The sequence below is a fragment of the Notothenia rossii genome, assembly GCF_949606895.1.
Source record: "Notothenia rossii genome assembly, chromosome: 8".
Taxonomy (NCBI): domain Eukaryota; kingdom Metazoa; phylum Chordata; class Actinopteri; order Perciformes; family Nototheniidae; genus Notothenia; species Notothenia rossii.
Genome location: NC_136906.1, coordinates 9,684,187 through 9,822,844, shown reverse-complemented (window position 1 = coordinate 9,822,844; position 138,658 = coordinate 9,684,187). Strand labels below are relative to the sequence as shown.

The following is a 138,658-nucleotide window of genomic DNA, read 5'->3' as shown; positions in this document are numbered from 1 at the left end:
GACCCATTGATTCCTTTCTCGCATTGTTACTTGTCTTTTTGTGAATAAAGTGAAAAGAAACTTTGGATTTCCTTTCAAAACTGAGCAGATGGAGTGAATGCCCACACTTAATTAGTTTCCCTTTGTATTATTCTATCTAAAACTAGCTAACTTGTTTCATACTGTATGTTAAAAACCAATTCAATGTGAGAGAGATTGTGAGGTACATTTTCAAAAGGGAAAAGTTGAGAAAAATGAACAGGACTTAATAAAAGTGGACGAAGCAGAACAACATGGACGGGCTGTGGTTTCATGACCTGTTCAGGAAATCCCCAGTCAGCTGGTCCCTTGACTCAGCAAGAGGAATTGCATGAGGAAGAGAGGAGGGTCGACTGGTGGAAGAATAGAAGAGGAAGAGGGGAAGAGGAAGTGGAACGGCCTTTCAGCTCATGGCCAAAGCACAATCTCTACTTTTTTGTGTGTGTGATGATTTCCCTTGAGTTCCTACACATGAGGACGTGTAAGGCATCTAAATACGGAAGCAACCCATCACAGATAGTGATATTTATTGTAAAGGCTATAAATGCTGAATAGGAATAAAGGACAGTTTATTTCAGCACCAAAGCCATATGTTCTGTATGTTCGAGTTAGATAGAAGATAGTTAGAACACCTCTACAGATGGGCATCAAACATGGAGCTTGTATATTTAATTCTTTTATTTTTATTGGTACATTTGTAGTAATTGGTCATAACTTTTTTGTTTCTGATAGCACTTCTCAGCCCCACTTCTGAAATAAACAGTGTGGGCTGTACTTGTTTGTTCTTTTATTTGGATTTTGGTTGTCAAGTTGGATTTTTCTGTAGGTGGCTCTGTTCTTTGTCTACGCTCAACTCTTCATACCCTTTTGTTCTGTTCAGCTCACCCAGCACTTACATCACTTCCTGTGTCCATTTCCAGTGAAGACAGCGCCGGATGTTTTGAGCAGCAAGTGTTGAAGCTGCTGTGAAGTGTTTAATACATCATTTTGTTCCATCAGTTACCCAGTGACCCTTCAAAATCTTTATATTTGTATTGAGGGATATGAGTAACTAACATTTCATTGTTCGTGTGAAAGGCAATTCAATAGCAACAGCGGTGAATGTGTTAGCCACAACCTACTGACACATGTAGAATGCAAGGGTGAAGAAAACTGTTCATCCTGTCTTAACCCTAACCACTCATGCAGGGGCACAGGTGTGTACATGTGTATGTGCGTGTGAGGTGTGAAGTGTGTGTGTTTTAAATGGAAGCAAGTGGGCACAAATTCTCTTCACTTTCTTTCAAACACAAAGACAACGCCGCCTTTCTCCATCGCTTTAGTCTGAAGGCCGCAGTTTTTCATTGGTTTGTTCTTTTCTTTTTCTTTGCACCACGCTCTTCAAATATATACCTTTTTTTCTTCACATTATATTGTCACCCTGACACATTTTATCTCACATTCTCTTTTGCCCAATATATAGGCAACTATATATATATAGCTGTACTATGAAATCCGATTGAAATAATCTGATGATTTCCTTTTTTGGATTGTTAGTTGGCTTTTTGTGAATTAGGTGAATTTCTTTTTAGATTTCCTTACAACTCAGATGGGGTAAATGCTCACACTTCTGTTCATGTTTGAGTGACATATTTAATTTTTTAGTCAACATAATAAGAAAAAAGAGGCGTTGCAAGCATTAAAAAAAATAAAAATGAAATGTGTTAAAGTAATTGTGAAATGTGTTTTGTAATTCATCATTGACCTCTATCTGCATCAGTAGCGTAACAAGGATAGACACTTCTGCACATTAACAATGATTTATAGTCAATTAAACATGAAATAAAATCACATTTTGCATCAAGTTATGCAGAACGAACTGGCAGTGTTTGAATTAACATCTCTTTGCGGATGAGTAAGATTAACACTGTTTATTATTAATGTTTCCTCTGTAACTGTTGGTTCAGATCACATCATTTAGTTTTGTGGTGATGGGGTGGTAGACTAGTTTGCTAGAATTGTGGTGATACCCGCTCTATAGAGTGTTAACAAGCATAATCTGAAACTCGACACATTTGCTAACAAGTCTCCCTGAATTATAGATTTCAAGTCCTCATTTTGTATGTTTTCCATGATTATTTACAGTATAAGACTTGTAGTGGACGCTGCTGAAAGTTAAACCCATATCAGATGTGTTAAAAATGCATGAATGTTACATTTTAGACCTTTCTTTTTTTTCTTCAAAAGCTGCTTTAGGTAGAATTTAATCCTGCCCAGCAGACATAATGCCTTTTGCACACTGTGAGAGTAGATGTAGTTAATAAGCCGGCAGGAGTGGCACGTAACATGATCCTGTTTCATGCTTTCTGTCTTCTTCTGACGATTCTCTCTCCATCTGGAACCACATGTTTCACTGCGGGCCAAAGACTGAATCCTGCCAGTCTTTCCCCCTTTTGCTCATTACATAACTTTTTATGTTTTGAAAATGACGCACCAGTAATTCATGCAGCGACTATTGACCTGTGTGCAATTTGCCTTATGTGGTCCACTATTTTCACACATGCTGCTGAAATATTATTCAAATGAACCAGATGTACACATGTCAACAACTCCTTTTCAACTGCATATGACAGACTGTGCCTGAACTTCTGCTGTGTGACAAATAGTACTCACTGGTATCAGAATACTTTATTTTACCTGGGGGGATTTCGGTTTTGTGACTAGTTGCTCTGTTTAAGAATGAGATACAATCTAAGAACATGAACATACAAAGTTAAAGTAAGAATTTGCATTAAGGTCAATTTAAATAAAGATATACAAGCATAAGAAGTTAAGATAATTTCCAATGAATAAAATAAAATATAACAAATATATTTAAATAACTATAAGAAGTAAAAATGTCCAATAGAATATCATACAAATATTTCAATAAATATAAGATGTTAAAATAAAAATATATACATTACAATAGATAAAGTGTTGTATTAGAATAAATACAATAAAAATGCTAAATTGCACAGTTTAAGAGGGATTGGCTGCTGACGGTTAAGAATGTCCTATCGTGGGGATGCAATAATCTATAGACAATGTTTTACTAGATAGATCATAGATAAAGTAGATAATAATGTAGATAATAATGATATTAATAACTGATCTGATTACATCTACGACCAGTGCATTAGACTTAAGGGTTTTGATAGGATATCTAAGGGCCCAATGATTCTCCAATATGGATGTTCGTAATTACAATGAAGAAGGCAGGGTATAGTGTTTCATTTTTAATTAGGTTTATTTTTTATTGAGGGTCACCAGGCTTATTTCAAGTTAAAGGCCACTCATGGCTGCAGGGGTTCAGGTAAAGGACCTCCCAAGTTACCTTCAGATACAATAAGAAGGTAAGTCTTATCAAAAGTAGAACACTGCTGACCTCTGTTGGCTAAAATTTGAACTGCAGATGAATGGAGGTGTCTTCTCGTCTGATCTGAAGGAGGCACTAACACGGTGTAAAACAAGCCTGCTGACTTTCATTGCTTTCTCTTTGACTTCTATAGATTAGCACAGTGGTGTAAAAGTACAAGACATAACTTAATTAAAGATAGCCTTCGAAATATACTCAGAGTCCAAAAATTAAAAGCAGCCTATTTAATTTTGAGTTATTTCGACACAATTAACACTTATAGTTTCATGTCTTGTTACATAAGAATAGATAATATTTGTTAAGTGTTATTATGGGAGAATTACTATTCTTGTGGTACTGCTGCCTTATTAGGCCCATATTGAGCAGAGCATATTAAGACCAAAACTCATGTAAAACAACTTCCTTACTTGCAACAATTATGCACTAATTAGAGGGTTATTGAGGAAAAACTCTCAACTAATGGCTTATTACTTGCCGAATATGGTCATGTAGAATAAGGCATTAATAAGGGTTTTATAATGACTAATAAAGAGCCAATATACTACTGCTAATATGCACGTTAATTAACAACTAGTTGATGGTTAATTTGTGTACCTTAATATAAAGTGTTACCCACATGTAATACCCAATAGCATTGTGAGGCTGAATAAAAGGATCTTTTGACAAACAAAAACATTTACTGACTTTTTTAGGATAGCTTAAAGTAATGTTGTAAAATTACAACCGGGGCTAGGGTTAATACGTTTGAGTGACAATAAGTTTCAATTTACGTTTCTATTTCAATTACAACCTAATGAATAATATATTTTTCACTGTTGTCCAGGTTCAAAAATCATTAAACAACACCATTTGTAATGGCAATTTTCTGTTTCTATGTCCTATATATTTTTGCCATTACTTCGCAGAAGGGCTGAAGAGGTATCCAGACGCAGACACAAACAAACATATGACTTTCCGGTCCTTTGGTGCAGTTTATAATGATGTTTTATTCAGCGTTTTACATACCAGGGTTTAATTGTACAGTTTAGTTGTTGTGGTGAGCATCTGCCGGGCTGGTGGAATCGGTATGCTCTCTTCCTTCTGTGTCCTCCTCCTCCTGTCACCTATGACCTCTTACATACACCCGGTGCAGCTAAACCCCGCCACCAAGTGTTCAAAAATAATATTGCACTATACATATAACTTAAATAAACTGACACACCAGTAGCGTGGCGTGGGGAAAAAATTAGGGGAAACCAATAATACGTTCTTTCTTTTGGGGTTGGGGTGGGGGTGGGGGGGTGCAGAGGCGTCAATTGGGTATGGCAAGGTATGGCAGCTGCCACACCTTGGCTCCAGGGGAAAATGTAAATGTTCGTTTTAAAAAAATAAATTTATGGAATTACTCTGTCAATTTGTATTGATTATTCTATTATTTAATACATATAAATTAAATACAAATGAAAATCAGAACAACACAATCGATTTCTCTAGTCTAGATATTATCTTTCCCAATACTTATCGTAACGTATCCCCCCTCCCTATCTTGAAATGTGGTATCTCCTGACGAGAAGCCGCCGGAGGTCAGAGCGGGTCATGTTATCGCGGTTTTTTTTATTTTTCGGCTAAGCTAATTAACTAAAATGAAAAGAAAGCAAAGAACTTTAGAATCTTTTTTTATCAAAAAAAAGGCAGGTGAAGGTGATGGCTCCAATGTTGCCCCAGCAGCAGAGGGAGAAGGACCAGGTAGTGAAGGTGGGATTCAAGCTGTTAACGAGGCTGTTAGCCACTCCAGCACCTGCGCCGGGGATGCAGATGCTAACAGGGAGACGGAGACTACATGCATGGAGGCTGAGAACTCGTCCACACCGACTTCTCGAATTGAATCCGAGTCTGAGTCCCCACCAATTTCTCAGATTGAAAGAGCTGGATCAGACGTGGACAGCGATAAGGAAGGTCAAGGCCCGGGTGCAGCAGCAGTAGCAGCCTCTGGGTCAACTGGAGCAGAGAAGAAGGATATTAGTGGATGTAAAACAGACGGACTCAGGCGTCCTCGTTTGACCCACTTCCCAACTAGAAATGGAAGACGCTTTAATGTCAGTGTGTATCAGGAATATGACTGGGTTGAATATTCTGCGCAAGAAGATGCAGTTTATTGCTTTGCATGCCGTCATTTTGGAGGAGCCTCAACTTTAACAGGTGACAGGCATGGACTGCGTGTGTTCATAGACACTGGATACACATGTTGGAAGAACATGAAAAAAAATCTCCTGGATCATCAAGGGAGCAGTAGACACAATTGTGCTGCATTAGCGTGGTCTAACTTTAAGGCTGTGATCAGCGGACATAAGGAATCCATCGCAAGTCGGATTGACGCAAACAGGACAGATGAGGTGCAGGAGAACCGGGCTCACGTCAAATCCTTGTTCAAAATCACGTCATTTCTGGGAAGACAGGCCCTCCCTCTCCGTGGCCACAACGAGAGAGATGAGGATGAAAATAAAGGAAATTTCCTTGAACTTTTGGACGTTATTGCAACAGATGACAGGAACGTGAAAAGCAAACAGGAACGCAGGTATGCGCACTATTCTTCCCCAGAAGCCCAGAATGATATGGTGAGAGTTATTGGGGAAAATATCAGAAGTATAATCATAAATGAAGTAGGAGAAGCACGGTACTTTTCAGTGTTAGTGGATGAAACGAAAGACCTGTCTAAGAAGGAGCAGCTGGCCATTTTGATCCGTTATGTACATGACGGGATTATAAAGGAAAGAGCCATTGGAACCTATCACATGAAGGACCTGACAGCTGAATCCCTGGCCCAGAAAATAATAAAGGAATTATCGAGTTTAGATATTCAGCTGTGTGTTGCACAATGCTACGATGGTGCAAGTGTTATGCGGGGTAATGTGCGTAATGTGCGTAATGTGGTAATGTACTGAATTGATTGATTGACGTGCGTAGTTAAGTGTTTGTGTCCATAGTTACTTGCGCTAGCGGGATGTGAGTGAGGCTGCATTTGAAAAAGTTCAAATTTTCCTAACCACACAGAAAAGCTACATAGCAGACTTGTCACTTTTGTTATGATTATTTGCTGGGCATGTATATTGATTGATACTGTAGTTAAGTCATGTGACTAGTAACCTTGCCATACCTTAGCTTTGGCTGAATTGACGCCACTGGGGGGGTGTCGTGGTTAATGTAATAACGTAACCAGATGAGTGATTACAGCGCCCAGTATCATTTTACACACATTTGTATCATACAGATGCAGGACTTACACACGCCTGTTATCTGACCGACAGGTCCGCACGCACTCTCCAGCCGAAACTCTAATAAGCATTCATTCACAAACTAAATCAGGAGACCTTTAACGTTTTACGTCCCGGTTCGCTCCTTTGTTCCTCGCTGTACAAAGCTCCAGTTTGGGCATTGGCCTGTCATCAGATTGTATTTGTTGTTGCTGCTGCAGCGGAAGTTTAGTACAATTATTTTTGATTAAATACTCCAAATCTCCACCTTCCATAATTGCACTTGCTTCAGTTGCTTGCTACTTTCTAACGGCGGTGAGAGTGGTGCAGTGACGCTATCTATCTTCTATCGATTGGATTTATGATTCGAAAATTATAAAAGTAGGGTAGACATGTGGATATTATTCGACTGAACAAAACGTGCATTTACCTAACAGGTTCGTTTTCCACTGACCTTTTTTCGAGCTATTTTTCAAAATCCTATGGAGAAATCCCATTGCTATTATGTCGAGGGAAACCGGGCGCAGCTTACTTCCGCTTTTTGGGACGCGTCACTGCACCACTTAATTGATACGATTTGATTGGATTGTGAGGCAAGGGAAGCCAGCCGCCTCTGGCTTCCCTTGGCATGGCCCTGACCAATCACATGTTGGCAGGGGCATGACGTGAGCCTTATCTGATTGGTCAATCCCTCAATTTTTTTTCACCAAGGGAAGCAAATTTCGGCTGGCCTCCTCTCGTAACAGAGAGTGCAATGTACTGTGTCACCATAACATCTAGGGGCACTGTTTCACTCTTTGTAAAATACTCAATGAGAATGGGGGAGAGACGGGCCGGCAGCAACACACAACAAAGAATTTCCGAAACTAAACGAAGTATTTTTATTTATTTATTAAAATTATAACTACAATCCGAAAAAACAGGGGAAGCCTGGCTTCCCTTGGCCTCCAGGAGAAAACTTCACCAACAACACCCATAAAATGGCTCCTACACCATTAAAAACCACTATTCATTAACTCGGTGACGTTTCCCTCAGACGTCATGGAATAGTGGTTAGGAAAAGACGATTTTTGGATAATTTGACCGCAACCTTTGTTTTAGTATAATATCAGTTTCAATTCAAGTACCAAAAAATCACAATGTTTAAATTCTGCTAAATAGCAGCAGGAGACAGAGACTGTAGTACGCTCTCTTTTGTGTCAAGTGTTTGGTGTAGATGTAATGTTTCATCTAGATAGGTCAAATATCAATTTAGATTCATGTTGTTTAAATTTATGCAGATTATTTACTGCTTTTTATTTATAATCCTGGAAATATTTCTGATTCAGATGTTGAGAATGTATTCGAGGTAAAGTTTAACAACACATGAACATCACAAATGGATTGAATTTAACATTAGTGATAAGAGAGAGCTTTGTGGTTTACCATCAAAATGTTCATGCTATGGTTATGGGTAACAATTTTCATTAAAACTAGGATGAATCCAGAAGTATATCCAAACCCTTAAGATCATTAAAAAGTAATATTGGAAATATTGACTTGGTAATGTTGTGACTTTTGGGAATTAATGTGAATAAGGTTTCTTATATGCATCATATCTCAGGGCTGAAGCAGAGGGGTTTACTACATTATACCATGCATGATCTGTTTGGTTGTTGGAGCCAAACACTTCAGAGACATGGTTTGTAAATATCTGAGACCTATAATATATTGTTGAAAAGGATTATAATAGGGGACCTTTAAGGTCATCTCAATTTAGATTCAAGTTATATAACTGTATGCAGATGATACCCTGCTTTTCATTTCTTAACCTGAATGTCTTTTTCTTATTGAGTCAGATCTCCAGAATGAATTCAGGGTATATTTAACAACGCATGAACATAACATAGAGTATACATTAAACATTAGTTATAAGAGCTTTGTGGTTTATCATTTAAATATTCCTACTAAGGTTATTGGAACTAATTAATAACATAGATAGAACCTAAATGAATGCAGAAGTACATCAACAGTCTAGCTATTATTAACAAGTAGTCTGGAAAAAATGTATGATGGCTTTTGTGAATTCATGTGAAAAACGTTACTTTTATATAATATATCTCAGAGAAAGGGAATCAGAACACATGTCACTTTTATAATACACACATTAATCTTTATTGTTTTAAAATGTTGAAACCATCGACACAAGCAAAAACAGGTTGATGTTGAAACATGTCCTGAGAGCCAGAGAGCAGACTGAGAGCAGTGTGAGAGAGAAAGCAGAGTCCCAGTGAGTCCGCTCAGGACTGGGAACACTGGTCTCTCCTCAGTGTCTCTGAGAGCGGAGTCTGGGAGCCCTGGGTGGCCTCACAGGTCACAGAGACCACCTTCCTCCACTGGTCTGCAGGGAGCCTCAGGGTGCTGCTCCAGCTGTAGTGGGCGTCCTTCTCCAGCACCCCGGGGCTCCTGCTCACCTCCCAGCTGCTGCTGCTGCTGCTGCTGCCATCCACCTTCCAGGCCAGACTCCAGTCTGAGGGGAAGCCCTTGTTGGCCAGGCACATGAGCGTGACCTTCCCCTGCTGCAGCTCTTCTGTGGAGGGAGCCAGCACCGTCAGGGTGGGAGGGACATCACCTAGGAGACACCAATCAGATTAGAGGACAGGGAGCACACAGCTGTCAATCAACCAGCAGACACTGGGACACCTTTACTGTGAGAGCGTTTCTCCTTTAAGGAGTTTCTGTCAGATGTTGGTTCTGCTCCATCAGTCTCTCACTCACACATTGTTTCACTTCCCTTTAAGAAGCCTCTCATGCAAATCAGCACAGACACACTTCACACAGAATCACCTGAAAGATGTCAGACTACACTAGGAATAAAGTACAACATTAGGAAGCATTTAAAAAGTTGTGTTCAAAATCCTCCAAAACCTGAACTCTGCAAACCATTATTAAATTATTTACTGGATAAATGAACAAATACGGGAAATGGAGCAATACATTGAGCTTAATGTGAATCTCAATCACTTCCCAGTTTTACAAACTTTAAAATAATGTCTGAAAGAATTCAACACATTTTTTAATATCCATCGTTATCTTTACTCTGTTTAACTGTATATAAAAACTGTATTTGTAATTTCTTTGAAAACAGAGGAGAGAACCGAGATAGAAACATTTAAAATAAGTTGAGGTAAAATTAGCAGTTTCATCATTTCACATTTGAAGCTGTTTAAATGACAGTATGTTGGGAATATATAAAGACATTTCAAGAAAATCTTCTCCAACTTAGGCTCAATGATGAAGAGAAATAAAGACATGAATACTAATACTATCTAAACATTACGATTAAAATAATAAAAATCTATCTCTCAAACCTTCTAACACAGAATTTAAAACATTTCTTAACAACATCATATTTAGTTTTTGTGCAGAAACTTACTTCCAACATCCAGTCTGGTTCCTCCACCAAAAGTCCACCACAGTGATACAAAGTCATTGAGCCGCCGTACAAAAACCTCTCACTGTAGAGAGACACGGCTCTCTGACTTTGACACAAACAAACTCACCAAACACATCCACAGTTTACCCACTTTATATAATCACTGCTTCAAATGTTTGAAACAGATTCACAAACTATGGAAAAGTATCTAATGTTTCTTTTGTGAACCTTTTAAAGATTTAAAAGGAATATTAAGTTGTTTCTTAAGTTTCAAAATTAAGATGATTCTTTCAAAAAACGAATTGTTCACAAAATATGTTTTTTTTACGATTTTATCAACTTTTTCATCAAAGTAATTGAACACTTAAATGAAACAATACATGTCTAATAAAAGCTCTGCATGTTAAACTTCCAAATGTGCATAATTCCCATAAATACATGTTTGTTTGTCCATCAGGATTAATAATAAACCTCCATTTAGTTTTTCCTAGGTGGTATTGATTATTTGGGGTTATTAATTTGAGCTTTTTAATGAAATGAACTGAAAGAAAATGTGTCCTTTGAACTTAGAGTCTCAAACAAGTGAGCGCTGACCCATTCCTGATCAATGCTCTGACAGAGAGATGGATCCATTGATGAACAGCATCATCAGAGTAATCCAGGTCCCTGTTGGAGTCAGTCAGAGCATTTCCATAGAGAGACACTTTGCATCAGCAGCACCATGCTCCAGTGCTCTGGGACACTTTATAGTCCTGAGAGTTGAACACTGGATGACTGACAGCTGTCCTTCATGACAACAGAAGCCACAGAAATCCTCCTCATCAAAAACATGACTTTGATCTGCGTCCTCATCTGGACTCTCCTCTGCTGCTGCTTCACAGGTAAAGTCCAGAGAATCAAACTCCTCTCCTCTGTGAACATCCGTCCCTCTGAAATGAAGCGGACAAAACCATGACGCTGCTTTATGTCTTTGTCTCTGTATCCTCAGAGTCCAGAGGCCAGTACACGTTGACTCAGTCTGCAGCAGTGAGCTCTGCTCTGGGACGCTCCGTCTCCATCACATGTACGACCAGTCAAGGGGTTTATCAAGGGAACAATTTAGCCTGGTACCAACAGAGAGATGGAGGAACTCCTAAACTGCTCGTTTACCGTGCTACCACTAGAGCATCAGGGATTTCAGACCGTTTCACAGGCAGTGGATCAAACTCTGACTTCACTCTGACCATCAGTGGAGTCCAGGCTGATGATGCAGCAGTTTACTACTGTCAGAGTTTCCATTACCCCAACAGTCAGTGGGTGTTCACACAGTGAAAAAGCGTCGTACAAAAACCTCCCTCAGTCAAACAGGAACTGAACTGACTGCTGCAGCTGGAAGCTACACTTCACTGAGGACACACACACACACACACACACACACACACACACACACACACACACACACACACACACACACACACACACACACACACACACTTTCATCTCCATTAAGCGTGTCACTTTTTTTTTATTTTTCAAGCAAAGACTTCTGAAATGTTCCTAATAATATATTAAGAGAATGAACTCATACACACCATACTAAAATACTAAATCTATAAAAGCCACACTAAACTTATTGGTCCTCAGCTTCTTTTTGAACAATGTTCACTTCTGTCTCACTGGAGTGACTCCCAAAGATGAAAAGTACCGACTTCAAACCAAAGGTCACCTTCACTTTAAAGTCTGAGGTAAATCCAGCGAGCCCTGATCATGAGACGTTCCTGACCTCCTAGTGATACAGCGCTGTAGGAGATCAGAGATAAAGGAGGCTGTCTGACCATGTAGAGCTCTAAAAGGGACCACCAGTATCTTAAACTGGATTCTTTATTCAATGTGGAGCCAAGAATAAAAATCAAGACAGCTGTTACATGAGATCTTTTCAAAGAGCCCGTCAAAGTTCATTCAACAGTCCTTTGAACATTTCAGTGAGTGATGGATGTGAAAGTTAAGAAGAAATAGAATTACACCGTTTAAATGGACAAACAAATCTGTAAATGATCATCTCCAGCTTAGCTTGAAGCACATCGTGATACAACTTAACAAATAATGTAAACGGTAAACAACAGATGTGAATCCAACACTTCATGAAACTCAACAGTCAATGACTGATCGAAAGTGTCAGCTATATTTCAGACAGTAGATTTGAACAGATGATAAAACAAGGAGCATCTGAAAACTGAAATAATACAACTTTATGGAGATGAAAGAAAAGCCTCAGCATTTCAGCTATCTTCTCTGAGTATATTCATCATCAAATCATATTCCCCACTAATGACATTCAGTTTCACATCATATAAAACTGCCTTGTTTCATCTTTAAGACCATAATGTGATCAGTCATTAAATATAGTATTTGCCGTATATATGCCAACTTCAGACTTTACATTTCTGTCTAAATTAATCATATAAATTAAAGTAGCTACTGTATAAGAAAACTTGCAAAACTGAATTTGTATTGTGGTGTGAAACCTTTTAACAATCTGTATCAATAGATTTGTTTCTTTCACGTGTGTCAAACAACATATATTTCTACACTTTAAAATGTTCTCACCAACAGGCTCAACTTGTAGTACTTGCTTTGTGTAAACCAGATGAACTTGTGTTCGACATAGTAATCTCTGAGAGCCCATTATGTAGTGAAACATGGAACAGTGAATGCTGTCAGCACTGAGGGGGAACACCATGCTGTTTGAGGACAGCTACACTTCACTGACTGTGTGTTTGCATATGTGTCCTGCCTCTCTGCTCCTAGACGTTAAGAAGCCAGAGGTGATCAGCGGCTGTTCAGAGCCACTGACACGCCGGCAGCACAATGATGATGTCACTGACTCTACTGCTGGCCACCCTGGGGCTCCTTGTTCAGGGTGAGACTCTCTTCTGAAAACTTTGCTTCAGGATGCAACCAGGTTCCCCAACATGAGGATCTGCTATGATGGAGAAGCACTGAGACAAGCAGCATGTACCTTCTTCCATCTGTTCTCCATGTTAAAGAGAGGATGCTCTTCTGTTTGGATGTTGATCATCTTTCTCCAAGCTGGATTTGTCTCAATAACCCTTCTGCTGTTTTCATGTTTTCCAGATTCATCAGGAGAAATCCTCCTGACTCAGTCTCCTGGATCTCGGTCTGTTGTTCCAGGACAGACTCTTTCTATCAAATGTACAGCCAGTACAAGTGTTAGTACATACCTTAGCTGGTACCTTCAGAAAGCTGGAGAAGCTCCTAAACTCTTGGTGCGTTCTGCTACATCTCTTCAGTCTGGAGTTTCAAATCGTTTCAGTGGAAGTGGATCTGGGACTGTCTTCACTCTGACCGTCACTGGAGTTCAGACTGAAGATGCAGGAGATTATTATTGTCAGCAGTGTTACAGCACGCAGTTCACACAGTGATACAACGTCGTACAAAAACCTCCTCAACAAAAGAGGAAGTGATTTGAATGAACGACTGCACAGAAAAAAATAATAACTATAGCATTCATTACCAACATTATTTAAATGTAATACCACAACAACACGTTCAACATTAAAACAACTTGTTTATTTCTGTTTAAGATAGTTTTACAATTAGTTTGTCATTTTTGACAGCTTTAATAACCACTCTATAGCTTTGGGCCTCATAACTGTGAACCCCAAGTGACATTATAGCACATATTTAATTGTTTTATGAATATTGAGTGAATGCTAAATTCCTACTCAGGATCAACGACTCAGGGTCCACGACTCAGGATCCACGACTCAGGATCCACGACTCAGGATCCACGACTCAGGGTCCACGACTCAGGATCAACGACTCAGGGTCCACGACTCAGGATCCACGACTCAGGGTCCACGACTCAGGACCATAGCAACAGCCACGATTAGGTCTTTGTTTTAGTCAAATATCAGTTTTAATTCAATCAGCGAAAGTTCATTAAATGTATTGATTCTGCAAACAGAACAAATATCAAGAGGACAGAAACTGGTGTTTCAACATTTTAGGTTGAGTTGTGATGTGTCCATTAAATAAGATTTAAAGGTCACCTATTATGAAAAATCCACTTGTCCATATCTTCTATACCTGAACATGTGTCCCCTCTGTGTAAAGACATTATGAAAGTTTCAGGAAAAAAGATTCCCTTTCTTTTTATCCTGATCCATCTATATAAAAACCTGTCTGAAAATGAGCTGATCAGATTTTGGCCACTTTGTGATGTCAAGTTTTGTTGGGCTGTGCAACCATTAGCCCATAACCAAGGTAACACCCGCCCACCTTATCACCTGAATCTCCTCCAAGAGCACCATTGTGTTTTTTTAAACCAAACACAGGGCTGAAGCAGAGGGGTTTACTGCATTATACCATGCATGATCTGTTTGGTTGTTGGAGCCAAACACTTCAGAGACATGGTTTGTAAATATCTGAGACCTATAATATATTGTTGAAAAGGAGTATAATAGGGGACCTTTAAGGTCATCTCAATTTAGACTCAAGTTATATAACTGTATGCAGATGATACCCTGCTTTTCATTTCTTAACCTGAATGCCTTTTTCTTATTGAATCAGATCTCCAGAATGAATTCAGGGTATATTTAACAACGCATGAACATAACATAGAGAATACATTAAACATTAGTTATAAGAGCTTTGTGGTTTACCATTTAAATGTTCCTACTAAGGTTATTGGAACTAATTAATAACATAGATAGAACCAAAATGAATGCAGAAGTACATCAACAGTCTAACAATTATTAACAAGTAATCTGGAAAAAATGTATGATGCATTTTGTGAATTAATGTGAAAAAGGTTCATTTTATATAATATATCTCACAGAAAGGGAATCAGAACACATGTCACTTTTATAATACACACATTCATCTTTATTGTTTTAAAATGTTGAAACCATCGACACAAGCAAAAACAGGTTGATGTTGAAACATGTCCTGAGAGCCAGAGAGCAGACTGAGAGCAGTGTGAGAGAGAAAGCAGAGTCCCAGTGAGTCCGCTCAGGACTGGGAACACTGGTCTCTCCTCAGTGTCTCTGAGAGCGGAGTCTGGGAGCCCTGGGTGGCCTCACAGGTCACAGAGACCACCTTCCTCCACTGGTCTGCAGGGAGCCTCAGGGTGCTGCTCCAGCTGTAGTGGGCGTCCTTCTCCAGCACCCCGGGGTTCCTGCTCTCCTCCCAGCTGCTGCTGCTGCTGCTGCTGCTGCTGCCGTCCACCTTCCAGGCCAGACTCCAGTCTGAGGGGAAGCCCTTGTTGGCCAGGCACATGAGCGTGGCCTTCCCCTGCTGCAGCTCTTCTGTGGAGGGAGCCAGCACCGTCAGGGTGGGAGGGACATCACCTAGGAGACACCAATCAGATTAGAGGACAGGGAGCACACAGCTGTCAATAAACCAGTAGACACTGGGACACCTTTGCTGTGAGAGCGTTTCTCCTTTAAGGAGTTTCTGTCAGATGTTGGTTCTGCTCCATCAGTCTCTCACTCACACATTGTTTCACTTCCCTTTAAGAAGCCTCTCATGCAAATCAGCACAGAGACACTTCACACAGAATCACCTGAAATATGTCAGACTACACTAGGAATAAAGTACAACATTAGGAAGCATTTAAAAAGTTGAGTTCAAAATCCTCCAAAACCTGAACTCTGCAAACCATTATTAAATTATTTACTGGATAAATGAACAAATACGGGAAATGGAGCAATACATTGAGCTTAATGTGAATCTCAATCACTTCCCAGTTTTACAACATTTAAAATAATGTCTGAAAGAATTCAACACATTTTTTAATATCCATCCTTATCTTTACTCTGTTTAACTGTATATAAAAACTGTTTTCGTAATTTCTTTGAAAACAGAGGAGAGAACCGAGATAGAAACATTTAAAATAAGTTGAGGTAAAATTAGCAGTTTAATCATTTCACATTTGAAGCTGTTTAAATGACAGTATGTTGGGAATGTATAAAGACATTTCAAGAAAAGCTGCTCCGACTTAGGCTCAATGATGAAGAGAAACAAAGACATGAATACTAATACTATCTAAACATTACGATTAAAATAATAAAAATCTATCTCTCAAACATTCTAACACAGAATTTAAAACATCTCTTAACAACATCATATTTAGTTTTTGTGCAGAAACTTAATTCCAACATCCAGTCTGGTTCCTCCACCAAAAGTCCACCACAGTGATACAAAGTCATTGAGCCGCCGTACAAAAACCTCTCACTGTAGAGAGACACGGCTCTCTGACTTTGACTCACTGAACTAAACCTACCAGCCCTCAAGAAGCTACTTCACCATTAAAGGTGGAAATAATGATTTATTCTCTGTTCAATGTTTAACTCTCATGAAAACATTTAAACTCCTTTTGCTGGAGGAAAGCTAGCCTCTGAGTGCAAAATGTTTGAGAAGAATTTATCCAATGACATGGAGAGGCAACTATTTCTCTTAGTTTGCTTAATAAAAAGTACAACAAAAGAGAAATTGCTCTTATAAATGAATACTTGACTTACTTCCAACATCCAGTCTGGTTCCTCCACCGAACGTGTACCACAGTGATACAAAGTCATTGAGCCGCCGTACAAAAACCTCTCACTGTAGAGAGACACGGCTCTCTGACTTTGACACAAACAAACTCACCAAACACATCCACAGTTTACCCACTTTATATAATCACTGCTTCAAATGTTTGAAACAGATTCACAAACTATGGAAAAGTATCTAATGTTTCTTTTGTGAAACTTTTAAACCTTTAAAAGGAATATTAAGTTGTTTCTTAAGTTTCAAAATTAAGATGATTCTTTCGAAAAACGAATTGTTCACAAAATATGTTTTTTTTACGATTTTATCAACTTTTTCATCAAAGTAATTGAACACTTAAATGAAACAATACATGTCTAATAAAAGCTCTGCATGTTATACTTCCAAATGTGCATAATTCCCATAAATACATGTTTGTTTGTCCATCAGGATTAATAATAAACCTCCATTTAGTTTTTCCTAGGTGGTATTGATTATTTGGGGTTATTAATTTGAGCTTTTTAATGAAATGAACTGCAAGAAAATGTGTCCTTTGAACTTAGAGCCTCAAACAAGTGAGCGCTGACCCATTCCTGATCAATGCTCTGACAGAGAGATGGATCCATTGATGAACAGCATCATCAGAGTAATCCAGGTCCCTGTTGGAGTCAGTCAGAGCATTTCCATAGAGACACACTTTGCATCAGCAGCACCATGCTCCAGTGCTCTGGGACACTTTATAGTCCTGAGAGTTGAACACTGGATGACTGACAGCTGTCCTTCATGACAACAGAAGCCACAGAAATCCTCCTCATCAAAAACATGACTTTGATCTGCGTCCTCATCTGGACTCTCCTCTGCTGCTGCTTCACAGGTAAAGTCCAGAGAATCAAACTCCTCTCCTCTGTGAACATCCGTCCCTCTGAAATGAAGCGGACAAAACCATGACGCTGCTTTATGTCTTTGTCTCTGTATCCTCAGAGTCCAGAGGCCAGTACACGTTGACTCAGTCTGCAGCAGTGAGCTCTGCTCTGGGACGCTCCGTCTCCATCACATGTAAGACCAGTCAGGCGGTTTATAGTGGGGACCATTTAACCTGGTACCAACAGAGAGATGGAGGAACTCCTAAACTGCTCATTTATTATGCTACCACTCGAGAATCAGGGATTTCAGCCCGTTTCACAGGCAGTGGATCAAACTCTGACTTCACTCTGACCATCAGTGGAGTCCAGGCTGATGATGCAGCAGTTTACTACTGTCAGAGTCTCCATTACCCCAACAGTCAGTGGGTGTTCACACAGTGAAAAAGCGTCGTACAAAAACCTCCCTCAGTCAAACAGGAACTGATCTGACTGCTGCAGCTGGAAGCTACCCTTGACTGAGGACACACACACACACACACACACACACACACACACACCCACACACACACACACACACACACACACACACACACACACACACACACACACACACACACACACACACACACACACACACACACACACACACAGACACATGAAATGTCCGTCATCTCATTAAGCATGTAACTTTCTTCTTTTTCAAGCAAAGAATTCTGAAATACTTCTCAAGAGAATGAACTCAAATCTAAACACAGGAACATTGTAAATCTAAATCTATAAAAGCCACTCTAAACTTATGGGTGCTCATCTTCCTTTTGAACAGTGTTCACTTCTGTCTCACTGGAGAGACTCCCAAAGATCAAAAGTCCCAACTTCAAATCAAACATCCTTGTTCGGAAATAACTCTGTCCCCAACAGCAGCACAAACTAAAATAACTGGAGAAATGTTCAAGTCCAAAGGAATTGTCCAACTCAAACACAGTCTTTCAAAAGCGGCTGAATAATCCAGTAAACAGAGTATAGGTACCTGGGAGTGCATTTAGACAACGGACTGAAGTGGAGCATCAACACTGACAGTGTGTACAAGAAGGGGATGAGCCGACTCTATTTTCTGAGGAAGTTGAGATCCTTCCACGTGTGCAACAAGATGCTGGAGATCTTCTACTAGTCTGTTGTGGCCAGTGCACTCTTCTTGAGGGGGGGGGGGGGGGGGGCAGCATCACCAGCAGACTCAATAAACTGACCAGGAAAGCTGGCTCTATCACTGGTGTGAAACTGGGCAGTGTGTGGCTGTGGTGGAGAGGAGGACACTAACAAACTGTTATCCATCATGGATAACCCCACCCACCCTCTCCACCTGCAGCTGGACAGACAGGAGCTCCTTCTCCAACAGACTGCTCTCTGCTGTCACACAGAGAGGGAGAGGAAAGCATTCCTGCCTTCTGCAATAACACTTTTCAACACCTCACCTCTGGCTGGCAGAGAGCTCACTGCTGCATAGTTGAGCTCCACTTCCTGAGAACAATTTGCAATTTTCTGTATATTTGTAAATGATATGCTCTCATATGTTTATACAGTATAGTATAAGCCTATATTCCTGCTACTGCAGTATTTTTGACCTTTGTAAAGAATATTTTAAATATCCAGAACTTGTTAAGTTGTTTATATTTGATATACTATTTTCCATTTTCATTTGATTTGTAATTGTTAAATGTTAACTCTATTCCACTTTTTAAGTATTTGTATTTGAATGTTGAACACAATGGTCCGGTAACAAAATAATTTCCCAAATTGGGATGAACAAAGTAAATATCTATCCATCTAAATCCATTGTCATTGACATAAATGCACCAATGTAATCCACAGTACCTGCAAAGCGATCACAAAGATCCAAATATGATTGAACTCACCAGCAGTCGAGGAGGGATAGAATGCTTTGGCTCTGGCTGGACTTTCTGCTCCGTCTTTATCTTCCTCAGACTCCACTGGTCTCAATGTTCTTCAGCCAGTTGAGGAAACGCCACATAAAGCGCTGAGTGCTTCCTCAACAACCCTGTCTCCTAAAAGTACGTTCCCACAGAACTAAACTGCATTCTCAATTACGTTTAGCTAGAAACGTATTTTCTCCCACGTTACGTTCGTTATGAACGTATCTCAAATAGGTTTATTTTCTACATATCTTTGCCATTTATTGTGTTGCTTATAATAATGATAATAGTCATTTATAAATATCATTTTAGAGCACACCTTTGAAATCAGTAGGCGAGGCTGTCATTTCGCCAGATGTTACTCTCATGAGCGAGGCAGAAAATAATAGTTTTATCATGCCAAAAAGCTGCTGTGTCGTTTATTGCAACCCAAACATTAAAACAAATCCAGAGTTACGTGTTTCTGTAATTCCTCTAAGAACAAAGGGCAGTACAAGAAGATCTCTGTGGCTTCAGGCTTGATCGCCGTTCAAATGAAAGCGTTGGTTGTTTGAGCCAAACACTTCAGAGACATGGTTTGTAAATATCTGAGACCTATAATATATTGTTGAAAAGGAGTATAATAGGGGACCTTTAAGGTCAACTCAATTTAGATTCAAGTTATATAACTGTATGCAGATGATACCCTGCTTTTCATTTCTTAACCTGAATGTCTTTTTCTTATTGAGTCAGATGTCCAGAATGAATTCAGGGTATATTTAACAACGCATGAACATAACATAGAGAATACATTAAACATTAAACATTAGTTATAAGAGCTTTGTGGTTTACCATTTAAATGTTCCTGCTAAGGTTATTGGAACTAATTAATAACATAGATAGAACCAAACTGAATGCAGAAGTACATCAACAGTCTAGCATTTATTAACAAGTAATCTGGAAAAAATGTATGATGAATTTTGTGAATTAATGTGAAAAAGGTTCCTTTTATATAATATATCGGGAATCAGAACACATGTCAATTTTATAATACACACATTAATCTTTATTGTTTTAAAATGTTGAAACCATCGACACAAGCAAAAACAGGTTGATGTTGAAACATGTCCTGAGAGCCAGAGAGCAGACTGAGAGCAGTGTGAGAGAGAAAGCAGAGTCCCAGTGAGTCCGCTCAGGACTGGGAACACTGGTCTCTCCTCAGTGTCTCTGAGAGCGGAGTCTGGGAGCCCTGGGTGGCCTCACAGGTCACAGAGACCACCTTCCTCCACTGGTCTGCAGGGAGCCTCAGGGTGCTGCTCCAGCTGTAGTGGGCGTCCTTCTCCAGCACCCCGGGGCTCCTGCTCACCTCCCAGCTGCTGCTGCTACTGCTGCTGCCGTCCACCTTCCAGGCCAGACTCCAGTCTGAGGGGAAGCCCTTGTTGGCCAGGCACATGAGCGTGGCCTTCCCCTGCTGCAGCTCTTCTCTGGAGGGAGCCAGCACCGTCAGGGTGGGAGGGACATCATCTAGGAGACACCAATCAGATTAGAGGACAGGGAGCACACAGCTGTCAATCAACCAGCAGACACTGGGACACCTTTACTGTGAGAGCGTTTCTCCTTTAAGGAGTTTCTGTCAGATGTTGGTTCTGCTCCATCAGTCTCTCACTCACACATTGTTTCACTTCCCTTTAAGAAGCCTCTCATGCAAATCAGCACAGAGACACTTCACACAGAATCACCTGAAATATGTCAGACTACACTAGGAATAAAGTACAACATTAGGAAGCATTTAAAAAGTTGTGTTCAAAATCATCCAAAACCTGAACTCTGCAAACCATTATAAATTATTTACTGGATAAATGAACAAATACGGGAAATGGAGCAATACATTGAGCTTAATGTGAATCTCAATCACTACCCAGTTTCACAAACTTTAAAATAATGTCTGAAAGAATTCAACACATTTTTTAATATCCATCCTTATCTTTACTCTGTTTAACTGTATATAAAAACTGTTTTCGTAATTTCCTTTGAAAACAGAGGAGAGAACCGAGATAGAAACATTTAAAATAAGTGGAAGTAAAATTTGCAGTTTTATCATTTCACATTTGAAGCTGTTTAAATGACAGTATGTTGGGAATGTATAAAGACATTTCAAGAAAAGCTGCTCCAACTTAGGCTCAATGATGAAGAGAAATAAAGACATGAATACTAATACTATCTAAACATTACGATTAAAATAATAAAAATCTATCTCTCAAACATTCTAACACAGAATTTAAAACATCTCTTAACAACATCATATTTAGTTTTTGTGCAGAAACTTACTTCCAACATCCAGTCTGGTTCCTCCACCAAAAGTCCACCACAGTGATACAAAGTCATTGAGCCGCCGTACAAAAACCTCTCACTGTAGAGAGACACGGCTCTCTGACTTTGACTCACTGAACTAAACCTACCAGCCCTCAAGAAGCTACTTCACCATTAAAGGTGGAAATAAGGATTTATTCTCTGTTCAATGTTTAACTCTCATGAAAACATTTAAACTCCTTTTGCTGGAGGAAAGCTAGCCTCTGAGTGCAAAATATTTGAGAATAATTTATACAATGACATGGAGAGGCAACTATTTCTCTTAGTTTGCTTAATAAAAAGTACAACAAAAGAGAAATTGCTCTTATAAATGAATACTTGACTTACTTCCAACATCCAGTCTGGTTCCTCCACCGAACGTGTACCACAGTGATACAAAGTCATTGAGCCGCCGTACAAAAACCTCTCACTGTAGAGAGACACGGCTCTCTGACTTTGACACAAACAAACTCACCAAACACCTCCACAGTTTACCCACTTTATATAATCACTGCTTCAAATGTTTGAAACAGATTCACAAACTATGGAAAAGTATCTAATGTTTCTTTTGTGAACCTTTTAAACCTTTAAAAGGAATATTAAGTTGTTTCTTAAGTTTCAAAATTAAGATGATTCTTTCGAAAAACGAATTGTTCACAAAATATGTTTTTTACGATTTTATCAACTTTTTCATCAAAGTAATTGAACACTTAAATGAAACAATACATGTCTAATAAAAGCTCTGCATGTTAAACTTCCAAATGTGCATAATTCCCATAAATACATGTTTGTTTGTCCATCAGGATTAATAATAAACCTCCATTTAGTTTTTCCTAGGTGGTATTGATTATTTGGGGTTATTAATTTGAGCTTTTTAATGAAATGAACTGCAAGAAAATGTGTCCTTTGAACTTAGAGCCTCAAACAAGTGAGCGCTGACCCATTCCTGATCAATGCTCTGACAGAGAGATGGATCCATTGATGAACAGCATCATCAGAGTAATCCAGGTCCCTGTTGGAGTCAGTCAGAGCATTTCCATAGAGAGACACTTTGCATCAGCAGCACCATGCTCCAGTGCTCTGGGACACTTTATAGTCCTGAGAGTTGAACACTGGATGACTGACAGCTGTCCTTCATGACAACAGAAGCCACAGAAATCCTCCTCATCAAGAACATGACTTTGATCTGCGTCCTCATCTGGACTCTCCTCTGCTGCTGCTTCACAGGTAAAGTCCAGAGAATCAAACTCCTCTCCTCTGTGAACATCCGTCCCTCTGAAATGAAGCGGACAAAACCATGACGCTGCTTTATGTCTTTGTCTCTGTATCCTCAGAGTCCAGAGGCCAGTACACGTTGACTCAGTCTGCAGCAGTGAGCTCTGCTCTGGGACGCTCCGTCTCCATCACATGTAAGACCAGTCAGGCGGTTTATAGTGGGGACCATTTAGCCTGGTACCAACAGAGAGATGGAGGAACTCCTAAACTGCTCATTTATTATGCTACCACTCGAGAATCAGGGATTTCAGCCCGTTTCACAGGCAGTGGATCAAACTCTGACTTCACTCTGACCATCAGTGGAGTCCAGGCTGATGATGCAGCAGTTTACTACTGTCAGAGTCTCCATTACCCCAACAGTCAGTGGGTGTTCACACAGTGAAAAAGCGTCGTACAAAAACCTCCCTCAGTCAAACAGGAACTGATCTGACTGCTGCAGCTGGAAGCTACACTTCACTGAGGACACATACACACACACACACACACACACACACACACACACACACACACACACACACACACACACACACACACACACACACACACAGACACACACACACACACACACACACACACACACACACGCACGCACACACACACACACACACACACAGACACACACACACACACACACACACACACACACACACGCACGCACACACACACACACACACACACACACAGACACACACACACACACACACACACACACACACACGCACGCACACACACACACACACACACACACACACACACACACACACACACACACACACACACACACACACACACACACACACACACACACACACACACACAGACACACACACACACACACACACACACACACACACACACACACACACACACACACGCACGCACGCACGCACACACACACACACACACACACACACACAGACACACACACACACACACACACACACACACACGCACGCACACACACACACACACACACACACCACACACACACACACACACACACACACACACACACACACACACACACACACACACACACACACACACACACACACACACACACACACACACAGACACACACACACACACACACACACACACACACACACACACACACACACACACACACAGACACATGAAATGTCCGTCATCTCATTAAGCATGTAACTTTCTTCTTTTTCAAGCAAAGAATTCTGAAATACTTCTCAAGAGAATGAACTCAAATCTAAACACAGGAACATTGTAAATCTAAATCTATAAAAGCCACTCTAAACTCATGGATGCTCATCTTCCTTTTGAACAGTGTTCACTTTTGTCTCACTGGAGAGACTCCCAAAGATCAAAAGTCCCAACTTCAAATCAAACATCCTTGTTTGGAAATAACTCTGTCCCCAACAGCAGCACAAACTAAAATAACTGGAGAAATGTTCAAGTCCAAAGGAATTGTCCAACTCAAACACAGTCTTTCAAAAGCGGCTGAATAATCCAGTAAACAGAGTATAGGTACCTGGGAGTGCATTTAGACAACGGACTGAAGTGGAGCATCAACACTGACGCTGTGTACAAGAAGGGGATGAGCCGACTCTATTTTCTGAGGAAGTTGAGATCCTTCCACGTGTGCAGCAAGATGCTGGAGATCTTCTACTAGTCTGTTGTGGCCAGTGCACTCTTCTTGAGGGGGGGGGGGGGGGGGGGGGTCAGCATCACCAGCAGACTCAATAAACTGACCAGGAAAGCTGGCTCTATCACTGGTGTGAAACTGGGCAGTGTGTAGCTGTGGTGGAGAGGAGGACACTAACAAACTGTTATCCATCATGGATAACCCCACCCACCCTCTCCACCTGCAGCTGGACAGACAGGAGCTCCTTCTCCAACAGACTGCTCTCTGCTGTCACACAGAGAGGGAGAGGAAAACATTCCTGCCTTCTGCAATAACACTTTTCAACACCTCACCTCTGGCTGGCAGAGAGCTCACTGCTGCATAGTTGAGCTCCACTTCCTGAGAACAATTTGCAATTTTCTGTATATTTGTAAATGATATGCTCTCATATGTTTATACAGTATAGTATAAGCCTATATTCCTGCTACTGCAGTATTTTTGACCTTTGTAAAGAATATTTTAAATATCCAGAACTTGTTAAGTTGTTTATATTTGATATACTATTTTCCATTTTCATTTGATTTGTAATTGTTAAATGTTAACTCTATTCCACTTTTTAAGTATTTGTATTTGAATGTTGAACACAATGGTCCGGTAACAAAATAATTTCCCAAATTGGGATGAACAAAGTAAATATCTATCCATCTAAATCCATTGTCATTGACATAAATGCACCAATGTAATCCACAGTACCTGCAAAGCGATCACAAAGATCCAAATATGATTGAACTCACCAGCAGTCGAGGAGGGATAGAATGCTTCGGCTCTGGCTGGACTTTCTGCTCCGTCTTTATCTTCCTCAGACTCCACTGGTCTCAATGTTCTTCAGCCAGTTGAGGAAACGCCACATAAAGCGCTGAGTGCTTCCTCAACAACCCTGTCTCCTAAAAAGTACGTTCCCACAGAACTAAACTGCATTCTCAATTACGTTTAGCTAGAAACGTATTTTCTCCCACGTTACGTTCGTTATGAACGTATCTCAATTACGTTTATTTTCTACATATCTTTGCCATTTATTGTGTTGCTTATAATAATGATAATAGTCATTTATAAATATCATTTTAGAGCACACCTTTGAAATCAGTAGGCGAGGCTGTCATTTCGCCAGCTGTTACTCTCATGAGCGAGGCAGAAAATAATAGTTTTATCATGCCAAAAAGCTGCTGTGTCGTTTATTGCAACTCAAACATTAAAACAAATCCAGAGTTACGTGTTTCTGTAATTCCTCTAAGAACAAAGGGCAGTACAAGAAGATCTCTGTGGCTTCAGGCTTGATCGCCGTTCAAATGACAGCGTTGGTTGTTTGAGCCAAACACTTCAGAGACATGGTTTGTAAATATCTGAGACCTATAATATATTGTTGAAAAGGAGTATAATAGGGGACCTTTAAGGTCAACTCAATTTAGATTCAAGTTATATAACTGTATGCAGATGATACCCTGCTTTTCATTTCTTAACCTGAATGTCTTTTTCTTATTGAGTCAGATGTCCAGAATGAATTCAGGGTATATTTAACAACGCATGAACATAACATAGAGAATACATTAAACATTAGTTATAAGAGCTTTGTGGTTTACCATTTAAATGTTCCTGCTAAGGTTATTGGAACTAATTAATAACATAGATAGAACCAAACTGAATGCAGAAGTACATCAACAGTCTAGCATTTATTAACAAGTAATCTGGAAAAAATGTATGATGAATTTTGTGAATTAATGTGAATAAGGTTCCTTTTATATAATATATCTCACAGAAAGGGAATCAGAACACATGTCACTTTTATAATACACACATTAATCTTTATTGTTTTAAAATGTTGAAACCATCGACACAAGCAAAAACAGGTTGATGTTGAAACATGTCCTGAGAGCCAGAGAGCAGACTGAGAGCAGTGTGAGAGAGAAAGCAGAGTCCCAGTGAGTCCGCTCAGGACTGGGAACACTGGTCTCTCCTCAGTGTCTCTGAGAGCGGAGTCTGGGAGCCCTGGGTGGCCTCACAGGTCACAGAGCCCGCCTTCCTCCACTGGTCTGCAGGGAGCCTCAGGGTGCTGCTCCAGCTGTAGTGGGCGTCCTTCTCCAGCACCCCGGGGCTCCTGCTCACCTCCCAGCTGCTGCTGCTACTGCTGCTGCTGCCGTCCACCTTCCAGGCCAGACTCCAGTCTGAGGGGAAGCCGTTGTTGGCCAGGCACATGAGCGTGGCCTTCCCCTGCTGCAGCTCTTCTCTGGAGGGAGCCAGCACGGTCAGGGTGGGAGGGACATCACCTAGGAGACACCAATCAGATTAGAGGACAGGGAGCACACAGCTGTCAATCAACCAGCAGACACTGGGACACCTTTACTGTGAGAGCGTTTCTCCTTTAAGGAGTTTCTGTCAGATGTTGGTTCTGCTCCATCAGTCTCTCACTCACACATTGTTTCACTTCCCTTTAAGAAGCCTCTCATGCAAATCAGCACAAAGACACTTCACACAGAATCACCTGAAATAGGTCAGACTACACTAGGAATAAAGTACAACATTCGGAAGCATTTAAAAAGTTGTGTTCAAAATCCTCCAAAACCTGAACTCTGCAAACCATTATTAAATTATTTACTGGATAAATGAACAAATACGGGAAATGGAGCAATACATTGAGCTTAATGTGAATCTCAATCACTTCCCAGTTTCACAAACTTTAAAATAATGTCTGAAAGAATTCAACACATTTTTTAATATCCATCGTTATCTTTACTCTGTTTAACTGTATATAAAAACTGTTTTCGTAATTTCTTTGAAAACAGAGGAGAGAACCGAGATAGAAACATTTAAAATAAGTTGAGGTAAAATTAGCAGTTTCATCATTTCACATTTGAAGCTGTTTAAATGACAGTATGTTGGGAATGTATAAAGACATTTCAAGAAAAGCTGCTCCAACTTAGGCTCAATGATGAAGAGTAATAAAGACATGAATACTAATACTATCTAAACATTACGATGAAAATAATAAAAATCTATCTCTCAAACATTCTAACACAGAATTTAAAACATCTCTTAACAACATCATATTTAGTTTTTGTGCAGAAACTTACTTCCAACATCCAGTCTGGTTCCTCCACCAAAAGTCAACCACAGTGATACAAAGTCATTGAGCCGCCGTACAAAAACCTCTCACTGTAGAGAGACACGGCTCTCTGACTTTGACTCACTGAACTAAACCTACCAGCCCTCAAGAAGCTACTTCACCATTAAAGGTGGAAATAATGATTTATTCTCTGTTCAATGTTTAACTCTCATAAAAACATTTAAACTCCTTTTGCTGGAGGAAAGCTAGCCTCTGAGTGCAAAATGTTTGAGAAGAATTTATACAATGACATGGAGAGGCAACTATTTCTCTTAGTTTGCTTAATAAAAATTCAACAAAAGAGAAATTGCTCTTATAAATGAATACTTGACTTACTTCCAACATCCAGTCTGGTTCCTCCACCGAACGTGTACCACAGTGATACAAAGTCATTGAGCCGCCGTACAAAAACCTCTCACTGTAGAGAGACACGGCTCTCTGACTTTGACACAAACAAACTCACCAAACACATCCACAGTTGACCCACTTTATATAATCACTGCTTCAAATGTTTGAAACAGATTCACAAACTATGGAAAAGTATCTAATGTTTCTTTTGTGAATCTTTTAAACCTTTAAAAGGAATATTAAGCTGTTTCTTAAGTTTCAAATTTAAGATGATTCTTTCGAAAAACGAATTGTTCACAAAATATGTTTTTTTACGATTTGATCAACTTTTTCATCAAAGTAATTGAACACTTAAATGAAACAATACATGTCTAATAAAAGCTCAACATTTTATACTTCAAAATGTGCATAATTCCCATAAATACATGTTTGTTTGTCCATCAGGATTAATAATAAACCTCCATTTAGTTTTTCCTGGGTGGTATTGATTATTTGGGGTTATTAATTTGAGATTTTTAATGAAATGAACTGCAAGAAAATGTGTCCATTGAACTTAGAGCCTCAAACAAGTGAACGCTGACTCATTCCTGATCAATGCTCTGACAGAGAGATGGATCCATTGATGAACAGCATCATCAGAGTAATCCAGGTCCCTGTTGGAGTCAGTCAGAGCATTTCCATAGAGAGACACTTTGCATCAGCAGCACCATGCTCCAGTGCTCTGGGACACTTTATAGTCCTGAGAGTTGAACACTGGATGACTGACAGCTGTCCTTCATGACAACAGAAGCCACAGAAATCCTCCTCATCAAAAACATGACTTTGATCTGCGTCCTCATCTGGACTCTCCTCTGCTGCTGCTTCACAGGTAAAGTCCAGAGAATCAAACTCCTCTCCTCTGTGAACATCCGTCCCTCTGAAATGAAGCGGACAAAACCATGACGCTGCTTTATGTCTTTGTCTCTGTATCCTCAGAGTCCAGAGGCCAGTACACGGTGACTCAGTCTGCAGCAGTGAGCTCTGCTCTGGGACGCTCCGTCTCCATCACATGTAAGACCAGTCAGGGGGTTCATGGTGGGAGCTCTTTAGCCTGGTACCAACAGAGAGATGGAGGAACTCCTAAACTGCTCATTTATTCTGCTACCACTCGAGCATCAGGGATTTCAGCCCGTTTCACAGGCAGTGGATCAAACTCTGACTTCACTCTGACCATCAGTGGAGTCCAGGCTGATGATGCAGCAGTTTACTACTGTCAGAGTCTCCATTACCCCAACAGTCAGTTGGTGTTCACACAGTGAAAAAGCGTCGTACAAAAACCTCCCTCAGTCAAACAGGAACTGAACTGACTGCTGCAGCTGGAAGCTACACTTCACTGAGGACACACACACACACACACACACACACACACACACACACACACACACACACACACACACACACACACACACACACACACACACACACACACACACACACACACACACACACACACACACACACTCACACTTTCATCTCCATTAAGCGTGTAACTTTTTTCTTTTTCAAGCAAAGACTTCTGAAATGTTCCTAACAATATATTAAGAGAATGAACTCATACACACCATCCTAAAATACTAAATCTATAAAAGCCACACTAAACTTATTGGTCCTCAGCTTCTTTTTGAACAGCGTTCACTTCTGTCTCACTGGAGTGACTCCCGAAGATGAAAAGTCCCGACTTCAAGCCAAAGGTCACCTTCACTTTAAAGTCTGAGGTAAATCCAGCGAGCCCTGATCATGAGACGTTCCTGACCTCCTAGTGATACAGCGCTGTAGGAGATCAGAGATAAAGGAGGCTGTCTGACCATGTAGAGCTCTAAAAGGGACCACCAGTATCTTAAACTGGATTCTTTATTCAATGTGGAGCCAAGAATAAAAATCAAGACAGCTGTTACATGAGATCTTTTCAAAGAGCCCGTCAAAGTTCATTCAACAGTCCTTTGAACATTTCAGTGAGTGATGGATGTGAAAGTTAAGAAGAAATGGAATTACACCGTTTAAATGGACAAACTAATCTGTAAATGATCATCTCCAGCTTAGCTTGAAGCACATTGTGATACAACTTAACAAATAATGTAAACGGTAAACAACAGATGGGAATCCAACACTTCATGCTGCTCAACAGTCAATGTCTGATCGAAAGTTTCAGCTATATTTCAGACAGTAGATTTGAACAGATGATAAAACAAGGAGCATCTGAAAACTGAAATAATACAACTTTATGGAGATGAAAGAAAAGCCTCAGCATTTCAGCTATCTTCTCTGAGTATATTCATCATCATATCATATTCCCCACTAATGACATTAAGTTTCACATCATATAAAACTGCCTTGTTTCATCTTTAAGACCATAATGTGATCAGTCATTAAATATAGTATTTGCCGTATATATGCCGACTTCAGACTTTACATTTCTGTCTAAATTAATCATTTAAATTAAAGTAGCTACTGTAAAAGAAAACTTGCTAAACTGAATTTGTATTGTGGTGTGAAACCTTTTAACAATCTGTATCAATAGATTTGTTTCTTTCACGTGTGTCAAACAACATATATTTCTACACTTTAAAATCTTCTCACCAACAGGCTCAACTTGTAGTACTTGCTTTGTGTAAACCAGATGAACTTGTGTTCGACATAGTAATCTCTGAGAGCCCATTATGTAGTGAAACATGGAACAGTGAATGCTGTCAGCACTGAGGGGGAACACCATGCTGTTTGAGGACAGCTACACTTCACTGACTGTGTGTTTGCATATGTGTCCTGCCTCTCTGCTCCTAGACGTTAAGAAGCCAGAGGTGATCAGCGGCTGTTCAGAGCCACTGACACGCCGGCAGCACAATGATGATGTCACTGACTCTACTGCTGGCCACCCTGGGGCTCCTTGTTCAGGGTGAGACTCTCTTCTGAAAACTTTGCTTCAGGATGCAACCAGGTTCCCCAACATGAGGATCTGCTATGATGGAGAAGCACTGAGACAAGCAGCATGTACCTTCTTCCATCTGTTCTCCATGTTAAAGAGAGGATGCTCTTCTGTTTGGATGTTGATCATCTTTCTCCAAGCTGGATTTGTCTCAATAACCCTTCTGCTGTTTTCATGTTTTCCAGATTCATCAGGAGAAATCCTCCTGACTCAGTCTCCTGGATCTCGGTCTGTTGTTCCAGGACAGACTCTTTCTATCAAATGTACAGCCAGTACAAGTGTTAGTACATACCTTAGCTGGTACCTTCAGAAACCTGGAGAAGCTCCTAAACTCTTGGTGCGTTCTGCTACATCTCTTCAGTCTGGAGTTTCAAATCGTTTCAGTGGAAGTGGATCTGGGACTGTCTTCACTCTGACCGTCACTGGAGTTCAGACTGAAGATGCAGGAGATTATTATTGTCAGCAGTGTTACAGCACGCAGTTCACACAGTGATACAACGTCGTACAAAAACCTCCTCAACAAAAGAGGAAGTGATTTGAATGAACGACTGCACAGAAAAAAATAATAACTATAGCATTCATTACCAACATTATTTAAATGTAATACCACAACAACACGTTCAACATTAAAACAACTTGTTTATTTCTGTTTAAGATAGTTTTACAATTAGTTTGTCATTTTTGACAGCTTTAATAACCACTCTATAGCTTTGGGCCTCATAACTGTGAACCCCAAGTGACATTATAGCACATATTTAATTGTTTTATGAATATTGAGTGAATGCTAAATTCCTACTCAGGATCAACGACTCAGGATCCACGACTCAGGATCCACGACTCAGGGTCCACGACTCAGGATCCACGACTCAGGATCCACGACTCAGGATCCACGACTCAGGGTCCACGACTCAGGATCCACGACTCAGGGTCCACGACTCAGGATCCACGACTCAGGACCATAGCAACAGCCACGATTAGGTCTTTGTTTTAGTCAAATATCAGTTTTAATTCAATCAGCGAAAGTTCATTAAATGTATTGATTCTGCAAACAGAACAAATATCAAGAGGACAGAAACTGGTGTTTCAACATTTTAGGTTGAGTTGTGATGTGTCCATTAAATAAGATTTAAAGGTCACCTATTATGAAAAATCCACTTGTCCATATCTTCTATACCTGAACATGTGTCCCCTCTGTGTAAAGACATTATGAAAGTTTCAGGAAAAAAGATTCCCTTTCTTTTTATCCTGATCCATCTATATAAAAACCTGTCTGAAAATGAGCTGATCAGATTTTGGCCACTTTGTGATGTCAAGTTTTGTTGGGCTGTGCAACCATTAGCCCATAACCAAGGTAACACCCGCCCACCTTATCACCTGAATCTCCTCCAAGAGCACCATTGTGTTTTTTTAAACCAAACACAGGGCTGAAGCAGAGGGGTTTACTGCATTATACCATGCATGATCTGTTTGGTTGTTAGAGCCAAACACTTCAGAGACATGGTTTGTAAATATCTGAGACCTATAATATATTGTTGAAAAGGAGTATAATAGGGGACCTTTAAGGTCATCTCAATTTAGACTCAAGTTATATAACTGTATGCAGATGATACCCTGCTTTTCATTTCTTAACCTGAATGCCTTTTTCTTATTGAGTCAGATGTCCAGAATGAATTCAGGGTAACATTTAACAACGCATGAACATAACATAGAGAATACATTAAACATTAGTTATAAGAGCTTTGTGGTTTACCATTTAAATGTTCCTACTAAGGTTATTGGAACTAATTAATAACATAGATAGAACCAAAATGAATGCAGAAGTACATCAACAGTCTAACAATTATTAACAAGTAATCTGGAAAAAATGTATGATGAATTTTGTGAATTAATGTGAAAAAGGTTCATTTTATATAATATATCTCACAGAAAGGGAATCAGAACACATGTCACTTTTATAATACACACATTCATCTTTATTGTTTTAAAATGTTGAAACCATCGACACAAGCAAAAACAGGTTGATGTTGAAACATGTCCTGAGAGCCAGAGAGCAGACTGAGAGCAGTGTGAGAGAGAAAGCAGAGTCCCAGTGAGTCCGCTCAGGACTGGGAACACTGGTCTCTCCTCAGTGTCTCTGAGAGCGGAGTCTGGGAGCCCTGGGTGGCCTCACAGGTCACAGAGACCACCTTCCTCCACTGGTCTGCAGGGAGCCTCAGGGTGCTGCTCCAGCTGTAGTGGGCGTCCTTCTCCAGCACCCCGGGGCTCCTGCTCTCCTCCCAGCTGCTGCTGCTGCTGCTGCTGCTGCCGTCCACCTTCCAGGCCAGACTCCAGTCTGAGGGGAAGCCCTTGTTGGCCAGGCACATGAGCGTGGCCTTCCCCTGCTGCAGCTCTTCTGTGGAGGGAGCCAGCACCGTCAGGGTGGGAGGGACATCACCTAGGAGACACCAATCAGATTAGAGGACAGGGAGCACACAGCTGTCAATCAACCAGCAGACACTGGGACACCTTTACTGTGAGAGCGTTTCTCCTTTAAGGAGTTTCTGTCAGATGTTGGTTCTGCTCCATCAGTCTCTCACTCACACATTGTTTCACTTCCCTTTAAGAAGCCTCTCATGCAAATCAGCACAGAGACACTTCACACAGAATCACCTGAAATAGGTCAGACTACACTAGGAATAAAGTACAACATTAGGAAGCATCTAAAAAAGTTGTGTTCAAAATCATCCAAAACCTGAACTCTGCAAACCATTATTAAATTATTTACTGGATAAATGAACAAATACGGGAAATGGAGCAATACATTGAGCATAATGTGAATCTCAATCACTACCCAGTTTTACAACCTTTAAAATAATGTCTGAAAGAATTCAACACATTTTTTAATATCCATCCTTATCTTTACTCTGTTTAACTGTATATAAAAACTGTATTCGTAATTTCTTTGAAAACAGAGGAGAGAACCGAGATATAAACATTTAAAATAAGTTGAGGTAAAATTAGCAGTTTTATCATTTCACATTTGAAGCTGTTTAAATGACAGTATGTTGGGAATGTATAAAGACATTTCAAGAAAAGCTGCTCCAACTTAGGCTCAATGATGAAGAGAAACAAAGACATGAATACTAATACTATCTAAACATTACGATTAAAATAATAAAAATCTATCTCTCAAATATTCTAACACAGAATTTAAAACATCTCTTAACAACATCATATTTAGTTTTTGTGCAGAAACTTACTTCCAACATCCAGTCTGGTTCCTCCACTAAAAGTCAACCACAGTGATACAAAGTCATTGAGCCGCCGTACAAAAACCTCTCACTGTAGAGAGACACGGCTCTCTGACTTTGACTCACTGAACTAAACCTACCAGCCCTCAAGAAGCTACTTCACCATTAAAGGTGGAAATAACGATTTATTCTCTGTTCAATGTTTAACTCTCATAAAAACATTTAAACTTCTTTTGCTGGAGGAAAGCTAGCCTCTGTGTGCAAAATGTTTGAGAAGAATTTATCCAATGACATGGAGAGGCAACTATTTCTCTTAGTTTGCTTAATAAAAAGTAGAACAAAAGAGAAATTGCTCTTATAAATGAATACTTGACTTACTTCCAACATCCAGTCTGGTTCCTCCACCGAACGTGTACCACAGTGATACAAAGTCATTGAGCCGCCGTACAAAAACCTCTCACTGTAGAGAGACACGGCTCTCTGACTTTGACACAAACAAACTCACCAAACACATCCACAGTTTACCCAGTTTATATAATCACTGCTTCAAATGTTTGAAACAGATTCACAAACTATGGAAAAGTATCTAATGTTTCTTTTGTGAATCTTTTAAACCTTTAAAAGGAATATTAAGTTGTTTCTTAAGTTTCAAAATTAAGATGATTCTTACGAAAAACGAATTGTTCACAAAATATGTTTTTTTACGATTTTATCAACTTTTTCATCAAAGTAATTGAACACTTAAATGAAACAATACATGTCTAATAAAAGCTCTGCATGTTAAACTTCCAAATGTGCATAATTCCCATAAATACATGTTTGTTTGTCCATCAGGATTAATAATAAACCTCCATTTAGTTTTTCCTAGGTGGTATTGATTATTTGGGGTTATTAATTTGAGATTTTTATTGAAATGAACTGCAAGAAAATGTGTCCATTGAACTTAGAGCCTCAAACAAGTGAGCGCTGACCCATTCCTGATCCATCCTCTGACCGAGAGATGGATCCATTGATGAACAGCATCATCAGAGTAATCCAGGTCCCTGTTGGAGTCAGTCAGAGCATTTCCATAGAGAGACACTTTGCATCAGCAGCACCATGCTCCAGTGCTCTGGGACACTTTATAGTCCTGAGAGTTGAACACTGGATGACTGACAGCTGTCCTTCATGACAACAGAAGCCACAGAAATCCTCCTCATCAAAAACATGACTTTGATCTGCGTCCTCATCTGGACTCTCCTCTGCTGCTGCTTCACAGGTAAAGTCCAGAGAATCAAACTCCTCTCCTCTGTGAACATCCGTCCCTCTGAAATGAAGCGGACAAAACCATGACGCTGCTTTATGTCTTTGTCTCTGTATCCTCAGAGTCCAGAGGCCAGTACACGTTGACTCAGTCTGCAGCAGTGAGCTCTGCTCTGGGACGCTCCGTCTCCATCACATGTAAGACCAGTCAGGCGGTTCATGGTGGGAGCTATTTAGCCTGGTACCAACAGAGAGATGGAGGAACTCCTAAACTGCTCATTTATTCTGCTACCACTCGAGCATCAGGGATTTCAGCCCGTTTCACAGGCAGTGGATCAAACTCTGACTTCACTCTGACCATCAGTGGAGTCCAGGCTGATGATGCAGCAGTTTACTACTGTCAGAGTCTCCATTACCCCAACAGTCAGAGGGTGTTCACACAGTGAAAAAGCGTCGTACAAAAACCTCCCTCAGTCAAACAGGAACTGAACTGACTGCTGCAGCTGGAAGCTACACTTCACTGAGGACACACACACACACACACACACACACACACACACACACACACACACACACACACACACACACACACACACACACACACACACACACACACACACACACACACACACACACACAAACACTTTCATCTCCATTAAGCTTGTAACTTTTTTATTTTTCAAGCAAAGACTTCTGAAATGTTCCTAATAATATATTAAGAAAATGAACTCATACACACCATACTAAAATACTAAATCTATAAAAGCCACACTAAACTTATTGGTCCTCAGCTTCTTTTTGAACAGCGTTCACTTCTGTCTCACTGGAGTGACTCCCAAAGATGAAAAGTCCCGACTTCAAACCAAAGGTCACCTTCACTTTAAAGTCTGAGGTAAATCCAGCGAGCCCTGATCATGAGACGTTCCTGACCTCCTAGTGATACAGCGCTGTAGGAGATCAGAGATAAAGGAGGCTGTCTGACCATGTAGAGCTCTAAAAGGGACCACCAGTATCTTAAACTGGATTCTTTATTCAATGTGGAGCCAAGAATAAAAATCAAGACAGCTGTTACATGAGATCTTTTCAAAGAGCCCGTCAAAGTTCATTCAACAGTCCTTTGAACATTTCAGTGAGTGATGGATGTGAAAGTTAAGAAGAAATAGAATTACACCGTTTAAATGGACAAACTAATCTGTAAATGATCATCTCCAGCTTAGCTTGAAGCACATCGTGATACAACTTAACAAATAATGTAAACGGTAAACAACAGATGGGAATCCAACACTTCATGCTTCTCAACAAGTGTCAGCTATATTTCAGATAGTAGATTTGAACAGATGATAAAACAAGGAGCATCTGAAAACTGAAATACAGCTTTTCTCGATTGCTAACACACATTTTATTTTTAATTGCTCAGTTTCTCAGAACACTAAACACAATTCACAAAACCACACACCCAAAGTGCAAAACACCTAATTTATCCTGCTAAGTGAAGAACAGCACTGAAAACTACATAAACACTTACCAAATGCAAACTTTTGCATCAAATATAACACACTTCATTCTTAATACTACATGGTTTGACCACCCAACTACACACTGCTGAGCATCATCTAAAGCACTTTCATCTTTATGGGCTCTGATCTGTTCATAGAGGTTTCTGCAGAGAAAGATTGCTTGAGTTTACAGAAATACAGTAAATGAAGAAATACAAATGAGTTGTTGAAAACACATTTTATTCAAAAATAACATTGCGCAACATGCATCTCAGCACATAGTTACTATGCTTCGGATCTCTCTAAGTGTGATGGCATTGTTTGCCAAAACCCAGTTTGTAACTGCTGCTTCCTGTGCCTCATTGGAAATCCTTGGCCTTCCACCTGCACCTCTTTGTTGCTCAGTCCTTCAGATAAACAACAAAGATATAGTGGTTGGTCAGTGTCTGTGTTGCATACAAGTGAGTTTACCACAGTCAATTGTGCAGGATGTTTATACAGTTATAGTATGCAACATGCCAACAATTCAATTACAGTAATGAAGTCAATACGTTTCACAGAACAGATATAAGCACTGATATATCATGAGTTATGCAGAGCTACAAACTGGTAACTACGGTAACCTGTTTTCAAGTCTAAGTGTCTGGATTACAGAGGCAACAGTAAATCGGTTTAGATTAGGCTGAACCCTCTGTCCAGCCTCTCTCATCGTCAAACCATGGTTGATAACATTTAATTTCATTAAGATTATTCTTCTTTGTCCACGTCCTCTCCCTCCAGCTCTACCTCTCATTCTTCCTCCTCTCACTCTCACCCACCTCTTCCTCCTCCTCTCAGCCCAGCTCTTCCGCTTCCTCTTGCTTCATTATTGCTTCATTATTGTAAGAAAGTACTCACCTGTGGTCTTTTTATAGTGCTAACATCCTGACTGATGAGCCAACAATTATGCTAACACGTGTTTGGTCAGGTGGAACGTGTTTCTTGATCATTGGTCCATGTGTGAGGCATTTTGAATATCAGTGTTTTAAACCTGCTAACACGTGACTTTATGTCAGATTCCTGTGTCTTACGTGGAGAAACGTGTGCAGTGGTTTGCAAAAACTGCCATGTTGATTTGCAAATTGTGTGAAAAGCTGAAAACGTGTTTAGAGTTTGGGAGATTTGAGCCGATGTTTTGCTCTTTGAGTGTCAGTTAAAATAATTGTGCTTTATGTATAATTTTAGTGTGTTAGCAACGAGAAAAACTGTGATTCAACTTTATGGAGATGAAAGAAAAGCCTCAGCATTTCAGCTATCTTCTCTGAGTATATTCATCATCAAATCAGATTCCCCACTAATGACATTAAGTTTCACATCATATAAAACTGCCTTGTTTCATCTTTAAGACCATAATGTGATCAGTCATTAAATATAGTATTTGCCGTATATATGCCGACTTCAGACTTTACATTTCTGTCTAAATTAATCATTTAAATTAAAGTAGCTACTGTATAAGAAAACTTGCAAAACTGAATTTGTATTGTGGTGTGAAACCTTTTAACAATCTGTATCAATAGATTTGTTTTTTTCACGTGTGTCAAACAACATATATTTCTACACTTTAAAATCTTCTCACCAACAGGCTCAACTTGTAGTACTTGCTTTGTGTAAACCAGATGAACTTGTGTTCGACATAGTAATCTCTGAGAGCCCATTATGTAGTGAAACATGAAACAGTGAATGCTGTCAGCACTGAGGGGGAACACCATGCTGTTTGAGGACAGCTACACTTCACTGACTGTGTGTTTGCATATGTGTCCTGCCTCTCTGCTCCTAGACGTTAAGAGGCCAGAGGTGATCAGCGGCTGTTCAGAGCCACTGACACGCCGGCAGCACAATGATGATGTCACTGACTCTACTGCTGGCCACCCTGGGGCTCCTTGTTCAGGGTGAGACTCTCTTCTGAAAACTTTGCTTCAGGATGCAACCAGGTTCCCCAACATGATGATCTGCTATGATGGAGAAGCACTGAGACAAGCAGCATGTACCTTCTTCCATCTGTTCTCCATGTTAAAGAGAGGATGCTCTTCTGTTTGGATGTTGATCATCTTTCTCCAAGCTGGATTTGTCTCAATAACCCTTCTGCTGTTTTCATGTTTTCCAGATTCATCAGGAGAAATCCTCCTGACTCAGTCTCCTGGATCTCGGTCTGTTGTTCCAGGACAGACTCTTTCTATCAAATGTACAGCCAGTACAAGTGTTAGTACATACCTTAACTGGTACCTTCAGAAACCTGGAGAAGCTCCTAAACTCTTGGTGCATTCTGCTACATCTCTTCAGTCTGGAGTTTCAAATCGTTTCAGTGGAAGTGGATCTGGGACTGTCTTCACTCTGACCGTCACTGGAGTTCAGACTGAAGATGCAGGAGATTATTATTGTCAGCAGTGTTACAGCACGCAGTTCACACAGTGATACAACGTCGTACAAAAACCTCCTCAACAAAAGAGGAAGTGATTTGAATGAACGACTGCACAGAAAAAAATAATAACTATAGCATTCATTACCAACATTATTTAAATGTAATACCACAACAACACGTTCAACATTAAAACAACTTGTTTATTTCTGTTAAAGATAGTTTTACAATTAGTTTGTGATTTTTGACGGCTTTAATAACCACTCTATAGCTTTGGCCCTCATAACTGTGAACCCCAAGTGACATTATAGCTCATATTTAATTTTTTTATGAATATTGAGTGAATGCTAAATTCCTACTCAGGATCAACGACTCAGGGTCCACGACTCAGGATCCAGGACTCAGGGTCCACGACTCAGGATCCACGACTCAGGATCCACGACTCAGGATCCACGACTCAGGATCCACGACTCAGGATCCACGACTCAGGGTCCACGACTCAGGACCACAGCAACAGGCACAGCCACGATTAGGTCTTTGTTTTAGTCAAATATCAGTTTTAATTCAATCAGCGAAAGTTCATTAAATGTATTGATTCTGCAAAAAGAACAAATATCAAGAGGACAGAGAATGGTCTATCAACATTTTAGGTTGAGTTGTAATGTGTCCATTAAATAAGATTTAAAGGTCACCTATTATGAAAAATCCACTTGTCCATATCTTCTATACCTGAACATGTGTCCCCTCTGTGTAAAGACATTATGAAAGTTTCAGGAAAAAAGATTCCCTTTCTTTTTATCCTGATCCATCTATATAAAAACCTGTCTGAAAATGGGCTGATCAGATTTTGGCCACTTTGTGATGTCAAGTTTTGTTGGGCTGTGCAACCATTAGCCAATAACCAAGGTAACACCCGCCCACCTTATCACCTGAATCTCCTCCTAGAGCACCATTGTGTTTTTTTAAACCAAACACAGGGCTGAAGCAGAGGGGTTTACTGCATTATACCATGCATGATCTGTTTGGTTGTTGGAGCCAAACACTTCAGAGACATGGTTTGTAAATATCTGATACCTATAATATATTGTTGAAAAGGAGTATAATAGGGGACCTTTAAGGTCAACTCAATTTAGATTCAAGTTATATAACTGTATGCAGATGATACCCTGCTTTTCATTTCTTAACCTGAATGTCTTTTTCTTATTGAGTCAGATGTCCAGAATGAATTCAGGGTATATTTAACAACGCATGAACATAACATAGAGTATACATTAAACATTAGTTATAAGAGCTTTGTGGTTTACCATTTAAATATTCCTGCTAAGGTTATTGGAACTAATTAATAACATAGATAGAAACAAAATGAATGCAGAAGTACATCAACAGTCTAGCAATTATTAACAAGTAATCTGGAAAAAATGTATGATAGCTTTTGTGAATTAATGTGAATAAGGTTCATTTTATATAATATATCTCACAGAAAGGGAATCAGAACACATGTCACTTTTATAATACACACATTCATCTTTATTGTTTTAAAATGTTGAAACCATCGACACAAGCAAAAACAGGTTGATGTTGAAACATGTCCTGAGAGCCAGAGAGCAGACTGAGAGCAGTGTGAGAGAGAAAGCAGAGTCCCAGTGAGTCCGCTCAGGACTGGGAACACTGGTCTCTCCTCAGTGTCTCTGAGAGCTGAGTCTGGGAGCCCTGGGTGGCCTCACAGGTCACAGAGCGCGCCTTCCTCCACTGGTCTGCAGGGAGCCTCAGGGTGCTGCTCCAGCTGTAGTGGGCGTCCTTCTCCAGCACCCTGGGGCTCCTGCTCTCCTCCCAGCTGCTGCTGCTGCTGCTGCTGCCGTCCACCTTCCAGGCCAGACTCCAGTCTGAGGGGAAGCCCTTGTTGGCCAGGCACATGAGCGTGGCCTTCCCCTGCTGCAGCTCTTCTGTGGAGGGAGCCAGCACCGTCAGGGTGGGAGGGACATCACCTAGGAAACACCAATCAGATTAGTGGACAGGGAGCACACAGCTGTCAATCAACCAGCAGACACTGGGACACCTTTACTGTGAGAGCATTTCTCCTTTAAGGAGTTTCTGTCAGATGTTGGTTCTGCTCCATCAGTCTCTCACTCACACATTGTTTCACTTCCCTTTAAGAAGCCTCTCATGCAAATCAGCACAGAGACACTTCACACAGAATCACCTGAAATATGTCAGACTACACTAGGAATAAAGTACAACATTAGGAAGCATTTAAAAAAGTTGTGTTCAAAATCATCCAAAACCTGAACTCTGCAAACCATTATTAAATTATTTACTGGATAAATGAACAAATACGGGAAATGGAGCAATACATTGAGCTTAATGTGAATCTCAATCACTACCCAGTTTCACGAACTTTAAAATAATGTCTAAAAGAATTCAACACATTTTTTAATATCCATCGTTATCTTTACTCTGTTTAACTGAATATAAAAACTGTTTTCGTAATTTCTTTGAAAACAGAGGAGAGAACCGAGATAGAAACATTTAAAATAAGTTAAGGTAAAATTAGCAGTTTCATCATTTCACATTTGAAGCTGTTTAAATGACAGTATGTTGGGAATGTATAAAGACATTTCAAGAAAATCTTCTCCAACTTAGGCTCAATGATGAAGAGAAATAAAGACATGAATACTAATACTATCGAAACATTACGATTAAAATAATAAAAATCTATCTCTCAGACATTCTAACACAGAATTTAAAACATCTCTTAACAACATCATATTTAGTTTTTGTGCAGAAACTTACTTCCAACATCCAGTCTGGTTCCTCCACCAAAAGTCCACCACAGTGATACAAAGTCATTGAGCCGCCGTACAAAAACCTCTCACTGTAGAGAGACACGGCTCTCTGACTTTGACTCACTGAACTAAACCTACCAGCCCTCAAGATGCTACTTCACCATTAAAGGTGGAAATAACGATGTATTCTCTGTTCAATGTTTAACTCTCATGAAAACATTTAAATTCCTTTTGCTGGAGGAAAGCTAGCCTCTGAGTGCAAAATGTTTGAGAAGAATTTATCCAATGACATGGAGAGGCAACTATTTCTCTTAGTTTGCTTAATAAAAAGTACAACAAAAGAGAAATTGCTCTTATAAATGAATACTTGACTTACTTCCAACATCCAGTCTGGTTCCTCCACCGAACGTGTACCACAGTGATACAAAGTCATTGAGCCGCCGTACAAAAACCTCTCACTGTAGAGAGACACGGCTCTCTGACTTTGACACAAACAAACTCACCAAACACATCCACAGTTTACCCACTTTATATAATCACTGCTTCAAATGTTTGAAACAGATTCACAAACTATGGAAAAGTATCTAATGTTTCTTTTGTGAACTTTTTAAACCTTTAAAAGGAATATTAAGTTGTGTCTTAAGTTTCAAAATTAAGATGATTCTTTCGAAAAACGAATTGTTCACAAAATATGTTTTTTTACGATTTTATCAACTTTTTCATCAAAGTAATTGAACACTTAAATGAAACAATACATGTCTACTAAAAGCTCTGCATGTTAAACTTCCAAATGTGCATAATTCCCATAAATACATGTTTGTTCGTCCATCAGGATTAATAATAAACCTCCATTTAGTTTTTCCTAGGTGGTATTGATTATTTGGGGTTATTAATTTGAGCTTTTTAATGAAATGAACTGCAAGAAAATGTGTCCATTGAACTTAGAGCCTCAAACAAGTGAGCGCTGACCCATTCCTGATCAATGCTCTGACAGAGAGATGGATCCATTGATGAACAGCATCATCAGAGTAATCCAGGTCCCTGTTGGAGTCAGTCAGAGCATTTCCATAGAGAGACACTTTGCATCAGCAGCACCATGCTCCAGTGCTCTGGGACACTTTATAGTCCTGAGAGTTGAACACTGGATGACTGACAGCTGTCCTTCATGACAACAGAAGCCACAGAAATCCTCCTCATCAAAAACATGACTTTGATCTGCGTCCTCATCTGGACTCTCCTCTGCTGCTGCTTCACAGGTAAAGTCCAGAGAATCAAACTCCTCTCCTCTGTGAACATCCGTCCCTCTGAAATGAAGCGGACAAAACCATGACGCTGCTTTATGTCTTTGTCTCTGTATCCTCAGAGTCCAGAGGCCAGTACACGTTGACTCAGTCTGCAGCAGTGAGCTCTGCTCTGGGACGCTCCGTCTCCATCACATGTAAGACCAGTCAGGGGGTTCATAATGGGAACCATTTAGCCTGGTACCAACAGAGAGATGGAGGAGCTCCTAAACTGCTCGTTCACCTTGCTACCTCTCGAGCATCAGGGATTTCAGACCGTTTCACAGGCAGTGGATCAAACTCTGACTTCACTCTGACCATCAGTGGAGTCCAGGCTGATGATGCAGCAGTTTACTACTGTCAGAGTCTCCATTACCCCAACAGTCAGTGGGTGTTCACACAGTGAAAAAGCGTCGTACAAAAACCTCCCTCAGTCAAACAGGAACTGAACTGACTGCTGCAGCTGGAAGCTACACTTCACTGAGGACACACACACACACACACACACACACACACACACACACACACACACACACACACACACACACACACACACACACACACACACACACACACACACACACACACACACACACACAGACACATGAAATGTCCGTCATCTCATTAAGCATGTAACTTTCTTCTTTTTCAAGCAAAGAATTCTGAAATACTTCTCAAGAGAATGAACTCAAATCTAAACACAGGAACATTGTAAATCTAAATCTATAAAAGCCACTCTAAACTCATGGGTGCTCATCTTCCTTCAAATCAAACATCCCTGTTCGGATATAACTCTGTCCCCAACAGCAGCACAAACTAAAATAACTGGAGAAATGTTCAAGTCCAAAGGAATTGTCCAACTCAAACACAGTCTTTCAAAAGCGGCTGAATAATCCGGTAAACAGAGTATAGGTACCTGGGAGTGCATTTAGACAACGGACTGAAGTGGAGCATCAACACTGACGCTGTGTACAAGAAGGGGATGAGCCGACTCTATGTTCTGAGGAAGTTGAGATCCTTCCACGTGTGCAGCAAGATGCTGGAGATCTTCTACTAGTCTGTTGTGGCCAGTGCACTCTTCTTGAGGGGGGGGGGGGGCAGCATCACCAGCAGACTCAATAAACTGACCAGGAAATCTGGCTCTATCACTGGTGTGAAACTGGGCAGTGTGTAGCTGTGGTGGAGAGGAGGACACTAACAAACTGTTATCCATCATGGATAACCCCACCCACCCTCTCCACCTGCAGCTGGACAGACAGGAGCTCCTTCTCCAACAGACTGCTCTCTGCTGTCACACAGAGAGGGAGAGGAAAACATTCCTGCCTTCTGCAATAACACTTTTCAACACCTCACCTCTGGCTGGCAGAGAGCTCACTGCTGCATAGTTGAGCTCCACTTCCTGAGAACAATTTGCAATTTTCTGTATATTTGTAAATGATATGCTCTCATATGTTTATACAGTATAGTATACGCCTATATTCCTGCTACTGCAGTATTTTTGACCTTTGTAAAGAATATTTTAAATATCCAGAACTTGTTAAGTTGTTTATATTTGATATACTATTTTCCATTTTCATTTGATTTGTAATTGTTAAATGTTAACTCTATTCCACTTTTAAAGTATTTGTATTTGAATGTTGAACACAATGGTCCGGTAACAAAATAATTTCCCAAATTGGGATGAACAAAGTAAATATCTATCCATCTAAATCCATTGTCATTGACATAAATGCACCAATGTAATCCACAGTACCTGCAAAGCGATCACAAAGATCCAAATATGATTGAACTCACCAGCAGTCGAGGAGGGATAGAATGCTTCGGCTCTGGCTGGACTTTCTGCTCCGTCTTTATCTTCCTCAGACTCCACTGGTCTCAATGTTCTTCAGCCAGTTGAGGAAACGCCACATAAAGCGCTGAGTGCTTCCTCAACAACCCTGTCTTCTAAAAAGTACGTTCCCACAGAACTAAACTGCATTCTCAATTACGTTTAGCTAGAAACGTATTTTCTCCCACGTTACGTCCGTTATGAACGTATCTCAAATACGTTTATTTTCTACATATCTTTGCCATTTATTGTGTTGCTTATAATAATGATAATAGTCATTTATAAATATCATTTTAGAGCACACATTTTAAATCAGTAGGCGAGGCTGTCATTTTGTCAGATGTTACTCTCATGAGCGAGGCAGAAAATAATAGTTTTATCATGCCAAAAAGCTGCTGTGTCGTTTATTGCACCTCAAACATTAAAACAAATCCAGACTTACGTGTTTCTGCACTTCCTCTAAGAACAAAGGGCAGTACAAGAAGATCTCTGTGGCTTCAGGCTTGATCGCCGTTCAAATGACAGCGTTGGTTGTTTGAGCCAAACACTTCAGAGACATGGTTTGTAAATATCTGAGACCTATAATATATTGTTGAAAAGGAGTATAATAGGGGACCTTTAAGGTCATCTCAATTTAGATTCAAGTTATATAACTGTATGCAGATGATACCCTGCTTTTCATTTCTTAACCTGAATGTCTTTTTCTTATTGAGTCAGATGTCCAGAATGAATTCAGGGTATATTTAACAACGCATGAACATAACATAGAGAATACATTAAACATTAGTTATAAGAGCTTTGTGGTTTACCATTTAAATGTTCCTGCTAAGGTTATTGGAACTAATTAATAACATAGATAGAACCAAAATGAATGCAGAAGTACATCAACAGTCTAGCAATTATTAACAAGTAATCTGGAAAAAATGTATGATGGCTTTTGTGAATTAATGTGAAAAAGGTTCATTTTATATAACATATCTCACAGAAAGGGAATCAGAACACATGTCACTTTTATAATACACACATTCATCTTTATTGTTTTAAAATGTTGAAACCATCGACACAAGCAAAAACAGGTTGATGTTGAAACATGTCCTGAGAGCCAGAGAGCAGACTGAGAGCAGTGTGAGAGAGAAAGCAGAGTCCCAGTGGGTCCGCTCAGGACTGGGAACACTGGTCTCTCCTCAGTGTCTCTGAGAGCGGAGTCTGGGAGCCCTGGGTGGCCTCACAGGTCACAGAGACCACCTTCCTCCACTGGTCTGCAGGGAGCCTCAGGGTGCTGCTCCAGCTGTAGTGGGCGTCCTTCTCCAGCACCCCGGGGCTCCTGCTCACCTCCCAGCTGCTGCTGCTGCTGCTGCTGCCGTCGACCTTCCAGGCCAGACTCCAGTCTGAGGGGAAGCCCTTGTTGGCCAGGCACATGAGCGTGGCCTTCCCCTGCTGCAGCTCTTCTGTGGAGGGAGCCAGCACCGTCAGGGTGGGAGGGACATCACCTAGGAGACACCAATCAGATTAGAGGACAGGGAGCACACAGCTGTCAATCAACCAGCAGACACTGGGACACCTTTACTGTGAGAGTGTTTCTCCTTTAAGGAGTTTCTGTCAGATATTGGTTCTGCTCCATCAGTCTCTCACTCACACATTGTTTCACTTCCCTTTAAGAAGCCTCTCATGCAAATCAGCACAGAGACACTTCACACAGAATCACCTGAAATAGGTCAGACTACACTAGGAATAAAGTACAACATTAGGAAGCATTTAAAAAGTTGTGTTCAAAATCATCCAAAACCTGAACTCTGCAAACCATTATTAAATTATTTACTGGATAAATGAACAAATACGGGAAATGGAGCAATACATTGAGCTTAATGTGAATCTCAATCACTATCCAGTTTCACAAACTTTAAAATAATGTCTGAAAGAATTCAACACATTTTTTAATATCCATCGTTATCTTTACTCTGTTTAACTGTATATAAAAACTGTTTTCGTAATTTCTTTGAAAACAGAGGAGAGAACCGAGATAGAAACATTTAAAATAAGTTGAGTTAAAATTAGCAGTTTCATCATTTCACATTTGAAGCTGTTTAAATGACAGTATGTTGGGAATGTATAAAGACATTTCAAGAAAAGCTGCTCCAACTTAGGCTCAATGATGAAGAGAAATAAAGACATGAATACTAATACTATCGAAACATTACGATTAAAATAATAAAAATCTATCTCTCAAATATTCTAACACAGAATTTAAAACATCTCTTAACAACATCATATTTAGTTTTTGTGCAGAAACTTACTTCCAACATCCAGTCTGGTTCCTCCACCAAAAGTCCACCACAGTGATACAAAGTCATTGAGCCGCCGTACAAAAACCTCTCACTGTAGAGAGACACGGCTCTCTGACTTTGACTCACTGAACTAAACCTACCAGCCCTCAAGAAGCTACTTCACCATTAAAGGTGGAAATAACGATTTATTCTCTGTTCAATGTTTAACTCTCATAAAAAACATTTAAACTCCTTTTGCTGGAGGAAAGCTAGCCTCTGAGTGCAAAATATTTGAGAAGAATTTATCCAATGACATGGAGAGACAACTATTTCTCTTAGTTTGCTTAATAAAAAGTACAACAAAAGAGAAATTGCTCTTATAAATGAATACTTGACTTACTTCCAACATCCAGTCTGGTTCCTCCACCGAACGTGTACCACAGTGATACAAAGTCATTGAGCCGCCGTACAAAAACCTCTCACTGTAGAGAGACACGGCTCTCTGACTTTGACACAAACAAACTCACCAAACACATCCACAGTTTACCCACTTTATATAATCACTGCTTCAAATGTTTGAAACAGATTCACAAACTATGGAAAAGTATCTAATGTTTCTTTTGTGAACCTTTTAAACATTTAAAAGGAATATTAAGTTGTGTCTTGAGTTTCAAAATTAAGATGATTCTTTTGAAAAACGAATTGTTCACAAAATATTTTTTTTTTGCGATTTTATCAACTTTTTCATCAAAGTAATTGAACACTTAAATGAAACAATACATGTCTACTAAAAGCTCTGCATGTTAAACTTCCAAATGTGCATAATTCCCATAAATACATGTTTGTTTGTCCATCAGGATTAATAATAAACCTCCATTTAGTTTTTCCTGGGTGATATTGATTATTTGGGGTTATTAATTTGAGCTTTTTATTGAAATGAACTGCAAGAAAATGTGTCCATTGAACTTAGAGTCTCAAACAAGTGAGCGCTGACTCATTCCTGATCAATGCTCTGACAGAGAGATGGATCCATTGATGAACAGCATCATCAGAGTAATCCAGGTCCCTGTTGGAGTCAGTCAGAGCATTTCCATAGAGAGACACTTTGCATCAGCAGCACCATGCTCCAGTGCTCTGGGACACTTTATAGTCCTGAGAGTTGAACACTGGATGACTGACAGCTGTCCTTCATGACAACAGAAGCCACAGAAATCCTCCTCATCAAAAACATGACTTTGATCTGCGTCCTCATCTGGACTCTCCTCTGCTGCTGCTTCACAGGTAAAGTCCAGAGAATCAAACTCCTCTCCTCTGTGAACATCCGTCCCTCTGAAATGAAGCGGACAAAACCATGACGCTGCTTTATGTCTTTGTCTCTGTATCCTCAGAGTCCAGAGGCCAGTACACGTTGACTCAGTCTGCAGCAGTGAGCTCTGCTCTGGGACGCTCCGTCTCCATCACATGTAAGACCAGTCAGGCGGTTCATAGTGGGAGCTATTTAGCCTGGTACCAACAGAGAGATGGAGGAACTCCTAAACTGCTCGTTTACCGTGCTACCACTCGAGCATCAGGGATTTCAGCCCGTTTCACAGGCAGTGGATCAAACTCTGACTTCACTCTGACCATCAGTGGAGTCCAGGCTGATGATGCAGCAGTTTACTACTGTCAGAGTCTCCATGTCCCCAACAGTCAGTTGGTGTTCACACAGTGAAAAAGCGTCGTACAAAAACCTCCCTCAGTCAAACAGGAACTGAACTGACTGCTGCAGCTGGAAGCTACACTTCACTGAGGACACACACACACACACACACACACACACACACACACACACACACACACACACACACACACACACACACACACACATACACACACACACACACACACACACTTTCATCTCCATTAAGCGTGTAACTTTTTTCTTTTTCAAGCAAAGACTTCTGAAATGTTCCCAACAATATATTAAGAGAATGAACTCATACACACCATACTAAAATACTAAATCTATAAAAGCCACACTAAACTTATTGGTCCTCAGCTTCTTTTTGAACAATGTTCACTTCTGTCTCACTGGAGTGACTCCCAAAGATGAAAAGTCCCGACTTCAAAGCAAAGGTCACCTTCACTTTAAAGTCTGAGGTAAATCCAGCGAGCCCTGATCATGAGACGTTCCTGACCTCCTAGTGATACAGCGCTGTAGGAGATCAGAGATAAAGGAGGCTGTCTGACCATGTAGAGCTCTAAAAGGGACCACCAGTATCTTAAACTGGATTCTTTATTCAATGAAGAGCCAAGAATAAAAATCAAGACAGCTGTGACATGAGATCTTTTCAAAGAGCCGGTCAAAGTTAATTTAACAGTCCTTTTAACATTTTAGTGAGTGATGGATGTGAAAAGACGTGTCTACGCTGCCCCAGAACACCTCTTTGAAGATATTTATTTTTCCATTTGTTTCTTCTGTGGGAGGTTGACGTCACTAAGTCCAAATGGACCAATCCGCGGAGCTCCGCACACACTCACTCACTCACACTTATCTTTTCTCAGCCGTGATGCTCAGACCCCACAGAGCAACAAGGAAACGACACCAGTAATCCAGCTCACACTCTCCACTCCTCGAGCCCCAAAGAGCGGACCAGCGAGCCCTGCAACGTCCCGCCAACACGGCACCCAGACCCCACGCAGAATTCTCATCTGTTTGTCATTACTGGTGTCATTTTCTGGTTGCTAACAAACGCCATTGTAGCTGTTACTGTGGTTGACTAATCAGAACAGAGTGGGCGAGCTGACCAATCAGAGCACAGTGGGCTCATGGGAGGGGGGGGGGCAGCTAGCGGGGAACGTTCTCACAACTTTGGCTAACGTTACCTATTGGTTCTAACAAGGTTTTAAAGAAACATTTTAATCTGATGTTCAAATAACCTTTTTAGGATGTTTATTTGTTCAAATAATGTTCCTATAAGGTTTAAGGTTAACTAAGACATAACGTTTTAACTGCAACATTCAGAGGATGTTTTGAGGATGTTATTAAGGCCTGAGATGACAGAACGTTTTTTTTATAAAACGTTCCTTTAATGTGATATGTTAACAAAGGTGGAACGTTTTGCCTGCAACATTCTAAGGACGTGTTTTGGACGTTGTTGGGTATCACATTAAAGATGTTCTTTATAAAACGTTCCCTCAATGTTACATGATAACAAATGAAGAACATTTTCAAAGCAACATTCTGAAAATGTTTTCAGGATGTTATTCTTTTTTTATAAAACGTTCCTGTTATGGCAAATATTAACACGGTCATGGTCAACGTCAGATTTATTTCTAGAGCGCTTTAAAAAAAGAAACTTGTTGCATTTGTTTGAAAAGGATGTTTTAAACAATTTTTGATGTCAGCATATTTTCCTTTTGAAAAAAACAAGCACGTAATTCATGATAAGCTGTAAGCAGACATTGCATGTTTGCGGTGGCATGTGTGAGTTCCCAGCTAGAAATGTTTGTTAACATTCGTTGTTCTAGGAATGTTTTCAGCGGGACGTTTTATTTTGGTTCCCAGAATTTTCTTCTGAAAGGTAGGATAACGTTCTTTAAAAACATTCTTGAAATGGTTGGTGATAACCTTCTTAAGATGTTTTTGATAACATTATTAGAACATTATGCCCTACTGTTCTTAAAACGTTTTCAGCGGGGCGTTTTATTTTGGTTCCCAGAATGTTCTTCTGAAAGGTCGGATAACGTTCTCTAAAAACATTCTTAAAATGTTTGGTGATAACATTGTTCGAACATTACACCCCAAGTGTTTTTGTTGTTTATGCACATACGTATCTCTATTGTCATATGGATCGAATAACACTTAGAAAACCAAAGACAGACATATAGAAGAACGGAAACTTACGGTGCTTATTAAGCATTTTAAAACGTATGTGGTAAGTTGCCAAAATGCTTTGTTTTGAACGTTCATCAGTATTATAATCAAAAAGAGAAATATGAACGTTAGTTTTTACTGAAATTATTAAATAAAGTCAACATTTCACAGAGCTATGTGGGGTTTGTTCAACTTTTAAAATATGTTTGAATGGTGATATACACAGTGATAGATGTTAAGGACTAACGTTTATAATAAATACATCCCAGCTAGCGGGGAACGTTCTCACAACTTTGGCTAACGTTACCTATAGATTCTAATAAGGTTTTAAAGAAACGTTTTAATCTGATGTTCAAATAACCTTTTTAGGATGTTTATTTGTTCAAATAATGTTCCTATAAGGTTTAAGGTTAACTAAGACATAACGTTTTAACTGCAACATTCAGAGGATGTTTTGAGGATGTTATTAAGGCCTGAGATGACAGAACGTTTTTTTTATAAAATGTTCCATTCATGTGATATGTTAATAAAGGTGGAACGTTTTGCCTGCAACATTCTAAGGACGTGTTTTGGACGTTGCACATTAAAGATTTTCTATATAAAACGTTCCCTCAATGTTACATGATAACAAATAAAGAACATTCTCCAAGCAACATTCTGAAAAAGTTTTCAGGATGTTATTGAGGCCTGAGATGACAGAGTGTTTAAAAAAATGTTCCTTTAATGTGATAAGTCAACAAAGGTGGAACGTTTTGCCTCCAACATTCTAAGGATGTGTTTTGGACGTTGTTGGGGTAACACATTAAAGATGTTCTTTTATAGAACATTCCCTCAATGTTACATGATAACCAAAGAACAACATTTTGAAAGCAACATTTGGATAATGTTTTCAGGAGGTTATTATTATTTTATAAAATGTTCCTGTGATGCGAAATATTAACAGGGTCATGGTCAACGTCAGATTTATTTGTAGTGCGCTTTAAAAAACAAAGTTCTTGCATTTGTTTGAAAAGGAAGTTTAAAAGAAATCTGATGTCACTACATTTTCCTTTTTAGAAAAAAACAATCACGTAATTCATGATATTGCATGTTTGCGTAGGCATGTCTGAGTTGGTTCTAAAAAAAATTGAGAATGTTACCATTCATTGTTCTAGGAATGGTTTCATCGAGAAGTTTTATTTTGGTTCCTAGAATGTACTTCTGAAAGGTAGGATAACGTTCTCTAAAAACATTCTTAAAATGTTTGGTGATAACATTGTTCGAACATTATACCCCAAGTGTTTTTGTTGTTTATGCACATATCTCTATTGTCATATGGATCGAATAACACTTAGAAAACCAAAGACAGACATATAGAAGAACGGACCGACTGTCACTGCCCGTCCCTTCTTCTTCTTCTTCTTCTCTTTTTTAATGGCGGGTCGCAAACAGCTTTTGGTTGCATACCGCCACCTACTGTACACGAGTGTGTATCATCATGTCAGTCCTCTAATAAACCAGCATATCACAAAGAAAACCATAAAATAAAATAAAATAAAATAAATAAAACAAAACAAAAAAAAAACAAAAAAACCCTGCCCGTCCCTGAAACCCCTCTAAGTGTTTGTATGTGTTTCTTTCTACTGTGTGTCTCTCTCTCTGCCTGCTGGTCTGCTCTACACGGCTGGGAGCAATCTCTAATCAACCACACCTGCAACCTGCAACCTGCTCGTCAGCCACACTATGAAAACCTGCAGCCTGCACTCATTCCCTGCCGGATTGTTGCCGTGAACGGTTTGTTGCGTGCCGCTCTAGCTTTTTACCAGCATATTCTTTGACAACTTTGCCTGCTTTTGCCTCACACTGATTTTTGTGTCTCTCCCAGGAGGAATCCAAGGCCTTCCAAACTCTAAAGACCAGCAAGGCCTCTCTACCCACCCTGGAACAACTGTTTCCCACTGCCCCCTTTACCAACCTCCACTCCCAGCTCCCCTTTTCTAATAAACAAATGATACTTTCCCCAGCTGATTCTGTGTCATCCTTTTAAAAGTGTTAATAGTCAAATTCCAATAGTTAAGTAAACTATCATAATCATCCTAATGAACACAGTGGTCAGTCCACTTACCCAGGAATTTTGAGTTGAACAATTACAGGAATATTATGTCTTTATGTTCAAATAATTTAAAAATATTTGAGTAAATTGTTACCATAGAACATTTGCATAATTTATTTAACATAAACCATGTTATCCTTCTCTAAATTAATAACATTCTGGCAACATAACAATTCTAACTTGTAGCTGAAAATGTTTTAAGAACAGTAGGGCATAATGTTCTAACAATGTTATCAAAAACATTTTAAGAATGTTTTTAGAGAATGTTATCCTACCATTCAGAAGAACATTCTGGGAACCAAAATAAAAGCTTCTGCTGAAAACGTTTTAAAAATAGTAGGGCATAATGTTCTAACAATTTTTTCAAAAACATTTTAAGAAGGTTATCACCAAACATTTTAAGAATGTTTTTAGAGAGCGTTATCCTACCTTTCAGAAGAACATTATGGGAACCAAACAAAAAGGTTCCTGCTGAAAACGTTTTAAGAATAGGAGGGCATAATGTTCTAACAATGTTATCACCAAACATTTTAAGAATGTTTTTAGAGAACGTTATCCTACCTTTCAGAAGAACGTTCTGGGAACCAAACAAAGACTTCCCGCTGAAAACATTCCTAGAACAATTACTGTTCTCAGAATGTTTTTAGAACCAAAAATGTCTAGCTCGGGGCCGGAGCTCCAACAAGGCGTGTAGGAAAGAGAGTGAATACACATACTATACAGAGATGCTGTTTGAGAAATCCAAAGTGATTTTGGAACATTGAACCATTTAAATCTATTCTAGTGTACCTCAACAATGGAATTATGATCGGTAGAAATGGCCATGACATGGGACCTTTAAGATCATTAAAAAGTAATATGGGTTATATTTACTTGGTAATGTTGTGACTTTTGTGAATTAATGTGAATAAGGTTTCTTATCATATCTCATAGAAAGGGAATCAGAACACATGTCACTTTTATAATACACACATTAATCTTTATTGTTTTAAAATGTTGAAACCATCGACACAAGCAAAAACAGGTTGATGTTGAAACATGTCCTGAGAGCCAGAGAGCAGACTGAGAGCAGTGTGAGAGAGAAAGCAGAGTCCCAGTGGGTCGGCTCAGGACTGGGAACACTGGTCTCTCCTCAGTGTCTCTGAGAGCGGAGTCTGGGAGCCCTGGGTTGCCTCACAGGTCACAGAGCGCGCCTTCCTCCACTGGTCTGCAGAGAGCCTCAGGGTGCTGCTCCAGCTGTAGTGGGCGTCCTTCTCCAGCACCCCGGGGCTCCTGCTCACCTCCCAGCTGCTGCTGCTGCTGCTGCTGCCGTCCACCTTCCAGGCCAGACTCCAGTCTGAGGGGAAGCCCTTGTTGGCCAGGCACATGAGCGTGGCCTTCCCCTGCTGCAGCTCTTCTGTGGAGGGAGCCAGCACCGTCAGGGTGGGAGGGACATCACCTAGGAGACACCAATCAGATTAGAGGACGGGGAGCACACAGCTGTCAATCAACCAGCAGACACTGGGACACCTTTGCTGTGAGAGCGTTTCTCCTTTAAGGAGTTTCTGTCAGATGTTGGTTCTGCTCCATCAGTCTCTCACTCACACATTGTTTCACTTCCCTTTAAGAAGCCTCTCATGCAAATCAGCACAGACACACTTCACACAGAATCACCTGAAATATGTCAGACTACACTAGGAATAAAGTACAACATTAGGAAGCATTTAAAAAGTTGTGTTCAAAATCCTCCAAAACCTGAACTCTGCAAACCATTATTAAATTATTTACTGGATAAATGAACAAATACGGGAAATGGAAAAATCAATTGAGCTTAATGTGAATCTCAATCACTACCCAGTTTCACAAACTTTAAAATAATGTCTGAAAGAATTCAACACATTTTTTAATACCCATCCTTATCTTTACTCTGTTTAACTGTATATGAAAACTGTATTTGTAATTTCTTTGAAAACAGAGGAGAGAACCGAGATAGAAACATTTAAAATAAGTTGAGGTAAAATTAGCAGTTTCATCAATTCACATTTGAAGCTGTTTAAATGACAGTATGTTGGGAATGTATAAAGACATTTCAAGAAAAGCTGCTCCGACTTAGGCTCAATGATGAAGAGAAACAAAGACATGAATACTAATACTATCTAAAGATTAGGATTAAAATAATAAAAATCTATCTCTCAAACATTCTAACACAGAATTTAAAACATCTCTTAACAACATCATATTTAGTTTTTGTGCAGAAACTTACTTCCAACATCCAGTCTGGTTCCTCCACCAAAAGTCAACCACAGTGATACAAAGTCATTGAGCCGCCGTACAAAAACCTCTCACTGTAGAGAGACACGGCTCTCTGACTTTGACTCACTGAACTAAACCTACCAGCCCTCAAGAAGCTACTTCACCATTAAAGGTGGAAATAATGATTTATTCTCTGTTCAATGTTTAACTCTCATAAAAACATTTAAACTCCTTTTGCTGGAGGAAAGCTAGCCTCTTAGTGCAAAATATTTGAGAAGAATTTATACAATGACATGGAGAGGCAACTATTTCTCTTAGTTTGCTTAATAAAAAGGACAACAAAAGAAAAATTACTCTTATAAATGAATACTTGACTTACTTCCAACATCCAGTCTGGTTCCTCCACCGAACGTGTACCACAGTGATACAAAGTCATTGAGCCGCCGTACAAAAACCTCTCACTGTAGAGAGACACGGCTCTCTGACTTTGACACAAACAAACTCACCAAACACATCCACAGTTTACCCACTTTATATAATCACTGCTTCAAATGTTTGAAACAGATTCACAAACTATGGAAAAGTATCTAATGTTTCTTTTGTGAACCTTTTAAACATTTAAAAGGAATATTAAGTTGTGTCTTAAGTTTCAACATTAAGATGATTCTTTCGAAAAACGAATTGTTCACAAAATATGTTTTTTTACGATTTGATCAACTTTTTCATCAAAGTAATTGAACACTTAAATGAAACAATACATGTCTAATAAAAGCTCTGCATGTTAAACTTCCAAATGTGCATAATTCCCATAAATACATGTTTGTTTGTCCATCAGGATTAATAATAAACCTCCATTTAGTTTTTCCTAGGTGGTATTGATTATTTGGGGTTATTAATTTGAGCTTTTTAATGAAATGAACTGCAAGAAAATGTGTCCATTGAACTTAGAGCCTCAAACAAGTGAGCGCTGACCCATTCCTGATCCATCCTCTGACAGAGAGATGGATCCATTGATGAACAGCATCATCAGAGTAATCCAGGTCCCTGTTGGAGTCAGTCAGAGCATTTCCATAGAGAGACACTTTGCATCAGCAGCACCATGCTCCAGTGCTCTGGGACACTTTATAGTCCTGAGAGTTGAACACTGGATGACTGACAGCTGTCCTTCATGACAACAGAAGCCACAGAAATCCTCCTCATCAAAAACATGACTTTGATCTGCGTCCTCATCTGGACTCTCCTCTGCTGCTGCTTCACAGGTAAAGTCCAGAGAATCAAACTCCTCTCCTCTGTGAACATCCGTCCCTCTGAAATGAAGCGGACAAAACCATGACGCTGCTTTATGTCTTTGTCTCTGTATCCTCAGAGTCCAGAGGCCAGTACACGTTGACTCAGTCTGCAGCAGTGAGCTCTGCTCTGGGACGCTCCGTCTCCATCACATGTAAGACCAGTCAGGCGGTTCATGGTGGGAACTATTTAGCCTGGTACCAACAGAGAGATGGAGGAACTCCTAAACTGCTCGTTTACCGTGCTACCACCCGAGCATCAGGGATTTCAAACCGTTTCACAGGCAGTGGATCAAACTCTGACTTCACTCTGACCATCAGTGGAGTCCAGGCCGATGATGCAGCAGTTTACTACTGTCAGAGTCTCCATGTCCCCAGTCAGTATGTGTTCACACAGTGAAAAAGCGTCGTACAAAAACCTCCCTCAGTCAAACAGGAACTGAACTGACTGCTGCAGCTGGAAGCTACACTTCACTGAGGACACACACACACACACACACACACACACACACACACACACACACACACACACACACACACACACACACACACACACACACACACACACACACACACACACACACACACACACACACACACACACACACACACACACACACACACTTTCATCTCCATTAAGCGTGTCACTTTTTTATTTTTCAAGCAAAGACTTCTGAAATGTTCCTAATAATATATTAAGAGAATGAACTCATACACACCATCCTAAAATACTAAATCTATAAAAGCCACACTAAACTCATTGGTCCTTAGCTTCTTTTTGAACAGCGTTCACTTCTGTCTCACTGGAGTGACTCCCAAAGATGAAAAGTACCGACTTCAAACCAAAGGTCACCTTCACTTTAAAGTCTGAGGTAAATCCAGCGAGCCCTGATCATGAGACGTTCCTGACCTCCTAGTGATACAGCGCTGTAGAAGATCAGAGATAAAGGAGGCTGTCTGACCATGTAGAGCTCTAAAAGGGACCACCAGTATCTTAAACTGGATTCTTTATTCAATGTGGAGCCAAGAATAAAAATCAAGACAGCTGTTACATGAGATCTTTTCAAAGAGCCCGTCAAAGTTCATTCAACAGTCCTTTGAACATTTCAGTGAGTGATGGATGTGAAAGTTAAGAAGAAATTGAATTACAGCGTTTAAATGGACAAACTAATCTGTAAATGATCATCTCCAGCTTAGCTTGAAGCACATCTTGATACAACTTAACAAATAATGTAAACGGTAAACAACAGATGGGAATCCAACACTTCATGCTGCTCAACAAGTGTCAGCTATATTTCAGATAGTAGATTTGAACAGATGATAAAACAAGGAGCATCTGAAAACTGAAATACAGCTTTTCTCGATTGCTAACACACATTTTATTTTTAATTGCTCAGTTTCTCAGAACACTAAACACAATTCACAAAACCACACACCCAAAGTGCAAAACACCTAATTTCTCCTGCTAAGTGAAGAACAGCACTGAAAACTACATAAACACTTACCAAATGCAAACTTTGCACCAAATATAACACACTTCATTCTTAATACTACATGGTTTGACCACCCAACTACACACTGCTGAGCATCATCTAAAGCACTTTCATCTTTATGGGCTCTGATCTGTTCATAGAGGTTTCTGCAGAGAAAGATTGCTTGAGTTTACAGAAATACAGTAAATGAAGAAATACAAATGAGTTGTTGAAAACACATTTTGTTCAAAAATAACATTGTGCAACATGCATCTCAGCACATAGTTACTATGCTTCGGATCTCTCTAAGTGTGATGGCATTGTTTGCCAAAACCCGGTTTGTAACTGCTGCTTCCTGTGCCTCATTGGAAATCCTTGGCCTTCCACCTGCACCTCTTTGTTGCTCAGTCCTTCAGATAAACAACAAAGATATAGTGGTTGGTCAGTGTCTGTGTTGCATACAAGTGAGTTTACCACAGTCAATTGTGCAGGATGTTTATACAGTTATAGTATGCAACATGCCAACAATTCAATTACAGTAATGAAGTCAATACGTTTCACAGAACAGATATAAGCACTGATATATCATGAGTTATGCAGAGCTACAAACTGGTAACTACGGTAACCTGTTTTCAAGTCTAAGTGTCCGGATTACAGAGGCAACAGTAAATCGGCTTAGATTAGGCTGAACCCTCTGTCCAGCCTCTCTCATCGTCAAACCATGGTTGATAACATTTCATTTCATTATGATTATTCTTCTTTGTCCACGTCCTCTCCCTCCAGCTCTACCTCTCATTCTTCCTCCTCTCATTCTCTCCCACCTCTTCCTCCTCCTCTCAGCCCAGCTCTTCCGCTTCCTCTTGCTTCATTATTGCTTCATTATTGTAAGAAAGTACTCACCTGTGGTCTTTTTATAGTGCTAACATCCTGACTGATGAGCCAACAATTATGCTAACACGTGTTTGGTCAGGTGGAACGTGTTTCTTGATCATTGGTCCATGTGTGAGGCATTTTGAATATCAGTGTTTTAAACCAGCTAACACGTGACTTTATGTCAGATTCCTGTGTCTTACGTGGAGAAACGTGTGCAGTGGTTTGCAAAAAGTACCATGTTGATTTGAAAATTGTGTGAAAAGCTGAAAACGTGTTTAGTGTTTTGGAGATTTGAGCCGATGTTTTGCTCTTTGAGTGTCAGTTAAAATAATTGTGCTTTACGTATAATTTTAGTGTGTTAGCAATAGAGAAAAACTGTGATACAACTTTATGGAGATGAAAGAAAAGCCTCAGCATTTCAGCTATCTTCTCTGAGTATATTCATCATCAAATCAGATTCCCCACTAATGACATTAAGTTTCACATCATATAAAACTGCCTTGTTTCATCTTTAAGACCATAATGTGATCACCAGTCATTAAATATAGTATTTGCCGTATATATGCCGACTTCAGACTTTACATTTCTGTCTAAATTAATCATTTAAATTAAAGTAGCTACTGAATAAGAAAACTTGCAAAACTGAATTTGTATTGTGGTGTGAAGCCTTTTAACAATCTGTATCAATAGATTTGTTTCTTTCACGTGTGTCAAACAACATATATTTCTACACTTTAAAATCTTCTCACCAACAGGCTCAACTTGTAGTACTTGCTTTGTGTGAACCAGATGAACTTGTGTTCGACATAGTAATCTCTGAGAGCCCATTATGTAGTGAAACATGAAACAGTGAATGCTGTCAGCACTGAGGGGGAACACCATGCTGTTTGAGGACAGCTACACTTCACTGACTGTGTGTTTGCATATGTGTCCTGCCTCTCTGCTCCTAGACGTTAAGAAGCCAGAGGTGATCAGCGGCTGTTCAGAGCCACTGACACGCCGGCAGCACAATGATGATGTCACTGACTCTACTGCTGGCCACCCTGGGGCTCCTTGTTCAGGGTGAGACTCTCTTCTGAAAACTTTGCTTCAGGATGCAACCAGGTTCCCCAACATGATGATCTGCTATGATGGAGAAGCACTGAGACAAGCAGCATGTACCTTCTTCCATCTGTTCTCCATGTTAAAGAGAGGATGCTCTTCTGTTTGGATGTTGATCATCTTTCTCCAAGCTGGATTGGTCTCAATAACCCTTCTGCTGTTTTCATGTTTTCCAGATTCATCAGGAGAAATCCTCCTGACTCAGTCTCCTGGATCTCGGTCTGTTGTTCCAGGACAGACTCTTTCTATCAAATGTACAGCCAGTACAAGTGTTGGTACATACCTTAGCTGGTATCTTCAGAAACCAGGACAAGCTCCTAAACTCTTGGTGCGTTCTGCTACATCTCTTCAGTCTGGAGTTTCAAATCGTTTCAGTGGAAGTGGATCTGGGACTGTCTTCACTCTGACCGTCACTGGAGTTCAGACTGAAGATGCAGGAGATTATTATTGTCAGCAGGGTAACAGCTGGCCGCTCACACAGTGATACAACGTCGTACAAAAACCTCCTCAACAAAAGAGGAAGTGATTTGAATGAACAACTGCACAGAAAAAAATAATAACTATAGCATTCATTACCAACATTATTTAAATGTAATACCACAACAACACGTTCAACATTAAAACAACTTGTTTATTTCTGTTTAAGATAGATTTACAATTAGTTTGTGATTTTTGACGGCTTTAATAACCACTCTATAGCTTTGGCCCTCATAACTGTGAACCCCAAGTGACATTATAGCACTAATTTATTTTTTTTAGGAATATTGAGTGAATGCTAAATTCCTACTCAGGATCAACGACTCAGGGTCCACGACTCAGGGTCCACGACTCAGGATCCACGACTCAGGGTCCACGACTCAGGATCCACGACTCAGGGTCCACGACTCAGGATCCACGACTCAGGACCATAGCAACAGCCACGATTTGGTCTTTGTTTTAGTCAAATATCAGTTTTAATTCAATCAGCGAAAGTTCATTAAATGTATTGATTCTGCAAACAGAACAAATAGCAAGAGGACAGAGACTGGTGTATCAACATTTTAGGTTGAGTTGTAATGTGTCCATTAAATAAGATTTAAAGGTCACCTATTATGAAAAATCCACTTTCCCATATCTTCTATACCTGAACATGTGTCCCCTCTGTGTAAAGACCAGTGTTGGGTGTAACGCGTTACAAAAGTAACGGAGTTAAAGTAATATATTACTTTTTGCTGTAACGAAGTAATGTAACGCATTACTAATGAAATGTGGGTAATATATTACCCGTTACAATGCTCAGTAACGCAGTTACAACACATTTTAACCCGAAATTAAATGGTGTTTTGTTTTTTAAGAATGTACTAACATAGCGAGACATTCCGACACCGGACAAATTGTGCGGGTAGATTAGTAAACCTGGTGTTTACCCTTCAGGCTTCGCGTCGAGATCTTCGGGGAAGTTGAACGTTATGCAACCATTCAAAAAAGAGGACGTAGCGAAAAATACAAACAACAAATTGTGTCAGGTGCGCTTGACCTGTTCCGCTGCACGTGCATCATTTCCAAAGTGCTTCCACAGCAGTGACACACATCTGATCTGTGGATAATCATTAATACGAACATGGTTAAAGCAACCATCACTAAACGCCAGCAACACTGCATCTACTGCAGACAGTAGCAACAGGTCAGATGCGGACATCACGTTACCCTCCGTTGTGGACACTAGCTTACTCCCGCCTGACTCGCCAGCCCCGGAGCAGCAGTCTTCGTCGCCCGAAACTACGCCGCCCCTCTGCGGCCCGCAGGTAACAGGTATATCTAAACAACTACCCGCCTGTACAGTGGGGTAAGGCGGTCATTTTGCAGCTTGTGGTATAAAAATAGACAATGGATAGAATATTCATGTGAAAATAGTACCATATTCTGACATGCCTGTATAAATGTTGGGTCACAAATAATGCATACAATAGCACAGATGCCTTCACCACGAATGGCTACAAAAAGATCTCATATCCCAAGCTTATCAACGAGCTAATGTTGCAGCTGAAATGTTCTCCAGGTCACAAAGTCAACCTCACATGATGATGTGATACCAGTTTTCAAGCACAGTAAATAGTATCTTCCCAGAGTATATGATGGGACCAAGGTGATGATGTAGTAGGCTACATGGTTTTAATAATACTTTTGCCTTTCAATGTTTGCCATTTCAAACCATGAGCATGGTTTAAATAATATTTGCCTTGATTTACAATATGTTAACCTTCATTATAGTCCTTGACAGCGGTCTGTACTGCTGTATTAACAACGTGTCACATGTTAAGAATTTACAATCAGAATCGAGTATTCAACTAAGCCCTGTAATACAAGTTGTTAGTAGCCTTAAGGGCCTACACAGTTGTTATGCTATACCACATTGCCCTTCACTGGATGCATAATGAGCTGCACTAAACTACATTTTAGCATTTAAAATACCTAGCTATTCTTTTGTGGTTATTTTGGTGAAAGTAACTAAAAAGTAACTAAAGTAGTGTAACTCATTACATTTCAGAGACAGTAATATTGTAATGTAACTTATTACTTTCAAAAGAGAGTAATAAGTCATATGTAATATATTACATTTTGGAAGTAACTTGCCCAACACTGGTAAAGACATTATGAAAGTTTCAGGAAAAAAGATTCCCTTTCTTTTTATCCTGATCCATCTATATAAAAACCTGTCTGAAAATGGGCTGATTAGATTTTGGCCACTTTGTGATGTCAAGTTTTGTTGGGCTGTGCAACCATTAGCCAATAACCAAGGTAACACCCGCCCACCTTATCACCTGAATCTCCTCCGAGAGCACCACTGTGTTTTCTTTTAACCAAACACAGGGCTGAAGCAGAGGGGTTTACTGCATTATACCATGCATGATCTGTTTGGTTGTTGGAGCCAAACACTTCAGAGACATGGTTTGTAAATATCTGAGACCTATAATATATTGTTGAAAAGGAGTATAATAGGGGACCTTTAAGGGTCATCACAATTTAGATTCAAGTTATATAACTGTATGCAGATGATATCCTGCTTTTCATTTCTTAACCTGAATGTCTTTTTCTTATTGAGTCAGATGTCCAGAATGAATTCAGGGTATATTTAACAACGCATGAACATAACATAGAGAATACATTAAACATTAGTTATAAGAGCTTTGTGGTTTACCATTTAAATGTTCCTGCTAAGGTTATTGGAACTAATTAATAACATAGATAGAACCAAAATGAATGCAGAAGTACATCAACAGTCTAGCATTTATTAACAAGTAGTCTGGAAAAAATGTATGATGGCTTTTGTGAATTAATGTGAAAAAGGTCCCTTTTATATAATATATCTCACAGAAAGGGAATCAGAACACATGTCACTTTTATAATACACACATTAATCTTTATTGTTTTAAAATGTTGAAACCATCGACACAAGCAAAAACAGGTTGATGTTGAAACATGTCCTGAGAGCCAGAGAGCAGACCGAGAGCAGTGTGAGAGAGAAAGTAGAGTCCCAGTGAGTCCGCTCAGGACTGGGAACACTGGTCTCTCCTCAGTGTCTCTGAGAGCGGAGTCTGGGAGCCCTGGGTGGCCTCACAGGTCACAGAGACCACCTTCCTCCACTGGTCTGCAGAGAGCCTCAGGGTGCTGCTCCAGCTGTAGTGGGCGTCCTTCTCCAGCACCCCGGGGCTCCTGCTCTCCTCCCAGCTGCTGCTGCTGCTGCTGCTGCCGTCCACCTTCCAGGCCAGACTCCAGTCTGAGGGGAAGCCCTTGTTGGCCAGGCACATGAGCGTGGCCTTCCCCTGCTGCAACTCTTCTGTGGAGGGAGCCAGCACCGTCAGGGTGGGAGGGACATCACCTAGGAAACACCAATCAGATTAGAGGACGGGGAGCACACAGCTGTCAATCAACCAGCAGACACTGGGACACCTTTACTGTGAGAGCGTTTCTCCTTTAGTGAGTTTCTGTCAGATGTTGGTTCTGCTCCATCAGTCTCTCACTCACACATTGTTTCACTTCCCTTTAAGAAGCCTCTCATGCAAATCAGCACAGAGACACTTCACACAGAATCACCTGAAATATGTCAGACTACACTAGGAATAAAGTACAACATTAGGAAGCATTTAAAAAGTTGTGTTCAAAATCATCCAAAACCTGAACTCTGCAAACCATTATTAAATTATTTACTGGATAAATGAACAAATACGGGAAATGGAGCAATACATTGAGCTTAATGTGAATCTCAATCACTACCCAGTTTTACAACCTTTAAAATAATGTCTGAAAGAATTCAACACATTTTTTAATATCCATCCTTATCTTTACTCTGTTTAACTGTATATAAAAACTGTTTTCGTAATTTCCTTTGAAAACAGAGGAGAGAACCGAGATAGAAACATTTAAAATAAGTGGAGGTAAAATTAGCAGTTTTATCATTTCACATTTGAAGCTGTTTAAATGACAGTATGTTGGGAATGTATAAAGACATTTCAAGAAAAGCTGCTCCGACTTAGGCTCAATGATGAAGAGAAATAAAGACATGAATACTAATACTATCTAAACATTACGATTAAAATAATACAAATCTATCTCTCAAACATTCTAACACAGAATTTAAAACATCTCTTAACAACATCATATTTAGTTTTTGTGCAGAAACTTACTTCCAACATCCAGTCTGGTTCCTCCACCAAAAGTCAACCACAGTGATACAAAGTCATTGAGCCGCCGTACAAAAACCTCTCACTGTAGAGAGACACGGTTCTCTGACTTTGACTCACTGAACTAAACCTACCAGCCCTCAAGAAGCTACTTCACCATTAAAGGTGGAGATAATGATTTATTCTCTGTTCAATGTTTAACTCTCATGAAAAACATTTAAACTCCTTTTGCTGGAGGAAAGCTAGCCTCTGAGTGCAAAATATTTGAGAAGAATTTATCCAATGACATGGAGAGGCAACTATTTCTCTTAGTTTGCTTAATAAAAAGTACAACAAAAGAGAAATTGCTCTTATAAATGAATACTTGACTTACTTCCAACATCCAGTCTGGTTCCTCCACCGAACGTGTACCACAGTGATACAAAGTCATTGAGCCGCCGTACAAAAACCTCTCACTGTAGAGAGACACGGCTCTCTGACTTTGACACAAACAAACTCACCAAACACATCCACAGTTTACCCACTTTATATAATCACTGCTTCAAATGTTTGAAACAGATTCACAAACTATGGAAAAGTATCTAATGTTTCTTTTGTGAACCTTTTAAACCTTTAAAAGGAATATTAAGTTGTTTCTTAAGTTTCAACATTAAGATGATTCTTTCAAAAAACGAATTGTTCACAAAATATGTTTTTTTTACGATTTTATCAACTTTTTCATCAAAGTAATTGAACACTTAAATGAAACAATACATGTCTAATAAAATCTCTGCATGTTAAACTTCCAAATGTGCATAATTCCCATAAATACATGTTTGTTCGTCCATCAGGATTAATAATAAACCTCCATTTAGTTTTTCCTAGGTGGTATTGATTATTTGGTGTTATTAATTTGAGCTTTTTAATGAAATGAACTGCAAGAAAATGTATCCATTGAACTTAGAGCCTCAAACAAGTGAGCGCTGACCCATTCCTGATCAATGCTCTGACAGAGAGATGGATCCATTGATGAACAGCATCATCAGAGTAATCCAGGTCCCTGTTGGAGTCAGTCAGAGCATTTCCATAGAGAGACACTTTGCATCAGCAGCACCATGCTCCAGTGCTCTGGGACACTTTATAGTCCTGAGAGTTGAACACTGGATGACTGACAGCTGTCCTTCATGACAACAGAAGCCACAGAAATTCTCCTCATCAAAAACATGACTTTGATCTGCGTCCTCATCTGGACTCTCCTCTGCTGCTGCTTCACAGGTAAAGTCCAGAGAATCAAACTCCTCTCCTCTGTGAACATCCGTCCCTCTGAAATGAAGCGGACAAAACCATGACGCTGCTTTATGTCTTTGTCTCTGTATCCTCAGAGTCCAGAGGCCAGTACACGTTGACTCAGTCTGCAGCAGTGAGCTCTGCTCTGGGACGCTCCGTCTCCATCACATGTAAGACCAGTCAGGCGGTTCATAATGGGGACTATTTAGCCTGGTACCAACAGAGAGATGGAGGAACTCCTAAACTGCTCGTTTACCGTGCTACCACTCGAGCATCAGGGATTTCAGCCCGTTTCACAGGCAGTGGATCAAACTCTGACTTCACTCTGACCATCAGTGGAGTCCAGGCTGATGATGCAGCAGTTTACTACTGTCAGAGTCTCCATTACCCCAACAGTCAGTATGTGTTCACACAGTGAAAAACCGTCGTACAAAAACCTCCCTCAGTCAAACAGGAACTGAACTGACTGCTGCAGCTGGAAGCTACACTTCACTGAGGACACACACACACACACACACACACACACACACACACACACACACACACACACACACACACACACACACACACACACACACACACACACACACACACACACACACACACACACACTTTCATCTCCATTAAGCGTGTAACTTTTTTCTTTTTCAAGCAAAGACTTCTGAAATGTTCCTAACAATATATTAAGAGAATGAACTCATACACACCATCCTAAAATACTAAATCTATAAAAGCCACACTAAACTTATTGGTCCTCAGCTTCTTTTTGAACAGCGTTCACTTCTGTCTCACTGGAGTGACTCCCAAAGATGAAAAGTCCCGACTTCAAACCAAAGGTCACCTTCACTTTAAAGTCTGAGGTAAATCCAGCGAGCCCTGATCATGAGACGTTCCTGACCTCCTAGTGATACAGCGCTGTAGGAGATCAGAGATAAAGGAGGCTGTCTGACCATGTAGAGCTCTAAAAGGGACCACCAGTATCTTAAACTGGATTCTTTATTCAATGAAGAGCCAAGAATAAAAATCAAGACAGCTGTTACATGAGATATTTTCAAAGAGCCCGTCAAAGTTCATTCAACAGTCCTTTGAACATTTCAGTGAGTGATGGATGTGAAAGTTAAGAAGAAATAGAATTACACCGTTTAAATGGACAAACAAATCTGTAAATGATCATCTCCAGCTTAGCTTGAAGCACATCGTGATACAACTTAACAAATAATGTAAACGGTAAACAACTGATGTGAATCCAACACTTCATGTTGCTCAACAGTCAATGTCTGATCGAAAGTGTCAGCTATATTTCAGACAGTAGATTTGAACAGATGATAAAACAAGGAGCATCTGAAAACTGAAATAATACAACTTTATGGAGATGAAAGAAAAGCCTCAGCATTTCAGCTATCTTCTCTGAGTATATTCATCATCAAATCATATTCCCCACTAATGACACTAAGTTTCACATCATATAAAACTGCCTTGTTTCATCTTTAAGACCATAATGTGATCAGTCATTAAATATAGTATTTGCCGTATATATGCCGACTTCAGACTTTACATTTCTGTCTAAATGAATCATGTAAATTAAAGTAGCTACTGTATAAGAAAACTTGCAAAACTGAATTTGTATTGTGGTGTGAAACCTTTTAACAATCTGTATCAATAGATTTGTTTCTTTCACGTGTGTCAAACAACATATATTTCTACACTTTAAAATCTTCTCACCAACAGGCTCAACTTGTAGTACTTGCTTTGTGTAAACCAGATGAACTTGTGTTCGACATAGTAATCTCTGAGAGCCCATTATGGAGTGAAACATGAAACAGTGAATGCTGTCAGCACTGAGGGGGAACACCATGCTGTTTGAGGACAGCTACACTTCACTGACTGTGTGTTTGCATATGTGTCCTGCCTCTCTGCTCCTAGACGTTAAGAGGCCAGAGGTGATCAGCGGCTGTTCAGAGCCACTGACACGCCGGCAGCACAATGATGATGTCACTGACTCTACTGCTGGCCACCCTGGGGCTCCTTGTTCAGGGTGAGACTCTCTTCTGAAAACTTTGCTTCAGGATGCAACCAGGTTCCCCAACATGAGGATCTGCTATGATGGAGAAGCACTGAGACAAGCAGCATGTACCTTCTTCCATCTGTTCTCCATGTTAAAGAGAGGATGCTCTTCTGTTTGGATGTTGATCATCTTTCTCCAAGCTGGATTTGTCTCAATAACCCTTCTGCTGTTTTCATGTTTTCCAGATTCATCAGGAGAAACCCTCCTGACTCAGTCTCCTGGATCTCGGTCTGTTGTTCCAGGACAGACTCTTTCTATCAAATGTACAGCCAGTACAAGTGTTAGTACATACCTTAGCTGGTACCTTCAGAAACCTGGAGAAGCTCCTAAACTCTTGGTGCATTCTGCTACATCTCTTCAGTCTGGAGTTTCAAATCGTTTCAGTGGAAGTGGATCTGGGACTGTCTTCACTCTGACCGTCACTGGAGTTCAGACTGAAGATGCAGGAGATTATTATTGTCAGCAGTGTAGCAGCTTCCCGTTCACACAGTGATACAACGTCGTACAAAAACCTCCTCAAAAAAAGAGGAAGTGATTTGAATGAACAACTGCACAGAAAAAAATAATAACTATAGCATTCATTACCAACATTATTTAAATGTAATACCACAACAACACGTTCAACATTAAAACAACTTGTTTATTTCTGTTAAAGATAGTTTTACAATTAGTTTGTGATTTTTGACAGCTTTAATAACCACTCTATAGCTTTGGCCCTCATAACTGTGAACCCCAAGTTACATGATAGCACATATTTAATTTTGTATACATATTGAGTGAATGCTAAATTCCTACTTTTTATGTTTGCTTTCTAACGTAATTTGTCAAGGAGCAGGAAAAGAAAAATATTTGAGCTCTTAACAAAACTTATTTTCTATCATGCTGTAAGAAATTGTGTACAATTACATAAGTGTATCATTGATACAGTTGTATTGCACTCACAATATATCGATGATGCTCTGCAATTTCTTCTAAAACAATTATAAAACCGCAGTGATCTGTATATGTGTATATATCAAGGAAAAAGCTGAAGATTCAATCCATCAATTCATACAGCCCAATATCAGACATTTTACATTTGTCTCAGTGTACTTTACAGTTTGTAAAGAATATAAATAGGACACCCTTGGACCTCGGACCCTCACATTGGACAAGAAAAACATCCAAAGAAAATAAATGAAAAAAATCCAGGAGGAAGCAACAGAGGAGGGATCCCTCTCCCAGGACGGACAGACGTGCAATAGATGTCGTTTGTAAATTAAAAAGAAAATACATTTACAACATAGGTAGTCCAAATGCTTGAAAATGCATGTGTCTATAAATAAGAAGACATTGAATCCAAGTGGATGGCAACAATCCTGTGGGAGCCATCAAAGAAGTATTAAGGAGAGCATCAGGCAGGACCACAGCGACAGCTACAGCCAAGACTCAGGATCCAGGACTCAGGATCCAAGACTCAGGATCCAAGACTCAGGATCTTTGACTCAGGATCCACGACTCAGGATCCAGGACTCAGGATCCTTGACTCAGGATCCACGACTCAGGATCCAAGACTCAGGATCCAGGACTCAGGCTCCACGACTCAGGGTCCACGACTCAGGACCATAGCAACAGCCACGATTAGGTCTTTGTTTTAGTCAAATATCAGTTTTAATTCAATCAGCGAAAGTTCATTAAATGTATTGATTCTGCAAACAAAACAAATATCAAGAGGACAGAGCCTGGTGTATCAACATTTTAGGTTGAGTTGTAATGTGTCCATTAAATAAGATTGAAAGGTCACCTATTATGAAAAATCCACTTGTCCATATCTTCTATACCTGAACATGTGTCCCCTCTGTGTAAAGACATTATGAAAGTTTCAGGAAAAAAGATTCCCTTTCTTTTTATCCTGATCCATCTATATAAAAACCTGTCTGAAAATGAGCTGATCAGATTTTGGCCACTTTGTGATGTCAAGTTTTGTTGGGCTGTGCAACCATTAGTCCATAACCAAGGTCACACCCGCCCACCTTATCACCTGAATCTCCTCCTAGAGCACCATTGTGTTTTCTTTTAACCAAACACAGGGCTGAAGCAGAGGGGTTTACTGCATTATACCATGCATGATCTGTTTGGTTGTTAGAGCCAAACACTTCAGAGACATGGTTTGTAAATATCTGATACCTATAATATATTGTTGAAAAGGAGTATAATAGGGGACCTTTAAGGTCATCTCAATTTAGATTCAAGTTATATAACTGTATGCAGATGATACCCTGCTTTTCATTTCTTAACCTGAATGCCTTTTTCTTATTGAGTCAGATCTCCAGAATGAATTCAGGGTATATTTAACAACGCATGAACATAACATAGAGAATACATTAAACATTAGTTATAAGAGCTTTGTGGTTTACCATTTAAATGTTCCTACTAAGGTTATTGGAACTAATTAATAACATAGATAGAACCAAAATGAATTCAGAAGTACATCAACAGTCTAGCAATTATTAACAAGTAATCTGGAAAAAATGTATGATGGCTTTTGTGAATTCATGTGAATAAGGTTCATTTTATATAATATATCTCACAGAAAGGGAATCAGAACACATGTCACTTTTATAATACACACATTAATCTTTATTGTTTTAAAATGTTGAAACCATCGACACAAGCAAAAACAGGTTGATGTTGAAACATGTCCTGAGAGCCAGAGAGCAGACTGAGAGCAGTGTGAGAGAGAAAGCAGAGTCCCAGTGAGTCCGCTCAGGACTGGGAACACTGGTCTCTCCTCAGTGTCTCTGAGAGCGGAGTCTGGGAGCCCTGGGTGGCCTCACAGGTCACAGAGCGCGCCTTCCTCCACTGGTCTGCAGGGAGCCTCAGGGTGCTGCTCCAGCTGTAGTGGGCGTCCTTCTCCAGCACCCTGGGGCTCCTGCTCTCCTCCCAGCTGCTGCTGCTGCTGCTGCTGCCGTCCACCTTCCAGGCCAGACTCCAGTCTGAGGGGAAGCCGTTGTTGGCCAGGCACATGAGCGTGGCCTTCCCCTGCTGCAGCTCTTCTGTGGGGGGAGCCAGCACCGTCAGGGTGGGAGGGACATCACCTAGGAGACACCAATCAGATTAGAGGACAGGGAGCACACAGCTGTCAATCAACCAGCAGACACTGGGACACCTTTGCTGTGAGAGCGTTTCTCCTTTAAGGAGTTTCTGTCAGATGTTGGTTCTGCTCCATCAGTCTCTCACTCACACATTGTTTCACTTCCCTTTAAGAAGCCTCTCATGCAAATCAGCACAGACACACTTCACACAGAATCACCTGAAATATGTCAGACTACACTAGGAATAAAGTACAACATTAGGAAGCATTTAAAAAGTTGTGTTCAAAATCCTCCAAAACCTGAACTCTGCAAACCATTATTAAATTATTTACTGGATAAATGAACAAATACGGGAAATGGAGCAATACATTGAGCTTAATGTGAATCTCAATCACTTCCCAGTTTTACAAACTTTAAAATAATGTCTGAAAGAATTCAACACATTTTTTAATATCCATCGTTATCTTTACTCTGTTTAACTGTATATAAAAACTGTATTTGTAATTTCTTTGAAAACAGAGGAGATAACCGAGATAGAAACATTTAAAATAAGTTGAGGTAAAATTAGCAGTTTCATCATTTCACATTTGAAGCTGTTTAAATGACAGTATGTTGGGAATGTATAAAGACATTTCAAGAAAAGCTGCTCCGACTTAGGCTCAATGATGAAGAGAAACAAAGACATGAATACTAATACTATCTAAACATTACGATTAAAATAATAAAAATCTATCTCTCAAACATTCTAACACAGAATTTAAAACATCTCTTAACATCATCATATGTAGTTTTTGTGCAGAAACTTACTTCCAACATCCAGTCTGGTTCCTCCACCAAAAGTCAACCACAGTGATACAAAGTCATTGAGCCGCCGTACAAAAACCTCTCACTGTAGAGAGACACGGCTCTCTGACTTTGACTCACTGAACTAAACCTACCAGCCCTCAAGAAGCTACTTCACCATTAAAGGTGGAAATAACGATGTATTCTCTGTTCAATGTTTAACTCTCATAAAAACATTTAAACTCCTTTTGCTGGAGGAAAGCTAGCCTCTTAGTGCAAAATATTTGAGAAGAATTTATACAATGACATGGAGAGGCAACTATTTCTCTTAGTTTGCGTAATAAAAAGTACAACAAAAGAGAAATTGCTCTTATAAATGAATACTTGACTTACTTCCAACATCCAGTCTGGTTCCTCCACCGAACGTGTACCACAGTGATACAAAGTCATTGAGCCGCCGTACAAAAACCTCTCACTGTAGAGAGACACGGCTCTCTGACTTTGACACAAACAAACTCACCAAACACATCCACAGTTTACCCACTTTATATAATCACTGCTTCAAATGTTTGAAACAGATTCACAAACTATGGAAAAGTATCTAATGTTTCTTTTGTGAACCTTTTAAAGATTTAAAAGGAATATTAAGTGGTTTCTTAAGTTTCAAAATTAAGATGATTCTTTCGAAAAACGAATTGTTCACAAAATATATTTTTTTTACGATTTTATCAACTTTTTCATCAAAGTAATTGAACACTTAAATGAAAAAATACATGTCTAATAAAATCTCTACATGTTAAACTTCCAAATGTGCATAATTCCCATAAATACATGTTTGTTTGTCAATCAGGATTAATAATAAACCTCCATTTAGTTTTTCCTGGGTGGTATTGATTATTTGGTGTTATTAATTTGAGATTTTTATTGAAATGAACTGCAAGAAAATGTGTCCATTGAATTTAGAGCCTCAAACAAGTGAGCGCTGACCCATTCCTGATCAATGCTCTGACAGAGAGATGGATCCATTGATGAACAGCATCATCAGAGTAATCCAGGTCCCTGTTGGAGTCAGTCAGAGCATTTCCATAGAGAGACACTTTGCATCAGCAGCACCATGCTCCAGTGCTCTGGGACACTTTATAGTCCTGAGAGTTGAACACTGGATGACTGACAGCTGTCCTTCATGACAACAGAAGCCACAGAAATCCTCCTCATCAAAAACATGACTTTGATCTGCGTCCTCATCTGGACTCTCCTCTGCTGCTGCTTCACAGGTAAAGTCCAGAGAATCAAACTCCTCTCCTCTGTGAACATCCGTCCCTCCGAAATGAAGCGGACAAAACCATGACGCTGCTTTATGTCTTTGTCTCTGTATCCTCAGAGTCCAGAGGCCAGTACACGTTGACTCAGTCTGCAGCAGTGAGCTCTGCTCTGGGACGCTCCGTCTCCATCACATGTAAGACCAGTCAGGCGGTTCATCAAGGGAACTGTTTAGCCTGGTACCAACAGAGAGATGGAGGAACTCCTAAACGGCTCATTTATTATGCTACCACTCGAGAATCAGGGATTTCAGACCGTTTCACAGGCAGTGGATCAAACTCTGACTTCACTCTGACCATCAGTGGAGTCCAGGCTGATGATGCAGCAGTTTACTACTGTCAGAGTTTCCATTACCCCAACAGTCAGTTGGTGTTCACACAGTGAAAAAGCGTCGTACAAAAACCTCCCTCAGTCAAACAGGAACTGAACTGACTGCTGCAGCTGGAAGCTACACTTCACTGAGGACACACACACACACACACACACACACACACACACACACACACACACTTTCATCTCCATTAAGCGTGTCACTTTTTCTTTTTCAAGCAAAGACTTCTGAAATGTTCCCAATAATATATTAAGAGAATGAACTCATACACACCATACTAAAATACTAAATCTATAAAAGCCACACTAAACTTATTGGTCCTCAGCTTCTTTTTGAACAGCGTTCACTTCTGTCTAACTGGAGTGACTCCCAAAGATGAAAAGTACCGAATTCAAACCAAAGGTCACCTTCACTTTAAAGTCTGAGGTAAATCTAGCGAGCCCTGATCATGAGACGTTCCTGACCTCCTAGTGATACAGCGCTGTAGGAGATCAGAGTTAAAGGAGGCTGTCTGACCATGTAGAGCTCTAAAAGGGACCACCAGTATCTTAAACTGGATTCTTTATTCAATGTGGAGCCAAGAATAAAAATCAAGACAGCTGTTACATGAGATCTTTTCAAAGAGCCGGTCAAAGTTCATTCAACAGTCCTTTGAACATTTCAGTGAGTGATGGATGTGAAAGTTAAGAAGAAATTGAATTACACTGTTTAAATGGACAAACAAATCTGTAAATGATCATCTCCAGCTTAGCTTGAAGCACATCTTGATACAACTTAACAAATAATGTAAACGGTAAACAACAGATGGGAATCCAACACTTCATGCTGCTCAACAGGTGTCAGCTATATTTCAGATAGTAGATTTGAACAGATGATAAAACAAGGAGCATCTGAAAACTGAAATACAGCTTTTCTCGATTGCTAACACACATTTTATTTTAATTGCTCAGTTTCTCAGAACACTAAACACAATTCACAAAACCAAACACCCAAAGTGCAAAACACCTAATTTCTCCTGCTAAGTGAAGAACAGCACTGAAAACTACATAAACACTTACCAAATTCAAACTTTTGCACCAAATATAACACACTTCATTCTTAATACTACATGGTTTGACCACCCAACTACACACTGCTGAGCATAATCTAAAGCACTTTCATCTTTATGGGCTCTGATCTGTTCATAGAGGTTTCTGCAGAGAAAGATTGCTTGAGTTTACAGAAATACAGTAAATGAAGAAATACAAATGAGTTGTTGAAAACACATTTTATTCAAAAATAACATTGTGCATCATGCATCTCAGCACATAGTTACTATGCTTCGGATCTCTCTAAGTGTGATGGCATTGTTTGCCAAAACCCAGTTTGTAACTGCTGCTTCCTGTGCCTCATTGGAAATCCTTGGCCTTCCACCTGCACCTCTTTGTTGCTCAGTCCTTCAGATAAACAACAAAGATATAGTGGTTGGTCAGTCTGTGTTGCATACAAGTGAGTTTACCACAGTCAATTGGGCAGGATGTTTATACAGTTATAGTATGCAACATGCCAACAATTCAATTACAGTAATGAAGTAAATACGTTTCACAGAACAGATATAAGCACTGATATATCATGAGTTATGCAGAGCTACAAACTGGTAACTACGGTAACCTGTTTTCAAGTCTAAGTGTCCGGATTACAGAGGCAACAGTAAATCGGCTTCGGCTGAACCCTCTGTCCAGCCTCTCTCATCGTCAAACCATGGTTGATAACATTTCATTTCATTATGATTATTCTTCTTTGTCCACGTCCTCTCCCTCCAGCTCTACCTCTCATTCTTCCTCCTCTCACTCTCACCCACCTCTTCCTCCTCCTCTCAGCCCAGCTCTTCCGCTTCCTCTTGCTTCATTATTGCTTCATTATTGTAAGAAAGTACTCACCTGTGGTCTTTTTATAGTGCTAACATCCTGACTGATGAGCCAACAATTATGCTAACACGTGTTTGGTCAGGTGGAACGTGTTTCTTGATCATTGGTCCATGTGTGAGGCATTTTGAATATCAGTGTTTTAAACCAGCTAACACGTGACTTTATGTCAGATTCCTGTGTCTTACGTGGAGAAACGTGTGCAGTGGTTTGCAAAAAGTACCATGTTGATTTGCAAATTGTGTGAAAAGCTGAAAACGTGTTTAGAGTTTTGGAGATTTGAGCCGATGTTTTGCTCTTTGAGTGTCAGTTAAAATAATTGTGCTTTATGTATAATTTTAGTGTGTTAGCAATCGAGAAAAACTGTAATACAACTTTATGGAGATGAAAGAAAAGCCTCAGCATTTCAGCTATCTTCTCTGAGTATATTCATCATCAAATCATATTCCCCACTAATGACACTAAGTTTCACATCATATAAAACTGCCTTGTTTCATCTTTAAGACCATAATGTGATCAGTCATTAAATATAGTATTTGCCGTATATATGCCGACTTCAGACTTTACATTTCTGTCTAAATGAATCATGTAAATTAAAGTAGCTACTGTATAAGAAAACTTGCAAAACTGAATTTGTATTGTGGTGTGAAACCTTTTAACAATCTGTATCAATAGATTATTTTCTTTCACGTGTGTCAAACAACATATATTTCTATACTTTAAAATCTTCTCACCAACAGGCTCAACTTGTAGTTCTTGCTTTGTGTAAACCAGATGAACTTGTGTTCGACATAGTAATCTCTGAGAGCCCATTATGTAGTGAAACATGAAACAGTGAATGCTGTCAGCACTGAGGGGGAACACCATGCTGTTTGAGGACAGCTACACTTCACTGACTGTGTGTTTGCATATGTGTCCTGCCTCTCTGCTCCTAGACGTTAAGAGGCCAGAGGTGATCAGCGGCTGTTCAGAGCCACTGACACGCCGGCAGCACAATGATGATGTCACTGACTCTACTGCTGGCCACCCTGGGGCTCCTTGTTCAGGGTGAGACTCTCTTCTGAAAACTTTGCTTCAGGATGCAACCAGGTTCCCCAACATGATGATCTGCTATGATGGAGAAGCACTGAGACAAGCAGCATGTACCTTCTTCCATCTGTTCTCCATGTTAAAGAGAGGATGCTCTTCTGTTTGGATGTTGATCATCTTTCTCCAAGCTGGATTTGTCTCAATAACCCTTCTGCTGTTTTCATGTTTTCCAGATTCATCAGGAGAAATCCTCCTGACTCAGTCTCCTGGATCTCGGTCTGTTGTTCCAGGACAGACTCTTTCTATCAAATGTACAGCCAGTACAAGTGTTAGTACAAACCTTAACTGGTACCTTCAGAAACCTGGAGAAGCTCCTAAACTCTTGGTGTATCAGGCTACATCTCTTCAGTATGGAGTTTCAAATCGTTTCAGTGGAAGTGGATCTGGGACTGTCTTCACTCTGACCGTCACTGGAGTTCAGACTGAAGATGCAGGAGATTATTATTGTCAGCAGGGTAACAGCTTCCCGTTCACACAGTGATACAACGTCGTACAAAAACCTCCTCAACAAAAGAGGAAGTGATTTGAATGAACAACTGCACAGAAAAAAAAAATAACTATAGCATTCATTACCAACATTATTTAAATGTAATACCACAACAACACGTTCAACATTAAAACAACTTGTTTATTTCTGTTAAAGATAGATTTACAATTAGTTTGTGATTTTTGACGGCTTTAATAACCACTCTATAGCTTTGGCCCTCATAACTGTGAACCCCAAGTGACATTAAGTTTAGCACATATTTAATTTTGTATACATATTGAGTGAATGCTAAATTCCTACTTTTTATGTTTGCTTTCTAACGTAATTTGTCAAGGAGCAGGAAAAGAAATATATTTGAGCTCTTAACAAAACTTATTTTCTATCATGCTGTAAGAAATTGTGTACAATTACATAAGTGTATCATTGATACAGTTGTATTGCACTTACAATATATCAATGATGCTCTGCAATTTCTTCTAAAAAACTTATAAAACCGCAGTGATCTGTATATGTGTATATATCAAGGAAAAAGCTGAAGATTCAATCCATCAATTCATATAGCCCAATATCAGACATTTTACATTTGTCTCAGTGTACTTTACAGTTTGTACAGACTATAAATACGACACCCTTGGACCTCGGACCCTCACATTGGACAAGAAAAACATTCAAAGAAAATAAATGAAAAAAATCCAGGAGGAAGCAACAGAGGAGGGATCCCTCTCCCAGGACGGACAGACGTGCAATAGATGTCATTTGTAAATTAAAAAGACAATACATTTACAACATAGGTAGTCCCAATGCTTGAAAATGCATGTGTCTATAAATAAGAAGACATTGAATCCAAGTGGATGGCAACAATCCTGTGGGAGCCATCAAAGAAGTATTAAGGAGAGCATCAGGCAGGACCACAGCGACAGCTACAGCCAAGACTCAGGGTCCAGGACTCAGGATCCAGGACTCAGGATCCAGGACTCAGGATCCAGGACTCAGGGTCCAGGACTCAGGGTCCACGACTCAGGATCCTTGACTCAGGACCCACGACTCAGGGTCCATGAGTCAGGACCATAGCAACAGGCACAGCCACGATTAGGTCTTTGTTTTAGTCAAATATCAGTTTTAATTCAATCAGCGAAAGTTCATTAAATGTATTGATTCTGCAAACAGAACAAATAGCAAGAGGACAGAGACTGGTGTATCAACATTTTAGGTTGAGTTGTAATGTGTCCATTAAATAAGATTGAAAGGTCACCTATTATGAAAAATCCTCTTGTCCATATCTTCTATACCTGAACATGTGTCCCCTCTGTGTAAAGACATTATGAAAGTTTCAGGAAAAAAGATTCCCTTTCTTTTTATCCTGATCCATCTATATAAAAACCTGTCTGAAAATGAGCTGATCAGATTTTGGCCACTTTGTGATGTCAAGTTTTGTTGGGCTGTGCAACCATTAGCCCATAACCAAGGTAACACCCGCCCACCTTATCACCTGAATCTCCTCCTAGAGCACCACTGTGTTTTCTTTTAACCAAACACAGGGCTGAAGCAGAGGGGTTTACTGCATTATACCATGCATGATCTGTTTGGTTGTTTGAGCCAAACACTTCAGAGACATGGTTTGTAAATATCTGAGACCTATAATATATTGTTGAAAAGGAGTATAATAGGGGACCTTTAAGGTCATCTCAATTTAGATTCAAGTTATATAACTGTATGCAGATGATACCCTGCTTTTCATTTCTTAACCTGAATGTCTTTTTCTGATTGAGTCAGATGTCCAGAATGAATTCAGGGTAACATTTAACAACGCATGAACATAACATAGAGTATACATTCAACATTAGTTATAAGAGCTTTGTGGTTTACCATTTAAATGTTCCTACTAAGGTTATTGGAACTAATTAATAACATAGATAGAACCAAAATGAATGCAGAAGTACATCAACAGTCTAGCATTTATTAACAAGTAATCTGGAAAAAATGTATGATGGCTTTTGTGAATTCATGTGAAAAAGGTTCATTTTATATAATATATCTCACAGAAAGGGAATCAGAACACATGTCACTTTTATAATACACACATTAATCTTTATTGTTTTAAAATGTTGAAACCATCGACACAAGCAAAAACAGGTTGATGTTGAAACATGTCCTGAGAGCCAAAGAGCAGACTGAGAGCAGTGTGAGAGAGAAAGCAGAGTCCCAGTGAGTCCGCTCAGGACTGGGAACACTGGTCTCTCCTCAGTGTCTCTGAGAGCGGAGTCTGGGAGCCCTGGGTGGCCTCACAGGTCACAGAGCCCGCCTTCCTCCACTGGTCTGCAGGGAGCCTCAGGGTGCTGCTCCAGCTGTAGTGGGCGTCCTTCTCCAGCACCCCGGGGCTCCTGCTCACCTCCCAGCTGCTGCTGCTACTGCTGCTGCCGTCCACCTTCCAGGCCAGACTCCAGTCTGAGGGGAAGCCGTTGTTGGCCAGGCACACGAGCGTGGCCTTCCCCTGCTGCAGCTCTTCTCTGGAGGGAGCCAGCACCGTCAGGGTGGGAGGGACATCACCTAGGAGACACCAATCAGATTAGAGGACAGGGAGCACACAGCTGTCAATCAACCAGCAGACACTGGGACACCTTTGCTGTGAGAGTGTTTCTCCTTTAAGGAGTTTCTGTCAGATGTTGGTTCTGCTCCATCAGTCTCTCACTCACACATTGTTTCACTTCCCTTTAAGAAGCCTCTCATGCAAATCAGCACAAAGACACTTCACACAGAATCACCTGAAATAGGTCAGACTACACTAGGAATAAAGTACAACATTAGGAAGCATCTAAAAAAGTTGAGTTCAAAATCCTCCAAAACCTGAACTCTGCAAACCATTATTAAATTATTTACTGGATAAATGAACAAATACGGGAAATGGAGCAATCAATTGAGCTTAATGTGAATCTCAATCACTTCCCAGTTTTACAAAATTTAAAATAATGTCTGAAAGAATTCAACACATTTTTTAATATCCATCGTTATCTTTACTCTGTTTAACTGTATATAAAAACTGTTTTCGTAATTTCTTTGAAAACAGAGGAGAGAACCGAGATAGAAACATTTAAAATAAGTTGAGGTAAAATTAGCAGTTTCATCAATTCACATTTGAAGCTGTTTAAATGACAGTATGTTGGGAATGTATAAAGACATTTCAAGAAAAGCTGCTCCGACTTAGGCTCAATGATGAAGAGAAATAAAGACATGAATACTAATACTATCTAAACATTACGATTAAAATAATACAAATCTATCTCTCAAATATTCTAACACAGAATTTAAAACATCTCTTAAAAACATCATATTTAGTTTTTGTGCAGAAACTTACTTCCAACATCCAGTCTGGTTCCTCCACCAAAAGTCAACCACAGTGATACAAAGTCATTGAGCCGCCGTACAAAAACCTCTCACTGTAGAGAGACACGGCTCTCTGACTTTGACTCACTGAACTAAACCTACCAGCCCTCAAGAAGCTACTTCACCATTAAAGGTGGAAATAATGATTTATTCTCTGTTCAATGTTTAACTCTCATGAAAACATTTAAACTCCTTTTGCTGGAGGAAAGCTAGCCTCTTAGTGCAAAATATTTGAGAAGAATTTATACAATGACATGGAGAGGCAACTATTTCTCTTCGTTTGCTTAATAAAAAGTACAACAAAAGAGAAATTGCTCTTATAAATGAATACTTGACTTACTTCCAACATCCAGTCTGGTTCCTCCACCGAACGTGTTCCACAGTGATACAAAGTCATTGAGCCGCCGTACAAAAACCTCTCACTGTAGAGAGACACGGCTCTCTGACTTTGACACAAACAAACTCACCAAACACATCCACAGTTTACCCACTTTATATAATCACTGCTTCAAATGTTTGAAACAGATTCACAAACTATGGAAAAGTATCTAATGTTTCTTTTGTGAACCTTTTAAACCTTTAAAAGGAATATTAAGTTGTTTCTTAAGTTTCAAAATTAAGATGATTCTTTCGAAAAACGAATTGTTCACAAAATATGTTTTTTTTACGATTTGATCAACTTTTTCATCAAAGTAATTGAACACTTAAATGAAACAATGCATGTCTAATAAAAGCTCAACATGTTATACTTCCAAATGTGCATAATTCCCATAAATACATGTTTGTTTGTCCATCAGGATTAATAATAAACCTCCATTTAGTTTTTCCTAGGTGGTATTGATTATTTGGGGTTATTAATTTGAGCTTTTTAATGAAATGAACTGCAAGAAAATGTGTCCATTGAACTTAGAGCCTCAAACAAGTGAGCGCTGACCCATTCCTGATCAATGCTCTGACCGAGAGATGGATCCATTGATGAACAGCATCATCAGAGTAATCCAGGTCCCTGTTGGAGTCAGTCAGAGCATTTCCATAGAGAGACACTTTGCATCAGCAGCACCATGCTCCAGTGCTCTGGGACACTTTATAGTCCTGAGAGTTGAACACTGGATGACTGACAGCTGTCCTTCATGACAACAGAAGCCACAGAAATCCTCCTCATCAAAAACATGACTTTGATCTGCGTCCTCATCTGGACTCTCCTCTGCTGCTGCTTCACAGGTAAAGTCCAGAGAATCAAACTCCTCTCCTCTGTGAACATCCGTCCCTCTGAAATGAAGCGGACAAAACCATGACGCTGCTTTATGTCTTTGTCTCTGTATCCTCAGAGTCCAGAGGCCAGTACACGTTGACTCAGTCTGCAGCAGTGAGCTCTGCTCTGGGACGCTCCGTCTCCATCACATGTACGACCAGTCAGGGGGTTTATGAAGGGAACTGTTTAGCCTGGTACCAACAGAGAGATGGAGGAACTCCTAAACTGCTCATTTACCGTGCTACCACTCGAGAATCAGGGATTTCAGACCGTTTCACGGGCAGTGGATCAAACTCTGACTTCACTCTGACCATCAGTGGAGTCCAGGCTGATGATGCAGCAGTTTACTACTGTCAGAGTCTCCATTACCCCAACAGTCAGTATGTGTTCACACAGTGAAAAAGCATCGTACAAAAACCTCCCTCAGTCAAACAGGAACTGAACTGACTGCTGCAGCTGGAAGCTACACTTCACTGAGGACACACACACACACACACACACACACACACACACACACACACACACACACACACACACACACACACACACACACACACACACACACACACACATGCACACACAAACACACACACACACACACACACACACACACACACACACACACACACACACACACACACACACACACACACACACACACACACACACACACACACACACACACACAGACACATGAAATGTCCGTCATCTCATTAAGCATGTAACTTTCTTCTTTTTCAAGCAAAGAATTCTGAAATACTTCTCAAGAGAATGAACTCAAATCTAAACACAGCAACATTGTAAATCTAAATCTATAAAAGCCACTCTAAACTCATGGGTGCTCATCTTCCTTTTGAACAGTGTTCACTTCTGTCTCACTGGAGAGACTCCCAAAGATCAAAAGTCCCAACTTCAAATCAAACATCCTTGTTCGGATATAACTCTGTCCCCAACAGCAGCACAAACTAAAATAACTGGAGAAATGTTCAAGTCCAAAGGAATTGTCCAACTCAAAAACAGTCTTTCAAAAGCGGCTGAATAATCCAGTAAACAGAGTATAGGTACCTGGGAGTGCATTTAGACAACGGACTGAAGTGGAGCATCAACACTGACGCTGTGTACAAGAAGGGGATGAGCCGACTCTATTTTCTGAGGAAGTTGAGATCCTTCCACGTGTGCAGCAAGATGCTGGAGATCTTCTACTAGTCTGTTGTGGCCAGTGCACTCTTCTTGAGGGGGGGGGCAGCATCACCAGCAGACTCAATAAACTGACCAGGAAAGCTGGCTCTATCACTGGTGTGAAACTGGGCAGTGTGTGGCTGTGGTGGAGAGGAGGACACTAACAAACTGTTATCCATCATGGATGACCCCACCCACCCTCTCCACCTGCAGCTGGACAGACAGGAGCTCCTTCTCCAACAGACTGCTCTCTGCTGTCACACAGAGAGGGAGAGGAAAACATTCCTGCCTTCTGCAATAACACTTTTCAACACCTCACCTCTGGCTGGCAGAGAGCTCACTGCTGCATAGTTGAGCTCCACTTCCTGAGAACAATTTGCAATTTTCTGTATATTTGTAAATGATATGCTCTCATATGTTTATACAGTATAGTATAAGCCTATATTCCTGCTACTGCAGTATTTTTGACCTTTGTAAAGAATATTTTAAATATCCAGAACTTGTTAAGTTGTTTATATTTGATATACTATTTTCCATTTTCATTTGATTTGTAATTGTTAAATGTTAACTCTATTCCACTGTTTAAGTATTTGTATTTGAATGTTGAACACAATGGTCCGGTAACAAAATAATTTCCCAAATTGGGATGAACAAAGTAAATATCTATCCATCTAAATCCATTGTCATTGACATAAATGCACCAATGTAATCCACAGTACCTGCAAAGCGATCACAAAGATCCAAATATGATTGAACTCACCAGCAGTCGAGGAGGGATAGAATGCTTCGGCTCTGGCTGGACTTTCTGCTCCGTCTTTATCTTCCTCAGACTCCACTGGTCTCAATGTTCTTCAGCGAGTTGAGGAAACGCCACATAAAGCGCTGAGTGCTTCCTCAACAACCCTGTCTCCTAAAAAGTACGTTCCCACATAACTAAACTGCATTCTCAAGTACGTTTTGCTAGAAACGTATTTTCTCCCACGTTACGTTCGTTATGAACGTATCTCAATTACGTTTATTTTCTACATATCTTTGCCATTTATTGTGTTGCTTATAATAATGATAATAGTCATTTATAAATATCATTTTAGAGCACACATTTTAAATCAGTAGGCGAGGCTGTCATTTTGTCAGATGTTACTCTCATGAGTGAGGCAGAAAATAATAGTTTTATCATGCCAAAAAGCTGCTGTGTCGTTTATTGCAACTCAAACATTAAAACAAATCCAGAGTTACGTGTTTCTGCACTTCCTCTAAGAACAAAGGACAGTACAAGAAGATCTCTGTGGCTTTAGGCTTGATCGCCGTTCAAATGACAGCGTTGGTTGTTTGAGCCAAACACTTCAGAGACATGGTTTGTAAATATCTGAGACCTATAATATATTGTTGAAAAGGAGTATAATAGGGGACCTTTAAGGTCATCTCAATTTAGATTCAAGTTATATAACTATATGCAGATGATACCCTGCTTTTCATTTCTTAACCTGAATGTCTTTTTCTTATTGAGTCAGATGTCCAGAATGAATTCAGGGTATATTTAACAACGCATGAACATAACATAGAGAATACATTAAACATTAGTTATAAGAGCTTTGTGGTTTACCATTTAAATATTCCTACTAAGGTTATTGGAACTAATTAATAACATAGATAGAACCTAAATGAATGCAGAAGTACATCAACAGTCTAGCAATTATTAACAAGTAATCTGGAAAAAATGTATGATGGCTTTTGTGAATTAATGTGAAAAAGGTTCCTTTTATATAATATATCTCACAGAAAGGGAATCAGAACACATGTCACTTTTATAATACACACATTCATCTTTATTGTTTTGAAATGTTGAAACCATCGACAGAAGCAAAAACAGGTTGATGTTGAAACATGTCCTGAGAGCCAGAGAGCAGACTGAGAGCAGTGTGAGAGAGAAAGCAGAGTCCCAGTGAGTCCGCTCAGGACTGGGAACACTGGTCTCTCCTCAGTGTCTCTGAGAGCGGAGTCTGGGAGCCCTGGGTGGCCTCACAGGTCACAGAGACCACCTTCCTCCACTGGTCTGCAGGGAGCCTCAGGGTGCTGCTCCAGCTGTAGTGGGCGTCCTTCTCCAGCACCCCGGGGCTCCTGCTCTCCTCCCAGCTGCTGCTGCTGCTGCTGCTGCTGCTGCTGCCGTCCACCTTCCAGGCCAGACTCCAGTCTGAGGGGAAGCCGTTGTTGGCCAGGCACATGAGCGTGACCTTCCCCTGCTGCAGCTCTTCTGTGGAGGGAGCCAGCACCGTCAGGGTGGGAGGGACATCACCTAGGAGACACCAATCAGATTAGAGGACAGGGAGCACACAGCTGTCAATCAACCAGCAGACACTGGGACACCTTTGCTGTGAGAGTGTTTCTCCTTTAAGGAGTTTCTGTCAGATGTTGGTTCTGCTCCATCAGTCTCTCACTCACACATTGTTTCACTTCCCTTTAAGGAGCCTCTCATGCAAATCAGCACAGACACACTTCACACAGAATCACCTGAAATATGTCAGACTACACTAGGAATAAAGTACAACATTAGGAAGCATTTAAAAAAGTTGAGTTCAAAATCCTCCAAAACCTGAACTCTGCAAACCATTATTAAATTATTTACTGGATAAATGAACAAATACGGGAAATGGAGCAATACATTGAGCTTAATGTGAATCTCAATCACTTCCCAGTTTCTACAAACTTTAAAATAATGTCTGAAAGAATTCAACACATTTTTTAATATCCATCCTTATCTTTACTCTGTTTAACTGTATATAAAAACTGTTTTCGTAATTTCTTTGAAAACAGAGGAGAGAACAGAGATAGAAACATTTAAAATAAGTTGAGGTAAAATTAGCAGTTTCATCATTTCACATTTGAAGCTGTTTAAATGACAGTATGTTGGGAATGTATAAAGACATTTCAAGAAAAGCTGCTCCGACTTAGGCTCAATGATGAAGAGAAATAAAGACATGAATACTAATACTATCTAAACATTACGATTAAAATAATACAAATCTATCTCTCAAACATTCTAACACAGAATTTAAAACATCTCTTAACAACATCATATTTAGTTTTTGTGCAGAAACTTACTTCCAACATCCAGTCTGGTTCCTCCACCAAAAGTCCACCACAGTGATACAAAGTCATTGAGCCGCCGTACAAAAACCTCTCACTGTAGAGAGACACGGCTCTCTGACTTTGACTCACTGAACTAAACCTACCAGCCCTCAAGAAGCTACTTCACCATTAAAGGTGGAAATAACGATATATTCTCTGTTCAATGTTTAACTCTCATGAAAACATTTAAACTTCTTTTGCTGGAGGAAAGCTAGCCTCTGAGTGCAAAATATTTGAGAAGAATTTATACAATGACATGGAGAGGCAACTATTTCTCTTAGTTTGCTTAATAAAAAGTACAACAAAAGAGAAATTGCTCTTTTAAATGAATACTTGACTTACTTCCAACATCCAGTCTGGTTCCTCCACCGAACGTGTACCACAGTGATACAAAGTCATTGAGCCGCCGTACAAAAACCTCTCACTGTAGAGAGACACGGCTCTCTGACTTTGACACAAACAAACTCACCAAACACATCCACAGTTTACCCACTTTATATAATCACTGCTTCAAATGTTTGAAACAGATTCACAAACTATGGAAAAGTATCTAATGTTTCTTTTGTGAACCTTTTAAACCTTTAAAATGAATATTAAGTTGTTTCTTAAGTTTTCAAAATTAAGATGATTCTTTCGAAAAACGAATTGTTCACAAAATATGTTTTTTTACGATTTTATCAACTTTTTCATCCAAGTAATTGAACATTTAAATGAAACAATACATGTCTAATAAAAGCTTTGCATGTTAAACTTCCAAATGTGCATAATTCCCATAAATACATGTTTGTTTGTCCATCAGGATTAATAATAAACCTCCATTTAGTTTTTCCTAGGTGGTATTGATTATTTGGGGTAATTAATTTGAGCTTTTTAATGAAATGAACTGCAAGAAAATGTATCCATTGAACTTAGAGCCTCAAACAAGTGAGCGCTGACCCATTCCTGATCAATGCTCTGACCGAGAGATGGATCCATTGATGAACAGCATCATCAGAGTAATCCAGGTCCCTGTTGGAGTCAGTCAGAGCATTTCCATAGAGAGACACTTTGCATCAGCAGCACCATGCTCCAGTGCTCTGGGACACTTTATAGTCCTGAGAGTTGAACACTGGATGACTGACAGCTGTCCTTCATGACAACAGAAGCCACAGAAATCCTCCTCATCAAGAACATGACTTTGATCTGCGTCCTCATCTGGACTCTCCTCTGCTGCTGCTTCACAGGTAAAGTCCAGAGAATCAAACTCCTCTCCTCTGGGAACATCCGTCCCTCTGAAATGAAGCGGACAAAACCATGACGCTGCTTTATGTCTTTGTCTCTGTATCCTCAGAGTCCAGAGGCCAGTACACGTTGACTCAGTCTGCAGCAGTGAGCTCTGCTCTGGGACGCTCCGTCTCCATCACATGTACGACCAGTCAGGCGGTTCATAGTGGGAACCATTTAGCCTGGTACCAACAGAGAGATGGAGGAACTCCTAAACGGCTCATTTATTCTGCTACCACTCGAGCATCAGGGATTTCAGCCCGTTTCACAGGCAGTGGATCAAACTCTGACTTCACTCTGACCATCAGTGGAGTCCAGGCTGATGATGCAGCAGTTTACTACTGTCAGAGTTTCCATTACCCCAACAGTCAGAGGGTGTTCACACAGTGAAAAAGCGTCGTACAAAAACCTCCCTCAGTCAAACAGGAACTGAACTGACTGCTGCAGCTGGAAGCTACACTTCACTGAGGACACACACACACACACACACACACACACACACACACACACACACACACACACACACACACACACACACACACACACACACACACACACACACACACACACACACACACACACACACACACACACACACACACACACACACACACACACACACACACACACACACACACACTTTCATCTCCATTAAGCATGTCACTTTTTCTTTTTCAAGCAAAGCCTTCTGAAATGTTCCTAATAATATATTAAGAGAATGAACTCATACACACCATACTAAAACACTAAATCTATAAAAGCCACACTAAACTTATTGGTCCTCAGCTTCTTTTTGAACAGCGTTCACTTCTGTCTAACTGGAGTGACTCCCAAAGATGAAAAGTCCCGACTTCAAACCAAAGGTCACCTTCACTTTAAAGTCTGAGGTAATTCCAGCGAGCCCTGATCATGAGACGTTCCTGACCTCCTAGTGATACAGCGCTGTAGGAGATCAGAGATAAAGGAGGCTGTCTGACCATGTAGAGCTCTAAAAGGAACCACCAGTATCTTAAACTGGATTCTTTATTCAATGTGGAGCCAAGAATAAAAATCAAGACAGCTGTTACATGAGATCTTTTCAAAGAGCCCGTCAAAGTTCATTTAACAGTCCTTTGAACATTTCAGTGAGTGATGGATGTGAAAGTTAAGAAGAAATTGAATTGCACCGTTTAAATGGACAAACAAATCTGTAAATGATCATCTCCAGCTTAGCTTGAAGCACATCTTGATACAACTTAACACATAATGTAAACGGTAAACAACAGATGGGAATCCAACACTTCATGCTTCTCAACAAGTGTCAGCTATATTTCAGATAGTAGATTTGAACAGATGATAAAACAAGGAGCATCTGAAAACTGAAATACAGTTTTTCTCGATTGCTAACACACATTTTTTTTTTAATTGCTCAGTTTCTCAGAACACTAAACACAATTCACAAAACCACACACCCAAAGTGCAAAACACCTAATTTCTCCTGCTAAGTGAAGAACAGCACTGAAAACTACATAAACACTTACCAAATGCAAACTTCTGCACCAAATATAACACACTTCATTCTTAATACTACATGGTTTGACCACCCAACTACACACTGCTGAGCATCATCTAAAGCACTTTCATCTTTATGGGCTCTGATCTGTACATAGAGGTTTCTGCAGAGAAAGATTGCTTGAGTTTACAGAAATACAGTAAATGAAGAAATACAAATGAGTTGTTGAAAACACATTTTATTCAAAAATAACATTGTGCAACATGCATCTCAGCACATAGTTACTATGCTTCGGATCTCTCTAAGTGTGATGGCATTGTTTGCCAAAACCCAGTTTGTAACTGCTGCTTCCTGTGCCTCATTGGAAATCCTTAGCCTTCCACCTGCACCTCTTTGTTGCTCAGTCCTTCAGATAAACAACAAAGATATAGTGGTTGGTCAGTGTCTGTGTTGCATACAAGTGAGTTTACCACAGTCAATTGTGCAGGATGTTTATACAGTTATAGTATGCAACATGCCAACAATTCAATTACAGTAATGAAGTAAATACGTTTCACAGAACAGATATAAGCACTGATATATCATGAGTTATGCAGAGCTACAAACTGGTAACTACGGTAACCTGTTTTCAAGTCTAAGTGTCCGGATTACAAAGGCAACAGTAAATCGGTTTAGATTAGGCTGAACCCTCTGTCCAGCCTCTCTCATCGTCAAACCATGGTTGATAGCATTTCATTTCATTATGATTATTCTTCTTTGTCCACGTCCTCTCCCTCCAGCTCTACCTCTCATTCTTCCTCCTCTCACTCTCACCCACCTCTTCCTCCTCCTCTCACCCACCTCTTCCTCCTCTCACTCTCAGCCCACCTCTTCCTCCTCCTCTCAGCCCTGCTCTTCCGCTTCCTCTTGCTTCATTATTGCTTCATTATTGTAAGAAAGTACTCACCTGTGGTCTTTTTATAGTGCTAACATCCTAATTGATGAGCCAACAATTATGCTAACACGTGTTTGGTCAGGTGGAACGTGTTTCTTGATCATTGGTCCATGTGTGAGGCATTTTGAATATCAGTGTTTTAAACCTGCTAACACGTGACTTTATGTCAGATTCCTGTGTCTTACGTGGAGAAACGTGTGCAGTGGTTTGCAAAAACTGCCATGTTGATTTGAAAATTGTGTGAAAAGCTGAAAACGTGTTTAGAGTTTTAGAGATTTGAGCCGATGTTTTGCTCTTTGAGTGTCAGTTAAAATAATTGTGCTTTATGTATAATTTTAGTGTGTTAGCAATCGAGAAAAACTGTGATACAACTTTATGGAGATGAAAGAAAAGCATCAGCATTTCAGCTATCTTCTCTGAGTATATTCATCATCAAATCATATTCCCCACTAATGACATTCATTTTCACATCGTATAAAACTGCCTTGTTTCATCTTTAAGACCATAATGTGATCAGTCATTAAATATAGTATTTGCCGTATATATGCCGACTTCAGACTTTACATTTCTGTCTAAATTAATCATTTAAATTAAAGTAGCTACTGTATAAGAAAACTTGCAAAACTGAATTTGTATTGTGGTGTGAAACCTTTTAACAATCTGTATCAATAGATTTGTTTCTTTCACGTGTGTCAAACAACATATATTTCTACACTTTAAAATCTTCTCACCAACAGGCTCAACTTGTAGTACTTGCTTTGTGTAAACCAGATGAACTTGTGTTCGACATAGTAATCTCTGAGAGCCCATTATGGAGTGAAACATGACACAGTGAATGCTGTCAGCACTGAGGGGGAACACCATGCTGTTTGAGGACAGCTACACTTCACTGACTGTGTGTTTGCATATGTGTCCTGCCTCTCTGCTCCTAGACGTTAAGAGGCCAGAGGTGATCAGCGGCTGTTCAGAGCCACTGACACGCCGGCAGCACAATGATGATGTCACTGACTCTACTGCTGGCCACCCTGGGGCTCCTTGTTCAGGGTGAGACTCTCTTCTGAAAACTTTGCTTCAGGATGCAACCAGGTTCCCCAACATGATGACCTGCTATGATGGAGAAGCACTGAGACAAGCAGCATGTACCTTCTTCCATCTGTTCTCCATGTTAAAGAGAGGATGCTCTTCTGTTTGGATGTTGATCATCTTTCTCCAAGCTGGATTTGTCTCAATAACCCTTCTGCTGTTTTCATGTTTTCCAGATTCATCAGGAGAAACCCTCCTGACTCAGTCTCCTGGATCTCTGTCTGTTGTTCCAGGACAGACTCTTTCTATCAAATGTACAGCCAGTACAAGTGTTAGTACATACCTTAGCTGGTACCTTCAGAAACCTGGAGAAGCTCCTAAACTCTTGGTGCATTCTGCTACATCTCTTCAGTCTGGAGTTTCAAATCGTTTCAGTGGAAGTGGATCTGGGACTGTCTTCACTCTGACCGTCACTGGAGTTCAGACTGAAGATGCAGGAGATTATTATTGTCAGCAGGGTAACAGCTCGCCGTTCACACAGTGATACAACGTCGTACAAAAACCTCCTCAACAAAAGAGGAAGTGATTTGAATGAACGACTGCACAGAAAAAAAAAAAACTATAGCATTCATTACCAACATTATTTAAATGTAATACCATAACAACACGTTCAACATTAAAACAACTTGTTTATTTCTGTTAAAGATAGTTTTACAATTAGTTTGTGATTTTTGAAGGCTTTAATAACCACTCTATAGCTTTGGCCCTCATAACTGTGAACCCCAAGTGACATTATAGCACATATTTAATTTTTTTATGAATATTGAGTGAATGCTAAATTCCTACTCAGGATCAACGACTCAGGGTCCACGACTCAGGGTCCACGACTCAGGGTCCACGACTCAGGACCATAGCAACAGGCAACAGCCACGATTAGGTCTTTGTTTTAGTCAAATATCAGTTTTAATTCAATCAGCGAAAGTTCATTAAATGTATTGATTCTGCAAACAGAACAAATATCAAGAGGACAGAGACTGGTGTATCAACATTTTAGGTTGAGTTGTAATGTGTCCATTTAATAAGATTCAAAGGTCACCTATTATGAAAAATCCACTTTCCCATATCTTCTATACCTGAACATGTGTCCCCTCTGTGTAAAGACATTATGAAAGTTTCAGGAAAATAGATTCCCTTTCTTTTTATCCTGATCCATCTATATAAAAACCTGTCTGAAAATGAGCTGATCAGATTTTGACCACTTTGTGATGTCAAGTTTTTTTGGGCTGTGCAACCATTAGCCAATAACCAAGGTAACACCCGCCCACCTTATCACCTGAATCTCCTCCTAGAGCACCATTGTGTTTTTTTAAACCAAACACAGGGCTGAAGCAGAGGGGTTTACTGCATTATACCATGCATGATCTGCTTGGTTGTTAGAGCCAAACACTTCAGAGACATGGTTTGTAAATATCTGAGACCTATAATATATTGTTGAAAAGGAGTATAATAGGGGACCTTCAAGGTCATCTCAATTTAGATTCAAGTTATATAACTGTATGCAGATGATACCCTGCTTTTCATTTCTTAACCTGAATGTCTTTTTCTTATTGAGTCAGATGTCCAGAATGAATTCAGGCTAACATTTAACAACGCATGAACATAACATAGAGTATACATTAAACATTAGTTATAAGAGCTTTGTGGTTTACCATTTAAATGTTCCTACTAAGGTTATTGGAACTAATTCATAACATAGATAGAACCAAAATGAATGCAGAAGTACATCAACAGTCTAGCAATTATTAACAAGTAATCTGGAAAAAATGTATGATGGCTTTTGTGAATTCATGTGAATAAGGTTCCTTTTATATAATATATCTCACAGAAAGGGAATCAGAACACATGTCACTTTTATAATACACACATGAATCTTTATTGTTTTAAAATGTTGAAACCATCGACACAAGCAAAAACAGGTTGATGTTGAAACATGTCCTGAGAGCCAGAGAGCAGACTGAGAGCAGTGTGAGAGAGAAAGCAGAGTCCCAGTGAGTCCGCTCAGGACTGGGAACACTGGTCTCTCCTCAGTGTCTCTGAGAGCGGAGTCTGGGAGCCCTGGGTGGCCTCACAGGTCACAGAGCGCGCCTTCCTCCACTGGTCTGCAGGGAGCCTCAGGGTGCTGCTCCAGCTGTAGTGGGCGTCCTTCTCCAGCACCCCGGGGCTCCTGCTCACCTCCCAGCTGCTGCTGCTGCTGCTGCTGCCGTCCACCTTCCAGGCCAGACTCCAGTCTGAGGGGAAGCCCTTGTTGGCCAGGCACATGAGCGTGGCCTTCCCCTGCTGCAGCTCTTCTGTGGAGGGAGCCAGCACCGTCAGGGTGGGAGGGACATCACCTAGGAGACACCAATCAGATTAGAGGACAGGGAGCACATAGCTGTCAATCAACCAGCAGACACTGGGACACCTTTACTGTGAGAGCGTTTCTCCTTTAAGGAGTTTCTGTCAGATGTTGGTTCTGCTCCATCAGTCTCTCACTCACACATTGTTTCACTTCCCTTTAAGAAGCCTCTCATGCAAATCAGCACAGACACACTTCACACAGAATCACCTGAAATAGGTCAGACTACACTAGGAATAAAGTACAACATTAGGAAGCATTTAAAAAAATTGTGTTCAAAATCATCCAAAACCTGAACTCTGCAAACCATTATTAAATGATTTACTGGATAAATGAACAAATACGGGAAATGGAGCAATACATTGAGCTTAATGTGAATCTCAATCACTTCCCAGTTTTAAAAACTTTAAAATAATGTCTGAAAGAATTCAACACATTTTTTAATATCCATCGTTATCTTTACTCTGTTTAAATGTATATAAAAACTGTATTCGTAATTTCTTTGAAAACAGAGGAGAGAACCGAGATAGAAACATTTAAAATAAGTTGAGGTAAAATTAGCAGTTTCATCATTTCACATTTGAAGCTGTTTTAATGACAGTATGTTGGGAATGTATAAAGACATTTCAAGAAAAGCTGCTCCGACTTAGGCTCAATGATGAAGAGAAATAAAGACATGAATACTAATACTATCTAAACATTACGATTAAAATAATACAAATCTATCTCTCAAACATTCTAACACAGAATTTAAAACATCTCTTAACAACATCATATTTAGTTTTTGTGCAGAAACTTACTTCCAACATCCAGTCTGGTTCCTCCACCAAAAGTCAACCACAGTGATACAAAGTCATTGAGCCGCCGTACAAAAACCTCTCACTGTAGAGAGACACGGCTCTCTGACTTTGACTCACTGAACTAAACCTACCAGCCCTCAAGAAGCTACTTCACCATTAAAGGTGGAAATAACGATTTATTCTCTGTTCAATGTTTAACTTTCATAAAAAACATTTAAACTCCTTTTGCTGGAGGAAAGCTAGCCTCTGAGTGCAAAATATTTGAGAAGAATTTATACAATGACATGGAGAGGCAACTATTTCTCTTAGTTTGCTTAATAAAAGGTACAAAAAAAGAGAAATTGCTCTTATAAATGAATACTTGACTTACTTCCAACATCCAGTCTGGTTCCTCCACCGAACGTGTACCACAGTGATACAAAGTCATTGAGCCGCCGTACAAAAACCTCTCACTGTAGAGAGACACGGCTCTCTGACTTTGACACAAACAAACTCACCAAACACATCCACAGTTTACCCACTTTATATAATCACTGCTTCCAATGTTTGAATCAGATTCACAAACTATGGAAAAGTATCTAATGTTTCTTTTGTGAACTTTTTAAACCTTTAAAAGGAATATTAAGCTGTTTCTTAAGTTTCAAAATTAAGATGATTCTTTCAAAAAACGAATTGTTCACAAAATATGTTTTTTTACGATTTTATCAACTTTTTCATCAAAGTAATTGAACACTTAAATGAAACAATACATGTCTAATAAAAGCTCAACATGTTATACTTCCAAATGTGCATAATTCCCATAAATACATGTTTGTTTATCCATCAGGATTAATAATAAACCTCCATTTAGTTTTTCCTAGGTGGTATTGATTATTCGGGGTTATTAATTTGAGATTTTTATTGAAATGAACTGCAAGAAAATGTGTCCTTTGAATTTAGAGCCTCAAACAAGTGAGCGCTGACCCATTCCTGATCAATGCTCTGACAGAGAGATGGATCCATTGATGAACAGCATCATCAGAGTAATCCAGGTCCCTGTTGGAGTCAGTCAGAGCATTTCCATAGAGAGACACTTTGCATCAGCAGCACCATGCTCCAGTGCTCTGGGACACTTTATAGTCCTGAGAGTTGAACACTGGATGACTGACAGCTGTCCTTCATGACAACAGAAAACACAGAAATCCTCCTCATCAAAAACATGACTTTGATCTGCGTCCTCATCTGGACTCTCCTCTGCTGCTGCTTCACAGGTAAAGTCCAGAGAATCAAACTCCTCTCCTCTGTGAACATCCGTCCCTCTGAAATGAAGCGGACAAAACCATGACGCTGCTTTATGTCTTTGTCTCTGTATCCTCAGAGTCCAGAGGCCAGTACACGGTGACTCAGTCTGCAGCAGTGAGCTCTGCTCTGGGACGCTCCGTCTCCATCACATGTAAGACCAGTCATGCGGTTCATGGTGGGAGCTATTTAGCCTGGTACCAACAGAGAGATGGAGGAACTCCTAAACTGCTCATTTATTCTGCTACCACTCGAGAATCAGGGATTTCAGACCGTTTCACAGGCAGTGGATCAAACTCTGACTTCACTCTGACCATCAGTGGAGTCCAGGCTGATGATGCAGCAGTTTACTACTGTCAGAGTCTCCATGTCCCCAGTCAGTATGTGTTCACACAGTGAAAAAGCGTCGTACAAAAACCTCCCTCAGTCAAACAGGAACTGAACTGACTGCTGCAGCTGGAAGCTACACTTCACTGAGGACACACACAAACACACACACACACACACACACACACACACACACACACACACACACACACACACACACACACACACACACACACACACACACACACACAAACACACACACACACACACACACACACACACACACACACACACACACAAACACACACTTTCATCTTCATTCAGCGTGTAACTTTTTTATTTTTCAAGCAAAGACTTCTGAAATGTTCCTAATAATATATTAAGAGAATGAACTCATACACACCATACTAAAATACTAAATCTATAAAAGCCACACTAAACTTATTGGTCCTCAGCTTCTTTTTGAACAGCGTTCACTTCTGTCTCACTGGAGTGACTCCCAAAGATGAAAAGTCCCGACTTCAAAGCAAAGGTCACCTTCACTTTAAAGTCTGAGGTAAATCCAGCGAGCCCTGATCATGAGACGTTCCTGACCTCCTAGTGATACAGCGCTGTAGGAGATCAGAGATAAAGGAGGCTGTCTGACCATGTAGAGCTCTAAAAGGAACCACCAGTATCTTAAACTGGATTCTTTATTCAATGTGGAGCCAAGAATAAAAATCAAGACAGCTGTTACATGAGATCTTTTCAAAGAGCCCGTCAAAGTTCATTCAACAGTCCTTTGAACATTTCAGTGAGTGATGGATGTGAAGGTAAAGAAGAAATTGAATTACACCGTTTAAACGGACAAACTAATCTGTAAATGATCATCTCCAGCTTAGCTTGAAGCACATCTTGATACAACTTAACACATAATGTAAACGGTAAACAACATATGGGAATCCAACACTTCATGCTGCTCAACAAGTGTCAGCTATATTTCAGATCGTAGATTTGAACAGATGATAAAACAAGGAGCATCTGAAAACTGAAATACAGTTTTTCTCGATTGCTAACACACATTTTTTTTTTAATTGCTCAGTTTCTCAGAACACTAAACACAATTCACAAAACCACACACCCAAAGTGCAAAACACCTAATTTCTCCTGCTAAGTGAAGAACAGCACTGAAAACTACATAAACACTTACCAAATGCAAACTTTGCACCAAATATAACACACTTCATTCTTAATACTAGATGGTTTGACCACCCAACTACACACTGCTGAGCATCATCTAAAGCACTTTCATCTTTATGGGCTGGGATCTGTTCATAGAGGTTTCTGCAGAGAAAGATTGCTTGAGTTTACAGAAATACAGTAAATGAAGAAATACAAATGAGTTGTCGAAAACACATTTTATTCAAAAATAACATTGTGCAACATGCATCAAAGCACATAGTTACTATGCTTCGGATCTCTCTAAGTTTGATGGCATTGTTTGCCAAAACCCAGTTTGTAACTGCTGCTTCCTGTGCCTCATTGGAAATCCTTGGCCTTCCACCTGCACCTCTTTGTTGCTCAGTCCTTCAGATAAACAACAAAGATATAGTGGTTGGTCAGTCTGTGTTGCATACAAGTGAGTTTACCACAGTCAATTGTGCAGGATGTTTATACAGTTATAGTATGCAACATGCCAACAATTCAATTACAGTAATGAAGTAAATACGTTTCACAGAACAGATATAAGCACTGATATATCATGAGTTATGCAGAGCTACAAACTGGTAACTACGGTAACCTGTTTTCAAGTCTAAGTGTCCGGATTACAAAGGCAACAGTAAATCGGTTTAGATTAGGCTGAACCCTCTGTCCAGCCTCTCTCATCGTCAAACCATGGTTGATAGCATTTCATTTCATTATGATTATTCTTCTTTGTCAACGTCCTCTCCCTCCAGCTCTACCTCTCATTCTTCCTCCTCTCACTCTCACCCACCTCTTCCTCCTCCTCTCACCCACCTCTTCCTCCTCTCACTCTCAGCCCACCTCTTCCTCCTCCTCTCAGCCCTGCTCTTCCGCTTCCTCTTGCTTCATTATTGCTTCATTATTGTAAGAAAGTACTCACCTGTGGTCTTTTTATAGTGCTAACATCCTAATTGATGAGCCAACAATTATGCTAACACGTGTTTGGTCAGGTGGAACGTGTTTCTTGATCATTGGTCCATGTGTGAGGCATTTTGAATATCAGTGTTTTAAACCAGCTAACACGTGACTTTATGTCAGATTCCTGTGTCTTACGTGGAGAAACGTGTGCAGTGGTTTGCAAAAAGTACCATGTTGATTTGCAAATTGTGTGAAAAGCTGAAAACGTGTTTAGAGTTTGGGAGATTTGAGCCAATGTTTTGCTCTTTGAGTGTCAGTTAAAATAATTGTGCTTTATGTATAATTTTAGTGTGTTAGCAATCGAGAAAAACTGTGATACAACTTTATGGAGATGAAAGAAAAGCCTCAGCATTTCAGCTATCTTCTCTGAGTATATTCATCATCAAATCAGATTCCCCACTAATGACATTAAGTTTCACATCATATAAAACTGCCTTGTTTCATCTTTAAGACCACAATGTGATCAGTCATTAAATATAGTATTCTGTCTAATGCCACGCTTCTTTTAGATTTATAAAAAGGATGAATTGCCGACTTCAGACTTTACATTTCTGTCTAAATTAATCATGTAAATTAAAGTAGCTACTGTATAAGAAAACTTGCAAAACTGAATTTGTATTGTGGTGTGAAACCTTTTAACAATCTGTATCAATAGATTATTTTCTTTCACGTGTGTCAAACAACATATATTTCTACACTTTAAAATCTTCTCACCAACAGGCTCAACTTGTAGTACTTGCTTTGTGTAAACCAGATGAACTTGTGTTCGACATAGTAATCTCTGAGAGCCCATTATGGAGTGAAACATGAAACAGTGAATGCTGTCAGCACTGAGGGGGAACACCATGCTGTTTGAGGACAGCTACACTTCACTGACTGTGTGTTTGCATATGTGTCCTGCCTCTCTGCTCCTAGACGTTAAGAGGCCAGAGGTGATCAGCGGCTGTTCAGAGCCACTGACACGCCGGCAGCACAATGATGATGTCACTGACTCTACTGCTGGCCACCCTGGGGCTCCTTGTTCAGGGTGAGACTCTCTTCTGAAAACTTTGCTTCAGGATGCAACCAGGTTCCCCAACATGATGATCTGCTATGATGGAGAAGCACTGAGACAAGCAGCATGTACCTTCTTCCATCTGTTCTCCATGTTAAAGAGAGGATGCTCTTCTGTTTGGATGTTGATCATCTTTCTCCAAGCTGGATTTGTCTCAATAACCCTTCTGCTGTTTTCATGTTTTCCAGATTCATCAGGAGAAACCCTCCTGACTCAGTCTCCTGGATCTCGGTCTGTTGTTCCAGGACAGACTCTTTCTATCAAATGTACAGCCAGTACAAGTGTTAGTACATACCTTAGCTGGTACCTTCAGAAACCTGGAGAAGCTCCTAAACTCTTGGTGCATTCTGCTACATCTCTTCAGTATGGAGTTTCAAATCGTTTCAGTGGAAGTGGATCTGGGACTGTCTTCACTCTGACCGTCACTGGAGTTCAGAATGAAGATGCAGGAGATTATTATTGTGAGCAGTGTAGCAGCTGGCCGTTCACACAGTGATACAACGTCGTACAAAAACCTCCTCAACAAAAGAGGAAGTGATTTGAATGAACAACTGCACAGAAAAAAAAAAAACTATAGCATTCATTACCAACATTATTTAAATGTAATACCACAACAACACTTTCAACATTAAAACAACTTGTTTATTTCTGTTAAAGATAGTTTTACAATTAGTTTATGATTTTTGACGGCTTTAATAACCACTCTATAGCTTTGGCCCTCATAACTGTGAACCCCAAGTGACATTATAGCACATATTTAATTTTTTTATCAATATTGAGTGAATGCTAAATTCCTACTCAGGATCAACGACTCAGGGTCCACGACTCAGGGTCCACGACTCAGGATCCACGACTCAGGATCCACGACTCAGGGTCCACGACTCAGGATCCACGACTCAGGGTCCACGAGTCAGGACCATAGCAAAAGGCACAGCCACGATTAGGTCTTTGTTTTAGTCAAATATCAGTTTTAATTCAATCAGCGAAAGTTCATTAAATGTATTGATTCTGCAAACAGAACAAATATCAAGAGGACAGAGACTGGTGTATCAACATTTTAGGTTGAGTTGTAATGCGTCCATTAAATAAGATTTAAAGGTCACCTATTATGAAAAATCCACTTGTCCATATCTTCTATACCTGAACATGTGTCTCCTCTGTGTAAAGACATTATGAAAGTTTCAGGAAAAAAGATTCCCTTTCTTTTTATCCTGATCCATCTATATAAAAACCTGTCTGAAAATGAGCTGATCAGATTTTGGCCACTTTGTGATGTCAAGTTTTGTCGGGCTGTGCAACCATTAGCCCATAACCAAGGTAACACCCGCCCACCTTATCGCCTGAATCTCCTCCTAGAGCACCATTGTGTTTTCTTTTAACCAAACACAGGGCTGAAGCAGAGGGGTTTACTGCATTATACCATGCATGATCTGTTTGGTTGTTAGAGCCAAACACTTCAGAGACATGGTTTGTAAATATCTGAGACCTATAATATATTGTTGAAAAGGAGTATAATAGGGGACCTTTAAGGTCATCTCAATTTAGATTCAAGTTATATAACTGTATGCAGATGATATCCTGCTTTTCATTTCTTAACCTGAATGTCTTTTTCTTATTGAGTCAGATGTCCAGAATGAATTCAGGGTATATTTAACAACGCATGAACATAACATAGAGAATACATTAAACATTAGTTATAAGAGCTTTGTGGTTTACCATTTAAATGTTCCTGCTAAGGTTATTGGAACTAATTAATAACATAGACAGAACCAAAATGAATGCGGAAGTACATCAACAGTCTAACAATTATTAACAAGTAATCTGGAAAAAATGTATGATGAATTTTGTGAATTAATGTGAAAAAGGTCCCTTTTATATAATATATCTCACAGAAAGGGAATCAGAACACATGTCACTTTTATAATACACACATTAATCTTTATTGTTTTAAAATGTTGAAACCATCGACACAAGCAAAAACAGGTTGATGTTGAAACATGTCCTGAGAGCCAGAGAGCAGACTGAGAGCAGTGTGAGAGAGAAAGCAGAGTCCCAGTGAGTCCGCTCAGGACTGGGAACACTGGTCTCTCCTCAGTGTCTCTGAGAGCGGAGTCTGGGAGCCCTGGGTGGCCTCACAGGTCACAGAGACCACCTTCCTCCACTGGTCTGCAGAGAGCCTCAGGGTGCTGCTCCAGCTGTAGTGGGCGTCCTTCTCCAGCACACCGGGGCTCCTGCTCACCTCCCAGCTGCTGCTGCTGCTGCTGCCGTCCACCTTCCAGGCCAGACTCCAGTCTGAGGGGAAGCCGTTGTTGGCCAGGCACATGAGCGTGGCCTTCCCCTGCTGCAGCTCTTCTGTGAAGGGAGCCAGCACCGTCAGGGTGGGAGGGACATCACCTAGGAGACACCAATCAGATTAGAGGACGGGGAGCACACAGCTGTCAATCAACCAGCAGACACTGGGACACCTTTACTGTGAGAGCGTTTCTCCTTTAAGGAGTTTCTGTCAGATGTTGGTTCTGCTCCATCAGTCTCTCACTCACACATTGTTTCACTTCCCTTAAAGAAGCCTCTCATGCAAATCAGCACAGACACACTTCACACATAATCACCTGAAATAGGTCAGACTACACTAGGAATAAAGTACAACATTAGGAAGCATTTAAAAAGTTGTGGTCAAAATCCTCCAAAACCTGAACTCTGCAAACCATTATTAAATTATTTACTGGATAAATGAACAAATACGGGAAATGGAGCAATACATTGAGCTTAATGTGAATCTCAATCACTACCCAGTTTCACAAACTTTAAAATAATGTCTGAAAGAATTCAACACATTTTTTAATATCCATCGTTATCTTTACTCTGTTTAACTGTATATGAAAACTGTATTTGTAATTTCTTTGAAAACAGAGGGGAGAACCGAGATAGAAACATTTAAAATAAGTTGAGGTAAAATTAGCAGTTTTATCATTTCACATTTGAAGCTGTTTAAATGACAGTATGTTGGGAATGTATAAAGACATTTCAAGAAAAGCTGCTCCAACTTAGGCTCAATGATGAAGAGAAATAAAGACATGAATACTAATACTATCTAAACATTACGATTAAAATAATAAAAATCTATCTCTCAAACATTCTAACACAGAATTTAAAACATCTCTTAACAACATCATATTTAGTTTTTGTGCAGAAACTTACTTCCAACATCCAGTCTGGTTCCTCCACCAAAAGTCAACCACAGTGATACAAAGTCATTGAGCCGCCGTACAAAAACCTCTCACTGTAGAGAGACACGGCTCTCTGACTTTGACTCACTGAACTAAACCTACCAGCCCTCAAGAAGCTACTTCACCATTAAAGGTGGAAATTATGATTTATTCTCTGTTCAATGTTTAACTCTCATGAAAACATTTAAACTTCTTTTGCTGGAGGAAAGCTAGCCTCTGAGTGCAAAATATTTGAGAAGAATTTATACAATGACATGGAGAGGCAACTATTTCTCTTAGTTTGCTTAATAAAAAGTACAACAAAAGAGAGATTGCTCTTATAAATGAATACTTGACTTACTTCCAACATCCAGTCTGGTTCCTCCACCGAACGTGTACCACAGTGATACAAAGTCATTGAGCCGCCGTACAAAAACCTCTCACTGTAGAGAGACACGGCTCTCTGACTTTGACACAAACAAACTCACCAAACACATCCACAGTTTACCCACTTTATATAATCACTGCTTCAAATGTTTGAAACAGATTCACAAACTATGGAAAAGTATCTAATGTTTCTTTTGTGAACCTTTTAAACCTTTAAAAGGAATATTAAGTTGTTTCTTAAGTTTCAACATTGAGATGATTCTTTCAAAAAACGAATTGTTCACAAAATATGTTTTTTTTACGATTTGATCAACTTTTTCATCAAAGTAATTGAACACTTAAATGAAACAATACATGTCTAATAAAAGCTCAACATGTTAAACTTCCAAATGTGCATAATTCCCATAAATACATGTTTGTTTGTCCATCAGGATTAATAATAAACCTCCATTTAGTTTTTCCTAGGTGGTATTGATTATTTTGGGTTATTAATTTGAGCTTTTTAATGAAATGAACTGCAAGAAAATGTGTCCATTGAACTTAGAGCCTCAAACAAGTGAGCGCTGACCCATTCCTGATCCATCCTCTGACCGAGAGATGGATCCATTGATGAACAGCATCATCAGAGTAATCCAGGTCCCTGTTGGAGTCAGTCAGAGCATTTCCATAGAGAGACACTTTGCATCAGCAGCACCATGCTCCAGTGCTCTGGGACACTTTATAGTCCTGAGAGTTGAACACTGGATGACTGACAGCTGTCCTTCATGACAACAGAAGCCACAGAAATCCTCCTCATCAAGAACATGACTTTGATCTGCGTCCTCATCTGGACTCTCCTCTGCTGCTGCTTCACAGGTAAAGTCCAGAGAATCAAACTCCTCTCCTCTGTGAACATCCGTCCCTCTGAAATGAAGCGGACAAAACCATGACGCTGCTTTATGTCTTTGTCTCTGTATCCTCAGAGTCCAGAGGCCAGTACACGTTGACTCAGTCTGCAGCAGTGAGCTCTGCTCTGGGACGCTCCGTCTCCATCACATGTAAGACCAGTCAGGGGGTTTATAATGGGAACCGTTTAGCCTGGTACCAACAGAGAGTTGGAGGAACTCCTAAACGGTTCGTTTACTATGCTACCACTCGAGCATCAGGGATTTCAGACCGTTTCACAGGCAGTGGATCAAACTCTGACTTCACTCTGACCATCAGTGGAGTCCAGGCTGATGATGCAGCAGTTTACTACTGTCAGAGTTTCCATTACCCCAACAGTCAGCATGTGTTCACACAGTGAAAAAGCGTCGTACAAAAACCTCCCTCAGTCAAACAGGAACTGAACTGACTGCTGCAGCTGGAAGCTATACTTCACTGAGGACACACACACACACACACACACACACACACAGGGGCGTAGCTGGAAATTCTGGGCCCCATGAAAGAATCTATTTGTGGGCCCCCAATCCATGCGAGTGCGCATTAGCGCGCACGCTAAAAAAAATGTGGCCATTTATTTATTGATGAAAACGCATAATATGGTTTTTACCTATACATTCGGATCAGCAGTTCAGCACCAGTTCAGGATGTCGCATTGCGTTCATCTTCAATGAATGGACCAATGCAATAGTCTACCAAACAACCTTGAGTTGCACTAGCTAGGCATATTTCCCCCTATTCTTGTGACAATGTTTTCTGATACTCAACATACAAAAGCTGTTACTTGTCCTGTCTCTCTGTAATCCCATCTCCAACACAAATAGTCTACTCAAGCACACTATTAGGTTGACAGACACTTACATTTTGATGTGCTCTGTAGTATACAATCGTTCCCTGCTTGGATATACCTTTTACGAAGCAGATTTTGAACTGTCGCGGGCAGAGCACTAGCTTTTTTGCTGTAGCGGCCGGGTTGCTGCCTTTCTCAGCAGAGTGCTAAAGCCCTACCTGTTACACGCGCAAGTAATTCGAGGAGGCGCGAGTGACAAGTGTTGAGTTATTGGTGGGGACAATTCAGGATTCTTGGATACTGGTGGGGTCAGAACCTTGCGTCCACCCCCAAAACGACACGATGAAACCCAACCTCGAAAACCCTGTTGAAGTTAATGAACTGTAATGGACTGCAAGAAATCAACATGCACTGACTATCAACTTTATCTTCTGTCTATTTAATTGAAAATTACACCCAATACAGGAATGAACAAACAAAAAATCTCAACATTCTTTGACTTATTAAATTAAGATTTGAACAACACAAGGACAAAAGTATAAATTAACTGAAGATTTGAACATAATTATAAAACAATAAACTCTCAGGACATGAACACACTTACAGCAAACAATGAAAAATGTAGTGCGAGAGGACTATGCATCAGATAGTAATTGTTCACAATGTGGGCTGTAGCCTGTCAGCTTACTATAGGGAAACATCCCACAATCCTGTCATAGACTGGATTTTTATTCCTAAATCCCGAACGCCAATCGCCGGACCTTCTTGGTGGCAAAATCTTTTACGAGCTCTTTGAAATCAAGTGACAGAGCCAGCTTGCTTTCAATCGATAACATTGCAAGGCTGTTCAACCTCTCTTGCGACATGGTAGATCTTAAATAGCTCTTGATAAGTTTCAACTTACTAAATGATCTTTCACCACCAGCTACGGTAACTGGGAGCGTCAAGAAAATTCTGAGGGCAATGCAAACGTCTCCAAAAATGCTCTGGAGTTCCATCTTGTATATTGCATTCAGTAGATCAAGAGAGCTACAATCAGGGGGGAAAGTGGCAGAAAATATTTTATTGAGATGCCTTATCTCACTCTCAAACTGATCTGTGAGATCCTGTGAGTATTTCTCCCTCAGTGGCTGACACACAGAAGCCATGACACTGTCACTCAACTTCCCAATTTTAAGTATGGCAGCAAATTCTTCAACAATATTTGCTGTTGTTTGGAACCGAGTGTCCAAGTCACTCATGATCTGGTCCATGGCAGTGAGAAACACAGTGTTACGGAATGTTGTTTCTGGCCTATCCTCCTGACCTGTTCCTTCAGCAGTTTCATCATGAAACCTCTTCCTCCTCCTCTCACGGCAAAGTTCTTTTTTGAAATGAGGTGGAACCTCCATTTCCTTAGCTACCATGCCTCAGACAGAATAGCATCCCATCCATTTCTGAGAGTCTGCATCTCATCTCTTAGTGCACCAACATTACCTGCCTCCACCTCTATTGAGATTTTCCCTGACTGGAGTATCACATTTCTGTCATCAATAGATTGCAATACTTTCACCCAAATGGTGAGAAGGACAATGGCATCAAATGACATGAGGTAGTTCCTCAGACCAACAGCTTCAGATCTGGCCTCACCTGTGAGACTGCATGAGCTCAGTATGGTAGCAAGGGCTTCAATGACACCAGGTAGGTGCTTTGCTACAGGTTTCACAGCATCAATTCTCGCACTCCAGCGAGTGTCAGATAGCCTATGTACAGAGCAACCTGTTTTCTTTTTGTATATAGACCAACGAGATGGACTGGCACTTACAAATGTGTAGAGGCGGTTAATGTAACCAAAAAAGTTGGATACTTCAGGGCTCGATTCTGCAGCATGCACGCCTACCAGATTCAACGTGTGGGAGGCACAAGGTGAGAAAGTAGCAAGATTATTCTTTTTCAGTATTTGTGCTTGGACTCCCTTGATTTTCCCTGACATATTCGCCCCATTATCATACCCTTGCCCCCTGCAATCACTAATGTCTATCCCTAGATCCAGAAGCACACTCTCCATCATGCCTGCTATTTCACATCCTGTTTTTCCGTTGAAATCTTTGAATTCAATAAATCTTTCAGTGATCTCCCATTCGCCTGTGTCTTCATTATAATGTACATATCTTATGAGCACAACATTTTGCTCGGTGTGGGAAATGTCAGGCGTTGCATCACAAATGATTCCATAGTATATGGCATCCTCCCTTTCCGTCAGAATGGTTTTTAAAACCTTTCCCCCACACAATTCAATAAACTCGTTCTGGATGTCTGGGCTCAGATAATGAGTTAGCTGGCTTCCTTTTTTGGATGTCCTGATTTTGTCTAAGTGGTCTTTCAAGAGTGGATCATATCGTGACAAAAGTTCTAGCGTACCTACAAAATTTCCATTCTGGACATCGCCCAAAGCATGCGTTTTACCTCGGAAAGCTAAATTCCTCGTTGCCAAGTGCAGAGTGACATCAAGGAGTCTCTGCAAGATAGCTTTGTTTTTCTCAATTTCAGACTGTAGCTCTCTCTGCAACTGATGATCAACGCCACATGCAGTCATAACCGAACACTGTAGGTGTTTCCATCGCAAATAACAGTCCCTGTGATTCCTACTTGTTTCATGGCTTGGGAATTTATCATACATGCGACGCCACTCGACGTCACACATCTTGTATCCCTGGTCACTACTCAAAGCACTAAGAGAGGGTATTTTTTGCTCCTTGGAGAAAAGAACACATGGTATGCAGAACAGTGCATTTGCACTTTCACTGTGAATCAACCAGTCCCTTTTCACTTTTCCCCTACCCTTATCTGCTTTGGTGTATTTCAAGTAATCTGGAAATCTCTTTCCCTTTGAATCATGTGGAATTTCTTGATCTGTTTCTCGCATTGCTAATTTCTTTACAATAGTTGCCCTGTCCTTGTCACTCATCCTAGCTGGGAACAACCCTGGGTCAAGTGATAGCAGATCTTCTACCTCAGACACCACTACAGGTGGCTCAGTATCTGTGGCATCCTGTGTCGGAGCCATACAAATTCACTGGGCTCATCGACACTCATCTAATTTTTGATAGCAACAGGTAGCTAACGTCAGCCACAAAATGTTGGCTAAGCTGTTATGGGCTTCAAAACAAGTTCTGTGAATAAATACCTTTCTTGTGAAAATACTTGGTGACTATCTGTCGACCTCTTTTATTATTTTCCTCTTGCTGACGTTTTTTCTTTCGTTTCTGAGCTCCTGATTCATGAGCTGTAGAGGACATTTTCCTGTCAGTCTGTTCAAGCTGCAAGCTGCTGGTGCACTGCTGTGCCGCCTAGTTATAGTTGAAAGTGGGGGTGCAAGATTAGTAACTGGCAGGCAAGGGGTGGTTTGGAGTGGGTCAGGCACGACCACCTCCATGGCAGAATTGTTTTAATTTAATGAACACCTGTACGTGCAATTTCCTGCAATATAGAGCACAGAACTGTCTCAAAATCCTATGGGATCCTAAAGGATTCCTATAGGGTTCCAAAAACGTATAGAGATTCCTATAGCATTTTTTGACTAGGGATGTTATCCTAGGTCTCTTTCTCACTTCCTCTGCCTCCTCCCTGAGTCTGCACAGTCACCACATCATTCTACATTAAGGAGAGCAATAAACTTATGAGTACACTGAACTGGTTTGAATACACAATCTTTATGCTACTCTGTAAAGAAAGGGAGAGAGGGGGGAATATATTATCCAAGTATTTGTGTCTTAATTTGTTATGTTATCCTACACTTTAAGCTGACTGATATTTCCATTACCTGTAACTCTTGTGTCTCTTTCTCTCCTTCTCTGCCTCCTCCCTGAGTCTGCACTGTCACCACCACATCATTCTACACAGGAGAGCAATACACGTATGAATACACTGAACTGGGTTGAATACATGATTTTTTATTTTTTCTGCCATGTTCTACCTGGTTGGCTGGCTGGCTACACACACACACACACACACACACACACACACACACACACACACACACACACACACACACACACACACACACACACACACACACACACACACACACACACACACACACACACACACACACACACACACACACACACACACACACACACACACACACACACAGTGTGCAGGTTAGTTACAGTAGGAGATGGGCTTCTATCATATTATCTTCTATCATTCTATAATTCATTCTTCTTTTATTTTCATTTCAGGTAGTTGTACCTTAAGATAATTGAAGGCTGGCATCTGTAAATGCAGATAGATATAAGTACTTTATTCTTATTTTATTATCATTATTTTCTTTCCAATGAAATGAAATCAGAAAATAAGTGGTATATGATGGAAAATATGAAAGTCAATGCTTGAAGGAAAATGGACTTCGGAAAAGTTTTTTATTTTGTATTTACTGTTCTGTAAAAGTCTTGTCGAATGCAATGTTTTATGTTTTGTGTGGACCCCAGGAAGACTAGTTGTTGTCATGCAACAGCTAATGGGGATCCTAATAAACTCAAACTCTAATGGGGTTCGATCTACCAGGTAGCTAGCTAGTCAAACACACACACTGGTTGATGTTACTAGCTAGCTAGCAAACGTCAGCTAACCGCTAGCTAACATAAAGAGTGACCTGTAATTCAATGCAGCGAAAATGAAGAGAAGGTGATGATTATAAATGTGTTTTATTGTATTGAGTGGTAGAAGTAAAGACATGTCTAACATATTCTTTGTTTGAACAACTTACTGAAAAGGTCTGCCACCAATGACAGACTGTTCGCGGTGATTTACACTCAGCCTACCTGCATCAGGACTGCTGTGGGTGGGAGGCAGTTGATCAAACCATTGTGAGCGAAATGCGGGGGGGGGTCACAATCTTTGGAAACTTAAAAACTCGCTATTAAGTGTCTATAATCAGCACAAGTTCTTTCATTGCGTATTATTAATTCGATTGAAATTACACACTTATGTTTACAGTGATATATTGGGGGGGAAATGTCATATTTTTCATATGATCAAAAAGTGGGGGTGCAAAAGCACACGTTTGCTCCCCCAAGGTCAATTGTGGGGATGCACCTGCTCCGCTTGCTCCATTGCTCAGGCGCCCATACCATGCAATGAATGAAGGGAGGGGTGCTCATTCTGTCAAACAGAGTAACAAGCACCTGTTTGTTTCTTTTGGGACGTTTTTTTTTAATACAGGCAATTATACTTTTGAGTCATTTACATTAACTTACTTTAGGATAATAATAAAACCATATTAATAAAAAGATAATAATAGTGTTCTCTGGGCCCCCCCCCCCCAGTGCTGGGCCCTTGGAATCATCCTAACCTCCCCCCCCCAGCTACGCCCCTGCACACACACACACACACACACACGCACACACACACACACACACACACACACACACACACACACACACACACACACACACACACACACACACACACACAAACACACACTTTCATCTCCATTAAGCGTGTAACTTTTTTCTTTTTGAAGCAAAGACTTCTGAAATGTTCCTAATAATATATTAAGAGAATGAACTCATACACACCATACTAAAATACTAAATCTATAAAAGCCACACTAAACTTATTGGTCCTCAGCTTCTTTTTGAACAGCGTTCACTTCTGTCTCACTGGAGTGACTCCCAAAGATGAAAAGTCCCGACTTCAAAGCAAAGGTCACCTTCACTTTAAAGTCTGAGGTAAATCCAGCGAGCCCTGATCATGAGACGTTCCTGACCTCCTAGTGATACAGCGCTGTAGGAGATCAGAGATAAAGGAGGCTGTCTGACCATGTAGAGCTCTAAAAGGAACCACCAGTATCTTAAACTGGATTCTTTATTCAATGTGGAGCCAAGAATAAAAATCAAGACAGCTGTTACATGAGATCTTTTCAAAGAGCCGCTCAAAGTTCATTTAACAGTCCTTTGAACATTTCAGTGAGTGATGGATGTGAAAGTTAAGAAGAAATTGAATTACACCGTTTAAATGGACAAACAAATCTGTAAATGATCATCTCCAGCTTAGCTTGAAGCACATCTTGATACAACTTAACAAATAATGTAAACGGTAAACAACAGATGGGAATCCAACACTTCATGCTGCTCAACAAGTGTCAGCTATATTTCAGACAGTAGATTTGAACAGATGATAAAACAAGGAGCATCTGAAAACTGAAATACAGCTTTTCTCGATTGCTAACACACATTTTTTTTTTAATTGCTCAGTTTCTCAGAACACTAAACACAATTCACAAAACCACACACCCAAAGTGCAAAACACCTAATTTCTCCTGCTAAGTGAAGAACAGCACTGAAAACTACATAAACACTTACCAAATGCAAACTTTTGCACCAAATATAACACACTTCATTCTTAATACTACATGGTTTGACCACCCAACTACACACTGCTGAGCATCATCTAAAGCACTTTCATCTTTATGGGCTGTGATCTGTTCATAGAGGTTTCTGCAGAGAAAGATTGCTTGAGTTTACAGAAATACAGTAAATGAAGAAATACAAATGAGTTGTTGAAAACACATTTTATTCAAAAATAACATTGTGCAACATGCATCTCAGCACATAGTTACTATGCTTCGGATCTCTCTAAGTGTGATGGCATTGTTTGCCAAAACCCAGTTTGTAACTGCTGCTTCCTGTGCCTCATTGGAAATCCTTGGCCTTCCACCTGCACCTCTTTGTTGCTCAGTCCTTCAGATAAACAACAAATATATAGTGGTTGGTCAGTGTCTGTGTTGCATACAAGTGAGTTTACCACAGTCAATTGTGCAGGATGTTTATACAGTTATAGTATGCAACATGCCAACAATTCAATTACAGTGATGAAGTAAATACGTTTCACAGAACAGATATAAGCACTGATATATCATGAGTTATGCAGAGCTACAAACTGGTAACTACGGTAACCTGTTTTCAAGACTAAGTGTCCGGATTACAGAGGCAACAGTAAATCGGCTTAGATTAGGCTGAACCCTCTGTCCAGCCTCTCTCATCGTCAAACCATGGTTGATAACATTTCATTTCATTATGATTATTCTTCTTTGTCCACGTCCTCTCCCTCCAGCTCTACCTCTCATTCTTCCTCCTCTCATTCTCACCCACCTCTTCCTCCTCCTCTCAGCCCAGCTCTTCCGCTTCCTCTTGCTTCATTATTGCTTCATTATTGTAAGAAAGTACTCACCTGTGGTCTTTTTATAGTGCTAACATCCTGATTGATGAGCCAACAATTATGCTAACACGTGTTTGGTCAGGTGGAACGTGTTTCTTGATCATTGGTCCATGTGTGAGGCATTTTGAATATCAGTGTTTTAAACCAGCTAACACGTGACTTTATGTCAGATTCCTGTGTCTTACGTGGAGAAACGTGTGCAGTGGTTTGCAAAAACTGCCATGTTGATTTGCAAATTGTGTGAAAAGCTGAAAACGTGTTTAGAGTTTGGGAGATTTGAGCCGATTTTTTGCTCTTTGAGTGTCAGTTAAAATAATTGTGCTTTATGTATAATTTTAGTGTGTTAGCAATCGAGAAAAACTGTGATACAACTTTATGGAGATGAAAGAAAAGCCTCAGCATTTCAGCTATCTTCTCTGAGTATATTCATCATCAAATCAGATCCCCCACTAATGACATTAAGTTTCACGTCATATAAAACTGCCTTGTTTCATCTTTAAGACCGTAATGTGATCAGTCATTAAATATAGTATTTGCCGTATATATGCCGACTTCAGACTTTACATTTCTGTCTAAATTAATCAAGTAAATTAAAGTAGCTACTGTATAAGAAAACTTGCAAAACTGAATTTGTATTGTGGTGTGAAACCTTTTAACAATCTGTATCAATAGATTTGTTTCTTTCACGTGTGTCAAACAACATATATTTCTACACTTTAAAATCTTCTCACCAACAGGCTCAACTTGTAGTACTTGCTTTGTGTAAACCAGATGAACTTGTGTTCGACATAGTAATCTCTGAGAGCCCATTATGGAGTGAAACATGAAACAGTGAATGCTGTCAGCACTGAGGGGGAACACCATGCTGTTTGAGGACAGCTACACTTCACTGACTGTGTGTTTGCATATGTGTCCTGCCTCTCTGCTCCCAGACGTTAAGAGGCCAGAGGTGATCAGCGGCTGTTCAGAGCCACTGACACGCCGGCAGCACAATGATGATGTCACTGACTCTACTGCTGGCCACCCTGGGGCTCCTTGTTCAGGGTGAGACTCTCTTCTGAAAACTTTGCTTCAGGATGCAACCAGGTTCCCCAACATGAGGATCTGCTATGATGGAGAAGCACTGAGACAAGCAGCATGTACCTTCTTCCATCTGTTCTCCATGTTAAAGAGAGGATGCTCTTCTGTTTGGATGTTGATCATCTTTCTCCAAGCTGGATTTGTCTCAATAACCCTTCTGCTGTTTTCATGTTTTCCAGATTCATCAGGAGAAATCCTCCTGACTCAGTCTCCTGGATCTCGGTCTGTTGTTCCAGGACAGACTCTTTCTATCAAATGTACAGCCAGTACAAGTGTTAGTACATGCCTTAACTGGTATCTTCAGAAACCTGGAGAAGCTCCTAAACTCTTGGTGCATTCTGCTACATCTCTTCAGTATGGAGTTTCAAATCGTTTCAGTGGAAGTGGATCTGGGACTGTCTTCACTCTGACCGTCACTGGAGTTCAGACTGAAGATGCAGGAGATTATTATTGTCAGCAGTGTAGCAGCTACCCGTTCACACAGTGATACAACGTCGTACAAAAACCTCCTCAACTAAAGAGGAAGTGATTTGAATGAACGACTGCACAGAAAAAAAAAAAACTATAGCATTCATTACCAACATTATTTAAATGTAATACCACAACAACACGTTCAACATTAAAACAACTTGTTTATTTCTGTTTAAGATAGTTTTACAATTAGTTTGTGATTTTTGAAGGCTTTAATAACCACTCTATAGCTTTGGCCCTCATAACTGTGAACCCCAAGTGACATTATAGCACATATTTAATTTTTTTATGAATATTGAGTGAATGCTAAATTCCTACTCAGGATCAACGACTCAGGGTCCACGACTCAGGATCCACGACTCAGGATCCACGACTCAGGGTCCAGGACTCAGGGTCCACGACTCAGGATCCATGACTCAGGGTCCACGACTCAGGATCCACGACTCAGGATCCAGGACTCAGGATCCACGACTCAGGGTCCACGACTCAGGATCCACGACTCAGGGTCCACGACTCAGGACCATAGCAACAGGCACGATTAGGTCTTTGTTTTAGTCAAATATCAGTTTTAATTCAATCAGCGAAAGTTTATTAAATTTATTGATTCTGCAAACAGAAAAAATAGCAAGAGGACAGAGACTGGTGTATCAACATTTTAGGTTGAGTTGTAATGTGTCCATTAAATAAGATTTAAAGGTCACCTATTATGAAAAATCCACTTGTCCATATCTTCTATACCTGAACATGTGTCCCCTCTGGGTAAAGACATTATGAAAGTTTCAGGAAAAAAGATTCCGTTTATTTTTATCCTGATCCATTTATATAAAAACCTGTCTGAAAATGAGCTGATCAGATTTTGGCCACTTTGTGATGTCAAGTTTTGTTGGGCTGTGCAACCATTAGCCCATAACCAAGGTAACACCCGCCCACCTTATCACCTGAATCTCCTCCAAGAGCACCACTGTGTTTTCTTTTAACCAAACACAGGGCTGAAGCAGAGGGGTTTACTGCATTATACCATGCATGATCTGTTTGGTTGTTGGAGCCAAACACTTCAGAGACATGGTTTGTAAATATCTGAGACCTATAATATATTGTTGAAAAGGAGTATAATAGGGGACCTTTAAGGTCATCTCAATTTAGATTCAAGTTATATAACTGTATGCAGATGATACCTTGCTTTTCATTTCTTAACCTGAATGTCTTTTTCTTATTGAGTCAGATATCCAAAATGAATTCAGGGTATATTTAACAACGCATGAACATAACATAGAGAATACATTAAACATTAGTTATAAGAGCTTTGTGGTTTACCATTTAAATTTTCCTACTAAGGTTATTGGAACTAATTAATAACATAGATAGAACCAAAATGAATGCAGAAGTACATCAACAGTCTAGCAATTATTAACAAGTAATCTGGAAAAAATGTATGATAGCTTTTGTGAATTAATGTGAAAAAGGTTCATTTTATATAATATATCTCACAGAAAGGGAATCAGAACACATGTCACTTTTATAATACACACATGAATCTTTATTGTTTTAAAATGTTGAAACCATCGACACAAGCAAAAACAGGTTCATGTTGAAACATGTCCTGAGAGCCAGAGAGCAGACTGAGAGCAGTGTGAGAGAGAAAGTAGAGTCCCAGTGAGTCCGCTCAGGACTGGGAACACTGGTCTCTCCTCAGTGTCTCTGAGAGCGGAGTCTGGGAGCCCTGGGTGGCCTCACAGGTCACAGAGCCCGCCTTCCTCCACTGGTCTGCAGGGAGCCTCAGGGTGCTGCTCCAGCTGTAGTGGGCGTCCTTCTCCAGCACCCCGGGGCTGCTGCTCACCTCCCAGCTGCTGCTGCTGCTGCTGCTGCCGTCCACCTTCCAGGCCAGACTCCAGTCTGAGGGGAAGCCCTTGTTGGCCAGGCACATGAGCGTGGCCTTCCCCTGCTGCAGCTCTTCTGTGGGGGGAGCCAGCACCGTCAGGGTGGGAGGGACATCACCTAGGAGACACCAATCAGATTAGAGGACAGGGAGCACACAGCTGTCAATCAACCAGCAGACACTGGGACACCTTTACTGTGAGAGCGTTTCTCCTTTAAGGAGTTTCTGTCAGATGTTGGTTCTGCTCCATCAGTCTCTCACTCACACATTGTTTCACTTCCCTTTAAGAAGCCTCTCATGCAAATCAGCACAGAGACACTTCACACAGAATCACCTGAAATATGTCAGACTACACTAGGAATAAAGTACAACATTAGGAAGCATTTAAAAAGGTTGAGTTCAAAATCCTCCAAAACCTGAACTCTGCAAACCATTATTAAATTATTTACTGGATAAATGAACAAATACGGGAAATGGAGCAATACATTGAGCTTAATGTGAATCTCAATCACTTCCCAGTTTTACAAAATTTAAAATAATGTCTGAAAGAATTCAACACATTTTTTAATATCCATCGTTATCTTTACTCTGTTTAACTGTATATAAAAACTGTTTTCGTAATTTCTTTGAAAACAGAGGAGAGAACCGAGATAGAAACATTTAAAATAAGTTGAGGTAAAATTAGCAGTTTCATCATTTCACATTTGAAGCTGTTTAAATGACAGTATGTTGGGAATGTATAAAGACATTTCAAGAAAAGCTGCTCCAACTTAGGCTCAATGATGAAGAGAAATAAAGACATGAATACTAATACTATCGAAACATTACGATTAAAATAATAAAAATCTATCTCTCAAACATTCTAACACAGAATTTAAAACATCTCTTAACAACATCATATTTAGTTTTTGTGCAGAAACTTACTTCCAACATCCAGTCTGGTTCCTCCACCAAAAGTCCACCACAGTGATACAAAGTCATTGAGCCGCCGTACAAAAACCTCTCACTGTAGAGAGACACGGCTCTCTGACTTTGACTCACTGAACTAAACCTACCAGCCCTCAAGAAGCTACTTCACCATTAAAGGTGGAAATAACGATTTATTCTCTGTTCAATGTTTAACTCTCATGAAAACATTTAAACTCCTTTTGCTGGAGGAAAGCTAGCCTCTGAGTGCAAAATGTTTGAGAAGAATTTATCCAATGACATGGAGAGGCAACTATTTCTCTTAGTTTGCTGAATAAAAAGTACAACAAAAGAGAAATTGCTCTTATAAATGAATACTTGACTTACTTCCAACATCCAGTCTGGTTCCTCCACCGAACGTGTACCACAGTGATACAAAGTCATTGAGCCGCCGTACAAAAACCTCTCACTGTAGAGAGACACGGCTCTCTGACTTTGACACAAACAAACTCACCAAACACATCCACAGTTTACCCACTTTATATAATCACTGCTTCAAATGTTTGAAACAGATTCACAAACTATGGAAAAGTATCTAATGTTTCTTTTGTGAACCTTTTAAACCTTTAAAAGGAATATTAAGTTGTTTCTTAAGTTTCAAAATTAAGATGATTCTTTCGAAAAAACGAATTGTTCACAAAATAGTTTTTTTTTATACGATTTTATCAACTTTTTCATCAAAGTAATTGAACACTTAAATGAAACAATACATGTCTAATAAAAGCTCTACATGTTAAACTTCCAAATGTGCATAATTCCCATAAATACATGTTTGTTTGTCAATCAGGATTAATAATAAACCTCCATTTAGTTTCTCCTGGGTGGTATTGATTATTTGGGGTTATTAATTTGAGCTTTTTAATGAAATGAACTGCAAGAAAATGTGTCCTTTGAACTTAGAGTCTCAAACAAGTGAGCGCTGACCCTTTCCTGATCAATGCTCTGACAGAGAGATGGATCCATTGATGAACAGCATCATCAGAGTAATCCAGGTCCCTGTTGGAGTCAGTCAGAGCATTTCCATAGAGAGACACTTTGCATCAGCAGCACCATGCTCCAGTGCTCTGGGACACTTTATAGTCCTGAGAGTTGAACACTGGATGACTGACAGCTGTCCTTCATGACAACAGAAGCCACAGAAATCCTCCTCATCAAGAACATGACTTTGATCTGCGTCCTCATCTGGACTCTCCTCTGCTGCTGCTTCACAGGTAAAGTCCAGAGAATCAAACTCCTCTCCTCTGTGAACATCCGTCCCTCTGAAATGAAGCGGACAAAACCATGACGCTGCTTTATGTCTTTGTCTCTGTATCCTCAGAGTCCAGAGGCCAGTACACGTTGACTCAGTCTGCAGCAGTGAGCTCTGCTCTGGGACGCTCCGTCTCCATCACATGTACGACCAGTCAAGGGGTTTATCAAGGGAACAATTTAGCCTGGTACCAACAGAGAGATGGAGGAACTCCTAAACTGCTCGTTTACCGTGCTACCACTCGAGCATCAGGGATTTCAGACCGTTTCACAGGCAGTGGATCAAACTCTGACTTCACTCTGACCATCAGTGGAGTCCAGGCTGATGATGCAGCAGTTTACTACTGTCAGAGTTTCCATTACCCCAACAGTCAGTGGGTGTTCACACAGTGAAAAAGCGTCGTACAAAAACCTCCCTCAGTCAAACAGGAACTGAACTGACTGCTGCAGCTGGAAGCTACACTTCACTGAGGACACACACACACACACACACACACACACACACACACACACACACACACACACACACACACACTTTCATCTCCATTAAGCGTGTCACTTTTTTTTTATTTTTCAAGCAAAGACTTCTGAAATGTTCCTAATAATATATTAAGAGAATGAACTCATACACACCATACTAAAATACTAAATCTATAAAAGCCACACTAAACTTATTGGTCCTCAGCTTCTTTTTGAACAATGTTCACTTCTGTCTCACTGGAGTGACTCCCAAAGATGAAAAGTACCGACTTCAAACCAAAGGTCACCTTCACTTTAAAGTCTGAGGTAAATCCAGCGAGCCCTGATCATGAGACGTTCCTGACCTCCTAGTGATACAGCGCTGTAGGAGATCAGAGATAAAGGAGGCTGTCTGACCATGTAGAGCTCTAAAAGGGACCACCAGTATCTTAAACTGGATTCTTTATTCAATGTGGAGCCAAGAATAAAAATCAAGACAGCTGTTACATGAGATCTTTTCAAAGAGCCCGTCAAAGTTCATTCAACAGTCCTTTGAACATTTCAGTGAGTGATGGATGTGAAAGTTAAGAAGAAATAGAATTACACCGTTTAAATGGACAAACAAATCTGTAAATGATCATCTCCAGCTTAGCTTGAAGCACACCTTGATACAACTTAACAAATAATGTAAACGGTAAACAACAGATGTGAATCCAACAGTTCATGAAACTCAACAGTCAATGTCTGATCGAAAGTGTCAGCTATATTTCAGACAGTAGATTTGAACAGATGATAAAACAAGGAGCATCTGAAAACTGAAATAATACAACTTTATGGAGATGAAAGAAAAACCTCAGCATTTCAGCTATCTTCTCTGAGTATATTCATCATCAAATCATATTCCCCACTAATGACATTAAGTTTCACATCATATAAAACTGCCTTGTTTCATCTTTAAGACCATAATGTGATCAGTCATTAAATATAGTATTTGCCGTATATATGCCGACTTCAGACTTTACATTTCTGTCTAAATTAATCATGTAAATTAAAGTAGCTACTGTATAAGAAGACTTGCAAAACTGAATTTGTATTGTGGTGTGAAACCTTTTAACAATCTGTATCAATAGATTTGTTTCTTTCACGTGTGTCAAACAACATATATTTCTACACTTTAAAATGTTCTCACCAACAGGCTCAACTTGTAGTACTTGCTTTGTGTAAACCAGATGAACTTGTGTTCGACATAGTAATCTCTGAGAGCCCATTATGGAGGGAAACATGAAACAGTGAATGCTGTCAGCACTGAGGGGGAACACCATGCTGTTTGAGGACAGCTACACTTCACTGACTGTGTGTTTGCATATGTGTCCTGCCTCTCTGCTCCTAGACGTTAAGAGGCCAGAGGTGATCAGCGGCTGTTCAGAGCCACTGACACGCCGGCAGCACAATGATGATGTCACTGACTCTACTGCTGGCCACCCTGGGGCTCCTTGTTCAGGGTGAGACTCTCTTCTGAAAACTTTGCTTCAGGATGCAACCAGGTTCCCCAACATGATGATCTGCTATGATGGAGAAGCACTGAGACAAGCAGCATGTACCTTCTTCCATCTGTTCTCCATGTTAAAGAGAGGATGCTCTTCTGTTTGGATGTTGATCATCTTTCTCCAAGCTGGATTTGTCTCAATAACCCTTCTGCTGTTTTCATGTTTTCCAGATTCATCAGGAGAAATCCTCCTGACTCAGTCTCCTGGATCTCGGTCTGTTGTTCCAGGACAGACTCTTTCTATCAAATGTACAGCCAGTACAAGTGTTAGTACATACCTTAGCTGGTACCTTCAGAAACCTGGAGAAGCTCCTAAACTCTTGGTGCATTCTGCTACATCTCTTCAGTCTGGAGTTTCAAATCGTTTCAGTGGAAGTGGATCTGGGACTGTCTTCACTCTGACCGTCACTGGAGTTCAGACTGAAGATGCAGGAGATTATTATTGTCTGCAGGGTAGCAGCTGGCCGCTCACACAGTGATACAACGTCGTACAAAAACCTCCTCAACAAAAGAGGAAGTGATTTGAATGAACAACTGCACAGAAAAAAAAAATAACTATAGCATTCATTACCAACATTATTTAAATGTAATACCATAACAACACGTTCAACATTAAAACAACTTGTTTATTTCTGTTAAAGATAGATTTACAATTAGTTTGTGATTTTTGACGGCTTTAATAACCACTCTATAGCTTTGGCCCTCATAACTGTGAACCCCAAGTGACATGATAGCACATATTTAATTTTGTATACATATTGAGTGAATGCTAAATTCCTACTTTTTATGTTTGCTTTCTAACGTAATTTGTCAAGGAGCAGGAAAAGAAAAATATTTGAGCTCTTAACAAAACTTATTTTCTATCATGCTGTAAGAAATTGTGTACAATTACATAAGTGTATCATTGATACAGTTGTATTGCACTCACAATATATCTATGATGCTCTGCAATTTCTTCTAAAACAATTATAAAACCGCAGTGATCTGTATATGTGTATATATCAAGGAAAAAGCTGAAGATTCAATCCATCAATTCATACAGCCCAATATCAGACATTTTACATTTGTCTCAGTGTACTTTACAGTTTGTACAGAATATAAATATGACACCCTTGGTCGTCGGACCCTCACATTGGACAAGGAAAACATCCAAAGAAAATAAATGAAAAAAATCCAGGAGGAAGCAACAGAGGAGGGATCCCTCTCCCAGGACGGACAGACGTGCAATAGATGTCGTTTGTAAATTAAAAAGACAATACATTTACAACATAGGTAGTCCAAATGCTTGAAAATGCATGTGTCTATAAATAAGAAGACATTGAATCCAAGTGGATGGCAACAATCCTGTGGGAGCCATCAAAGAAGTATGAAGGAGAGCATCAGGCAGGACCAAGTTTTGTTGGGCTGTGCAACCATTAGCCAATAACCAAGGTAACACCCGCCCACCTTATCACCTGAATCTCCTCCAAGAGCACCATTGTGTTTTCTTTTAACCAAACACAGGGCTGAAGCAGAGGGGTTTACTGCATTATACCATGCATGATCTGTTTGGTTGTTAGAGCCAAACACTTCAGAGACATGGTTTGTAAATATCTGAGACCTATAATATATTGTTGAAAAGGAGTATAATAGGGGACCTTTAAGGTCATCTCAATTTAGATTCAAGTTATATAACTGTATGCAGATGATACCCTGCTTTTCATTTCTTAACCTGAATGTCTTTTTCTTATTGAGTCAGATGTCCAGAATGAATTCAGGGTAACATTTAACAACGCATGAACATAACATAGAGAATACATTAAACATTAGTTATAAGAGCTTTGTGGTTTACCATTTAAATGTTCCTACTAAGGTTATTGGAAATAATTAATAACATAGATAGAACCAAAATGAATGCAGAAGTACATCAACAGTCTAGCTATTATTAACAAGTAATCTGGAAAAAATGTATGATGAATTTTGTGAATTCATGTGAAAAAGGTTCATTTTATATAATATATCTCACAGAAAGGGAATCAGAACACATGTCAATTTTATAATACACACATTAATCTTTATTGTTTTAAAATGTTGAAACCATCGACACAAGCAAAAACAGGTCGATGTTGAAACATGTCCTGAGAGCCAGAGAGCAGACTGAGAGCAGTGTGAGAGAGAAAGCAGAGTCCCAGTGAGTCCGCTCAGGACTGGGAACACTGGTCTCTCCTCAGTGTCTCTGAGAGCGGAGTCTGGGAGCCCTGTGTGGCCTCACAGGTCACAGAGCGCGCCTTCCTCCACTTGTCTGCAGGGAGCCACAGGGTGCTGCTCCAGCTGTAGTGGGCGTCCTTCTCCAGCACCCCGGGGCTCCTGCTCACCTCCCAGCTGCTGCTGCTGCTGATGCTGCTGCCGTCCACCTTCCAGGCCAGACTCCAGTCTGAGGGGAAGCCCTTGTTGGCCAGGCACATGAGCGTGGCCTTCCCCTGCTGCAGCTCTTCTGTGGAGGGAGCCAGCACCGTCAGGGTGGGAGGGACATCACCTAGGAGACACCAATCAGATTAGAGGACGGGGAGAACACAGCTGTCAATCAACCAGCAGACACTGGGACACCTTTGCTTTGAGAGCGTTTCTCCTTTAAGGAGTTTCTGTCAGATGTTGGTTCTTCTCCATCAGTCTCTCACTCACACATTGTTTCACTTCCCTTTAAGAAGCCTCTCATGCAAATCAGCACAGACACACTTCACACAGAATCACCTGAGATAGGTCAGACTACACTAGGAATAAAGTACAACATTAGGAAGCATTTAAAAAGTTGAGTTCAAAATCCTCCAAAACCTGAACTCTGCAAACCATTATTAAATTATTTACTGGATAAATGAACAAATACGAGAAATGGAGCAATACATTGAGCTTAATGTGAATCTCAATCACTACCCAGTTTTACAAAATTTAAAATAATGTCTGAAAGAATTCAACACATTTTTTAATATCCATCGTTATCTTTACTCTGTTTAACTGTATATAAAAACTGTTTTCGTAATTTCTTTGAAAACAGAGGAGAGAACCGAGATAGAAACATTTAAAATAAGTTGAGGTAAAATTAGCAGTTTCATCATTTCACATTTGAAGCTGTTTAAATGACAGTATGTTGGGAATGTATAAAGACATTTCAAGAAAAGCTGCTCCAACTTAGGCTCAATGATGAAGAGAAACAAAGACATGAATACTTATACTATCTAAACATAACGATTAAAATAATAAAAATCTATCTCTCAAACATTCTAACACAGAATTTAAAACATCTCTTAACAACATCATATTTAGTTTTTGTGCAGAAACTTACTTCCAACATCCAGTCTGGTTCCTCCACCAAAAGTCCACCACAGTGATACAAAGTCATTGAGCCGCCGTACAAAAACCTCTCACTGTAGAGAGACACGGCTCTCTGACTTTGACTCACTGAACTAAACCTACCAGCCCTCAAGAAGCTACTTCACCATTAAAGGTGGAAATAATGATTTATTCTCTGTTCAATGTTTAACTCTCATGAAAACATTTAAACTCCTTTTGCTGGAGGAAAGCTAGCCTCTTAGTGCAAAATATTTGAGAAGAATTTATACAATGACATGGAGAGGCAACTATTTCTCTTCGTTTGCTTAATAAAAAGTACAACAAAAGAGAGATTGCTCTTATAAATGAATACTTGACTTACTTCCAACATCCAGTCTGGTTCCTCCACCGAACGTGTACCACAGTGATACAAAGTCATTGAGCCGCCGTACAAAAACCTCTCACTGTAGAGAGACACGGCTCTCTGACTTTGACACAAACAAACTCACCAAACACATCCACAGTTTACCCACTTTATATAATCACTGCTTCAACTGTTTGAAACAGATTCACAAACTATGGAAAAGTATATAATGTTTCTTTTGTGAACCTTTTAAACCTTTAAAAGGAATATTAAGTTGTTTCTTAAGTTTCAAAATTAAGATGATTCTTTCGAAAAAACGAATTGTTCACAAAATAGTTTTTTTTTATACGATTTTATCAACTTTTTCATCAAAGTAATTGAACACTTAAATGAAACAATACATGTCTAATAAAAGCTCAACATGTTAAACTTCCAAATGTGCATAATTCCCATAAATACATGTTTGTTTATCCATCAGGATTAATAATAAACCTCCATTTGGTTTTTCCTAGGTGGTATTGATTATTTGGGGTTATTAATTTGAGATTTTTAATGAAATGAACTGCAAGAAAATGTGTCCTTTGAACTTAGAGCCTCAAACAAGTGAGCGCTGACCCATTCCTGATCCATCCTCTGACCGAGAGATGGATCCATTGATGAACAGCATCATCAGAGTAATCGAGGTCCCTGTTGGAGTCAGTCAGAGCATTTCCATAGAGAGACACTTTGCATCAGCAGCACCATGCTCCAGTGCTCTGGGACACTTTATAGTCCTGAGAGTTGAACACTGGATGACTGACAGCTGTCCTTCATGACAACAGAAGCCACAGAAATCCTCCTCATCAAGAACATGACTTTGATCTGCGTCCTCATCTGGACTCTCCTCTGCTGCTGCTTCACAGGTAAAGTCCAGAGAATCAAACTCCTCTCCTCTGTGAACATCCGTCCCTCTGAAATGAAGCGGACAAAACCATGACGCTGCTTTATGTCTTTGTCTCTGTATCCTCAGAGTCCAGAGGCCAGTACACGTTGACTCAGTCTGCAGCAGTGAGCTCTGCTCTGGGACGCTCCGTCTCCATCACATGTAAGACCAGTCAGGCGGTTCATGGTGGGAACTATTTAGCCTGGTACCAACAGAGAGATGGAGGAACTCCTAAACTTCTCGTTTACCTTGCTACCACTCGAGCATCAGGGATTTCAAACCGTTTCACAGGCAGTGGATCAAACTCTGACTTCACTCTGACCATCAGTGGAGTCCAGACTGATGATGCAGCAGTTTACTACTGTCAGAGTCTCCATGTCCCCAGTCAGTATGTGTTCACACAGTGAAATAGCGTCGTACAAAAACCTCCCTCAGTCAAACAGGAACTGAACTGACTGCTGCAGCTGGAAGCTACACTTCACTGACGACACACACACACACACACACACACACACACACACACACACACACACACACACACACACACACACACACACACACACACACACACACACACACACACACACACACACACACACACACACACACACACACACACACACACACACACACAAACACACACACACACACACAGACACATGAAATGTCCGTCATCTCATTAAGCATGTAACTTTCTTCTTTTTCAAGCAAAGAATTCTGAAATACTTCTCAAGAGAATGAACTCAAATCTAAACACAGGAACATTGTAAATCTAAATCTATAAAAGCCACTCTAAACTCATGGGTGCTCATCTTCCTTTTGAACAGTGTTCACTTCTGTCTCACTGGAGAGACTCCCAAAGATCAAAAGTCCCAACTTCAAATCAAACATCCTTGTTTGGATATAACTCTGTCCCCAACAGCAGCACAAACTAAAATAACTGGAGAAATGTTCAAGTCCACAGGAATTGTCCAACTCAAACACAGTCTTTCAAAAGCGGCTGAATAATCCAGTAAACAGAGTATAGGTACCTGGGAGTGCACTGAGACAACGGACTGAAGTGGAGCATCAACACTGACGCTGTGTACAAGAAGGGGATGAGCCGACTCTATTTTCTGAGGAAGCTGAGATCCTTCCACGTGTGCAGCAAGATGCTGGAGATCTTCTACTAGTCTGTTGTGGCCAGTGCACTCTTCTTGAGGGGGGGGGGGGGGGGGGGGGGGGCAGCATCACCAGCAGACTCAATAAACTGACCAGGAAAGCTGGCTCTATCACTGGTGTGAAACTGGGCAGTGTGTAGCTGTGGTGGAGAGGAGGACACTAACAAACTGTTATCCATCATGGATAACCCCACCCACCCTCTCCACCTGCAGCTGGACAGACAGGAGCTCCTTCTCCAACAGACTGCTCTCTGCTGTCACACAGAGAGGGAGAGGAAAACATTCCTGCCTTCTGCAATAACACTTTTCAACACCTCACCTCTGGCTGGCAGAGAGCTCACTGCTGCATAGTTGAGCTCCACTTCCTGAGAACAATTTGCAATTTTCTGTATATTTGTAAATGATATGCTCTCATATGTTTATACAGTATAGTATAAGCCTATATTCCTGCTACTGCAGTATTTTTGACCTTTGTAAAGAATATCTTAAATATCCAGAACTTGTTAAGTTGTTTATATTTGATATACTATTTTCCATTTTCATTTGATTTGTAATTGTTAAATGTTAACTCTATTCCACTGTTTAAGTATTTGTATTTGAATGTTGAACACAATGGTCCGGTAACAAAATAATTTCCCAAATTGGGATGAACAAAGTAAATATCTATCCATCTAAATCCATTGCCATTGACATAAATGCACCAATGTAATCCAGAGTACCTGCAAAGCGATCACAAAGATCCAAATATGATTGAACTCACCAGCAGTCGAGGAGGGATAGAATGCTTCGGCTCTGGCTGGACTTTCTGCTCCGTCTTTATCTTCCTCAGACTCCACTGGTCTCAATGTTCTTCAGCCAGTTGAGGAAACGCCACATAAAGCGCTGAGTGCTTCCTCAACAACCCTGTCTCCTAAAACGTACGTTCCCACAGAACTAAACTGCATTCTCAATTACGTTTAGCTAGAAACGTATTTTCTCCCACGTTACGTTCGTTATGAACGTATCTCAAATACGTTTATTTTCTACATATCTTTGCCATTTATTGTGTTGCTTATAATAATGATAATAGTCATTTATAAATATCCTTTTAGAGCACACATTTTAAATCAGTAGGCGAGGCTGTCATTTTGTCAGATGTTACTCTCATGAGCGAGGCCGAAAATAATAGTTTTATCATGCCAAAAAGCTGCTGTGTCGTTTATTGCACCTCAAACATTAAAACAAATCCAGAGTTACGTGTTTCTGCACTTCCTCTAAGAACAAAGGGCAGTACAAGAAGATCTCTGTGGCTTCAGGCTTGATCGCCGTTCAAATGACAGCGTTGGTTGTTTGAGCCAAACACTTCAGAGACATGGTTTGTAAATATCTGAGACCTATAATATATTGTTGAAAAGGAGTATAATAGGGGACCTTTAAGGTCATCTCAATTTAGATTCAAGTTATATAACTGTATGCAGATGATACCCTGCTTTTCATTTCTTAACCTGAATGTCTTTTTCTTATTGAGTCAGATGTCCAGAATGAATTCAGGGTAAGATTTAACAACGCATGAACATAACATAGAGAATACATTAAACATTAGTTATAAGAGCTTTGTGGTTTACCATTTAAATATTCCTACTAAGGTTATTGGAACTAATTAATAACATAGATAGAACCAAAATGAATGCAGAAGTACATCAACAGTCTAGCAATTATTAACAAATAATCTGGAAAAAATGTATGATAGCTTTTGTGAATTCATGTGAAAAAGGTTCCTTTTATATAATATATCTCAGAGAAAGGGAATCAGAACACATGTCAATTTTATAATACACACATTCATCTTTATTGTTTTAAAATGTTGAAACCATCGACACAAGCAAAAACAGGTTGATGTTGAAACATGTCCTGAGAGCCAGAGAGCAGACTGAGAGCAGTGTGAGAGAGAAAGCAGAGTCCCAGTGGGTCCGCTCAGGACTGGGAACACTGGTCTCTCCTCAGTGTCTCTGAGAGCGGAGTCTGGGAGCCCTGGGTGGCCTCACAGGTCACAGAGACCACCTTCCTCCACTGGTCTGCAGGGAGCCTCAGGGTGCTGCTCCAGCTATAGTGGGCGTCCTTCTCCAGCACCCCGGGGCTCCTGCTCTCCTCCCAGCTGCTGCTGCTACTGCTGCCGTCCACCTTCCAGGCCAGACTCCAGTCTGAGGGGAAGCCCTTGTTGGCCAGGCACATGAGCGTGGCCTTCCCCTGCTGCAGCTCTTCTGTGGAGGGAGCCAGCACCGTCAGGGTGGGAGGGACATCACCTAGGAGAAACCAATCAGATTAGAGGACAGGGAGCACACAGCTGTCAATCAACCAGCAGACACTGGGACACCTTTACTGTGAGAGCATTTCTCCTTTAAGGAGTTTCTGTCAGATGTTGGTTCTGCTCCATCAGTCTCTCACTCACACATTGTTCCACTTCCCTTTAAGAAGCCTCTCATGCAAATCAGCACAGACACACTTCACACAGAATCACCTGAAATATGTCAGACTACACTAGGAATAAAGTACAACACTAGGAAGCATTTAAAAAGTTGAGTTCAAAATCCTCCAAAACCTGAACTCTGCAAACCATTATTAAATTATTTACTGGATAAATGAACAAATACGGGAAATGGAGCAATACATTGAGCTTAATGTGAATCTCAATCACTACCCAGTTTCACAAACTTTAAAATAATGTCTGAAAGAATTCAACACATTTTTTAATATCCATCCTTATCTTTACTCTGTTTAATTGTATATGAAAACTGTTTTCGTAATTTCTTTGAAAACAGAGGAGAGAACCGAGATAGAAACATTTAAAATAAGTTGAGGTAAAATTAGCAGTTTCATCATTTCACATTTGAAGCTGTTTAAATGACAGTATGTTGGGAATGTATAAAGACATTTCAAGAAAAGCTGCTCCAACTTAGGCTCAATGATGAAGAGAAACAAAGACATGAACACTAATACTATCTAAACATTACGATTAAAATAATAAAAATCTATCTCTCAAACATTCTAACACAGAATTTAAAACATCTCTTAACAACATCATATTTCGTTTTTGTGCAGAAACTTACTTCCAACATCCAGTCTGGTTCCTCCACCAAAAGTCCACCACAGTGATACAAAGTCATTGAGCCGCCGTACAAAAACCTCTCACTGTAGAGAGACACGGCTCTCTGACTTTGACTCACTGAACTAAACCTACCAGCCCTCAAGAAGCTACTTCACCATTAAAGGTGGAGATAATGATTTATTCTCTGTTCAATGTTTAACTCTCATAAAAAACATTTAAACTCCTTTTGCTGGAGGAAAGCTAGCCTCTGAGTGCAAAATATTTGAGAAGAATTTATACAATGACATGGAGAGGCAACTATTTCTCTTAGTTTGCTTAATAAAAAGTACAACAAAAGAGAAATTGCTCTTATAAATGAATACTTGACTTACTTCCAACATCCAGTCTGGTTCCTCCACCGAACGTGTACCACAGTGATACAAAGTCATTGAGCCGCCGTACAAAAACCTCTCACTGTAGAGAGACATGGCTCTCTGACTTTGACACAAACAAACTCACCAAACACATCCACAGTTTACCCACTTTATATAATCACTGCTTCAAATGTTTGAAACAGATTCACAAACTATGGAAAAGTATCTAATGTTTCTTTTGTGAACCTTTTAAACCTTTAAAAGGAATATTAAGTTGTTTCTTAAGTTTCAACATTGAGATGATTCTTTCGAAAAACGAATTGTTCACAAAATATGTTTTTTTTATACGATTTTATCAACTTTTTCATCAAAGTAATTGAACACTTAAATGAAACAATACATGTCTAATAAAAGCTCAACATGTTAAACTTCCAAATGTGCATAATTCCCATAAATACATGTTTGTTTGTCCATCAGGATTAATAATAAACCTCCATTTAGTTTTTCCTAGGTGGTATTGATTATTTGGGGTTATTAATTTGAGCTTTTTAATGAAATGAACTGTAAGAAAATGTGTCCATTGAACTTAGAGCCTCAAACAAGTGAGCGCTGACCCATTCCTGATCCATCCTCTGACAGAGAGGTGGATCCATTGATGAACAGCATCATCAGAGTAATCCAGGTCCCTGTTGGAGTCAGTCAGAGCATTTCCATAGAGAGACACTTTGCATCAGCAGCACCATGCTCCAGTGCTCTGGGACACTTTATAGTCCTGAGAGTTGAACACTGGATGACTGACAGCTGTCCTTCATGACAACAGAAGCCACAGAAATCCTCCTCATCAAAAACATGACTTTGATCTGCGTCCTCATCTGGACTCTCCTCTGCTGCTGCTTCACAGGTAAAGTCCAGAGAATCAAACTCCTCTCCTCTGTGAACATCCGTCCCTCTGAAATGAAGCGGACAAAACCATGACGCTGCTTTCTGTCTTTGTCTCTGTATCCTCAGAGTCCAGAGGCCAGTACACGTTGACTCAGTCTGCAGCAGTGAGCTCTGCTCTGGGACGCTCCGTCTCCATCACATGTAAGACCAGTCAGGCGGTTCATGGTGGGAACCATTTAGCCTGGTACCAACAGAGAGATGGAGGAACTCCTAAACTGCTCATTTATTATGCTACCACTCGAGAATCAGGGATTTCAGCCCGTTTCACAGGCAGTGGATCAAACTCTGACTTCACTCTGACCATCAGTGGAGTCCAGGCTGATGATGCAGCAGTTTACTACTGTCAGAGTCGCCATTACCCCAACAGTCAGTGGGTGTTCACACAGTGAAAAAGCGTCGTACAAAAACCTCCCTCAGTCAAACAGGAACTGATCTGACTGCTGCAGCTGGAAGCTACACTTCACTGAGGACACACACACACACACACACACACACACACACACACACACACACACACACACACACACACACACACACACACACACACACACACGCACACACACACACACACACACACACACACACACACACACACACACACACACACTTTCATCTCCATTAAGCGTGTCACTTTTTTCTTTTTCAAGCAAAGACTTCTGAAATGTTCCTAATAATATATTAAGAGAATGAACTCATACACAGCATCCTAAAATACTAAATCTATAAAAGCCACACTAAACTTATTGGTCCTCATCTTCTTTTTGAACAGCGTTCACTTCTGTCTCACTGGAGTGACTCCCAAAGATGAAAAGTCCCGACTTCAAAGCAAAGGTCACCTTCACTTTAAAGTCTGAGGTAAATCCAGCGAGCCCTGATCATGAGACGTTCCTGACCTCCTAGTGATACAGCGCTGTAGGAGATCAGAGATAAAGGAGGCTGTCTGACCATGTAGAGCTCTAAAAGGGACCACCAGTATCTTAAACTGGATTCTTTATTCAATGTGGAGCCAAGAATAAAAATCAAGACAGCTGTTACATGAGATCTTTTCAAAGCGCCCGTCAAAGTTCATTCAACAGTCCTTTGAACATTTCAGTGAGTGATGGATGTGAAGGTAAAGAAGAAATAGAATTACACCGTTTAAATGGACAAACTAATCTGTAAATGATCATCTCCAGCTTAGCTTGAAGCACATCGTGATACAACTTAACAAATAACGTAAACGGTAAACAACAGATGGGAATCCAACACTTCATGCTGCTCAACAGTCAATGTCTGATCGAAAGTGTCAGCTATATTTCAGACAGTAGATTTGAACAGATGATAAAACAAGGAGCATCTGAAAACTGAAATAATACAACTTTATGGAGATGAAAGAAAAGCCTCAGCATTTCAGCTATCTTCTCTGAGTATATTCATCATCAAATCATATTCCCCACTAATGACCTTAAGTTTCACATCATATAAAACTGCCTTGTTTCATCTTTAAGACCATAATGTGATCAGTCATTAAATATAGTATTTGCCGTATATATGCCGACTTCAGACTTTACATTTCTGTCTAAATTAATCATTTAAATTAAAGTAGCTACTGTATAAGAAAACTTGCAAAACTGAATTTGTATTGTGGTGTGAAACCTTTTAACAATCTGTATCAATAGATTTGTTTCTTTCACGTGTGTCAAACAACATATATTTCTACACTTTAAAATCTTCTCACCAACAGGCTCAACTTGTAGTACTTGCTTTGTGTAAACCAGATGAACTTGTGTTCGACATAGTAATCTCTGAGAGCCCATTATGGAGTGAAACATGAAACAGTGAATGCTGTCAGCACTGAGGGGGAACACCATGCTGTTTGAGGACAGCTACACTTCACTGACTGTGTGTTTGCATATGTGTCCTGCCTCTCTGCTCCTAGACGTTAAGAGGCCAGAGGTGATCAGCGGCTGTTCAGAGCCACTGACACGCCGGCAGCACAATGATGATGTCACTGACTCTACTGCTGGCCACCCTGGGGCTCCTTGTTCAGGGTGAGACTCTCTTCTGAAAACTTTGCTTCAGGATGCAACCAGGTTCCCCAACATGATGATCTGTTATGATGGAGAAGCACTGAGACAAGCAGCATGTACCTTCTTCCATCTGTTCTCCATGTTAAAGAGAGGATGCCCTTCTGTTTGGATGTTGATCATCTTTCTCCAAGCTGGATTTGTCTCAATAACCCTTCTGCTGTTTTCATGTTTTCCAGATTCATCAGGAGAAACCCTCCTGACTCAGTCTCCTGGATCTCGGTCTGTTGTTCCAGGACAGACTCTTTCTATCAAATGTACAGCCAGTACAAGTGTTGGTACATACCTTAACTGGTACCTTCAGAAACCTGGAGAAGCTCCTAAACTCTTGGTGTATTCTGCTACATCTCGTCAGTCTGGAGTTTCAAATCGTTTCATTGGAAGTGGATCTGGGACTGTCTTCACTCTGACCGTCACTGGAGTTCAGACTGAAGATGCAGGAGATTATTATTGTCAGCAGGGTAACAGCTCGCCGTTCACACAGTGATACAACGTCGTACAAAAACCTCCTCAACAAAAGAGGAAGTGATTTGAATGAACGACTGCACAGAAAAAAATAATAACTATAGCATTCATTACCAACATTATTTAAATGTAATACCACAACAACACGTTCAACATTAAAACAACTTGTTTATTTCTGTTAAAGATAGTTTTACAATTAGTTTGTGATTTTTGACGGCTTTAATAACCACTCTATAGCTTTGGCCCTCATAACTGTGAACCCCAAGTGACATGATAGCACATATTTAATTTTTTTATGAATATTGAGTGAATGCTAAATTCCTACTCAGGATCAACGACTCAGGGTCCAGGACTCAGGTTCCAGGACTCAGGATCCACGACTCAGGATCAACGACTCAGGGTCCACGACTCAGGATCCAGGACTCAGGATCCACGACTCAGGATCCACGACTCAGGATCCACGACTCAGGGTCCACGACTCAGGATCCACGACTCAGGATCCAGGACTCAGGGTCCACGACTCAGGATCCAGGACTCAGGATCCAGGACTCAGGGTCCACGACTCAGGGTCCACGACTCAGGATCCACGACTCAGGGTCCACGAGTCAGGACCATAGCAAAAGGCACAGCCACGATTAGGTCTTTGTTTTAGTCAAATATCAGTTTTAATTCAATCAGCGAAAGTTCATTAAATGTATTGATTCTGCAAACAGAACAAATATCAAGAGGACAGAGACTGGTCTATCAACATTTTAGGTTGAGTTGTAATGTGTCCATTAAATAAGATTTAAAGGTCACCTATTATGAAAGATCCACTTTTCCATATCTTCTATACCTGAACATGTGTCCCCTCTGGGTAAAGACATTATGAAAGTTTCAGGAAAAAAGATTCCCTTTCTTTTTATCCTGATCCATCTACATAAAAACCTGTCTGAAAATGAGCTGATCAGATTTTGGCCACTTTGTGATGTCAAGTTTTGTTGGGCTGTGCAACCATTAGCCCATAACCAAGGTAACACCCGCCCACCTTATCACCTGAATCTCCTCCTAGAGCACCATTGTGTTTTCTTTAAACCAAACACAGGGCTGAAGCAGAGGGGTTTACTGCATTATACCATGCATGATCTGTTTGGTTGTTAGAGCCAAACACTTCAGAGACATGGTTTGTAAATATCTGAGACCTATAATATATTGTTGAAAAGGAGTATAATAGGGGACCTTTAAGGTCATCTCAATTTAGATTCAAGTTATATAACTGTATGCAGATGATATCCTGCTTTTCATTTCTTAACCTGAATGTCTTTTTCTTATTGAGTCAGATGTCCAGAATGAATTCAGGGTATATTTAACAAGGCATGAACATAACATAGAGAATACATTAAACATTAGTTATAAGAGCTTTGGGGTTTATCATTTAAATGTTCCTACTAAGGTTATTGGAACTAATTAATAACATAGATAGAAACAAAATGAATGCGGAAGTACATCAACAGTCTAGCATTTATTAACAAGTAATCTGGAAAAAAATTATGTTGGCTTTTGTGAATTCATGTGAAAAAGGTTCCTTTTATATAATATATCTCAGAGAAAGGGAATCAGAACACATGTCACTTTTAAAATACACACATTAATCTTTATTGTTTTAAAATGTTGAAACCATCGACACAAGCAAAAACAGGTTGATGTTGAAACATGTCCTGAGAGCCAGAGAGCAGACTGAGAGCAGTGTGAGAGAGAAAGCAGAGTTCCAGTGGGTCCGCTCAGGACTGGGAACACTGGTCTCTCCTCAGTGTCTCTGAGAGCGGAGTCTGGGAGCCCTGGGTGGCCTCACAGGTCACAGAGCGCGCCTTCCTCCACTGGTCTGCAGGGAGCCACAGGGTGCTGCTCCAGCTGTAGTGGGCGTCCTTCTCCAGCACCCCGGGGCTCCTGCTCACCTCCCAGCTGCTGCTGCTGCTGCTGATGCTGCCGTCCACCTTCCAGGCCAGACTCCAGTCTGAGGGGAAGCCCTTGTTGGCCAGGCACATGAGCGTGGCCTTCCCCTGCTGCAGCTCTTCTGTGGAGGGAGCCAGCACCGTCAGGGTGGGAGGGACATCACCTAGGAGACACCAATCAGATTAGAGGATGGGGAGAACACAGCTGTCAATCAACCAGCAGACACTGGGACACCTTTACTGTGAGAGCGTTTCTCCTTTAAGGAGTTTCTGTCAGATGTTGGTTCTGCTCCATCAGTCTCTCACTCACACATTGTTTCACTTCCCTTTAAGAAGCCTCTCATGCAAATCAGCACAGACACACTTCACACAGAATCACCTGAAATAGGTCAGACTACTCTAGGAATAAAGTACAACATTAGGAAGCATTTAAAAAAGTTGAGTTCAAAATCCTCCAAAACCTGAACTCTGCAAACCATTATTAAATTATTTACTGGATAAATGAACAAATACGGGAAATGGAAAAATCAATTGAGCTTAATGTGAATCTCAATCACTACCCAGTTTCACAAACTTTAAAATAATGTCTGAAAGAATTCAACACATTTTTTAATACCCATCGTTATCTTTACTCTGTTTAACTGTATATGAAAACTGTTTTCGTAATTACTTTGAAAACAGAGGAGAGAACCGAGATAGAAACATTTAAAATAAGTTGAGGTAAAATTAGCAGTTTCATCATTTCACATTTGAAGCTGTTTAAATGACAGTATGTTGGGAATGTATAAAGACATTTCAAGAAAAGCTGCTCCGACTTAGGCTCAATGATGAAGAGAAATAAAGACATGAATACTAATACTATCTAAACATTACGATTAAAATAATAAAAATCTATCTCTCAAACATTCTAACACAGAATTTAAAACATCTCTTAACAACATCATATTTAGTTTTTGTGCAGAAACTTACTTCCAACATCCAGTCTGGTTCCTCCACCAAAAGTCAACCACAGTGATACAAAGTCATTGAGCCGCCGTACAAAAACCTCTCACTGTAGAGAGACACGGCTCTCTGACTTTGACTCACTGAACTAAACCTACCAGCCCTCAAGATGCTACTTCACCATTAAAGGTGGAAATAACGATGTATTCTCTGTTCAATGTTTAACTTTCATAAAAACATTTAAACTTCTTTTGCTGGAGGAAAGCTAGCCTCTGAGTGCAAAATGTTTGAGAAGAATTTATACAATGACATGGAGAGGCAACTATTTCTCTTAGTTTGCTTAATAAAAAGTACAACAAAAGAGAAATTGCTCTTATAAATGAATACTTGACTTACTTCCAACATCCAGTCTGGTTCCTCCACCGAACGTGTACCACAGTGATACAAAGTCATTGAGCCGCCGTACAAAAACCTCTCACTGTAGAGAGACACGGCTCTCTGACTTTGACACAAACAAACTCACCAAACACATCCACAGTTTACCCACTTTATATAATCACTGCTTCAAATGTTTGAAACAGATTCACAAACTATGGAAAAGTATCTAATGTTTATTTTGTGAACCTTTTAAACCTTTAAAAGGAATATTAAGTTGTGTCTTAAGTTTCAAAATTAAGATGATTCTTTCGAAAAACAAATTGTTCACAAAATATGTTTTTTTACGATTTGATCAACTTTTTCATCAAAGTAATTGAACACGTAAATGAAACAATACATGTCTAATAAAAGCTCTGCATGTTAAACTTCCAAATGTGCATAATTCCCATAAATACATGTTTGTTTGTCCATCAGGATTAATAATAAACCTCCATTTAGTTTTTCCTAGGTGGTATTGATTATTTGGGGTTATTAATTTGAGCTTTTTAATGAAATGAACTGCAAGAAAATGTGTCCATTGAACTTAGAGCCTCAAACAAGTGAGCGCTGACCCATTCCTGATCCATCCTCTGACAGAGAGATGGATCCATTGATGAACAGCATCATCAGAGTAATCCAGGTCCCTGTTGGAGTCAGTCAGAGCATTTCCATAGAGAGACACTTTGCATCAGCAGCACCATGCTCCAGTGCTCTGGGACACTTTATAGTCCTGAGAGTTGAACACTGGATGACTGACAGCTGTCCTTCATGACAACAGAAGCCACAGAAATCCTCCTCATCAAAAACATGACTTTGATCTGCGTCCTCATCTGGACTCTCCTCTGCTGCTGCTTCACAGGTAAAGTCCAGAGAATCAAACTCCTCTCCTCTGTGAACATCCGTCCCTCTGAAATGAAGCGGACAAAACCATGACGCTTCTTTATGTCTTTGTCTCTGTATCCTCAGAGTCCAGAGGCCAGTACACGGTGACTCAGTCTGCAGCAGTGAGCTCTGCTCTGGGACGCTCCGTCTCCATCACATGTAAGACCAGTCAGGCGGTTTATAGTGGGAACTATTTAGCCTGGTACCAACAGAGAGATGGAGGAACTCCTAAACTTCTCGTTTACCTTGCTACCACTCGAGCATCTGGGATTTCAGCCCGTTTCACGGGCAGTGGATCAAACTCTGACTTCACTCTGACCATCAGTGGAGTCCAGGCTGATGATGCAGCAGTTTACTACTGTCAGAGTTTCCATGTCCCCAGTCAGTATGTGTTCACACAGTGAAAAAGCATCGTACAAAAACCTCCCTCAGTCAAACAGGAACTGAACTGACTGCTGCAGCTGGAAGCTACACTTCACTGACGACACACACACACACACACACACACACACACACACACACACACACACACACACACACACACACACACACACACACACACACACACACACACACACACACACACACAGAGACACATGAAATGTCCGTCATCTCATTAAGCATGTAACTTTCTTCTTTTTCAAGCAAAGAATTCTGAAATACTTCTCAAGAGAATGAACTCAAATCTAAACACAGGAACATTGTAAATCTAAATCTATAAAAGCAACACTAAAATCATGGGTGCTCATCTTCCTTTTGAACAGTGTTCACTTCTGTCTCACTGGAGAGACTCCCAAAGATCAAAAGTCCCAACTTCAAATCAAACATCCTTGTTTGGAAATAACTCTGTCCCCAACAGCAGCACAAACTAAAATAACTGGAGAAATGTTCAAGTCCACAGGAATTGTCCAATTCAAAAACAGTCTTTCAAAAGCGGCTGAATAATCCAGTAAACAGAGTATAGGTACCTGGGAGTGCACTGAGACAACGGACTGAAGTGGAGCATCAACACTGACGCTGTGTACAAGAAGGGGATGAGCCGACTCTATTTTCTGAGGAAGTTGAGATCCTTCCACGTGTGCAGCAAGATGCTGGAGATCTTCTACTAGTCTGTTGTGGCCAGTGCACTCTTCTTGAGGGGGGGGGGGGGGGGGGCAGCATCACCAGCAGACTCAATAAACTGACCAGGAAAGCTGGCTCTATCACTGGTGTGAAACTGGGCAGTGTGTGGCTGTGGTGGAGAGGAGGACACTAACAAACTGTTATCCATCATGGATAACCCCACCCACCCTCTCCACCTGCAGCTGGACAGACAGGAGCTCCTTCTCCAACAGACTGCTCTCTGCTGTCACACAGAGAGGGAGAGGAAAACATTCCTGCCTTCTGCAATAACACTTTTCAACACCTCACCTCTGGCTGGCAGAGAGCTCACTGCTGCATAGTTGAGCTCCACTTCCTGAGAACAATTTGCAATTTTCTGTATATTTGTAAATGATATGCTCTCATATGTTTATACAGTATAGTATAAGCCTATATTCCTGCTACTGCAGTATTTTTGACCTTTGTAAAGAATATTTTAAATATCCAGAACTTGTTAAGTTGTTTATATTTGATATACTATTTTCCATTTTCATTTGATTTGTAATTGTTAAATGTTAACTCTATTCCACTGTTTAAGTATTTGTATTTGAATGTTGAACACAATGGTCCGGTAACAAAATAATTTCCCAAATTGGGATGAACAAAGTAAATATCTATCCATCTAAATCCATTGTCATTGACATAAATGCACCAATGTAATCCACAGTACCTGCAAAGCGATCACAAAGATCCAAATATGATTGAACTCACCAGCAGTCGAGGAGGGATAGAATGCTTCGGCTCTGGCTGGACTTTCTGCTCCGTCTTTATCTTCCTCAGACTCCACTGGTCTCAATGTTCTTCAGCGAGTTGAGGAAACGCCACATAAAGCGCTGAGTGCTTCCTCAACAACCCTGTCTCCTAAAAAGTACGTTCCCACAGAACTAAACTGCATTCTCAATTACGTTTAGCTAGAAACGTATTTTCTCCCACGTTACGTTCGTTATGAACGTATCTCAAATACGTTTATTTTCTACATATCTTTGCCATTTATTGTGTTGCTTATAATAATGATAAGTCATTTTTAAATATCATTTTAGAGCACACATTTTAAATCAGTAGGCGAGGCTGTCATTTCGCCAGCTGTTACTCTCATGAGTGAGGCAGAAAATAATAGTTTTATCATACCAAAAAGCTGCTGTGTCGTTTATTGCAACTCAAACATTAAAACAAATCCAGAGTTACGTGTTTCTGTACTTCCTCTAAGAACAAAGGGCAGTACAAGAAGATCTCTGTGGCTTCAGGCTTGATCGCCGTTCAAATGACAGCATTGGTTGTTAGAGCCAAACACTTCAGAGACATGGTTTGTAAATATCTGAGACCTATAATATATTGTTGAAAAGGAGTATAATAGGGGACCTTTAAGGGTCATCACAATTTAGATTCAAGTTATATAACTGTATGCAGATGATACCCTGCTTT

At 40.1% G+C, this 138,658-nt stretch overlaps 5 long non-coding RNA genes and 23 gene segments (V, D, J or C); 9 read left to right on the top strand and 19 right to left on the bottom strand.

Moving 5' to 3' along the window:
* Window positions 1-8,924: 8,924 nt before the first annotated feature.
* LOC307014366 (Ig kappa-b4 chain C region-like) lies at window positions 8,925-9,406 on the bottom strand. The segment is given in 2 exons: window positions 9,403-9,406; window positions 8,925-9,256 (listed from the first exon to the last, which is right to left on the bottom strand).
* A 5,667-nt stretch (window positions 9,407-15,073) lies between these two features.
* On the bottom strand, window positions 15,074-15,561 carry LOC307014365 (Ig kappa-b4 chain C region-like). The segment is given in 2 exons: window positions 15,558-15,561; window positions 15,074-15,411 (listed from the first exon to the last, which is right to left on the bottom strand).
* A 4,992-nt stretch (window positions 15,562-20,553) lies between these two features.
* On the bottom strand, window positions 20,554-21,035 carry LOC307014364 (Ig kappa-b4 chain C region-like). The segment is given in 2 exons: window positions 21,032-21,035; window positions 20,554-20,885 (listed from the first exon to the last, which is right to left on the bottom strand).
* A 5,536-nt stretch (window positions 21,036-26,571) lies between these two features.
* Window positions 26,572-27,056, bottom strand: LOC307014363 (Ig kappa-b4 chain C region-like). The segment is given in 2 exons: window positions 27,053-27,056; window positions 26,572-26,906 (listed from the first exon to the last, which is right to left on the bottom strand).
* Window positions 27,057-33,148: 6,092 nt separating this feature from the next.
* On the bottom strand, window positions 33,149-33,633 carry LOC307014362 (Ig kappa-b4 chain C region-like). The segment is given in 2 exons: window positions 33,630-33,633; window positions 33,149-33,483 (listed from the first exon to the last, which is right to left on the bottom strand).
* Window positions 33,634-40,912: 7,279 nt separating this feature from the next.
* LOC307016051 (Ig kappa-b4 chain C region-like) lies at window positions 40,913-42,676 on the bottom strand. The segment is given in 2 exons: window positions 42,572-42,676; window positions 40,913-41,397 (listed from the first exon to the last, which is right to left on the bottom strand).
* Window positions 42,677-43,006: 330 nt separating this feature from the next.
* LOC307017236 (Ig kappa chain V region 120-like) lies at window positions 43,007-44,070 on the top strand. The segment is given in 2 exons: window positions 43,007-43,451; window positions 43,559-44,070.
* A 2,242-nt stretch (window positions 44,071-46,312) lies between these two features.
* LOC307014004 lies at window positions 46,313-51,039 on the bottom strand. Its single transcript, XR_013801125.1, has 2 exons — window positions 50,096-51,039; window positions 46,313-46,793 (listed from the first exon to the last, which is right to left on the bottom strand). It is a non-coding gene; the product is annotated as an uncharacterized lncRNA (long non-coding RNA).
* Window positions 51,040-54,621: 3,582 nt separating this feature from the next.
* On the bottom strand, window positions 54,622-55,408 carry LOC307014361 (Ig kappa-b4 chain C region-like). The segment is given in 2 exons: window positions 55,405-55,408; window positions 54,622-54,953 (listed from the first exon to the last, which is right to left on the bottom strand).
* Window positions 55,409-56,602: 1,194 nt separating this feature from the next.
* LOC307016787 (Ig kappa chain V region 3381-like) lies at window positions 56,603-57,670 on the top strand. The segment is given in 2 exons: window positions 56,603-57,006; window positions 57,114-57,670.
* A 6,336-nt stretch (window positions 57,671-64,006) lies between these two features.
* Window positions 64,007-64,488, bottom strand: LOC307014360 (Ig kappa-b4 chain C region-like). The segment is given in 2 exons: window positions 64,485-64,488; window positions 64,007-64,338 (listed from the first exon to the last, which is right to left on the bottom strand).
* Window positions 64,489-66,136: 1,648 nt separating this feature from the next.
* LOC307015289 (Ig kappa chain V region 3381-like) lies at window positions 66,137-66,839 on the top strand. The segment is given in 2 exons: window positions 66,137-66,394; window positions 66,502-66,839.
* A 4,377-nt stretch (window positions 66,840-71,216) lies between these two features.
* LOC307014359 (Ig kappa-b4 chain C region-like) lies at window positions 71,217-71,698 on the bottom strand. The segment is given in 2 exons: window positions 71,695-71,698; window positions 71,217-71,548 (listed from the first exon to the last, which is right to left on the bottom strand).
* Window positions 71,699-76,664: 4,966 nt separating this feature from the next.
* On the top strand, window positions 76,665-77,618 carry LOC307017152. Its single transcript, XR_013802039.1, has 2 exons — window positions 76,665-76,930; window positions 77,146-77,618. It is a non-coding gene; the product is annotated as an uncharacterized lncRNA (long non-coding RNA).
* Window positions 77,619-79,521: 1,903 nt separating this feature from the next.
* On the bottom strand, window positions 79,522-81,256 carry LOC307016786. Its single transcript, XR_013801902.1, has 2 exons — window positions 81,181-81,256; window positions 79,522-80,006 (listed from the first exon to the last, which is right to left on the bottom strand). It is a non-coding gene; the product is annotated as an uncharacterized lncRNA (long non-coding RNA).
* A 714-nt stretch (window positions 81,257-81,970) lies between these two features.
* On the top strand, window positions 81,971-82,491 carry LOC307014358 (Ig kappa chain V region 120-like). The segment is given in 2 exons: window positions 81,971-82,061; window positions 82,169-82,491.
* A 2,599-nt stretch (window positions 82,492-85,090) lies between these two features.
* LOC307016091 (immunoglobulin kappa constant-like) lies at window positions 85,091-86,852 on the bottom strand. The segment is given in 2 exons: window positions 86,740-86,852; window positions 85,091-85,564 (listed from the first exon to the last, which is right to left on the bottom strand).
* Window positions 86,853-93,167: 6,315 nt separating this feature from the next.
* LOC307014357 (Ig kappa-b4 chain C region-like) lies at window positions 93,168-93,649 on the bottom strand. The segment is given in 2 exons: window positions 93,646-93,649; window positions 93,168-93,499 (listed from the first exon to the last, which is right to left on the bottom strand).
* A 1,824-nt stretch (window positions 93,650-95,473) lies between these two features.
* Window positions 95,474-96,214, top strand: LOC307015287 (Ig kappa chain V region 120-like). The segment is given in 2 exons: window positions 95,474-95,554; window positions 95,662-96,214.
* A 4,803-nt stretch (window positions 96,215-101,017) lies between these two features.
* LOC307015288 (Ig kappa-b4 chain C region-like) lies at window positions 101,018-102,964 on the bottom strand. The segment is given in 2 exons: window positions 102,304-102,964; window positions 101,018-101,499 (listed from the first exon to the last, which is right to left on the bottom strand).
* Window positions 102,965-110,953: 7,989 nt separating this feature from the next.
* LOC307016409 lies at window positions 110,954-111,769 on the bottom strand. Its single transcript, XR_013801796.1, has 2 exons — window positions 111,549-111,769; window positions 110,954-111,137 (listed from the first exon to the last, which is right to left on the bottom strand). It is a non-coding gene; the product is annotated as an uncharacterized lncRNA (long non-coding RNA).
* A 2,907-nt stretch (window positions 111,770-114,676) lies between these two features.
* LOC307016050 (Ig kappa-b4 chain C region-like) lies at window positions 114,677-116,448 on the bottom strand. The segment is given in 2 exons: window positions 116,336-116,448; window positions 114,677-115,161 (listed from the first exon to the last, which is right to left on the bottom strand).
* Window positions 116,449-117,007: 559 nt separating this feature from the next.
* On the top strand, window positions 117,008-117,662 carry LOC307015294 (Ig kappa chain V region 120-like). The segment is given in 2 exons: window positions 117,008-117,219; window positions 117,327-117,662.
* A 3,630-nt stretch (window positions 117,663-121,292) lies between these two features.
* LOC307014003 lies at window positions 121,293-123,056 on the bottom strand. Its single transcript, XR_013801124.1, has 2 exons — window positions 122,950-123,056; window positions 121,293-121,776 (listed from the first exon to the last, which is right to left on the bottom strand). It is a non-coding gene; the product is annotated as an uncharacterized lncRNA (long non-coding RNA).
* Window positions 123,057-123,539: 483 nt separating this feature from the next.
* LOC307017241 (Ig kappa chain V region 3381-like) lies at window positions 123,540-124,518 on the top strand. The segment is given in 2 exons: window positions 123,540-123,833; window positions 123,941-124,518.
* A 2,448-nt stretch (window positions 124,519-126,966) lies between these two features.
* On the bottom strand, window positions 126,967-127,445 carry LOC307014354 (Ig kappa-b4 chain C region-like). The segment is given in 2 exons: window positions 127,442-127,445; window positions 126,967-127,295 (listed from the first exon to the last, which is right to left on the bottom strand).
* Window positions 127,446-129,283: 1,838 nt separating this feature from the next.
* Window positions 129,284-129,797, top strand: LOC307016942 (Ig kappa chain V region 120-like). The segment is given in 2 exons: window positions 129,284-129,352; window positions 129,460-129,797.
* Window positions 129,798-133,531: 3,734 nt separating this feature from the next.
* Window positions 133,532-134,926, bottom strand: LOC307016407 (Ig kappa-b4 chain C region-like). The segment is given in 2 exons: window positions 134,825-134,926; window positions 133,532-134,019 (listed from the first exon to the last, which is right to left on the bottom strand).
* Window positions 134,927-138,658: the final 3,732 nt, after the last annotated feature.